The sequence below is a fragment of the Mirounga angustirostris genome, unplaced genomic scaffold (assembly GCF_029215605.1).
Source record: "Mirounga angustirostris isolate CCGP_5_RB_7025 unplaced genomic scaffold, mMirAng1.0.hap1 SCAF_2, whole genome shotgun sequence".
NCBI lineage: Eukaryota > Metazoa > Chordata > Mammalia > Carnivora > Phocidae > Mirounga > Mirounga angustirostris.
In genome coordinates, this window is record NW_026991710.1 from 193782764 (window position 1) to 193926942 (window position 144179).

General features: G+C 39.9%; 1 protein-coding gene across 1 annotated transcript; it reads right to left on the bottom strand.

The window, feature by feature from the left end:
- Positions 1 to 36803: 36803 nt before the first annotated feature.
- On the bottom strand, positions 36804 to 89226 carry NEIL3 (nei like DNA glycosylase 3). Its single transcript, XM_045879273.3, has 10 exons — positions 88970 to 89226; positions 74430 to 74557; positions 65530 to 65664; positions 65020 to 65233; positions 56799 to 56873; positions 55032 to 55198; positions 47235 to 47392; positions 45353 to 45773; positions 39266 to 39440; positions 36804 to 37290 (listed from the first exon to the last, which is right to left on the bottom strand). Exons 1-10 carry the CDS (start codon positions 89123 to 89125, stop codon positions 37108 to 37110), a joined length of 1812 nt encoding a protein of 603 aa, XP_045735229.1. The 5' UTR covers positions 89126 to 89226; the 3' UTR covers positions 36804 to 37107.
- Between the last annotated feature and the right edge of the window lie 54953 nt (positions 89227 to 144179).

The following is a 144179-nucleotide window of genomic DNA, read 5'->3' on the forward strand; positions in this document are numbered from 1 at the left end:
TTTTTTTCTTTTTGGAATTAGCACTTTCGTCTCTTGTTACTCTATGTGGATTTGGCTGATTTTAGCATGGCATCCTGTGCGTCAGGAACGAGGGAAGGGCTGGGCTGGGCCGCTCGCACTGGAGATCCCTCAAGCACTGTGGTCTGGACGTCCGCAGGGGCTAACGTCATCTGGGGGCTCCACTGGGTGAGGTGTGCAGAGGGTCACTCTGGTGGCTGCACTGGGCCTGGCTGTTGACTGGGAGCTCACCTGGGGTTCTCTCTCTGGATCCCCCAAAAGATGCCTGTCCACCATGCTCAGTGTAGCAGGACCACTCCCATGAAGTCCAACTTGCCTCAAAAAGAACATCTCAGGGAGCCTGGGTGGCTCAGTCATTAAGCGTCTGCCTTCGGCTCGGGTCATGGTCCCAGGGTCCTGGAATCAAGCCCCGCATTGGGCTCCCTGCCCGGCGGGAAGCCTGCTTCTCCCTCTCCCACTCCTCCTGCTTGTGTTCCCTCTCTCTCTGTCTCTCTCTCTGTCAACTAAATAAAATCTTAAAAAAAAAAAAAAAAGAGCATCTCAAAGGAACAGGGTAGGAGGCACAACCTTTTGTGATCTACTTGGGAAATAACATGGCATCTTCTTCCAGTACATTCCTGAAAGCAGTCCCAACCTCATGTCAGGAGGATCAAATAACTTGCAGCCTTTTATTTTAAACCAGCACAGTCTCCAAGGTCACTCTTCCCCTCTGATTTCATTTGAGCCAAATACATCTCACCTATGTTTATGATAAATTTTCTATTAAAACTAAAAAAAAAAAAAATTTAAAGCCATTAAACCAATCCATCTCTTTGCAGGTAAGATAAGTTCTAGGGGGTTCCATCAAGTAATTTTAAGATAAGAGATTTGCTTAATTGGCTTTTATGTTCCAAGTAAAACAATTTTGATTAAGAAAATGCCATACTAAAATCAGCCAAGTCCACATAGAGTAACAGGAGAAGAAAGTGCTAATTCCAAAAAGAAGAGAAAACAGGACCACAAAGCTGGCTCTCAGTAACTCTTTTTGCTCAGTAAGTCAGCTCGCTGTTTTTCTGTGGTTTATAAAATCATTAAATTTTAAATTAATAACAGTTCAGTATTTTCTTCTAAAACTGAATAGAAAGAAAGTAGCTCACCTAGCTGCATTTAAAGCACTCCCTTAACCGATGGTATGCAGAGAATTACAAGATTGCCTGTCTCTGTGTGCTCTGTAGCTGATTCATCGACTTCCTGACAATGATGTGCACACAAAACAGGCCACTCCGTGTATCAATTATTTCTTAATTTCAGCCAAACTGCTTAGAAATGATAGATGGGAAAAGCCAGTGCAACTAAATTTAAGGTACATAATTTGGTCCTATGCATCAGCTTACAATTGTGGTTCTTGTCAAAGTTTTGGAAATGGTTTCCCCACTTTTGAGCCTCGCAACATCCTTGTAAGGTAGACAGAATGAGTGTTTCCGTTCACATTTTCATGATAACTGTGTAAGATTCGTAAAGGCCACGTGACTTGCTCACAAAACCCCTAAAGGTAGGTGAAGGGAGCTCAAGACAGGGCCATGATTCATCCAGTACCCTTTCCATTAGACTACTCCCAGAAGAGGAGAAACCAGAGAATGCAAAATGGAGATTTTGCTGGTTTAGTTATTTGGCCAGTGTAAGTCTGAGCTATTTCAAAAGCCCCGGTTATTTGGAGAACCAAAGGTGTTTCAGGACAGAAAGCATGTGGTGGTGTAAAAAAGGGAGAACAAAACAAAATAAACATCATTCCATGAACCAAAGAGCATTCAGTTGGTGATATACCTCAGCATCTCCGCCAAGCCTTCTCCGTGTTGCCTATGACGACTGGGCCACTCTTATTTTTCCATCTGTCCTCTAGAGTTCTCTGCACCTAATTAATGATTTCTTTCAGCATTTCTTACGTTTAGAGGATTATTTTCTACATTGACACAGGCTTTGAGGAAGAAATGGAACAGTCTACAAGATAGGATTGCAAATATGTGAACGTACGCAAGTGAAAGATAATACATAAAAATAGACATTGCTGTGGAGGTTAGGGCCCTTGGGAGATATACTGTTGTTTTTAATGTTGTTTAACATATTGTATTTTCGCTTTAAAAATAAACCTGATTGGGGTGCCTGGTTGGCTCTGTCAGTTAAGCAATGGACTCTTGATGGCGGCTCAGGTCTTGATCTCATGGTCGGTCGTGAGTTCAAGCCCTGCATTGGGCTCCAGGGCTGGGCATGGAGCCTACTTAAAAAATAAATAAATACATAAATAATAATAATAATAATAATAATAATAATAATAATAATAAACCTGATTGATTCCTCAAAGTCAAGTCAAGTGTGGAGGAAAATGATGAGGCAGAGAACCTGGGGAGCATGAAGGTATTTATACACGCACTGTTTCTTAAGTGATTCTTTGTGAGTTTGCTCTACTTTATAGTTTTGGTGATCTTTTACAAGCAGGTGGTGGAAAAGTGGATTATATGTGGCTCTAAAGTTGATTTATTCGAGTGAGTGTAAGTTTGAGTCCACAAAATCCTGTGCGCTAAGAAATGTTATTTACTTGAAGACAAATTAAATGAGTCTGAGCCCCATTCTGACAGCCTGGAGCTGAATCCCATTTTAGTTTCGACTGGGGTCCTTCTGTTCGAAGGTCCTCAGGGTGCCTGGGGTATATGGAGACTTACCCAGGGCTGAGCAGATGGGGAAGTCCCTTGTCACCAATCCCCCAGATGCCTCAAATGTTGTTCATGTTCCAGACCCACGTGATCCCCCAAGGATCAGCTTCGTTGCTGCTGGGCCACCCATGGCGTTTGACAAGCCTGCAACCCCTGTGACTCGAGTCCAGTCTCTCCGGGCTTACCCTGTGTCTGTTTCTTTCCAGGACACAATGCTCAGCGCTGGTGTCCCTGCCTTGGTACAGATCCCTTGAGGGGCTTGGGGTTCCTGACGTCAAAGGCCAGTAGGGAGGATGGGCTGCAGAGCTGTCCCGCTCTCTCTTCTGCACACCTGTTCCCCGACAGGTATGGAAAAGCAGGTATGAGGCCTCCCAGAAAGCAAGATCTGACCATTTCTTTCCCGACACCCATTTTGGAGTTTTTACAGCTTTAAGATGGAAATGATTTTTTTTTTTTTTTCCAAAAAGATTAAGTCTCAGTCTACCTCCCAGTTGTGAATTATTCTAGGCAGATGAATGCCCTGCCTAATTAGTAGAGTAGAGATACTCAGTTCAGAGATTTTCTCTTAGTCCAGACTGTCCTGGCCATATCCTTTCTGTAAGAGGGAGTCCTACACGATTTCTGTGTTCCTCTGATCTTTACACTTGGGACTCTCATTAGTTTGCTGGCATCCTGGTATGTAGAGAGTAGAGCTAAACATCTTCTTGATTCGGTATTTTGATCACAGTAGTAAAGATTTAATGTCTGAACACGTATTGTATGATTTCCATAGGAAGATTATAATGCCCTCGAAAATATTTCTGTCTTGTTCCTCAGCTTATTTTCTTTAGGAATCACTGCAAAAGGGTACATCATATTGCACTACTTCCTTATCTACTAGCTCCATCCTTGTAAATGGCCCCTAATTTTGTAAATGACACGCCTGCTTAGCCTTAACCTGGAGTCTCTGGCTTATTCCTTCTTCACTGGCCACATTTAAACTCTACTTCTTGGGGTGCCTGGGTGGCTCAGGTGGTTAAGCGACTGCCTTCGGCTCAGGTCATGATCCCAGGGTCTTGGGATCGAGTCCCGCATCAGGCTCCCTGCTCAGCGGGGAGCCTGCTTCTCCCTCTCCTACTCCCCCTGCTTGTGCTCTCTCTCTCTCTGTCAAATAAATACATAAAATCTTCAAAAAAAATAAATAAATAAACTCTACTTCTCTACTTGTTCTCTCCCTGCCTTCTCTTGAGTTTATTCCCGTGTCTCCATTTTCACTGCTATCAGGTTCGTGGAGACCACCTTCCCACCTTGTCTGGGGGAATGTCATGGCTTCCCTCCTCCCCCCAAATCTCATTTCCTTCCAGCACATCTTCCTTAGTGAAGGGGATCTGGCTTACTAACCTGCATATTCGATCAGGTCATTTCCCTACCCAACACATTTAGGCATCTCACTGCCCATCCTGTAAAGTCTTTCTGGGGTTAAGTGACTTATGGGGCCCTCGGGAGGTCGCAGTCACTCCCCTGCCACTGAGCACCCTCTCCTGCAAGTCCTTGTTCACCGGCGGTTTCTTCCTCAGAAGGCTGTGGAGCCGTGGCCTCGTCACTGCCCACAGCACCTTCTGCATGAAGCAGAGCGAACAGCTAATGCTCAATATTTACGGCAGAAAATGAATGAAGGAATGAACTCTAAAGTCCATTTCTAAAAGTCATATTTTTAAGCCATTAAGGTGACATAAAATTAGTACTGTATAAGTAGAATAGACTAGTTCAACAATCGAAACTGGAATTTGGGGTTTGGTTTTGTTTTAAGATTTTAGTTATATATTTGAGAGAGAGAGGGCACAAGCAGGGGAAGCAGTGGAGGGAGAGGGAGAAGCAGGCTCCCCGCTGAGGAGGGCACGGGGCTCCATCAATCCCAGGACCCTGAGATCATGACCTGAGCCCAAGGCAGAACTTAACTGACTGAGCCACCCAGGTGCCCCCAAACTGGAATTTTGATATGAGTTATGATAGCAGCTTGGCATGAGTTACGAGCTATTTGATATGAGTTGTGAGTGCGGACTCTTGAACCAGATTAGCTGCTTTAAAGTCTTGCTTCTGCCACTTAGCTTGGAAAAGTTATTTAACCTCTATAGACTTCAGTTTCCTCCTTCGGAAAATGGGGATAATAAAACCTCTACTTCCTAGGATTATTGTGATAATTAAAGGATTTTACATTTTAAAAACTTGTAGGATGTTCCCATGTACATAGTAAGTGCTATGTGAGTGTTAACTATTCTTACTGTTCAAGTAAGATAGCTTTCAATATTTGAAGGTAGTGAAGCAGATGCCTAAGTTTTGAAATCCCTATATATAGCAGGTGTTCACATGTAATATTCTCAATATCTAAATGTATACTTTGTCCCAGTAAGCTTGGAAGAATAAATGGAAAGAAATAGCAGTTTTAAAAGCAGCTCCAGACTCATGCATGACTTCGGGTGAATCAGGAGAGTAGTGTTATTTGTAATGTCTTCATCACTGTCGTTCAAGAAGGTAGCCACGGATCTAGTGATATAATTATGTCACCTGCCTACGTGTAAGTTGACATGAAATAAAAAGACAGCAAGCAGGTAGCTATTAACCCTGCTTGCCAAGTGAGGTAAGTATCTGATAATGAATGGCAGGAAAGTATTTTAGAAAAAAAAAAATTTTTTTTCCCTAAAGATATCCAGTCTCTCAGGCAACAAACAGCCTACAAGATAATTCGTCCTCAGGCACAGCCATATCTAAAACCCCTTCTCATCCCAGGAGCAGTGTGTTCCCAGAAGTCCTTGTTAGGAAGGCAATCACAGCAAATGCTGTGGAAAAGGGAATCAGATCCTGTGTTTCAACATTAGAAGAAAAAAAATGGGAAAACAAGGCCTTTGTCTTGAATGAATACAGCAAAGGCAAAGAATATCACTTTTTTTCAGTCCAAATAAAAAACATTTAATGGAACTAATGAACCAACACTAATGGCATTTTGAAGTCCCACTTGTTAAGGTTTATGGTGTTTTGTTATGAATATACAAATCAAAAAAAGGCTACCCAATCTATAAGCACAGCTGCTTCTGTCTGGTCTTGTTGATCAAGTTCTACAGGTGGATCTTGGGTCATAGACTAAAAACAGGACCCCTGTCTTAACACCATTGACTTTTCCATCACCTTCAGTTCTCCAGGGGGATCTAGTGTAATATTTTTCATTTCATTTTTATCCCAACTACAAAATTTACAGTGAGAATAAAGGAGAAAAAAATGCGTGAAACAAGATACTGGGGAACTGTTTCTTACTTCCTTAACAGTGTCTCTTATACTTGGTGGCTCCCCAGCAGACACCGAGGATGACATTTTCCTTCTGGTGTACCTTGTACCTCTTTATTACCATAGTAGCCATGCTAGTCTAGACCCCTTATCATCAACCTCCCAACCGAATTATTGCAAACGCTCCTATCTTTTTGCTATTTCAATCTATACAGTACTCTGCTCACAGACTCTGCCCACATCTCCACTGAAACTCTTCGGTAGTTTTCCATAGGGTTAGAGCGACTTCCTTAAATGACTAAATCTCATCCCGACACCTCAGGTTCACGTTCAAGATCCTACACCAATTGGCCCTTCAATATACAATTTCTCATTGTCCTCAAATTATGGCCTCCATCTAATCAAGTGGGTTTCCTTCCAGCCCTCTGCCAATGTGCCAACGAAAAATCTCCATCTCTGGGTCTGCTTGAGTGCTCTCCTTGCCTAGAACAACTCCTTTACCCAGCCAGAGCAAACATATCTTTAGGTCTCTATGCTTCCTAACTGTTGTGTGAAGATTATTTTGAAAATTCTAGCCCATGTAAACTCGTCTTTTTCTGAATTCCTACAACATTTCTGGTAACAGATTATGTGAATATTGAGTAATACTCTACGTGGCTTCTTTGGTCTCATTAGAATAAAATATTCTCTATATTGTGAAATATGAGTAATTCCTCCCAGGCTGTATCTGTACAGTGAAAGTGAAAAGGTGATTAGTTCAAATATGCAATAAATGTAAGTAAGTCTCCACAGCTAATCCAGACCTTTCAGAACAGATCATCCAAGTAGATCAGAGGACTGGCTCGAGTGGAAAGGAGAAGCCAAATGAAAGCACGCCCTCACATCTACCTGTGTACTTAACCACATCGCTGCAGGGTAGCTCCTTGTGGGTGTCTTTCTGGGATAATTTTGTCTCTCAGAGGTCTTCTGCTGCCACTCCTTCCCTCCCTTTCCCATTTTTCAACCATCATCCATGTTTATCAAGGTATTTTTACTGTGATAATAGTCAAGATAATTCAGTGATAAAAATCAAGCTTTATGTGTGTTATGGTCTATGATCTCCAACTTGGAAAAACCTGAAGAGTTTTTGATAACAGAATTTTTTATGTTTATCTCAGAATGACATGGCAGGCTTTTTTTTTTTTTTTTCTTAAATCTGAGATTGAATGATGGAGAGAATCAGACAGAGCACATGGAGTAAACTCTCAGGGTTGCAGGGGAAATAGGATAGTAAGGATGACCTCCAGATGGCAAAGAAGAAAATAAATAGTTTTGATATAAATTTACCTTGTTGCTATTGCTTCAGTATTAATTGAGGAAAGGAATTCTGAAATACAAAGTTATATATATAAGAGAAAGAATTATAGAGTTACAAATGACTGGAACTACAATAATTGTGAAATCTGGAAAATGTGATTTCCCTTCCAGATGCAAATATATCAGAATACCTTAGAGAAGACAGGGGAACAGCTGTCATTTGACAGAGGATTTTAGTGGCACAGAGAAAGGACCCATGCCACGGGAGAGGCTGATGGTCTGTTGGTCAGTAGACTGAAGAATTAAACCCAAACCTTCTGATGGTTTTTCAAGATGACATTTAATAAATGCAATCAAAAGTTTTTCTGGTTTTTTGTTTTTGTAAGATTTTATTTATTTATTTGAGAGAGAGGTAGCGTGAGAGAACACGAGCAGGGAGGGAGGGAGAAGCAGACTCCCGCTGAGCAGGGAGCCCGATGCGGGACTCGATCCCGGGACCCTGGGATCATGACCTGAGCCGAAGGCAGATGCTTAACCGACTGAGCCACCCAGGTGCCCCACAACCAAAAGTTTTAACTCATGTCTAGCAAGAGTAGCCAGAGAATCTATGTGCTTGCTATATTGATTAAGGAGAGGTGAAGTTCACCCTAAACAAGATTAAGTGTAGCTCCCCATGAAATCAATTAAATATCAGGAAATAATTATTGAGTTAAAGATTCTGGAAAAGGTAAGATTTAGATTTAGAAGTTCCAGTATGAGTAATGAGGATAGTTTATGGAGTATTTTAGGAGAATTGGAAGGACTCGACTGTTTATTCTATTGATCAATTGAACTGCAGGAGGAAACAGAAAAGCCAAGTCATGTTATGTAAATTCTTCAAAACAAACATTAGAAACCCTAATAAAAATACACTGAAGGATGAATAGAATACATGGCAGCACAGGAAAACTTGCATATAATTTGAAAGCTGGGTGTTTGGAAGATGAAAGGGGACACAGAGCATGTGGATGACAAATCTATTGGAAAGACCCAAAAAGACGGGAGGAACAGCATTTCAGAAGCCATCACGGTCCCAAAACCTTACTGTGTCAACTAGGTACTTCATACTGTCCATCTAATACTCTTAAAAATTGGCCGTGGAATGTATTACAGAAATCTGACAAGGATAAGTTATTCTAAACTAAAAGTACGAGTAATGAGAGGGAGTATCGCAAACTTACAAACAGCGATTATTTGTAACCAAAGACTTTATCCATATTATATTGGTGAAATCTCTCCTTTGGGTAAGAATAATTTAGGGCAGGAAAAATGGTGGTAGACTTGAACCTGGGCATCGAACAGAAATCCTTGCTGGAAGAATCTGCGGATGAAGCCACAGTATAACAGGAATCAATGTCCTCTTGGAAAGTGAATGCTTTTTAAAAATCTATCACTTGATTACTCAATGTGAGGAAACAAACGATGATAAAATACAGGCATTGTAAAGCAGGGTCAATAATCAGCAGGAAATCCATATGCTATTTGAAAACACCCTAGCGCAAACCCAGGGAAAATGTGTGGTATGAAGAAAAAGAAAGACCATGCGCTTCCTTGCCTCTCCCACCTCCCACTCCCATCTTTCTCCTTCTTCCCTCTGCCTCTCTGTGTCTCATTTCTCTCCCACCAATCACTGGCCCTTCTTCCCCAACCTTCTACATGCAGAAACTCACAGACAGCACAGACATCAGGCAAATAATAGGCTAGTATTGTCAAAAATACATCTTTTCAAAGATGGTAATTTTTTTCTAAATGAGAACCCCAAACCCATATATTGTGGGTTTTGTGATGAACTAGAAATCTAGAAGGCTAAAACTAATTCGAGGTATATTAATATTATCCTAAGCTCCCAGGTGGAACATCTTGGAGTTCTCTTTTATTCTTTTCTCCTCCAGTCCCTCGATCTCCTTTTTTCACCCTAATTGCCCCAAATTGAGATTGTAAGAACCCCAACTCCTGGAGCACTCCCTACAAATCACAATGAATATATTTTCTCAAATCCTGCAAACATCAAGTAAGGTAGACAGCACAGCCCTCATTACTAAGGTTGAAAGACTGCCAGGAATCCACCCAAGGCCATGTAGCTAGCAAGTACTAAGAGTCCTCTTAACCCATTTTCATTATAACCCATTTTCTCCCCCAAGATGGCCTCATCACCCTTGCATACTTTTATTTCTAGAGCTTTGAGATTTTTAGACTCATCTCCTTTCAACCCAACTTTCACAGGTCGTTTCAAGATAATATTCTCAGGCAAAGCTTTTGTATCAGAAATCTGTTGTGAAATCTGTTTTATCTCTATTTTCTGAACAATACTCTAGTGGATGGGAAGAGGGTCCAAAGGAAGGCAATTAATGAAATCAAGAGAAAGGAGGGACAACAGTGAAATAACCACAGACTAACTGAATTAGGACTATGGGAAGTCATAAGCCAAGATGAGATATGCCAGCCACCAAGATCAGAAGGCCAAGGGAGTGAACTCAGATAAAGGCAGCAAGTCAGAAAAATCCACGAAGCTGAAAAAAGTGTTGAGTGGGAGAACTCTGAATGGTCTAAAAGGAAAAGCAGTTTAACAGGATGAATAATAGACTTCTGGAAAATTCTACTCTGTGAGATGTTAAGTACAAAACACATAAATGACTTTACGATGGCTCTGGATAAATTTACAGACAATAGCCTGTAAATAAAGGAAGCTTCTGACATTTGGAATACACTTTCATTATTTTGAGGCTAATATCACTGATGACATTATTCTTCCTTTTTTAATTTTTTAATTTTATTTTTTTAAGATTTCTTAATTTATTCATTTGAGAGAGAGACACACAGAGAGAGCACAAGCAGAGGGAGAGGCGGAGGGAGAGGGAGAAGCAGACTCCACGCTGAGCAGGGAGCCTGCACTTGGGGCTGGATCCCAGGACCCTGGAGATCATGGCCTGAGCCGAAGGCAGACGCTGAACCATCTGAGCCACCCAGGCGCCCCTTTCCTTCCTTTGTTTAAAGGATACTCTGTGGCGATGGTTAGAGATAGAATCAGAGACGGGATGGTTAAGCACCTCACTCTATAGAGGCCACATAGCTTGGTTCCAGCTCTCGGTCCATTCACACGTTTTTCCTAAACCTGAAGGTCAATCTCTGCAAAATGGGGGAAACGACACTTCCTACCTCAGAGCATGATTGTGAAAATGAAAAAAAGATATCTATGCGTTTGGCACCATGCCTAGGACACGGTAAGTCTGAATAATGGTTAGAAATCTCTGCCTCCTCCCTATAATTTTGAAATAAGGAAGAAAACAAGAGAGCAGGAAAAGAAGAAGGAAGGAAGAGAGGCGGGGGCAAGAAATAAGGAGGGAAAGAAGATTTTTTTTTAAATAGAACTAAGCCGGGGTATTTCAAAGGAGAACTCCGAAGCCACGTCAAACATGGTGAACATCAAAATTGCTCAGTTAACGTGAACAGCGCATATGAAAAATTAAATTAGTAGAAACGAGTGAAACAAAGAGTAACCAAGTAATCTGACAAGTTAGTGAATCATTAGGTAACTGTTGGCAAGGAAGAAAAGACAACAAAGTGCAAAATTATGTGCAGATGGAACTTTTTCCCTCAAGATATTCCCCGAGTGGCACCGGGCAGCCTCACAGACCGCAGTGCGGGGAGCTCAAGGTCATAGGGCTCGGCTGGGAGGCTGAAAGCCGGCCCGCAATTAAACCTAGAGGACATCGGAGAACAGACCCAGGACGGGACTTGCGTGGCAGGACTTCCCCAGCTCATAAAGGTTGGATGGACTGATAGTGTAAATAATTTACCTGAAACCTGACTTTAGAAAGAAGAGTGAAAATAACGATAATAAATAAGAGAAAAGCAGATCCTATGAAGTCCGTTAAACCTCAGGCCTGACCTCTGACCAGCTCTCCGAAAGCACCCAGAGAGTTAATTTAGCAAATTCCAATGGAAACTTTAACTGCTTCATGGTCAATAAGGTTGTGAAGTTGTTCCCTGTGGCATCTTGAAAGACAACTGTGGAAAACCAGTAAAGCTTGAGACATTTATTTCCAGCCATTTCTTTGCCTGCCTGCAATTCCCCCTCCATGTCATCAATCTCTTGATATACTCTTAAAAAATCATTATCCTCTTCTTCTGACCTGGAGGGATTCTCTCCTCCTCTTTCTGACTCAGAGCAGCAACCACTCTTTGGTGTTAAATCAGACAACTTGATAACAGCTCAGAACTCCAATCTGTATGAAGGGAGAAAAACATTTCTTCCCCCCATTTCCCATCTTAAGTTCCACATAGCCAAGTGCTCAAATGCTATCTTGCGAATGGTTTAATCAGCACGCGAGAGGGCTGGCGCACGGTGCCCAGAAGCTGGAAACATGGATTTTGGACATCAGTTCCCTTTAGTGCCATTAGTCATCTGAGACTCTTGGCCTTTTATGTTTCCTTAAGGAAGGAGTGAAAGTGTGTGCTCAGATGTGAGAGGGTTAGCCTAAGAAATGATAGGTTATCTTGAAAAGCGTTCGACATTTTTCATAGGAAAAGATGTCCTAAACAGAAAACTTTATTTTTATAAAACCATGAAGCTTTGTTTTATGATCTAGTTTTTATTAGGAAGTTCTGTCACTGACAGAGTCATTATGTAATTTGTGTCAATATGTTTAAAACTCTTTGGGCCCCTAAGGCCTGAGTATCCCACCCACTGAAATTCAAAATCCAGCCGAGTGCTATGAATAAGAAGGATTAGAATACGTTGTAATGATTTTATTTGTTTATTAGCAACTAAAGTACAGCGCGAATTCTTTCCCCAAGAACAAGATCACGTAGTAATCAATCGTTTTAAAAACCAAAGGGAAGAATAGAATAACCCTGAATAAACCAAATGGTTTCAAGATAAAGTATTGTCATGAACTAAGAAGACATTTATCCATCTTTGGATATGATTTTAAATCATGCTAGTACTTCTCTGGTTGTGTACAGCGCAGAGAGCAATATGTAATTTTCTTTTACTCTGAGAGACCAACCTCTTGAATATCACCCCCATTACATGAATAATTACAAGAGAAAGAGTTACATCAATACTTGTACCAAGAGAGTCCCTTGCTTTTTTTAAAGAAAAAAAATTGAGAGAAGCCTTTTGATAGTTGTCTTTTAACAAAAAGCAATAAATACATAAACAAAATTAATTACCATTTAATTACACAGCTAGGTGATAGCTTATTAATGTTTTGTTTCTATCACTTTCATCTGAAGTCTGAAAAGTTTTCTCACAGAATGTAAGATTTGAATGAATGAGAAGGGTGATAGGGATGTGTTTTTTTTTGTTTGTTTGTTTTTTTACAGATTTTATTTATTTATTCATGAGAGAGAGAGGCAGAGCGAGAAGCAGGCTCCCAAGGAGCAGGGAGCCCGATGCGGGACTCGATCCCAGGACCCTGAGATCATGACCTGAGCCGAAGGCAGACGCTTAGCCATCTGAGCCACCCAGGCGCCCAATAGGGATGTGTTCTTAGCAAAACAAAGAGATTGGGAAGAGTGAGAAGAATGAAACAAGGAAGAAGGGACCTGGGTTCGAAGGCAGATTCAAAGACCAGCCTCAAATTTCTCAACCTTGCTGATCGCAGCAACCTCTAGGAGGCATTTATGTTTTATTTATTTTATTTTTTTTAAAGATTTAGATTTATTTATTTGACACAGAGAGAGAGCGAGAGAGGGAACACAAGCAGGGGGAGTGGGAGAGGGAGAAGCAGGCTTCCCGCCGAGCAGGGAGCCCGATGCGGGACTCGATCCCAGGATCCTGGGATCATGACCTGAGCTGAAGGCAGACGCTTAACCGACTGAGCCACCCAGGCGTCCCTCTAGGAGGCTTTTAATGGATAATGATGATGCCTTCACCCTAGTCAGTGATTCTGATTTCATTGGTCAGGCTTGGGGCTCGAGCACAGGGATTTATAAAAAGCTCTCCACATTCTTTCAATGTGTAACCAGGGCTGGGAGTGGCCTGGAACAGACCAACACTTCACGAGTGGTGCCCGGATCCTGGGGGTTCTTGAGACAATTTCACACGGTCCATGAAGTCATAACACTTGTCATAATAATACTAAGGCATCATTTGCCTTTTTCACTGTGTTGACATTCACAGGGGCAGTATGAAAGCAACGATGGGTAAAAGAGCGAGCGTGTTGGCACGAATCAAAACAGTGACGCTGAACCATAGTAATCGTCATCATATTTTTTACCATCCGACATTGTGCTGAAAAAAAATATACCAGTTTCTCTTAAGAATGACCCTGATGAAGGAAATAGTATTAATTTCATGAAATGTCAAACCTTGACCCTGTGGGCTTTTTAATACTCTGTGTGACAAAATGGGAATTATGTATAAAGTCTGTCTGCTGTATCCTAAAGGACGATGTTGTCTGGAGGAAAAACACTTGTGCAATTGAGGCGTGAGTTAAAATTAGCCAACGTTTTCGTCAAATACCAATTTTATTTGAAAGAGTGACTAACAGGCAAACTACGGTTATAATAAGGATTTAGGTATTTGGCAGGCATTTTATTGGAAACGAATGAAGTATGTCCGATGCTTTAAAGGAAAACAACTGCCAGTCTGTATTATCCATGATGAAGTCTGAGTTTTCATGTGCAAATTAAATTTTGGAATACTTACATCCACAAATGTAAAACGTAACAGCTTCCCACTACTTAAAGACTCCTGTTAGGAGATCAGTATTTACAATAATAATGTATTTCTTGATATTGTGTAATGAAATCACCAACATTTGTAACAGCTGCATAAATCAGTTACACAATATTTTCCAAATGACCAGTGCATGATGTTACAATCTTAGGAGTAGATAAAAAACTCATGCTTGCACAGGAGAAGCCAAGGGATTTCAATGTAACAGAGTAAAAGAAGTTCATTGTTAGGATGTTGCAATACTATATCATGAACTATCAAAAGAAGGTCAATTAAAAGAAAAAAAGTTCAGTTTCTACACTGCATACAGCCTTAAAGAAATTACCACTTGTCAAGATTTGGGGTCATATCAAAGAAGACAATCCAACATTTTCTGCAAAGGCAATTAAAATACTCTTCCCTTTTCCAACTGCATAGCTGCAGTGAGGGCCAAATTTTCTTTTAAGACTTCAATTAAAAGAACATATTGTAACACTGAATGGAGAAACAAAAATGAGAATCCAGCCCTCTTCCTTTAAGCCAGACATTAAAGAGATCTGCAAAAATGCAAAGCAATATCCCTTGTTTCACTGACTTTGCTTGGAAGACTAGTTATTTTTCACAAAAATATTTCATGTTGACACATAATGAGTTTGTTATTTTTAAATTAAGAAATAGATTTTTTAAATGAGTCCATCCTAGTTTTTAAGCTGGTAAGGATCGATAGATGGTAAGAAAATCAACATAGTGGTTCTCAGCCGTTTTTAAGAGTGTGTAGGGGTCCCGAGACCAAAACATTTGAGAACTGCTGCCCCGAATCAGGGGTGCAGGTAACAGAGCCTGGTCAGATGAATGCTGTCGGGGCAGCTACGAGGGAGTAGAGATGGAATTTGATACCAAAGCCCAAGGGGAGCCAGGAAAGGGTTGAGGAACTACGCGACAGAGCCGAGGGGAACAGACCCAGAGCGAGATGCTGTCATGTGGAGAAAATGATGGGGTGCAGGCATGAGAAAGCGGAGACCTGCACAGATATTGATTCTGATCTGCAGAAAGAAGATGCAAATATTTTGACAGCCCTAGAGGAAATTATTCTGATTTTTAAGGCAGGGAATGAGCATTTACTCTAAGAGGTTGTCTTTGGGGGACTGCCACGAATACATATGCCCCAGGGTGTCCAAAGGGTGGGGGGAAGCTAGGCCCTGAGGAGGAGCATTAGAAATTAAACTCAGGGGCGCCTGGCTGGCTCAGTCGGTTAAGGGTCTGCCTCCAACTCACGTCATGATCCCAGGGTCCTGGGATCGAGCCCTGCCTGTTTCTCCCTCTCCCTCTGCTTTCTCTCTCTCACATAAAAAAAATAAAATCTTAACAGAATACTTAAAAAAAAAAAAAGAATTAAACTCTACTTTGCTCTGGTAAGGTTGTTTTGTGCCCACAAATTCTTTGTGATAACTTAGCTGACGATCCCATATTTAGTATTTTACACACCCTACAAGGATCTCTGAATACATCCATTTAGTTCTGTTGATGGTCTCAGTCACGAATATGTCATACAACGTACATTTCCAGGTTTGATGCCATGAAGAGCGAGACAGAGAGAGAGAGAGAGAGAGAAATCCACCAGGGATCTTTCAAGGGGAGTGAGGGGTCATAAAGGAAGGGCTCTCTCTTCTTGGAGAGTCTGAGAGCACCAAACCACACTCAGGGAAGGGCATGGGATTAAGCTTATGAGCTAAAGGTTGTAGAGAATGAGACAGTTTCAATTTCTGGGATAAGATCTATTTTTCAGAAAGTCCAGGTGGTTACTTTATTCTGTGATACTTGAGGAGGTTTGATAGAATACATTTACAAGAGATGACTGGCATGCCACTCTTCCTTAACCATGCTTCCTATGAAGAGCTACTTGAAAATCAAATTGCCACGTTACATTTGCATTATATGTTATGCCTGGAGTATTGTCCTTTGAAATAGTTTGGTCAGGGTAAGCTAGTCACAGAAGAGCAATAAGCAACCAGCTTGATATTGCCACTGAAGTTTTGCTCTCGTGGAGGGAATGCCGAAGTAAGTTATCGGAGGCTACTCGTGAAAAATAAGAGAGCCTGTTAAGACCAAGCAGAGTATGAAGAAAAACCCCGCAAAACCCCAAAACTTCTCTCCTAGCCAAAATACTTCTTTATTCAGACTTAGCATTCACGTTGTCCAGGTACAGCTGCAGAGTTCCCCTCTAGTCTCAGAACTAAGGCAACACTTCCCTGACCACTCGTTTTTAACCTTGCTTCTGACCTCTTTGTGTTCATCAGATTCACACCCTGGAGCCTGGGCAACAGGGGCATGTCCTCTGAAGTGCACAGGCTTACATTTGTGAGCGTGAGGGAAGGGACATGCACTGCATCTCCTGAGGGATGGATAGAAAATTCCATTTTCAAGAAATTTGCTAACTGACATGGATTTCTTAATATTGAGTTCATGTTGTGATCCCGTATGGGGGAAATATTTTAAGTCGGCCTCAGATGGATACACCCAGAAATCACTTTGGAAGTATATCAAGACCAACGAGGTTAATACTAGTGCATTACATACTTTTCTGAGAAAGTCAATTGCTGAGGTAATATCATGGACCCAGAAAGCTAGTAACACTTTCACTTTGTGATATAGTACGGTGTTAATTATTTAATTTACCAGTGATTTCTTTCTTTTTTTTTTTTTTTGAAGATTTTATTTATTTTTTTGACAGAGAGAGACACAGCAAGAGGAGGAACACAAGCAGGGGGAGTGGGAGAGGGAGAAGCAGGCTTCCCGCGGAGCAGGGAGCCCGATGTGGGACTCGATCCCAGGACCTTGGGATCATGACCTGAGCCGAAGGCAGACACTTAATGACTGAGCCACACAGGCGCCCTAATTTACCAGTGATTTCAAATATCTGAATTAATAGCATTTATAATGGAATAATAAAACTTTATGAAATGATCAAAATAAAGGTTTCTTTTCCAACTTATTGATTGGAAGAGTTTCTCTGATTATCAGTTAAGATTTTTCTGCATAGTTGAAGAGTACTGTTAATTCACTGGCACTGAAGAAGTTCTCTGGAGGAGACATATAAAGATTAAGATCTCACCTGCTCGATGCATGTAGGTGGTCTGATGTGGGAAAGGAAGCTTATGGACATTCTCTTTTAATTCTGTTTCTTGAGTGACCTTGGGAGGAAGGTAATTAGATTGAGAGTGAGCATGTAGAAGCAGGTGGTTATTTGGTGTCTGAGAGAGAAGATACGAAATCATGTCAAAGAGACTCACAAGAGAATGGAGCATGGCTGCTGGGAGGCACCCAGAGTTGATATTAGTCAACGTAGATTTTAAGTGAGGCCCGCAGTTGTGATTGAAATTCCGTCACATGAGGATTCAGAGATGCTGGCACATGAGAGAGCTTGATGTAACCAGAGTTACAGGTTAGCCAAGCAGCCAGATGGATTGTTAGGGTTGACCAGGAACTTCAATTGGCAAAGAAGAGCAGTATGGGAATAGGTGGTGGGTGAGAGTGTTGAGGTAGTAGGTTCATTTAATTTTAGGTCTTGCTTGGCTAGAAACATTGTTGGAATCGAGGAACGAAAGGAACTCATCTGGACAGACAGGGAGTCTTGGAATTTTTCTCAATGAGCCACTGGTCTTCACTGTCTTAAGATGGACTTGGATAAAGACTAGATCTGTATTAAGTAAATTAAATCCTTCTTTTTCTTTGTCTTGATTATTTATGATAATTAGAAAGATCTTTCCATACCAAGTTTATTAAAATGATTGGGCATATTTTAAAATCTAGTTTGATACCTTTATTTCTCAATATCTAAAATCTTTGCTGCATCTGGAATTTGATTTGGCATGAGGTATAAAAAAGAGGTTCAGAGTTTTTCATCCAAGTGGATAATTCCTCCCTTAATTCTCCTTTTTTCCCCCATTCAAAGACATTCTGTTTTTACAAGAGAATAAAATGGCATGTATTTTGAGAAAAGGAGGAAGGTGTTTGGACCTTTTATTATGTGGTCAGAGCTGAACCCAGTAGCAGCGGCCGACAGATACTACTGAGATCTGTTAACTCTCCAGAGCAATGTGCAATAAGAAATGTCTCCTTCTCATCAAAGCAGGGGCCAAACCCAGTGCACCGCTTGAAGCTATGTGCTTATTTGGAATCGCCCTGCTTGTAAAATAAATATGAAGAAAAATGACCAGACTATTTGACTGCTGCGCTTATACACTTATATAGGGAGGCAGGGAAACAGCTTTGCAGCCAGAATGTGGACCGTTTGTCTCAATGACTAGGGCTGTGGCGATCCCAAGGGTATCTGAGCAGGAGCCCTGAACCATCCTCATGAGAGTTCATCCTGGACCTGTGAGTCAGCGTGGACAGAGAAGTAAGTGACAGCACTTGAGAACAGTTAGATGGAGAGGGATTGTCTGTGAACAGGAGGGAGGGAGGGAGGGGAAGGAAAGGAAGGGAAGGGGAGAGAGAGAGATGGAGAGAAGTTAAAGAAGGAGGAGGAGGAGGAAGGAGAGATAAAGGGAACAAAAGAATAAACCAACATTCAGGGGGAGCATGCAAGTCAAAATTGCAAACATGTGAGGAAAAAGATAAAGCTTGGAAAGGCAACCAGTAAACTAAAAAACAAAACAATGAGATTAATTCACACCAGAAAACAATGAAAATAGCAGAACATTTGGAACATTGCATTAAAATACGTATGTTTAGGACACTCCGTAAAGGATAAGAAAGAACAAGAAATCACGAAACAGCACATGGCAGTTACATCACAAATGGTTAGGGAAAAGCAATGCTTAACATTTTGGGGGAAGAAAAACATAGACTTTGGAATAAAATCTAGATATACATGATAACTCTGGGACTGGTTAAGATTAACAAGGGAATAAACAAATCAAAATGTTAATCTAAGAGGAACTCACCTCTAATGCAGGACATGAAGATGTTAAACATAGAGAACACACTAACTGAAAAGCCGCTGAATGAAGAGAGAGCCAGCCCAGAAACACAACTATGGAGGGCAGAGACATGTCTGAGGTTACCCCAAGCTTTAGGGACGGTATTTTGGGAGATAAGAGATGAAGGGATTAGCCCTCCAGGCTCTCAGAGTGGGCTTCAGACCCAAATGTGTTGCCAGGCAGGTGGCCTAAGTGTAAGAAGGTAAAGGGCTGGGTGTTGGTGAAATGTTCCAGGATCTCAGCGTCCCGAGGCAGGAGGGATGGGGCCGGGACAAATGTGAGCGAGCCCCTCACAGACAGAGGCAGCCCACCTGGGAATGTGGAGCCATCGTTATGAGACAGAGTTTTAAAAGACAATCCATACATCTGGATTTATGGGTCACAGCTTCCAACTTTCAATGCTGGCAAACGATGTAATGTATGGAGTGTATAAAATGGGGGTGGGGGTGGGGAGTGGGAGGATGGGTTAGCCGGGGGATAGGGATTAAGGAGGGCACGCTCTGCATGGAGCACTGGGTGTTATATGCAAACAATGAATCATGGATCACTGCATCAAAAACTAATGATATAATGTATGGTGATTAACATAACATAATAAAATTAAAAAAAAAAAAAAAAAACAGGCGGGCCCAAAGCACCTGCCTGCAGGCTGAAATTTGCACTGCTCACTTCAGAGAAATGTGCACAATTAGTGGAAGCTTTATAGTCCTGAATAGGCGTCGTGTGACTCTATGGGTCTCACTGACCTATCCCCTCTTTTGTCAAAACCATGCTATTTAGATCAATATCACAACATCTGTACAATGCGCTTTATATTGTGACCCTGATGGATTTCCTTTCTGCCCATGTATAGAGGGAAGGTTGTTACCTTTCCTGCTGGAGACAAGAACTGTGCCTGATGTTTTGTTAGGTTGGCCAAAATTACATCTCTAAGGTCCAGAATACTTACATGATAGCTTCCTGAAAAATTATGTTTGGCTTCGTTGTTTTCTTTTAACGAAGGAGAATGATCAGATCAGCCACATCTCCCTTCATCAATAAAGACAAAATATAAATGAATTTTGAAATAGTCTGTGCTTTCTTGTGCCACAATCCTTCTCCATAACTTCCAAGGCGGTTAAATGGACACCATAAAGATATTAATGTATTGGAAGATACTTATAATTTATCATCTCTGTGGAGAAAAAAAAGCCATATTTTATTTTTAATTAATCTCTACACCCCATGTGGGGCTCGAACTTACAACCCCAAGATCAAGAGTCATGTGCTCTACCGACTGAGCCAGCCAGGGGCCCCAGAAGTCATTTTTAAAATGTTCACCTCACCACTTTAATTTGGTCATTTTTGTTTCTTAGAATAATATTCCACACAAAAGCATCATCATTTAATAACAAATTAGGGGCGCCTGGGTGGCTCAGTTGGTTGAGCGACTGCCTTCGGCTCAGGTCACGATCCTGGAGTCCCTGGATCGAGTCCCGCATCGGGCTCCCTGCTCGGCAGGGAGCCTGCTTCTCCCTCTGACCCTCCCCCCTCTCATGTGCTCTCTCTCTCTCTCTCATTCTCTCTCTCTCAAATAAATAAATAAAATCTTTAAAAAAAAATAATAACAAACTTAGGCATCATAACATAATAGTTATGATGATAGAATGCACTACACCTATGTTTCTCATAATGACGAGAAGTAATCCAATGAGCAATTAGATGTGGATTTTTCCTCCTCATGTCATACACAGCATTATACCAACTTGTGCAATTTATATAATGAAATAGAGTCAAGGGTTATTTTGATGATATTTGTGTGAGAAGGGGAAGGCGGAAGAGCTACCCTTCTCAATATGTCTTGCTTTTATTTCGTTTAAAGACATCTTCTTTTCTTTAAATATTTCACTTGAAGATATTTCAAGTTTTCAGTTAATAGGAATCTCTCAAGCATATGCTGCTCTAATAAATCACTTAAATTGCCAGGTTATATTTTACAGCTTTGGTTGCTTGAATATTTATTGTAAGGCACCAAGTGCAATGATTTCCATTTTTATAATTAAGAAGATCTGGAAAAATAATTCTAATTGCTAAGGCAAGAGTGATAGCGATGTAGTCTCGGAATTTTGTCAAAGTCTTTAGGTATCATTCCCTTTTGTGAACACACTTTAATTAGAAGATCAGAGGAAGAATAATTATTAGAAGCTGAGTCCCAGACACTTTAATAGGAGGTGAACTTGGGTCCTATCATGCATGTTCTTCTTGCCAATGTACAACCACTTTTGTTGGTGCATTTTTCCGTAATTTTTAAAATAGTTCTCATTCTTAGCTCACAAAATACTTCCTTCATGGGGGGTAATGAAGCCTGAATTTGAATCTCTCAGTGTTATTCTGGTGACAGTATTTAACAAGTTTCCTGGTCTCAAACCTAGTCTATCTACATCTTCTTCTTCTTTTTTTTTTTTTTAAGACTTTATTTATTTATTTGACAGAGAGAGACACAGCGAGAGAGGGAACACAAGCAGGGGGAGTGGGAGAGGGAGAAGCAGGCTTCCCACTGAGCAGGGAGCCTGATGCGGGGCTCGATCCCAGGACCCTGGGATCATGACCTGAGCCGAAGGCAGACACTTAACGACTGAGCCACCCGGGCACCCTTCTACCTCTTCTTTTCATTAGTTTGAATCTGTTTCCTTCCTGAACTTCTCTGTCAATCCATTCTTCATTCTTGAAAGAATGCAGTCTACCTTCTAGTTATGCTAGACAGTAATTTGATTTTGCTCTTTTTTCCTCCAAATTTTCTCATTCTATATTGTTCCCAAGACCCCAAATGGTTCAGTTATCCTTGACTTGAACTCGCCATTTTCTCCTCTCTCTTCCCATTGGCCATCCACTCCTGAGCATTTCCAATACACTCCCTCACCGGAGGCGTGCCTACACTGGGACTCTTATTTATATTTTAATCATTTTCTATATCAAATACTACCTCTACCTCATTTATAGCCTTCTTAAATCTTTAATCTGTGAGTTTCAGAAGATTCAGGATTCTGCTGCTACAGTATTACCTCTGCATTTTTCAAAGCTCTATATTCTTGACCTTTTCCTATAATCTTTGATGGCTTCTTCACCCATTTTTTTTTTAAACTCTCAGTTACCAGCTCACTTGCTTTATTCTTGATATCTTTTTAACTTTCTCATACCCTTCTCTTGAAATAGTCCCATAAAAAAAAATCACACTACAATGTACCTAATTTCATTGTGTTTCTGTGAAGTTTATCTCACTGTATCATTCAACGTAAAGCAGCTGAAGTCTTGAGTCTGTGCCAGAAAAATGTATTGGAAACTGCATACAAAAACGGTATACTGTATACAGGCATCTACCATTAAATGTTTACTGAGTTGATGACTCCAGAGTAACATTATGAACAGAAAGTACTATTTGATGCCATAACAAAGGTCTGACTTTAACACCAAATGAAGTAGGAAGGCCCCTTACATTTCGAATTCTTGATCTCTGCTTTCTGTAGTTTCTCGCATTTGTGTTTTCTTGCTTTTATCAGTGTGGATACCAATAAGCAACCTCCCTTCCTCCCTCCCACTTTTCTGCTTTTGTCTTCTGAGGTCTGGAATACCAGACAACCAATTTTATGAAAATAAGGTACAAAACTAAATAGGCTCAGATGCACCTGGGTGGCTCAGTCGTTAAGTGTCTGCCTTCGACTCAGGTCATGATCCCACAGTCCTGGGATCGAGCCCCGCATCGGGCTCCCTGCTCCGCGGGAAGCCTGCTTCTCTCTCTCCCACTCCCCCTGCTTGTGTTCCCTCTCTCGCTGTGTCTCTGTCAAATAAATAAATAAAAATCTTAAAAAAAAAAAAAAGTAAATAGGCTCAGAATCTGATCCTCATCTTTAGGGTGGTAGGAGTCCATCCTGAAAGTAAGTCATAGAAACTTAGTGCCTGGACTTATATTTTATCTCCTCAAAAGCACATTTTGTACCCACAGAGTTCCGTTGACTGTTAGATACCTGGGTTCAAAATGCAGAGGTTATTAAATCTGTCAATGAGGTATGCTAAAACTTTATTCAACCTCTGAGATGTACGACCACTCATTTTGATCAAGAGAATAACTTGAAGCTTTTTGGGAATGGCGATATTCTAGAACAAAAAGTTATTTTTGAAATTTCAAAAAACAGTTATCTGTACTTTTGTTTTTCCCTTTCAAGCTCTTTGGGCTATATGTCAAGAGATTTCACTTCCTGTAGGTTAGGGGTATTTGAGGAAATAAAACAAAAATGCGTTTTGTGTACATTTAACTTTGTAAACCTGTACCTCTTGTCTCTTGAAAGCAATTAGAAGTAGGCCTAGAGACAGAGCACAGGGGTGAACTTGACTGCACAAATGGAAGGTACCAGAAATTCTGGAAAACTAGGACTCCCAAGCAGCAAAATAATTCGACAGTATACAAGGAAAGACAATGCACTCATTATTCACAGACTAAGAGAATTTCAGTCACTATTTTTTACTATGAGATCCTTCACACTCTACTGAATCCTTTGGGAGGAAAAAAAAAGGTTTAGACAATGGCTAGCTACACTATAATGTCTCTGGAGGAGCCATAGGGAAGTCTCTGATATTTGGTTTCCGTGAATACCAGGAGGTCTTTTCACTTCTCCTCCAAAGGAGAAATTTCTGTAAAGTCAAATATATACATGAGCACAGCCCACTCCATCGTTCTATGCCCTCCTTTGAGAACAAAGAGCTGAATAGCTTCCAGCTGTATTCTGCTGAGCCCTCCTGTCTCCGACCTGCAGTCCCCAGAGCCAGGAAAGGTGCAGGGCGGCCTGGCTGGAACTTTCGCCTGAATCCACTGAGCCTCACGAAAAGGACCTGAATGTAAGTGGCTGGATATGAACTGAGTTGTGTTTTTCAAGAAACTGCAGTCAGAAACTTTTTATTATTATTATTATTTTTTAACTGAGTTGTGTTTTTCAAGAAACTGCAGATACTTTTATTATTTTTTTAAAGATTTTGTTTATTTATTTGACAGAGAGAGACACAATGAGAGAGGGAACACAAGCAGGGGGAGTGGGAGAGGGAGAAGCAGGCTTCCCGCTGAGCAGGGAGCCCGACACAGGACTCGATCCCAGGACCCTGAGACCATGGCCTGAGCTGAAGGCAGACGCTTAACCAACTGGGCCACCCAGGTGCCCCTGCTATTATTATTTTTAACAAACTGTGCTTCTGCCTGCTCTCCTCTAATATCTGGGAGACAATGACATAAACTTCCACCCCAGGCCCCCAGTGAAAAATTCATGAAAAACTCTCTTACTTTTCTGATAGTTTACACAGCAGTAAGTCCCTGCCACCAGTCCTCGGAGACAGGGAACCTCAGTAGAAAAGGAAGAGGCTGCGTGGAGCCTTAGTTGGTCGCCTCCCCAAGCCCCAGGAGTTCGGGCGTGGTTAGGATCAGGAAAGTCATCCCAGGAGTTTGAGATAAAGTTGCCCTCCAAGCATAAAATCAGGAAGATTCAAAACATAATGGATGAGATTAGTTATCTGTAGAAATGACATACCCTAAGGAGTAGCCAAAAAGATTATGTGGAGAAATTTAGAAACACCCTGAGGAATTTGACAATAGCAGAAGCTTGATTGTATCCATATATTTCCAGCAACAATGTAATCAAAGTAAATGGATGAAGCTGTAACACAATCAAGCAGTAACTTAATCAGTTATAGTGAATAGATTAAGTACTCTAATCACAATCAGTTGTCTTGCAGCCCCCCTGAAGGAAGGGTGGCTGGGAGGAAATGGGGAGCACAGGACTCGGGATTTGTCTGGGACTCCAGCTCCCTCCAGCGTGGGAAGTTCAGCCTCAGCGGGCTCAGCAAACAGGTAGGACTGAAGGCGGTTTCCATGGTAATTTGGATTCTGAAGGCTTATTCACCGTCCATTTGCCTACAAGGAGAGAGTGCACTTATCAGCAAAGCGGCAATCCTTATCAGTTTTGAGGCCAAAGGATTGCATTTTTAGAATTACAGCAATCACCGAAGAATAATCAGTAAAACTAATAAAGTAATTGGATACTATTAGCTCAACAACCATTTAGGAAATGGCTGCTGGCCTAGGAACTGGGGGGTTAGTTTTGAATCAGGACATCCTTGCCCGCATGGAGCATTCATTGTAAGAAGGAAGATGGATATTAAACAACTAATTACACGGTAGATTATTTTGTTATAATTGTGACTCTTTCTAGGAAGAAAACATACAGAATTTACTTGAACAGGAAAGCATTACAGAGGCCCCTGAGCTGATGGGAGGTTTAGAGATAGCTTTCATGAGGATCCCTTTGGTCGATTTAGGCATATCTTATCAAGGGAAAGGGATGAAAAAGACAAGAATAAATACAAGTTGAGGAGTAAAATTAAACTAACCCTGTGAATAAAGCGGGTGACAGTAAGTAGCTCAGAAATGATCTGTGACAAAACAATTACCCACACAGAGACTAGGAAGACTGCTAATGTTCTCTTGAGAGTGGCACCAGGGGAGGCTTACCTAGTAATCCACATTCCAGAGATGATCTACTATTTAGAAATGAGCCACCTCGACATTTTTAGAGCTGGGAAGATTTTACACCACTGGAGTTGACCATGGATCAAAATGATCTATGTTCGCTCCAGAAACAAAATGAGAGTGCTGGAAACGCGTCATGATTGCAGCCCCATATTGCAAAGCACCAGACGACCGGCTACGGCAGTTAGACCGATTTGGGGATGCAAGACCATAAGGCATGAAGGTAGAATGATTGCAAAGCGATGCTCAAATAGAGCGCTCCCCTGTAATTTCCTATCCGAGGCAGAGAACGGTTATTGAAAATTTTAGATCAACCATGCACATGCTCTAAGTGGATCTCAAGGGCACTCGGGCAGAAGCTGCATTACCCAGGAACGTGTTAGGAGTGGAGTGCCGGGACATAAAATATGGAGTGCTAAAACGCCGCTCTGTGTAAGATAGAAGGGAAATGCAGGCATATGTTAGCTCCCCAGTCACCGACCAGAACAGAAAGGAAGCAGGGGCAGATGAAGCCGCAAATAGGCAAATGGCAACAGTGTACCTTCTTGCAAAAATACAGGTAACATTTTGGGAAGAAGCTCCAAGGACTGTAAAGAAAACCGATTTACTGACCGTGGCCAGGATTATAAGGCAGCAAGCACTGGATTCTTTATGTATTCCTTAAGCTTCGGTTGAGAAATCATTTGTTTAGGGCGTTCAGCTTAATGTTATGGAGGGTTTTTACCAAATCTTGCCTTTGGGAAGTGTACAGTTAAGTATATGCAATTTGGTGACAAAGTAATTCACCCCAAAGAAAGTCTGCAGAAAAAAAATTTTTATATGAGAAGGAGGGTGGGGGAGAGAGGAAGGAAGGGAGTGAGGGAGGGAAAGAGGGAGGGAGGGAAAGAAATTCTAACGCACTGTGTACAAACAGAACAGTTAAAACTCTTTTCCCTGGGTCTCTTAGCTTCTGAATCTTAACTTCAGTGAATGTTTGTTTTCTTCTTCATTCCCATCCTCTGTGAATTGTTCAATTGACATTCAAGACAGGATGTTTCACACTCTGAGATGAGTGCTATTTGGTTTGTTTTCATCTAAAAGTCTATTGGGGAGTTTTAATCAAGGAGGCTTCATGGGAGTTAACATGTATAAAAGTAAGAGTATCTCATTTTAAACAATCCTGTAAATGAACCAACCACTGACTCAAAGAGGGAAGACAGAAAAAAAAAAGAAGGTCGAAAGTGATGGCCAGGAAACCCAGCAGAAAGCAAGGACCAGAGGCTTGCAAAATACACTAGAAGCAGAAAAAACGATGGAAGGGAATCAGCAAAGAGACTGGTGTGATTACATTATTTAATTATGCAAATAATTGACAGTGTTTTAGACTTGGAAAGGGATATCAGAATTCTTCCACCACCACCTCCTTGTTTTATGTCTGAAGACTCTGAGGTCCAAGAGACGTTCTGTCTCTTGGCAGGGTTGCACATTTTTTAGCAGCAATTATTTATTTATTTATTTATTTATTAAGATTTTATTTATTTATTTGAGAGAGAGAGAATGAGAGACAGAGAGCATGAGAGGGAAGAGGGTCAGAGGGAGAAGCAGACCCCCCGCTGAGCAGGGAGCCCGATGTGGGACTCGATCCAGTGACTCCAGGATCATGACCTGAGCCGAAGGCAGTCGCTTAACCACCTGAGCCACCCAGGCGCCCCGAGCAGCAATTATTTTTATTATGTACAAGACCGCATTAGAGACCAGGTCACCTGATCATCTGTTGCTCTTTCCTCAACCTCACCTTCCCATTCCATTTCAAAATGAGTCATTATTACAGCACATTAAAAAAAAGAATCATTACATGTTGATTTTAACATAGTGGATTAAAACGTTTCCTAAAACCCACGTAAATACTCATTCCAGAAGAGTGGTTCACAGACTGGAGTTTGCACAAGAGTTCCCCGAGGGCTCTCTACGGCAAACATCTCTGGCCCTAATCCTGGAAAGTCTCCCAAGCTTTAGGGTGATGCTGATGTGGCCGGCCCACATTTTTATTAGTTTTCCTAGCATGGCTCCAGGAAATGGCTAGTGTTTATAGTAGACCGACTCTGGGAAATTTGTGTGAGAGTAACCAACAATTTGCAATGAATGAACGACATGAAAATAATTACCACAACCCAAGTTGGCTGATTGGCCTCTAGTTATCCTCCGTAGGTATAATACAATAAATAGCCTCTCTCCATGCCAAACACCTCATACAAACTCTTCTGTGCCTATGGGCTCCTCCCAATCTCTACCTGTTTGTGGCAGGCCAACTCCTCACCTCCAGTGTTTCCTCCTACAGGAAGCCTTCCTGGTGTCCCTCAGGTTGCCATGGGAACTCTTTGTCCTCTCTGTTTCTCTATGACAGCTCTTATCATATTGGATCTAACCGCAATTGTTGCTTTGAATGTTTACTTGCCCCCAAGACTTTAAACAACTTAATCAAGCACAGCAACAGCTCCCCAAATATCTGTTAAAATATTACAAAAATGAGGATAACCAGAGGAAACAAATACAAAACACATACAATAGAACTAATTCTCTGTGAGTGAAATTCATGGTTTTTAATTCTGTTTATTACCCTCTATCTATCTATGTATCTATCTTATCCTTGGTAGACCTATAAATAAAATGAAAACTAACTTCTGTCAAGAAATAATAAACATGCTAAACATAATTTGACATGATACAAATCTTCAAAGCAAATATTCAGAAATGCCACCCAAAAGTTTAGCACCATCAATGATGATTCAATGATTGCTGAACCATTTCCTTTAGAGGTTTAATTCCTAGGATTTTACAATGGGAAGAAGCCTTTGATGGAACCTGAGGTCCTTTCTAACCACATCTGCCCTTGGTGGAGGTCAGTCACTGAATTTATTTGATGACATCCAGAAAGGACCTAAACATCTCACACTGTACCCAGTTCAGTTTTAAGAACTCTAATTTTGGAAATTTTGTCCTATTAAACCCATAATCTCATGTCTCTTAGTTCTGTTTTTCTGGACCTGTATGAGAAAACAGTTCTTTTTTTGTCATATCAGTCCCTCAGATTTCTAAAGATAGTTATCATGTTCTGTTCAGCATGTTTTCTTTACTTAAAAAGACAGAAAAAAAAGGATACTCATTTAAGAAAGAAATACTTACCAAGTACATTTATTAATTCAAATGCAGCCATATATTTACTGTAAAAATATCATCATTGAGGTATATATCTGAATATAATCTCATTCAGAAGGGATGTATGGGAATGTGCAAATCAAATTTGACCAAAAAAGACAAACAAATATGAATGATACACACTCATTACAGGAATTTTACTAATGGATTTCCCTATTATCCTATTTCATAAGTGCTTTTTGGTCACTAATAATATCCTTGTTTCTATAGTTTTCACTTATGGAACTTTATTCGCGTGAACATAAGGAGTACTATCAGAAGAAAATTTTAAATGGCCGTATGCCATCAAATGTTAGATTCCCGTCCCTAATTTCGTTTCACGGCGTTCCTCCCACCCAGTTCAGGACAGAGCTGATAAACCTCCCTTCCCCTTGAAGTCTCCATGTCTGATAAAAAATGGAATACTTGAGTTTATGCAGCTGTTCATGAGCTAATTATCTGCAATCATTTCTGATTACTTAATAGGCCATGGTAGGATGTGTGTTTGCTGCTATGTTGAGTTTAGACATTAGGCTTTAATGCGCTGATATGGTTAATTGTTGTGCTCACTGCTGCCTGCTAATAGACCATTCCTGAAAATGAGACCATATCTCAATGGAATTTGCTTGTTTATTTTAAATAAGTAATAACTACAAACTCAGATCCTAGATCCAGTGTTTACCATTTTAAGAATGCACTTTTTAATGCTGTATCATATCTAATGCGTTTAAATTATTCAAGTTTGGAGAACACACGTTATTAAACTAATGAGTCAATAACCAGCTCAAATACTTAGATTTCACATTCTTCCTGCTCCGTTCAGCTTCCTAAATTGTTTTCTGCCATTGATAGCAAAATAAATTCTTTTTAAATGCGGCCAAACAAGCGGAATGTAATAACACAATAATGAGAAAAATATATGCATATTAAAAGCAGACAAGTATTTATTAACATGTGAGCCAAGATGCCGACGCGAGAGGTCGGTCGGAGTGACATAGAAGCGTTAACACACAAGGTGGACGAGGAATTGTAACAATGCTGCTAATTTGCTTTGCAGTTTTGCATTTTAGGATAGCGTTTAGTCCAAAAAGCTAGTGTGCGGTTTTAAAAATTTAGAAGGTTCTTCTTTTGTCGACTTGCCATATATTTGTGTTTCTGATTGCCGCACAGATGCTTTGGTGTCTCTTCCTCTTTCCCTTGCTGTTCACAAGCTCTATTTTTTTCTTCTATCATCATGGTTTCATAGCTTCATCTCCTTTAAACTTCCTTTTCCTCTCGTGCTACTCTTTGATTAGAGGAGCCAGTAGGATCCAAATAATAAGTAGAAAGTGTTCCAACCCCCAAACCTTTGGCTTTCCTTCTGCAACTTCCAAGAACAGGGTCCTTCCATCCTCTGCCTACTCCAGACCTTGTTAGCACTGGATTGACCCCTTTTAAAGTAGACTTCAGTGAACGGGACCCTGTGGATTGTTTGGGTCCCTTGCTCTGGGTGACACAGTACAATTCTATAACCGGCTTTCCCAGAAACACGTATACACGTAGTGCTTCCATGAACTTAAAGCTGTGTCTCTCTCGCTCTCTCTTTTTTTTTTAAGATTTTATTTTTTTACTAGAAAGAGAGAGAATGAGCGGGGAAGGACCAGAGTGAGAGGGAGAAGCAGACTCCACGCTGAGCAGGGAGCCCAATGTGGGGCTCGATCCCGGGACCCTGAGATCATGACCTGAGCCAGAAGGCAGAAGTTTAACCCACTGAACCACCCAGGCGCCCCCAAGCCGTGTCTCTTCTGCCGTCAAAGAAACGGGGAGAGAAGAGAACTAGAATTGTATTGATAGTGATTTACATTCCTTATTGGATTTATGGGATTTCCATCTCGGATGCAATATATGCCTGGATTTCTCAGAAACTTTGGATTTCCTTCATGAATTAAGGTTCTTAGTAGTTCTTTCATGTTTTCTATTTCTAAATTTTTGAGGTATCACTGGAAACATAAAACTCACTCCGGCATCTCCTTCCTCATACCTTCCTTTTTTAAAGTTTTGGGCTCTCTGTTCCCCAGACTCAGCATGTACTTCCTCAGGCACTCACGAAAGCCTCCGTCTGGCGAAAATCAAATCCTTCTGTGAGACCACCGGCACTGCGCTTTCCTCTCTGAAACCTCCCACAATAGTCGTGGCAATAGTAGTAGGAGTAGTAATAATAAAGATAACGAAAAGTTTTTTAACCGCAAAGTGCTGTGCTAAGCCCTTTAAATGGATACAGCATTTTATCCTCAAAACAGTGCTGTGGGTGGTACTGTTACCACGATTTCATTGATGAGTTAACTGGGACTTTGCTCTCAATAGCCAAGGCTTAACAGAGTATGTTCAAGGTCGCATGGTCAAGGTCAAGGTAAGCAACAGGGCGGGTCTTTGAACTACCGGTCTTAAGAACTCAATCTTATTCCAGAATCTGCGTAGTTAAAGACCATACATTCAGTTCCCTGCAATGCTGGCCTTCTCATTTGTTCAAAAGGCCCCCTGTTCACATCCGTGATCTATCACAGGTCCCAGGGTGCACTGGCTTGCTCTCTGCCCCTCGGCTCCTGCAGGGGAGGCAGGGACTTACTTATTTTTACATCCTCAGAACAAAGAACGGGCGCATCTCGTAGTAGTGAAATGGAATTAAGTCTTCCTTTACAAAGATTTTTCTTTCTGCACATGCCCTATGTACATTTTTCTTCCTGTACGTACCTTTCCTTAAAATACAGTTTCAAGCCACCCAGGACTATTTGCTATCCCCCACACACCCCCTCTGTGTATGCAACGCTCACTGCCTGAAATGCCCTTCTACATATGCAAATCTTCACCAAGGTGGAATCCCACTTGCTTGCTGTCTCTTTCCTGAAGCTCTTCTAGCTCGAGGATCCCATGTGAGTGAGTTCTCCTTCACTGTTCTTAACGCCCTTTGCTTACAGGGCTAGTATCCCTTATGATTTTCTATGTCACAGACTGCCAAGCTCTTCTTTAAACCTATGAAATATTGATTTTTTCACATAGTAGGTGCTTGATAGACATTAAATGAATTCAAAACTAAGAAGTTATTTAAACCAGTTGATTTGGTTTCCTATAAAATGAAGAGGTTCAAACTCATGGGCACTGGGAGTTGTAGGTACATGTTTTCAACCCTACGTTATTAAAAACAGTTGAGCAGTAAAGGCAGCATTATTTTTTCTATTTTTTTTTTTTTTGGCATTCACAAATATCTACGGAATGCCAAAAAAAAGAGAGAGAGAGACTTTCATTTAAATTACTAGAAAGATTGAACAGCTTTTAGAAACAGAGGAATTTCTCTTTTATAATAAACCAGCAACACTCTGTTCAATGACATTTAAGTGCATTCATGTTTGAGTTGTGGTAACAAGGTTAAAAATGTTCAGTAGACTGACATTATATTAAAGTTTTATCTATTTTTTTTTTAAAGATTTTATTTATTTATTTGAGACAGAGAGCATGAGAGGGAGGAGGGTCAGAGGGAGAAGCAGACTCCCTGCCGAGCAGGGAGCCCGATGCGGGACTCGATCCAGGGACTCCAGGATCATGACCTGAGCCGAAGGCAGTCGCTTAACCAACTGAGCCACCCAGGCGCCCAAAGTTTTATCTATTAAATTCAACAGATGATTACCAAGTTTCTACTGTGTGCAAGGCACAGAGCCTGGGAAGATTCTGTGAAGGACAAAGAAGAGTTATATAAAATCCCTTAAAGAGGGGACCTTCAGGAAATGCAGCTAGGACAAGTAACATTACAGGGGACACACCGTGGCGTATGCTCCAGAAGACACAGCAAGTTCTGTAAATGTAGACAAAGAGAAAAAGGGGTTACATCTTTTGGGAAACTCACTAGAACACTTATTCTTCCATTTCATACACCAACTTGCTAGTAACGGTGACTTGGAATATGCAATGACAGGTGCCTTTAGAAAGTACATGAAAATAATGGGTTAAAAAAATGAAAGGAAATTGAATAAATAAAAGCAAGAGAAGGCAGTGGAAATTTATCTTTTTTATTTTTTATTTTTTTCTTGCTTCTGATATTTTTTTGGCATTTTTTCTTATTTTATTATGTTATGTTAATCACCATACATTACAGCATTAGTTTTTTTTTACATCATTAGTTTTTGATGTAGTGTTCCATGATTCATTGTTTGCGTATAACACCCAGTGCTCCATGCAGAACGTGCCCTCTTTAATACCCATCACCAGGCTAACTCATCCCCCCATCCCCAACCCCCTGCCTCTAGAACCCTCAGTTTGTTTCTCAGAGTCCATAGTCTCTCATGGTTTGTCTCCCCCTGATTTTCCCCCCTTCATTCTTCCCTTCCTGCTATCTACTTTAAAAAAAAAAACAAAACATATAATGCATTATTTGTTTCAGAGGTACAGGTCTGTGATTCAATAGTCTTACACAATTCACAGCGCTCACCATAGCACAAATTTATGGGCATTTTAACATTGCCCATTTAACATGATAGATTTTAGGGGGAAAATGAGCATAATCTTATCATCGCACCACGATTATTTTCATTTGCGTTATGTTAGGTATTTGTGCTGTTCTAAGAACAGCACTTTTCTTTAACACGTAGAAAGGAGAACAGCTTATTTCAGAGGGTGGGCTTCCGCACGCTGCAAACCTCATTCAAGCCACGGCCTGTGTGACACGAACACCTCTCCTACTTAACCTACGTGAACCAGGTTTCCTAAACTGGAAAAGGAGAAGTAACGACAACAATAATAAAGCCGATTTCCTGGGTGGTCAAGAGGATTCAGTGAGATGCTCCAGGGAAATGGCAGCCACTGTCACCAAAGAACGGCCCAGGAAAATCGTGGTTCTTCACACCATCTTCCTCACTTTACCTCCTACCTCATTCTCAATCCCACCCCCCCCAGCTCCATCATTGAAATCCTTCATATTCATACGATATGGGTCTGAAATACCAAGGAACAGGCAGATTAACTCTAAAGAGCTGAATAGCACCAGACCACGTAGCGTGTCCTGGAAATGCAGCACAGTGATGAAGAGCAGGCTCCGGAGGCTGAGCCCCGGTCCATGCTGTGGATGTGGGACAAGACCCATACCTGCTTCCCTCCAGCCGGAAGCATCAGGAGACAGAGATGCGATGGCTTCTGCCTTCGCCCCCCGGAAGAAGGTGGCCCAGACACCCCCGGCAGCCCGGGGAGTCACCTTTTTGCCTGAGACAGTACCAGAAGCCCTGAGCAGGAGCCTCAGCAAGATCAGAAGGAAGCCAAGCAGAACCGCATTGCAAGGGCTCTGTGACCTACACCGCCCCTGGGCCCGACGCCCACAATTTACGCCAGAACCTACGCATCCGATCTAAGTGGAACAACAACGAGCTAAAGTAGAAGACTTAAACAGGCTCGAGAGTTTCCTAACATCATAACCAAATATCCAGGATATAATAAAAGATCACCCGTCATGCCCCAAACCGGGAAAGCCACAATCGAAAGAAGCAAGGACTCTCCACCAGTGGCGATAATGAGGTGAATCAGATGTTTGGATTATCTGACCAGGATTTTCCAAGTGCTTCCAGAATCAATTCTAAGTCCTCTTGAAACCAATTTAAAAAATGGAAAAATCTCAGCAACCAGACGTGACACAAAACAACCAGGTTGGAAATTACAGGACTGAGAAGCACAGTCTCCAACATAAACAAGCTTGCTGGATGGTCTCGCTAGTGGAGATGGCAGGGAGTCGCCTCCAGGACCACAGCAAACAGAGGAGCTAATATTTAAATCCTTGGGATCTCAGAAGGATGGCGGCAGTGTGTGGGACCGAGAAAATGTCGGAAGAAAGAGTGGTTGAAAAGCAGTAGGCATTACATCCACATACTTAACTTCCGACAACTGAGATAAAACGGTACCACTTCGCATAAGATGTAGAAAACCTGGAATCTTATAGCTCCTTCAAGCTCTCCATCTTCACGCTCGAGTCATCATAGTATACCTACCTGCACACATTACGCATCTCACAAGACAATGTTACATTATCTTGCGTTCAACAAACAGCTCCATGTATTGTAAAGAAATTAAGAGAAAATAGGAAATATTTTATATTTTTTTAGATATGTGCCTTTTCCAGTTTTCTGTATTGCTTCTTAACGATTTGCATTTCCATCTGACATCATGCTCCTTTGGCATGGACTTCAACGAGCAATGTTCGAATAGCTGCTTTAAAACCCTTGTTTGCTAATTCCCATGTCTCGGTCATCTTGGAGTTGATCTCTGGTGTTTGTCTTTTCTCTGAAACTGGGTCACATTATTCTGGTTCCTCTTATGTTGCATAATTTGGATGGAATCCTGAATATCACATGGAGGTGGGTCTGGATTTGGGATATCCCTCTAGAGTGTTGATGTTTTTGTCTCTTCTGGCAATGAATTTGGTTGGATTCGAACTGCAAATTCTCTCAGGCAATGGATCAAATCTTGATTTGGTTCTTTTGTCCTTAGCTGCTCTGTGTTCATTCTGTCCGTGAACGTGGCGGGGGTGGTCCAGGGGTCAGGCGAGGACAAGGGCAGAATTTAAGCACAGAACTTGGGGCTCCCCCTCTGGGATCTCACCTATTTCCCCCTTTTCCAGTGGCCTCTTCAGGCCCCGTTTCTGCCAGACTTTGGCCAGCCTGCTTGGTACTGACTTTGTTCTGCCCTCAGAATAAAAACTGTTAACACATGGGAAGTTACCCCCAGCTGGTCTCCCCTCCCAAAACTTACACCTCACCGGAATCTGCCAGTTTTGATTCGCTCCCTAGGATTGTTGCTGAGTGTGTGCAGAACCTGGTTATCCAGTTGCCCAGAAACTAGAGTTGGGTTCAGTCAGAGCTTGCCCCACCATGAAAGCAGAAACCTTCTTGAGGTTTTGAAGGGAAATGCAGTCAAAACCCAGAAGCAGGTTTGAATGAATGTCATTTTTCAAACATCCATTCTTTCCAGACAAGATCCTGTTTTGCCGGTCCATCTGGTTCTTTGATGCTTCTCAGTAAAATTTTCTTCATATAAATCCTGCATATTTCTCACCAGGTAAGTATCTACATGCATTATACTGATATTAATTGCATTTCATTTGCCTCTGTTTCCCTGGCATTAATTTGCTCATTTATGGAAGCCTCGTTAGGGACGGGCCTTTCCCTCCCTGTGGCACAAGGAGTCTACAGTTTTGTTCTGGACGCCCACCCGGGTCAGCTAAGCTCACCTGTGGTCCAGCCACCCCGGGTCTGCCTTGTACTCATTGTCCTGTTGAGCTCCTCGGGTTGGGATCACCGATCTTGGGCTGGTTCCAAGTCTGTCTCTTCAACATAGAGTTCAAACACAGATTACACCATAGCATATGCTCTGGCCTTGCTGAGAATTTCATATGCTGGGAACTCCGAGAGCTCTGCATGGACAATGTAGCGACAGAATGGGAAAGGGGGTCAAGCCATCTTCTCTGCAGTCCTTTTCTTGTCTAAAAATCTTTTTAATAGACTCAACCAGCTCTAAGTGGAATTTTCCACAAACATGCAGAAACAACATAAGACAGGTTTTCCTTTTCTTTTGGTAAATAATTATATAGTTACCTGCACTAAATTTTGGGGGAGGGGGTACAAAAAACCAGAGGGAAGTTAAAATGAGGAATAAAAAAACAATAGCACATTAGTAAGCTTTTTAAATGGACTTGATTTTAAAAATTAATTTCAGATATTAAAATCAAGATCAGAAAAATTGAGATCAACTTCTCTTTTTAAAGATCTACAGACAACTTCTGTTCCTAAATATTACGTTTATATTCTGAATCCCCAAAGGTTTCTAGGAAAATGCATTTGAAGTTATCCAAGTGTTTGGCTTATCTCTGGCATCTAACGGGGAACTTGATGTCTGTTGAATAGAATAAAACCAAGCAAATGTTCTTTTCCATAAAGGAGATCTCATTTCCTTAAATTTCATTTAAGAAAAAAGAAGTACTTTAATCGTATGCCGTGAAGAGTGGCGATACCCAAGAACATAACTCATTACAGATAGAAGACTCAGCTATTTCACTGGACTACGTAAACTTTCCTTTAAAAAAAAAAAAAAAATCACTGCTTCCCCAAAGAAGTTACAAGACACCAACAGCACACTAAAAATACTTTATTGTCATTACTAAATGCATTATATATACATGATAAATAGAATATATGGTACATCTGATGAAACACCCAGTCTTTGTCAAGGTAAAAGAAATACCCAAAGAATGGAAAGATGGCACACATTAAGAAAAAAAAAAAATGAACAGGTCTCAAATATTGCAAGAACTATAAAATGTGCCACATTCTACAATCTTTCGATTAAAGATTAAACAATTAAACAAAAGGGGACTAAACATTATATATGGTTTGAAGAAATTAAATGCCAGATATTCTATAGAAGGAGCAAACATTAGCACCCTGGAATAATTTTTATTCCTGGTCCATTTTCTGCCCACTGGAAAAAATTGCACTGTTTTGCCTTCCCAAGAGGACACACAAAAAAATTCTTTCCGTTATTAGGTCCAATCTTCAACACCGTTCTCATGATGGAGCGTTTGCCATGGCTGCAGAATGGGAAGGACAAATCTGCCCACTACAGGGTGAAAACAGAAGGATTGTAAAGTTTAAGTGCAGGTTAGAAATATGTGCAGGCTGAGCCTGGCTGCACATGATCAGTGCGCCCCACATTCCCTTCTACTATTAATCTGACATTGTAAATCTGACACAAGTCATGAGTTCTTGCCCTTAAAAGAGCTTATGGACTATAAGAAGCATCTCTTCTACAAATCTGTTTGAATTATGCAGAAAACTGCCATGATTCTGAGTTTCTTTGTCTAAAGGCATACTTATAGGAGTTCCTTCCTCTTTGTTGAAAATATTTAGCAACGATCAGAATCTTGCTGGAAAGCAATCACCAATGTTTCTATCAGTCTGTTTCATTTAAAACGATTAAGATCAAAGATTTGTTATGAGTTTGATACTAAAGTTCCTTCATCTCTTAGGAAAAGAAAGAATCCAATACAAAATTACATGGATGAATTTAGGCAGATTCCCTTGTATTATTCTTATAAATTTTGGCCCCAAGGGAGCTTTAGAACAAGCTGTGATATTATTAATTTGCTACCTAATATTTTTTCTATTACATCCACAAAAGCTCCTTGAGGAGGAAATGTGTCAGTTCAGGACGATGGAGTTACATCTTGTGCAGGGGTTAAGACCTGGAAAATTCCTGAAGACAGAGATTTTCTCTCTCAGTGAGCCCAACCAAAAAATGTTTGTTCCGGCACTGAAACAGATCAGTGTTTTCTTTTTTTCAGTTATTCACCAGATACAACAACTGGAAAAACACAGATCTTTACACATTAGAGTCACACTCAGCATAGTGAGAGGCTCACACCCTGAGAAACACAGAAGGTGAGCCTGAGGAAGGAGAAGGACCCCAGATTCAAGTGTCCTATCCCATCGTCATTTCCAGGGACACTCACAGATCGGCAAGGAGGGAGGAATCACCCTCTATTTACATTGTTATCGTGCAAGCTTGTGTAATCGGATTAACTACGTTTACTCTAAATCCAAGGTATGTAAACTATTTTTTTTCCTGTGTACTTCTATCCAACGCACAAACCAAGGGTTTCATAGCAGAAATTAGGAAGAGCACGTTTGCATCTTGGATTATTCGCCACCTGGGTAATACCTTCCTATATTTATAAACCAAGGGCAACACATCTACACTTGTGGTTATGCATGTGACATAACTAGAATCATCTAACAGCTATTATTTGATTATTTTTTCTTTTTTTGATGAAGCTCTTTGAATTTTAAGTTCTTCAACATTCAGGCTTTCAAATTAAGTGTCAATATGGCAATTTAAAATTTAAAGGTGAAAAAGGAAATAAAATTTAAAGATGAAATTGGAAAAAAAATTGCTATTACTTTTTTTTTTTTTGGAGAAGCAGAGAGGAGGGGCAGAGGGAGAAAGAGAATCTTAAGCTCCGACATGGGGCTTGATCTCGCAACCCTGAGATCATGACCTGGGCCGAAATCAAGTCAGACGTTTAACCGACTGAGTCACCCAGGCGCCCCACTATTCATTACATTTTTTTTTTTAATTTTTTTATTCTTATATTATCCCCATACATTTCATCATTAGTTTTAGATGTAGTGTTCCATGATTCATTGTTTGTGCATAACACCCAGTGCTCCATGCAGAATGTGCCCTCCTCAATACCCACCACCAGGCTAACCCATCCTCCCACCCTCCTCCCCTCGAGAATCCTCAGTTTGCTTTTCAGAGTCCATCTTCTCTCATGGTTCGTCTACCCCTCCGATTTCCCCCCCTTCATTCTTCCCCTCCTGCTACCTTCTTCTTCTTCTTTTTTTTTTTCTGAACATATATTGCATTATTTGTTTCAGAGGTACAGATCTGAGATTCAACAGTCTTGCACAATTCACAGCGCTTACCAGAGCACATACCCTCCCCAGATGGGGTGACTGGGTGATATTCATTACATTTTAATAACAGAAGTATTCAATTACATGAGAGGGAGCTTTAAAAATATTACACGTACTTGGAAAAATCCACACTGCGCTTCTCTAGGTAGAGGACAAACATAAAACTGCCTGCCCTTGTTTTCGCCATCCTTCCGCACAACCCGGAGAACGCAGAGGCGGTTGTGTTTACTGCAGCGAGGACTGTCAGCATTTAATGCACCAGTGCCGTCTGTCATATTAATTCCAAGTTCACTGAAATGACAGGTTACAAAGTTACTGCAGTGTAACAGCGCTAAAAGGGATCATTCCCACCACCTCCCCACCGTGTTAGAATTCTGTTGGTACCCAGACACGGTACCAAAAAGTGGACCATGGCCAACTGTAGGTCATTACACACACTGTGACATCTTTTTTTTTTTAAAGATTTTATTTATTTATTTATTTGAGAGAGAGAATGAGAGAGAGAGAGAGAGAAAGCACATGAGAGGGGGGAGGGTCAGAGGGAGAAGCAGAATCCCCGCCGAGCAGGGAGCCCGATGCGGGACTCGATCCAGGGACTTCAGGATCATGACCTGAGCCGAAGGCAGTTGCTTAACCAACTGAGCCACCCAGGCGCCCTGTGACATCTTTTTAACTCGGGTTCCCCAGGTAATCCAAATTCACTTCCAAAGCTACCTATCACCCAAAGCACACAATTAAAATTTCTAAAGAATAAAAACAGCTGAAATGTGCACCCAGTACAATCACTTTACCTACTTTTCATTTGTGATATCCAGTTCTTCCCTTCCTCAGGATTACAGTGTGGCCCCTTTTATTTCCCCTAAAATATTCTCAAGTCCGCTGCTCCCCACCCCCCAAAGTAACTAGAATGAGTCTTCTCTAATTATGTTCTCATCGGTAGCAAACTCTCGCCGATGGCTCTGACAAGGCCAAAGAGATCACCCTTTCTATTGTCCACTTTAAAGCCAATTTTCTATGCTTTTCTTTGATCAAGCCTGCTATAATAGTTGCAGTCATATTTCAGCAAGGCACGGGCTGCCTGGCAGAGCAGAAATGTGTGTTTTGAAAGCTACTAGGGGAGCTTTATTCTCCCCGACAATTACGATCAAGAGTATCTGCAGGTTATTCCCACACAGAGTGGACTAAGGTCAGAAGCCGGACTTCTACTGTAGCTGGAAAAGCAGAATTTTCTCTTGGAAAAGGAGCTTCATGATTATTTTAAGGTTTGTTTTTTTTTATATTTTGCATATTTTTTAATAATGCCTTTATAAGAACTAGTCTATTTAATAAAACGGTTGAAGAGAAAAAGAGCTCACATTAATTAAAACCAGAAGTCCTTCCCCTTAATATCCCTATTTTAAAACTTTTTAATGATAAAAAATTCATCCTTTCTCATTTGTTTTGGTTAAAATATCATTATTAAATAATTTCTATGATTGAATAAAATATCACTCTTAGATAATTTTTTAAAAAATACTGAAAAATCATAAATACGTCCCCTTTTTCTTGCTTCCTAAGCTTCATTCTTCATATACTTGTTCCTATAATGATACCTCAAGGTATCATATCTAATTGAAATGTTCAGAGTTTGAGGTATTTTTTCCTTCCAGTTTTATTGAGATAGAACTAACATACAAGGTCTTTAATTTGTGATGACATTGGTTTAAAGTCACCTATAAAACAGACACTTAAATACATTGTTTTAAATTAACTCAACTTTAAGTAAATTAACTTTAAATAAATAAAAGCTTTAAAAAGAAATTAATTAATTAACTCAAATATTCTGAGGGTCGTTTCTGAAGCTGGTCATGCAGTAGGCATTGCTAAGGAAATCATTATAGTTCAATATTTTGCCAGCCACTGTTTTGTGGCTACCTTCTTCGGGGTGGGGGACGGTAGTCAGTATTTTAGAATCAGGTAATACCATTCCGAAATAGCAAAACCTGAAGACAACCGGCCTTTCTTTCTCCATACTCCCTCTATTTACCAGTGCCCCTTCCAAGAGAGGGGATATTAAAACTTAAACTTCGAGAGAAGCTAAATATGTAGATGGTTGCAGAGAAGTCAAGAAATGTCAAAACCAAAGCAAGGGGATCATAAATGTGCTTAAAAAAAAAAAAAAACTGTTGAGAGAATGCTAATAGGAGTGAAATGATGCTTTCTTACAGAAAAAAAATGCACACATGCAAACACAGATTTCTACATTATTTTGAAAGTGGCTGCCTTAGATAACAATTAGTTGAACATTTTCTAACCCATTTGCTTCAACCTAGGTATCTCCAGGGCTCCAAGTACCCAGGAGAGGTTTAAATTCTCTTACCAGTAAAGCTTTCTTGGGGAGGGCAAGGTGGGAGGTAGGATTACGGTGGGGGGAGAAAAGGCCCCCATGTCCCCCTCGGGCTCCTCATTTCTGTCTGTCATTCCATTTCCTCCTTGGTATAAGTTAAAGACAAAAATATCCACATGCTACCCTATCCCTGGTACTTAGAGTGGGGTCCGCTGACCAGAAGCATCAGCATTACCTGGGACAGCCTTAGAAACACAGAATTACCCACCCTGCTCCAGATCGCCTGCAGAATTAGAATCTGGATTAACATCCAGATTACTGGATATGAATCACCAAGTTTCCCAGGTGATTCATATGCACATTAACTTGAGAGGCACTGAGTTAATGTAACCAAGGATGCCACCTGTGATCACATCAACACTAAATATGCACAGCTAATTTTAATTTTATGATAGAAAACATTATCCAGGATAATGAAATGTTCTGATTAATTGAGGACATCTTGGTTCCTCTTTGTTTCCATCATTATTTAAAAACTTTCTAAAATGTAGCAGAGCATTTTCTTAAGGTAAACTTAGCATACAAAATAGTTTAACTTATTTTGATAACTAGGACCATCATTTTGAATATTAACAGTGGATTATAAATGGCCTATTAATATGAGAGATCAGGGGTTGACAAATCTTTTCAGATGGCACATATTTTCGGCTTGTGGGTCTTAACAGTCTCTGTTGCAACTACTCAACTCTGCTGTTGTAGCATAAAAAGCAGGCATAGAAAATACGTCAGCCTATGGGAATGGAAGGTGTGCCAATAAAACTTTATTTATAAAAACAGGCGGTGAGGCGGATCTGGCCCTGCCAATGGTAAAGTAAAAGTCATTAGAAGTGAGCAATGCTTGATGCCTAATAGGTTCTCAATAAATACTTGTTAATAAATAAATAACACTGAACAGAGATCAGATAAAGACTATTATCAAGAACGAGGAGATGACCATGCATAGTCTGTAATTTTAAAATGGACAGTTTTCAACGATCGATTTATCATGGTTTAACTTATCTTACAGATAGGGTGATTCATTACAATGAAAACACTGCCTATAATGTTTTGAACTAATCAGTGCCGTTGAATGTAGATTTTGGAGCTCTGTGGTTTTTCAAGAAATAAAACAGAGGTTCAGTGACTCATCCTAGATGGTCCCAGGTGGTTCTAAAATCCTTGGGGGCTGCAAACTGCAAAGGGGACAGGAAGTGCGTCTAAGGGGTCAGTGTTTCCCTGGTGTGAGAGGTGGAGCCTGCCAACCCTGACCAGGGACAGGAGAAAATGTCGGTGATTCTGCCAGTTTTATTTCCTCCTGCAAGTGAACCTCGGCTCAGCTCGGGAAAAGCCTTAACCGAAAACACATGTGTTCTTTGCATACGCACCCCAGTGTTTTGCTCTGCATTTACAATAATTGGATCAAAGACTTAAAACTGTTTCTAGCAATTCTTCTGAGCTGCTTAAAAACCGGTTCAACCCTCTAATTTATAATCCAGTAGCTGGATAAAATTCAAGTATATCCAAAGACCAATCTGGAAATATGCCTCATCAACATAGCATGTATCATGTGGTGATGAGATCAGTAATTAAGAGAACAAAAGGCGAATTAATTACCATATAATTATTAAAGAAAAAGAAATAAACTGGCTATAAATTCTCTGAGTGGACCACCTGCTTTAATCGTATTATGTTGTGAGTTTCTGCTCGGCATCTTGTCCACAAGATGAACACTGTGGCTGCCAGACAAGGAGAAAAATGAAATAAATGACAGTAATTTGCAATTTATTCCTTGTAAAGTAGCTGGGTGCAGAAGGGCTGCTGGGTGAATGTATTTCATCACTTGACATTTATTCTGCTAGTTGATCTTGATTGATTTTAGAGTCTCAGTCCCGGGGTTCTTATATTCAACACATACACAGGCTGCAGTGTTTCTAAGTAATGCTGTGTGCTGTGATTAATCATGTGACCCTATTACTAATGGCTTATGAAGAAATCATTTAAATTTAAGGTCACATTAATGTTTTTTTAAATCCCTAATTCATTAGTTAAATTGTCTGAGATTCTCTACAAAGCACTGAGGAAATAAAAATATGCCAAGATATTTCATCTGGGTGCAAGGAAGGCCACAACACTTTAAATTGCTCGCATCTACTTCTTTCTGCCAAAGCTACAGCACAGAAAAGACTTCAGGGATTTTCTTAGAGAATAGCCTCCCAACTCTGACGCTCCAGACCCTAGCTCCTTCATGACCTTTGATTGGGGTTCATTAGACATTAATTAGGATGAAAGTGTAAAGGGAGTGTCCTGATCCAGGCAGTTAAACGCTTGGCCTCCACAGCTTAATTCACATGTCTGTCATTCCCGAGTATTATGGACAAAAGTTAAAGCGGTTATTATAAATGATTATGAATAAGATTTTTTTTTTTAAGAAATCAGCCAAGGATAAATCATCAAGACTAACTTGATGGTAAATTTAGAGTTGGGGTAGAAGACTCGAGACAAAAGAATCTATTGACCAAACACCGCCTCAGAATTATGAAATAAGCTCCAAGGGTTCCCAGAGGCTAGTCTGGGACGGTACCCCAACTGGTCCCCTGTCTTGCCGCCTGAGGGAGGAATCTTCCCCTCAGCAAAGACACAGCCCATCTGAGGAGAAGCTAATAATGCAACCCCCCCGCCGATGATCACTTTAAGTCCCATGCACACCACCTCTTTTCTGCCTGTCTCCCACGGGTGCTAAGAGACCCCTGGGAAGAAGACTCTCCACCTTCACTTCATTGTAAAAATGCAGGATGGATAGCCCTTGCTTTCTGAAGGAAAAAAAAAACAGAACAGCAGGGGAAAAAATTGTGGAGAAATGTCTCTCTCTGAGGGAAGCCTAATATCAGGTTGTGAGAGTAAGGAAGTCTAGATAAAGGGTCTAAGCAAGGTAGTATGGAACAGGTAGTTTTAGGCGCTGCCAAAAATCCTGAGAAGGGATGACACTGTTTATTAACATTGCTATATCTCTGGTGACAGCAATTGATGGTGGGGGGGTGGTGGCTTCTAGATGTGAAGTTCATAGTCTCAAAACATATCTGGTCTGCTAGTATTTACTAATCAAAATGACAACTTTTCAAGTTCAGATACAAAAGTGGCAGACATGTTCTTTGGGCCTTATTGGCTGAAATAAACAACACCATCCCACACGGCTATTGAGATAAAGTCACTTTCTTTAGCAGAAATGTCACTAAAAGTATCTCCAATTCCCTCTCTTTAGAAGAGAAGACACTTAACTGTCATGAGTAAGTCTCCCTTTTAGAAGAACTATCTTTCTTTAGAAGGAAATATAAAAAAATGCTAACAGTGGTGACTGATATCAGGTGGGATTATGGGGGATTTAAACATTTTTCTTGGGCGCCTGGGTGGCTCAGTTGGTTAAGCGACTGCCTTCGGCTCAGGTCATGATCCCGGAGTCCCGGGATTGAGTCCCGCATCGGGCTCCCTGCTCGGCGGGGAGTCTGCTTCTCCCTCTAACCCTTCCCCCTCTTGCGCTCTCTCTCTAATAAATAAATTAAAAAAAAACAACATTTTTCTTTATGCTTTCTAATATTTTCCAACTATTCCGTATTGAACTGTAGACAGTTACAGTCAGAATACAATAACTTTTTACAAAGAGATGTAGAAGGTTCTGTTTTCATTCTGTTCCCTTCTCTAACATTATAAGCTAGAGAAAGCAAGGGAAGTAAATTACCATAATCATCTTTCCAGGTTTGATTTACCTTCCAAATGGATGACTTCCCTGCCTTCTTAAAACTTAATGCAAATACCTTCAAGATCAAGGTTAGAAGTATCACACCTGTGAGAAAATCCAGGGTCACCACTTTGGAGGTCTGGTGATGAAGTGTGGGTTGTTTTCAATTTTTTATATGCTGGGCTAAATAATTTAGACCGAGAGCAGACCGTAGGCGATACGTTTACTTTGTTAGATGGTTGGGTTATCTGGTGTGCTCTCTCCTCGCAAGGGTGCAGTGGGTCACTAAAACAAACGTCAGCCAGAGGAGGGTTTTGAAATTCTCCATGTAGTGTCTGGCTTTGGCTTCTTTTTCTTTCCAAAGCACTGGATTTATTGCTGAAATCGGCCAAGACCAGCGTTGTAGTACCAAATGCCGTTTTCCTGTTGATCTTCACTTCTGTACTCGGTTTTCCAAAGCTATTACACGGATACTTCACTAAGCTGTTAAAGTCAACAGAATGTTCTTCATTCTCGATTACTGAATCTGGGAGGAGAGAGAGAGGTAATTCTGCAGTATTCCTATAGTATATGGACTATTTGAAATATATATAAACATATATATTTGTAATATATTGACTGTTTGAAACATCTGTTTATATGACTAAAACTTACTCCCCTATGATAGTGAATACATAGAACGAACAACCCAAAGTTACTTTGGACAATTCAGGATTAGCCACGTTCTCGCTAGGAAAATAAAGTATCAAAAGTTCAACTACTCATAGAGGCTCCGAGGAGGGTTTAACAAAGATTTGTATTTGCTTCTTACTATGTCTAACCATTTAAAGGTCATTCAGGTATCAATTCTGTTACTAAGCGGCAACATATTAAAGCGGCTGTAATTAAGAGGTTGGTATGCCATGAGGTTTCAGATTAGCAGCTAGAGACCTGTCTCTAGATTATCAGGAATGTTTCTGTGAATGACACAGTAAAGGGAAAGGCTTAGGAAAATTAAGCAAAGATGAATTACAAAGACTTAACGCTAATTAAAAATGTTTCAGCAACGCATCCCAGGATTTTGGAATCGGTGCTGTAATATGTTCTAACTTGTAGTCTTTTGTACTCAGAGAAATAACAAGAAAATAGTTAATGAGAGGCTAAGAGGCATTTCGGTTGAAATGAACGAGGAGACCCAAGACTGTGGTTTTCTGAGGGCTCTCTGCTCAAATATCCAGAACAGGAGGCGCTGTCCCTTCCAGCAAAGCTGTGCGCGGGGCCAGGCCCGCCTTTCTGGCCCAGAGAACGAAACGCAGCTTGACAGCCAGCACAATGTGGGGTCCACAAGGCAAGGATGAACTTTCTCATCTCTAATTGAAGGAAGAAAGAACGCTTTGAGAACACAATAGGAGCTGCATCAATGAGCGGGTTCTTAATCACGGGCTCTCTCTGAGGTTTAACTTTCTCTGAACACATGAAATTGTGAGCTGTAAAGACTTATTTTGACGGATTTCAATGAAATCAGTACAATTGTCTGGGTAAAGATTTTAATAACAAGGGGTAGGAAGGATAAAGAAGGGAAAAAATTCAGCATTTTTCTATTCCACCTGCAACGATATTCTTGCAGAAATCCTCCCTTTCAGTTTATGAAGCACTTGGACTGAATAACAAACCCAAAAGTTGCTGAAATCTGCATAAAACAAAGCTTTATTGAATAATTCATTAGAAATAGTAGAGAACAGATGTGATCATCTCCGTTTTTTGAGATACAAAGGCACATACTCTTTTAGCACAAGCATGTTTTCCCTCCCTGTTGGGGGAAAAAGAAAAAAAGTACTCAACAGAATATTAGTGTGGTTTACATGCAAAGTCTGGCAATTCCTTTAAACCTTTCAGAAAGAGAGCATTTTACTTAGTTATGAAATATCAAGATGGAACAAGATATATACCTTTGTATCATTAGCCCTCTTTGAAGTGTTAGGAACTCAAAATCAGAATTCAGGCTTACCGGTAGGCCTTGAGGTCAGGCAAGCGTCACAGGTCTTCAAAGATGGCCTATTTATCAGCGTACAGACCACACATGTCCATTGCTCTTCACATTTGCCAGCCAAGTGCTCCCCGCTGCTAGATGGCCACCTGACTGTAGTGTTTCTCGTGGGCAACTTGCTACAAAAGGATTTTTAAGGTTACTCATTAACACTGTTACTGTTGTTCCTGTACTTTCTAGGTATTTTAGAAATTCTTATAACCATTAATACCCAAGTGGGTACAGGCCCTAACTCTCTCGGAATAAGATGTTTCTTCTTGGGCCCTGTTGATTGCTATTAAAGACAGAAATAACAAATAAACCTTTTTATTTAGAACAAGAGTTGTTTTTGTTTTTTTAACTCACTAAAAATAGTTGACAATAACTGCTAGGAAGCATTTCTCAAATAAGGTTTTAAGTACGTGGTACTCTTCCCAAAGCCAAACTATCTTTACTGAACCAAATATGGGGGGTGGGGGGTGACATGGGGGGAGAAAAGAATTAGGCAGAAATTAGAACATGTAAAGTAAAATGAGAAAAATTTTAGTTACTTCATGTGCATGTCTCTCTAGAATTTCTCAACACTGTCCACTAAGCACTATATCGATCAGCTGATCTATAATGAAGAAAAAGATACCTGGCCTCATATTACTTCCCTTCAGGTAAAACTGTTTCCTGTTAGGTATCTAATGAATAGATCAGTAAGAAAACAATAAAACCAACCCTGACTTCTGGACACAAATGTAAATCGTGATTTCCCACCTGGAATTCTTTTCTTTTTTTTTTAAAGATTTTATTTATTTGGCAGCGAGAGAGCACAAGCAGGGGGAGCAACAGAGGGAGAGGGAGAAGCAGACTCTCTGCTGAGCAGGGAGCCCCATGCGGGACTTGATCACAGGACCCTGACATCATGACCTGAGCCGAAGGCAGACGCTTAACAGACTGAGCCACCAGGGACCCCTCCCACCTGGAATTCTTAATTGGTTATTTATTGTTACACAAAATGCCATTAAAAGCTCTGATAAAGTCCTACTCTTAAATACCTAGTTCTGCAGAGCACGTTATGTGGGTAAGCAACATGAGAGCATCGCAGATTCCTTCAGGATTCCAAACATTCATACTGAGAAAAGTTTTTTGGTAAAGGCTATGGGACCTCCCTTTTCAGAGCATGAGTTCTTTGACTTCAGAGGTACCCTGTCTCCTGTAACATTTTGCTCCTGACATATAATTACACCAGTTTTTAAATTCAGGCTTGTCTGGTGAAATAACAAATAGCATAAGAAAGTCTGAAAGTGAGATGCATCTCATTATGGTTCTTTTATCTTCACTGACTTTTAATGCTCCTCAGTATTTCTTATTCCTATGGAGCCCCAGACCTCCCATAGAATTTGTATACTTGACCTAACTCCTGCCATCCTACCAACTTACTCTGAAAGGGAGCTAAATGCATTTATTCATAATTAAATAAACACAATTTAAATAATCTTCGGATTTTCTATACTACAATTTTCACCATTCTTATCTTCTAACCTACGGATTTCACTAATCAGAAACCTACGTTCCTTGTTACATGCAGAACCTTTGGAAGCATTTCTTCCCCTTACTGTCCCACTTCTTAATCACCTACTAAGAAATTGTTTCCAATCCCCATTTGGATGTGCAACAGGAATCTCAAAGTTAATATACATCTGTCATGGACTGAGTAACCATCTCCCAAAGATAATGGGTCATAATACCAGGAACCTGTAAACGTTACTTTATAAAGAAAGAGGACCTTTGCCGATATAATTAAAAACCTTGATGTGGGGAGATTATCCTGGGTCATCTGGGTGGCCCCTTAATCCAAACCCCAGTGTCCTTGTAAGAAAGAGGCAGAGAGAGATTTGATACCCCTGCAAGAGAAGGCGATGTGACCACAGCAGCAGAGACTGGAGTGAGGCAAACCACAAAGGAAGGAGCCCCGACCACCACGAGAGGCTAGAAAAGGCAACGGATTCTGCTCTAGAGCCTCTGGAGGGAGCACAGCCCTGCCCACACCTCTGGCCCCAGAGAGCTGATGTTGAGCTTCTGGCATCCAGAACTCCGAGAATAACTTTCTGCTGCCTTAAGCTACCAAGCTTGTGGTCATTTGTCAGGGCCACCAAGGAAACTAGTGGAAATAAAATTCAAGATCACCCCCCTCACCCATCCACACCTTGCAACTCTGCTAGTTTGTCTCATCTCAGTAAAGGGCTTCACTGTGCCCTCCACGATCAGGCCAAAAACCCAGGTGTGGTCCTTAACCCTTCTTACCCTCACGTCCCACATCCAGTCCACCAGCAAATCCTGTCAGCTCTGCTCCAGAGCCAAATTTACTCTGAAGCTTCCATAGCTCGGTGTGTTCTCACGGACCAGAATGGGGAGTGGGGAGAATGCAGGCAGTAACCCCGCTCACAACGTCCCCGCGGCTTCCCAGCTAACTCAAAGTCAATACACCCCACGCTACCCAGAGCCATCTTTCAATATATAAATCAGTTACTTCTCTCCTGTTCAAAACCTCCAAAGGCACCTCATCATACTCAGAATAAACCCAAAACTCCTTGCTCCTCGGCCCGCATTCATTCTGCTCGGCTCCCAGCCAAGACTGCCTCTTTTCTCCCCATAAAACCAGTCAGAGACTTCATGCTTCTCCAGTTACTCCTCCACTGTCACGAGGCATCAGACTCTTTCAAAAGTCTCCTCAGAGACTTTATCCACCCAAACTATTGAAAATGAACTTCCCCGTCACTAGGTGTCCCCTCACTGAGGGGGATGTGTCGGCAGAATTCTGTGTTTGGCTGCCGGATACCTTATACATCCAGGGACACGGAGCTTTGTTTTTAAGATTTCCTCCCACTGGAATATAGAGTTCCATGAACAGGCCACAAATACAGGTGAAAGGAATGGATTTTGCCCTGCGTGCCCATGGAGGCTGCTTTCTGGAAGATCAGCGTTTCTGAGTCGTCAAAGGCCATGGCCATCCCTCAAGCCCCGCCTGCTCGAACTCCCTGGATGTCACTCTGTCAAAACTTCCCACTGCTCTTCCTTGGGCGCGTTTTCTTCTTTTGGTCAGCAAAGTCCAGGTAACCTCAAGGCTCTCTCCTGGACCTTCCTAGTTTCCCTCTCTGCATACTCTCAGGGAGTGCAAATACTACCAGATTCGACTCTCAGCTCAGATTATCCCAAGACGGGTCATGGGGAGGAGCTCTGTTCTCAGAAACCAGAGGCATGAAAAACAGGTGGAGGATGACCGTGTCTCTAAGGAGTCTTGGCAATTCTCAGTGGAGACCAGTTGCTGGCATGGCAAGCAAATGATTTCCCTTTGTCTACCAAACCAGATTATTTTTTAAGGACAGCATCGTAAATGTTAATAAAACAAAAGAAGGTACACAAAATAAAGTAGCATTTAAGGGTTGGAATAAAAAGAATGACTAAGCTGCTGCCCCATTGCTATTTTAGTGCAATCTAGTCTAATCTGATCCCTCACTCACGGAGCACCAATACTTTGTGGAAGCCCCTCCAGAATGTGTTTCTTCTGCTGAAACCAGAAGGAATTTACTATCGTGAGGCTTGAGCACGAAACAGCTCACACCTGCCTTTATTCTTTTTCGTTGTTCTAGCTGTGGAGAGCCCAGGCAAGGTGGCCTTCACCAGGTCCCGAGACTCAAGTTTTGATAGCTTTGTTATTAATCCTGTGAATTCCACCAATATTCATTTTGGCCACACGACCCCAAGATTCCCCTTTCTGTTTAAGATCATTTGAGCTGGGTTTCTTTTGTTGTCCTCAAAAGACTCCCTTTTAAATTGTGTTTTTAAACATGACAACTGTGTCATCAAACCCTCTTGCCAGAACAAGCCTATCCTATCAAGGTTAACCCATTACAGACTGTCTTCAATTCGTGTCTCCCAAGTGCTCTGTAATTGCTCCATCCTCCTCAAAAATCTCTACCAGCTCAGACCTGCCTTAACAATTGGCTTGCAAACATCAGTAACTTCTCATGCACTAGCAACCAATTCTCAATACTTTCCAAACTAGATGGCTTTCAGAGACCCAAACTTTTTTTTTTTTTTAAGATTTTATTTATCTGACACAGAGAAAGAGAGAGCTCAAGCAGGGGGAGCAGCAAGCCGAGGGAGAGGGAGAAGCAGACTCCCCGCTGAGCAGAGAGCCCCAGCGGGGCTCCATCCCAGGACCCTGGGATCATGACCTGGGCTGAAGGCAGATGCCCAACTGACGGGGCCACCCAGGCATTCCACCGAATGTATCTTCTTACAGGAAGAAAACACCCCCCCCTTCATGTGGCTCTACAAAACACGTTCCTTCCTCTTGTCTTCAATGAATCTCTATTTCCTTCCACACTGATCTCAAAGTTCACCTTCTTCAGAAAGCCTTCCTTGTTCTTCCTGCATAGATTTAAGTATTTCCTCCTCTCAACTCCCACTGCCATTAGTAAAACCGTGCCCTCTGCAGAGCTTCCATCCCAAACCCAGTGGGGTTTTAATGAACTATTTACTCATTGACTCCCCGCCTTAAACTTTGAGTACTTTGAGGGGCTGCGTTTTATTTTGTCTCTATATTCCCACTACCCAACATATGACAGACACTAATAAAAAAAAAATTAATAACAAATGATTTTTTTAAGAATTTATAAAATAAGGACAAATACGGAAAAAGAAACGATAGCACAGTTTCCTCTCAAGGAAAAAATACCTGTATAAACTATGCTAGCTCGTATATAAATTAGAGCCAACAACAGATGATACAGGTATTCAAAGGGTAGTGTGATCAATAAAGATGCAAAATTTGGGGAGGACTTCATGAAGGAGTGGAGTAAACTCTACAACTGAAGGAACACGGGGATTTAGATCAATGCTGTGGGGCTTTTCCTATTGCTTCAAATTCTAAATGACTTTAACTTAAAATGAAAAATGCAGTCAACATACAATGTTCAAAAACTCATGGAGAAAATGAACAGAATATACTTCATTACAGAACTCTCTAATAAGGCAAATACTACTGGTTTTCAAATGTTTTATTATGTACACATTTATTTTTAGTTGCTTTTCCAAATGACATCTTAAGCTGAATGCCAATACATAAATCAGAAGTAGCTGAGGAGGGAGGAGGGACTGCAGGGCTCAGAATATTTCCAGTAGAGCAAGGCCTCCTCTAGCTCATCGGTGCCCCATGTCTCTTGCAGGGAACCCCTGAGCTTTTAAAACCTAATTTCAAAAAATCTTTGGAATTGACAATTATCTTATTTATATGGTAAATAACACATTTCTTTGATGATTTGGAAAAATACTTTTCTTGTTTTTTGTTTTTTTTTTAAGATTTTATTTATTTATTTGAGAGAGAGAGGAGAGCGAGAGAGAGAGAACACAAGTGGGGGCGGGGGGAGGGGCAGAGGGAGAAGCAGGCTCCCTGCTGAGCAGGGCGCCCAATGTGGGGCTCGATCCCAGGATCCTGGGATCATGACGTGAGCAGAAGCCAGACACTTAACCGACTGAGCCACCCAGGTGCCCCAAGAACACTTTTTTTTTTTAAAGCCTCAAAAGTTATCAATTCAAAGAAAACAAATATAGAACATTAAGCATTTATTCAGTAGACAAACACTTATCGAATGTCCTCTATCTACCAGATACTGTGTTAAACACATTTGGTCATATGTACACCTATAATATTAAAAATAAGAAAACCACAAATCTGCACAATAGATATATTATCTAAATATATCACAGATCTCTATGACAGTACAGTGGGGTGAGGAAGAAGCTGTGAGAGATTCAGGGAGAAGGAGCTGAGAACAAGGGAAGGAGAGATGAAAAGGGAGTCACAAGTGGAGGACAGGAAGAAAGTCACAGACACACTAGGGAAGGCGCTGGTGGGGGCCTGCCCGCACACCACGTCCAGCCCCTGGCCCTGTAGCTTGCCACGGGCAAGATGGCACCCCTCCCGCCCCAGGTTCCACAGCGGCATCCTGCCCTGCTTGGCCACCTATTCCCAACCACATCACTGTGCTTTCTTGGCTCACTCTTTTCTTCCTACTCTGGATATTCCCTGAAGTTCAGACCTCGGTTCCTTCCTCTCTACTTTCCCTGTGAACTGATCTCTTTTGAATACTTCACTTAACCACCGTCAAGCCATCGCCTGCCACCTGGGAGGTGACCCATAACACATCTCTTCAGACAGTCCACTGTTGTTTCACAGACGCAAAGTCCATCTGTTCTACTCTATCCCAACTTTCCCAGACCCATACAGTGAACATTTACTTAGTCTGAAACTTTTTGCACTGTTCTACAAAGTCAGGTCTGTCACAATTCTTGTCGACTTTTTAAAACTTTTAACCGAAGTACCTACTTTCTTTTCCATGTCCAGTGTCCTGACCTCAGGCCCGGTCACCTCTCACTGTCACACTGCACTAGCTTCTTTTTTTTTTTTTTTTAAAGATTTTATTTATTTATTCATGAGAGACAGAGAGAGAGAGAGAGAGGCAGAGGGAGAAGCAGGCTCCCAAGGAGCAGGGAGCCCGATGCGGGACTCGATCCCAGGACCCTGGGATCATGACCTGAGCCGAAGGCAGACACTTAACCATCTGAGCCACCCAGGTGCCCTGCACTAGCTTCTTTACCTCCAAGGTTTAGTCTCACCATTTCCCACCCACTGAAAAGTCCTTAATCTACGGATTTCGGCGAGACATCAACTATTCCCAGAACGACTCACGATCCCTCCTATTCGATCCCATTCTACATGTACAACTAGCTTTCACGATCCAACACTTTGGAGCCTTCCTGTGGCCTGGCCAGTGTCCCCATCAACCCTCCCACATGCCGTGCTTATGAATGGTGGGGGTTTGTGGCTATGCTCTGTCTTTCCAATTAAATAATCTTTGTTTTCTCCTTTACTTACCCCAAATTCTCTTTTTAAAGTAAACTTCAAAATCACACTGTTCCTGTATCTTTCCAGCTTTGTGTGCGTATATAAGCCTCTAAAGTCCCTGAACTCTTGTAGCACTTAATGTCTGCACCGGTTATTTTGCTTATAATCACACACTCCTTTATATTATTCATATTTTTCCTGGTCTGTCCCAAAGGGATGTAGGGCCTTTTATTCAGGATAACTGTGCATCAGGGAAAAGGAAGTAGTCAGACCTCTTGGGAACTGCTGGACACTGGTTGCAAACAGATCCTAATTCCAAGAGACTCAAAACATGCTCCACCAGTCAGAGCTGGGGCTTATGGAAGTCAGGTGATGAATGGAGCTGTAGCTCATATCCATCTCAGTGCGTCCCTGAGCCTATCCTGCATTTATTTCCCTAGTTGTGGAAGGCGTAATTAGAACAGACATACTCAGCAGCTGGAAGAAGCACTGCATATGTGTTTAGTAAGAAGTCGACTGTTTGACCAAAAAGACATGAATTTTGTAAAGACATCTTGCTTGTGTTTTATAGTATTACTTCTAAATAAAGCAAAACCTTTTGAAGATAGTTGCATTTTCGCAATTATTGACATATCTACACCTCCTGGTGATCACTTTACGAACGGGATTAAAGCAAAATGCTCGATATCAACATCTGAGCTGGATATTTTCTACTGAATCCCGAAGTGGTCCATACATCATCTTCAGCTTATCCAGTTTTCTTGATGATATTATTTACTATTTCCTCCCAAGGGTTCAAATATCTTTGAATTATGTTCTTATTAATAGCCTTTGAGTTAGTGATTAGGGCAAAGAGTATACGTTTAAATTAGATAACTCACCAAATGTCAACATGTTGAGGATTTTCTTTTTGACAGCGAGGGCAGAAATATGTCATTCTGTTACTCTCTCCTAAGCGACACACTGTTATTTTGCAACAACACTGACAACAGTTAGGACGCTTATAAACCTTATAGTGTTTAGAGATAACAGATCCCGTTTTATGGCACTAAAAACAAACAAACAACATTATAATATTATCTATAAAACAGTGTTGCTAAGGAGCCAAAGATACATTCCCGAAAGTCATTTCTGAAAATAATCTGTTGAAAATTTACATGTTTGTACCTAAGTCCATATAATCTTTTTTTCATCTGAAAAAAAGGTATTGACAAGATTCAGCAATATTTGTCAAACAAGATTTGTGTGAAATAATTAAGCCATTATTTTATAACTTATTAGTATTCAAAATTGTTCTTTGCATAGCATTATCTTTTTATCTAAATGGGATGTAAAAGTTCTACAATTTAAAATGTCTTTTATGCTTTTAAGTTTTTTTAAAATTAAACATAATTATGTGGTTATTAGAAAAAAGACTAGATTAGCTAGAAATCTGATTATTTTTAGAACACTAAAGCTGCTCACTTTCTTTCAACAGCCAAAAACAAAAAATTTATTTCTACAGTGAAAAACCTGAGATCATCTTTTTTCGCTGACCTGACAAAGGATGCTTTTTCATTTTTAATCTCACAAATTCACTAAAAAGGAAAATAAAAATTCAAATGCCTTCCTAGCAAAGAACATGTCCCATTTGGTATACATTCTAATTCAAAAGACATTTTGATATTGTCACAGTTTTATTCTACTCATATATTTAAAGCTTCTAAAAAGACAATGTTTTGGGTTTATATCAGCACTGTAAAAATCTCAGGGCGCAGAAATATGACTCGCCATACATAAGTTGAAAATTACACAAACAACTTCTATTGATTTAAGCAAAGTATTAAAATATCCAAAACTTAATCTGGGTCAAAAATGGGTAGTGGTCTACAATCACCTTTCCCTGAAAGAGTAAGTAAGCACACAGAATATTAAAATAGCCATAATGCTCAAGGCAGACTTGTAAAGCAAGAAGTTCGTTAAGACTTTAGGCCAATAAATGAAGACTCCTATCATACCTGCCTTTCTGAACATAGTAAAAATAAAAATTTTGAATACAGAAAATGGACTGTGGAGGGAAAAAAAAAAGACATACTTATTATACTTTGTTGAAAAGAGAACATGTGTTTTTCTGAACTCTATACATGCACATGTATACACATAAATATTACTTTCTAAATTTACAGGTCAACAAGTACTTCATTCTCAAAACAGTCTTTGTGGTAGATAGAAAAATATTATTATCCCATTTTACAGATGAAGAAACTAAACCTAAATTATCTAAATAATCTAAACCACACAGATAGAAAGTGGCAAAATCTGACCTAATTGAGGTCCATTTATTCCAAAGAGTTGAATCTCCCTCTCTCTGGAGTTCCTACATTTTACTTTCAGATGTCCATAAATAGAACAAGAATCTAAGTAAAATGCTAACACTGTTGTTCCCCAACTTAGTATAAAGATAATTTAATACAATTATTGTTAGACGAGTTTAGACTGACCCATGACTTGAAATTTCTAGAAGTGAATTATGCCACCCACAGGTCCCTCTCCCTTCCTGTACCTCTACATACTGACCACTAGATGGCTACAAACAGCCTTAACATTTTTGGTGCAATCCAAAGGGAAATAGTTGACATTTGACATAGTAGAAACATTTTTCCTCTTACCCTGTAAAAAAGAATGCTGAAGTCACGTATCATTTTCACAAGGTAATGAGTCTGTTCAGCTGTCAACTGACAAACCTTAAAATAGAAAAACAACTGAGGACAGTTTCATAACTTGTTACTGTTGAAAAATAATACCAATTGCGAGTTCTAAGAAAACTATACACAGATTTAAAATATATACATTTCTTCTAGATCTCTATTCCTTACACATCTATTTAGCGTCATTAACAATGGCTTTAAGTGACGGCACTACATATAAAAAAATACCATTCTTGTTTATAAATTTTAAATACAAGTAATTCTAAATGAGTATCTCTTCTGTATCAGACATCGTCAAAGTCCCAGCATTGTGTGTCAGCCACCTTGAAAAGTCTCGCTGGATTTGCAAAAACAAAACAAGAAAAAAAAAAAACAGAAAGAAGGGAGGGAAAAGGGAAAAATCACACAGGAATAGATGACCATCAAGGTCACTATCGAGCTTTAAAAAGATATGAATTTATATACATGTATTAATATCAGAGGACTTGTTAACACCTGGAAGAACTCAGAAATAGCCCTTACTGAAGAATTTTTTGTGTCATGACCTGGCATAAATCTCAGGGTTATCTTTGTAGAATACAATATCATTTGGCATGTGCTTTCAATGGTGATGTCAGAAAATATCCTGTCTGATGACTTACCCTTGCTTATGTACATGAATGTAAACAAACATCTATATACAATAGAAACAAATTTATCAGTGACTATAAAACCTAAAATCATTGAATCAACATAATCACTGAGAATATTATGTATATTTTTCATTTATTTAAAGTTTAAAACAAACAGTTTTGAAACTGAGTTATTTCTTAGCATATCTTATATACTATGTTTAGTCAAATGTTAAACTACTTTTTCAATAATTGCGCATGCGTTTTTAGGTGGCTAATAGCTAAACTTGAGAACTGTCATTAATTTTTAAACTCCCAGACATATGGGCAAATGATCTTTTACTAGATGAAATGGCCTGCTGGATATACAGATAAAAAGTAAATTCCCAGTTTATCATAGATAATGACAGTACTCTGAGTAACATATTCTGGGTTCTTTTTTTCTAAAACATTTTTCCATTGAGGTCTAGATGATTTTAAAAAGCTTGTTCTTATTAAAATGCTGTTTCATTACTCCCATGTTACAGAAATTTAACCAACTTGTTCCAAGAGTCAAAAAGCAGAACCTAATCTAGAAAAATCACTAACTGGTTTCTTTGAAAACTTATTTCTTACTGATTTGGATTTAACGAAAACTATCTAGGAAATAATTACAGAAAATCAAAAGGTATCTTAGGACTCATGTAAAAAATGATTTCTTTTAAAGAGACCAGTTGGATGCAGATAAAAGCCCTAAAGTAGAGTCGTTCCCTTAGAAACTAAAATATACACAGCCTTCTACCTGGCTTTGGGTTCTAATCTCTCTGACTTTCTTACAACTTGGCCCTATTAATCACCATTCTCTTTCCTACAATTTTAACCTTTCCCTCCTGACTATTTTTTTCTTATATAAATTTGTGTCTCTGCAGTTGAAGAACCAAGGAAAATACAACAAACACGGTCCTTGTCCTGACCCCCCCCACTCCCAGTGGTCTGTGTTTTCCCTTTATTCCAGTAGAGCTGTTTTACAAGTGCTCTAAATTTTGTTTCCATCTCCCCACGAGTCCCTTATTCCTCAGTCCCCACCAGTCCCTTATTCCTCAGTCCCCGCTCCCCAACTGCAATGCTTATTCCCTCGAAACAGCATTTGCTAATGTCAAAGTAGCGAGAAATAGGAATACAGGAGTGTGTATAGAGTGTGAATTTAATATGCCAGGTACAAAGAGCAAGTTGTGAGCTTACTTCACTCCTACACCCAAAAAATAATTCCTGAATGCCTTCCTTGTGCTAGACACCACGTTTTAGAGGTTTGGATCCATCCTGTGAACACAACAGATACCTTCCTCATAAGAGATGGCGATGTAGCAGGAAGAGACAGATTTTAAATAATAAATCTAACAAGTAAAAATTAGGTTATGTTCGAAAGTGATGAATGGTATGGGGGAAATACAAAGCAAAGCAAGTTATAGAAGACAGGGAAGGTGAAGTGGGAGGAGGGGACACACGGAGTGGACAGGGTTGGATATGTTGAGAAGCTGACACGAAAAAAGACCACAGAAGTCTCTCTTTGGGGACAATGTTTTACTGAAACACAGACTTGAGTGTTCATGTTGGTCCCTCAACAGCACCTAAAAATACAGAAATGGGGGGCGGAGCAAGATGGCAGAGGAGTAGGAGACCTGGATTTCCTCTGGTCTCAGGAATTCAGCTGGATAGGGATCAAACCATTCTGAACACCTACAAGCTCAACAGGAGATCGAAGAAAAGAAAAGCAACAACTCTCTGAACAGAAAAGCGACCACTTTCTGGAAGGTAGGACGTGCGGAGAAGTGAATCCGAGGTGGATATTTGGGAGGATAGACGACGGGGAAGGGGACCTCCAGCCGCTTCTGGCAAGTGATAGAGTCGCGGAGACAAAATCGGAACTTTTAGAAGTCGGCTCTGCTGCGGGACGTTGCTCCGGTGGCTAAGTGGGGGGTGGAAACCTCGCAGGACAGTGTGGTCTCAGGACCCTCGAGGTCACAGAAAGACCGGGGGTGCCTGAGTTCAGCAGAGCTCCCGGGTATCAGAGCAGGGAAGTCGGCTGCAGAGACAGAGCCCAGGCGCGGGCTCTCAGCTCCGGGTTGCCGTAAACCGTGATCCGCGGCACAGTCGGGCCCCTGCTCCTCCAGCAGGGACCCAACAAGCGGCAGATCCGGGGAGACTCCCCTTCCTCCCCCGGGAGGAGCCGCGCGGGAGGGCACCGCAGGGATCTGCTGGGTTTGGAGACTCCACCCGGGGTCGGGTGCCAGAGAGAGAAACACAAGGTCACAGGCCGGGTGAGCAGGGAGTGCGGCCGGACACCAGGGAGACGGGAGTGACTGCTCTTCTCTGGGGGCTCACTGAGGAGCGGGGCCCTGAGTTCTCAGCTCCTCCAGGGCGGAGATTGGGAGGCAGCAGTTTTCACTCTCGGCCTCCAAAGATGTAGGGAAAGCTTGCAGGGAACAAAGGCTCCCGAGGGCAAACTCAAGCAGATTACTTAGTCCGGCCCAGGAAAGGGCAGGGCAATTCCGCCTCCGGCAAAGACATTTGGAAACGATGGCAACAGGCCCCTCCCCCAGAAGATCAGCGAGAACAGCCGGCCAAGACCAGGTTTACCGATCAATGAGAACAGCAGAACTTCAGCACTAGGGGAATAATGCACATAGAATCCAGGCTTTTTTACCATGATTCTTTAGTCTTTCAAAGTTAATTTTTTTTTACTTTTTTTTCTAATTTTTCTTTTTCCCTTTTTCAACCAACATCTTATCAATCCCTTTTTTAAAAAACATTTTTATTTTTCATTTTTAGAGTCATATTCTATCCCTTCATAGTAGTTACCCTTATTTTTGGCATATATATATAAGTTGTTCTCTCTTTAAAATTTTGAGATAGTTTCTTCTAACAGATCAAAATATACCCTAAATCTCTAGCATATGGTTTTGTTCTACTCTCTTGCCTGATCACATTCTCTCCCTTTTTTTTTTAAATCCTCTTCTTTCTTTTTTCAAACAACTTCTTATCAATTCCTTTTATAAAACTTTTTATAATTTTCATCTTTACAGTCATATTCCATCCCTTCATCATTTCAACCCTTATTTTTGTACATATATAAGTTTTTCTTCCTTTAAAATTTTGGGAGGCACTTTCTTCTAACAGACCAAAATACACCCAAAATCTAGTGTGTGGCACTGATCTATGTACCAGCCTGATCATATTTGATCATATTCTGTTTTTTTTTTGTTTTGTTCTGTTTTTGTTTGTTTTTATCTTTATCTTTTTCTTTTTTTTTTTTCTTTCTCTTCCTTTTCCTCCAGCTTCAGGTCTTTTCTGATTTGTTTAGAGTATATTTTCTGGGAACGTTGTTACCCTGTTAGCATTTTGTTCTCTCATTAATCTATTCTCCTCTGCACAAAATGACAAGACGGAAAAAATCACCTCAACAAAAAGAACAAGAGGTAGTACCGACTGCCAGGGACCTACTCAATACGGACATTAGTACAATGTCAGATCTAGAGTTCAGAATCATCACTGTAAAGATACTCGCTGGGCTTGAAAAAAACATGGAAGTTATTAGAGAAACCCTTTCTGGAGAAGTAAAAGAACTAAAATCTAACCAAGTGGAAATCAAAAAGGCTATTAATGAGGTGCAATCAAAAATGGGGGATAGGATAAATGAGGCAGAAGAGAGAATCAGTGATATAGAAGACCAAATGATGGAAAATAAAGAAGCTGAGAAAAAGAGAGATAAATAACTACTGGATCATGAGGGCAGAATTCAAGAGATAAGCGATACCATGAGACGAAACAACATTAGAATAATTGGGATCCCAGAAGAAGAAGAAAGAGAGAGAGGGGCAGAAGGTATAATGGAGCAAATTATAGCAGAGAACTTCCCTAATTTGGGGAAGGAAACAGGCATCAAAATTCAGAAGGCACAGAGAACCCCTCTCAAAATCAACAAACAGGTCAACACCGCGTCATCTAATAGTAAAACTTACGAGTCTCAGAGACAAAGAGAAAATCCTGAAAGCAGCTCGGGAGAAGAGATCTGTAACCTACAATGGTAGAAACATTAGATTGGCAACAGCCCTATCCACAGAGACCCGGCAGGCCAGAAAGGACTGGCAGGATATATTCAGAGCACTAAATGAGAAAAATATGCAGCCAAGAATACTATATCCAGCTAGGCTGTCACTGAAAATAGAAGGAGAGATAAAAAGCTTCCAGGACAAACAAAAACTAAAGGAATTTGCAAACACGAAACCAGCCCTACAAGAAATATTGAAAGGGGTCCTCTAAGCAAAGATAGAGCCTAAAAGCAACAGAGACCAGAAAGGAACACAGACAATATACAGTAACGGTCACCTTACAGGCAATACAATGGCACTAAATTCATATCTTTCAATAGTTACCCTGCAAATCAATGTGATACAATACATTGAGAAAAGAAAGAACAAGAACCATATGATCTTCTCAACAGATGCAGACAAAGCATTTGACAAAGTACAGCATCCTTTCTTGATCAAAACTCTTCAGAGTATAGGGATAGAGGGTACATACCTCAATATCATAAAAGCCATCTATGAAAAACCTACAGCAAATATCATTCTCAATGGGGAAAAACTGAGAGCTTTCCCCATAAGGTCAGGAACGCAGCAGGGATGTCCACTATCACCACTGCTATTCAACATAGTATTAGAAGTCCTAGCCACAGCAATCAGACAACAAAAAGAAATAACAGGCATCCAAATCGGCAAAGAAGAAGTCAAACTCTCACTCTTTGCAGATGATATGATACTTTATGTGGAAAACCCCAAAGACTCCACCCCAAAACTGCTAGAACCCATCAATGCACAGAAATCAGTGGCATTCCTACACACCAACAACAAGACAGAAGAAAGAGAAATTAAGGAGTCAATCGCATTTATAATTGCACTCAAAACCATAAGATACCTAGGAATAAATCTAACCAAAGAGGCAAAGGATCTGGACTCAGAAAACTATAAAATACTCATGAAAGAAATTGAGGAAGACACAAAGAAATGGAAAAACGTTCCATGCTCATGGATTGGAAGAACAAATACTGTGAAGATGTCAATGCCACCTAGAGCAATCTGCACATTCAATGCAATCCCCATCAAAATACCATCCACTTTTTTCAAAGAAATGGAACAAATCATCCTAAAATTTGTATGGAACCAGAAAAGACCTTGCATAGCCAGAGGAATGTTGAAAAAGAAAAGCAAAGCTGGCGGCATCACAATTCCAGACTTCCAGCTCTAATACAAAGCTGTCATCATCAAGACAGTATGGGACTGGCACAAAAACAGACACATAGATCAATGGAACAGAATAGAGAGCCCAGAAATGGACCTTCAACTCTATGGTCAACTCATCTTTGACAAAGCAGGGAAGAATGTCCAATGGAAAAAAGACAGTCTCTTCAACAAATGGTGTTGGGAAAATTGGATAGCCACATGCAGAAGAATGAAACTGGACCATTTCCTTACACCACACACAAAAATAGACTCCAAATATTTGAAAGACCTCATTGTGAGACAGGAGTCCATCAAAATCCTAAAGGAGAACACAGGCAGCAACCTCTTCGACCTCAGCCGCAGCAACTTCTTCCTAGAAACATCGCCAAAGGCAAGGGAAGCAAGGGCAAAAATGAACTATTGGGACTTCATCAAGATAAAAAGCTTTTGCACAGCAAAAGAAACAGTCAACAAAACCAAAAGACAACCGACAGAATGGGAGAAGATATTTGCAAATGACCTATCAGATAAAGGGCTAGTATCCAAAATCTATAAAGAACTTATCGGGGCGCCTGGGTGGCTCAGTTGGTTAAGCGACTGCCTTCGGCTCAGGTCATGATCCTGGAGTCCCGGGATCGAGTCCCGCATCGGGCTCCCTGCTCGGCAGGGAGTCTGCTTCTCCCTCTGACCCTCCTCCCTCTCATGCTCTCTGTCTCTCATTCTCTCTGTCTCAAATTAAAAAAAAAAAAAAAAAAAAACTTATCAAACTCAACACCCAAAGAACAAAGAATCCAATCAAGAAATGGGCAGAAGACATGAACAGACATTTTTCCAAAGAAGACATCCAAATGGCCAACAGACACATGAAAAAGTGCTCAACATCGCTCAGCATCAGGGAAATCCAAATCAAAACCTCAATGAGATATCACCTCACAACAGTCAGAATGGCTAAAATTAACAAGTCAGGAAACGACAGATGTTGGCGGGGATGTGGAGAAAGGAGAACCCTCCTACACTGTTGGTGGGAATGCAAGCTGGTGCAGCCACTCTGGAAAACAGTATGGAGGTTCCTCAAAAAGTTGAAAATGGAGCTACCATATGATCCAGCAATTGCACTACTGGGTATTTACCCCAAAGATACAAATGTAGGGATCCGAAGGGGTACGTGCACCCTGATGTTTATAGCAGCAATGTCCACAATAGCCAAACTGTGGAAAGAGCCAAGATGTCCATCAATAGATGAATGGATAAAGAAGATGTGGTATACACACACACACACACACACACACACACACACACACAATGGAATATTATGCAGCCATCAAAAGGAATGAGATCTTGCCATTTGCAACGACGTGGATGGAACTGGAGGGTGTTATGCTGAGCGAAATAAGTCAATCAGAGAAAGACATGTATCATATGACCTCACTGATATGAGGAATTCTTAATCTCAGGAAACAAACTGAGGGTTGCTGGAGTGGGGGGTGGGGTGGGGGAGACAGGGTGGCTGGGTGATAGACACTGGGGAGGGTATGTGCTATGGTGAGCGCTGTGAATTGTGCAAGACTATTGAATCACAGATCTGTACCTCTGAAACAAATAATGCAATATATGTTAAGAAAAAAAAAAAAAGATAGCAGGAGGGGAAGAATGACTTGTTAATTTTAGCCATTCTGACTGGTGTGAGGTGGTATCTCATTGAGGTTTTGATTTGGATTTCCCTGATGCCGAGCGATGTTGAGCACTTTTTCATGTGTCTGTTGGCCATTTGGATGTCTTCTTTGGAAAAATGTCTGTTCATGTCTTAATCTTAGGAAACAAACTGAAGGTTGCTGGAGTCGGGGGTGGGGTGGGAGGGATGGGGTGACTGGGTGATAGACACTGGGGAGGGTATGTGCTCTGGTAAGCGCTGTGAATTGTGCAAGACTGTTGAATCTCAGATCTGTACCTCTGAAACAAATAATGCAATATATGTTAAGAAAAAAAAAAGAAGAAGAAGAAGGTAGCGAGAGGGGAAGAATGAAGGGGGGGAAATTGGAGGGGGAGAGGAACCATGAGAGAAGATGGACTCTGAAAAGCAAACTGAGGGTTCTCGAGGGGAGGAGGGTGGGAGGATGGGTTAGCCTGGTGATGGGTATTAAAGAGGGCACGTTCTGCATGGAGCACTGGGTGTTATGCACAAACAATGAATCATTGAACACTACATCAAAAACTAATGATGTAATGTATGGTTATTAACAGTAAAAAAAATAAAAAATAAAATAAAAAACATAAAAATACAGAAATCATTTAAAAAAAATACTTATGACCTACTTTAACAGCTGGGTGGAGGCCACTGTCAAAGAGAGCTTCGTTTTTGATGATGTTCCCTACCCCAGGCAACACTTTCTGGTCCATTAACACATCACACAGCATCCGTCCTTTCTGCTTCTTAACTTCACTTTCTGCTCTTGAGATACTAAATTTAGGGGAACATACATCTAATTCTTCCATCATTCTTACTCTCTGTTGGCTTTCTGTGGAGTTTCTGTAGCAACGAATATAAAACACATTAATCATAAGTCTAGTTATAATTTCACAAAGTGTCATTTAAAAAGAGCTTTGATATAAACACTTTCTGTTAATTGGGGTATGAGTTATAGAGCCAAACAATGAAGACCCTAATGAACTAGATTATCTGAAGGCGGTTTCAAAATGAGGTTTTATCAGTTATAGACCATTTTTAAAACATCTATCTATCTCCGCATTTCAAACCAAGCTGCAGACTCATCACTGCAATTTTTCAGCTGAAGTACTTTTCTTTTCTTTTTTTTTTTTTTTTACCTGAGTTCTACCGATGAGTCAAAGAAACAAATCAGATCTTTGGTGAGCTGTACTTCAAAAACAGGAGAAACTCCATTTTTATTTTTATGCTGAAGTGGATTAATCATGATGGACCCTTTCATTCCAAAATGAATCCTGAAACAACATCAAGCGCAGTTTTGAGTGGCAGAAAGTACATAGTGTACCTAATTTTTGTTCCTTCATTTCACTTTTTGGATTATAAGCAAACAATGTTAGTCAAGATAGGCACTTTTAGGGGGCAAAAAATATAGCCAATATTATATCTTTTTCTGCTATGGTTTTGTATCCTCATAAAACTAGAAGAGGTGACAATTCAGTTTTTCAAACCACAAATAAAATAAATTCCTAGAGAGATAATAGGGTCTGACAATAAGCCCAAGAAAACATACCCTGTTCTTCTTTTCTTGTCAGATGAAGTACTTTTATTCATGGAACAGTCTAGTGTTTCAGCTTTCTCTCAGATTCAAAGGCTTTGGATGAGATGAGGCTAAATTTAAATTGCCTACAGTTTTGTTTTTTTGTTTTTTTGTTTTTTAATAAATTCTACAAAGCCACTGACATTCAAATTCTATATTTCTAGCCACAATGGATAGGAAATGTTTACCTACTCCAAAATGATATCTACATTTTAAGACACTCTTTTTTTCCCCCTTGCTCTGGGATACACAATGAAAGAGAAGAAAACAAGTCAAAATGCTATTGTCTTCAGTTCTTTTAGTTTTCTCTTACCTTTATATGTATTGGGAAGAGGGGATTTATAAATATTTACGGTTAGCTTGAAAGCCACAATGCAGTGATGAAAAATTTATAACCTTTCAGTTTTTATAGGATTGATTAGCATGTCCAGTAAAAACCAAAGAAAAAAAGAGAGAGAGAGAGAGAAAAAGTGGTTTTATGAGACCTCTGATGATGAAGATCAAAATGATTCTCAAGATGAAATACTGTGTTCCGCCTTTTAAATCCTTCTCCTTCTAGCTTTGTTGAGTTAATAAATATGGCTCTTTTGGCATCAAATGTTACTGCACTGTGCTTCTAATTCCAAAGCACCATGTTATAGTATTGTACAAGGTTAACCAGTCTAACTTTAAAAATGTGGGTTTTAAACTCTGTGTGCCCTACTATCAATCATAAATGCATTTTACATGCCCCATAGTTCTTGACAGGAAAAATGTGTGCCTGTAAGTACTCCATAATTTAGCTTATAGAGGTTCAACCCCAGTGAAAGGTGTACAACTGTCATGCCCAGAAGCCATCATATCTAAAATCTTTTCAGCTGCATGGCTCATAAAGTGGATTCTAAATCACTTTCTATAATGAAACTGCATCCACATTAAAAATCTCAAAGGTTAAGACCCAAATGAAATGCAGGAGTACCCCCCCATAAGAACTCTGAATCAAATTATGCTTTTTTTGGCCTTATTAAATCTATTCAATTTAGAAGAAAATATGCATAAAAATCAAAATTTTTAGTTCATTCTTATTTACTTTATTATTATTAAATAGCAAACTGTTGTGATAATCGTGCCCAAATCAACCAGCAAATGTTGGGTTTATTGTTAAGTACCTTTTATATTAATCTGAGAAATATACACCACTATCATGGAAATTTTTTGGCACAGTAACATCTGTACTGTTATAACAATTGCCATATTGATCTTTTATAGACCAGGACATAGGCTCATATCACATTTACATTGAAGAGTTCGATCTGCTTTTCAAGATTCCTCATTATAATCAACTTAAAGAAAATTTTATTAGATCCTTATTTCTAACTCTTTATCCTCTCAAATCCCTTCCACCCCCAACCCAACTGGTTACCTAAGATCATTTACTCTGCATAACATGACTGCCTACCAATAGTGGCATTAGGCCCAACTTTGAGTTGGTGTCTTGTTCCTTCCTCAGATCTTGTGTTTTGACATAGTTGAATCAGAAATGGGCACCCGAGTCAAGCTAGTCAAGCCAGGTACCAATCCAGTACCCGGATTCATCTGCCTTCTCCTGACGAATTTATGGATTTGGGCTGCAGAGAGATCAGTTTCCCATTAGTACTAGGAGATCCAACATGGGAACTGTCTACGGGAATGTTACCCAACATGGGCAGCAGAGAAGCCAAGGGAGGCTTGTCTATAGAAAGGAAGAGTACAGCAGAAATCAGTGAGGGACAGAATCAAAAAATGCAAAGACCTCATAGCAGTTAGCTTTTGCTTCCAATTCTGCCTGAAACCTGACCGCATTATCTTCAGGTAAGATACCCCATAATCTTGTAAGAAATAATTACCGAACTCATTTAAGTTGGGCTTTTGTCACTTACAACCAAAATTCTAACATAAAAATTATGTCCAAACTAAACACTGAAGTGATATTAAGAAAATGCCTCTAGTTAGACATAACTTCCTAAAACAAATCAATAAATAAGACCTGATACTATTTTAAACATCAGCCACATGCTTCCAGGTTATCACTATGAGAATGATCAGAATGATCAGAACATCCTTAAGCAAACATAAGTAGCATAAATAATGGCATTGTCACAGGTTCATCTGAGTGACAACTAACTATACATTGCTAATAAGGCAACTGTTTATGAAAAGTATCAAGTGGTCAAAAGTGACCTAAGGATAATAATGAGTGTAAAATGGTTGAATATAATTATTGTAAAGCTTATGCTAGGAATTCAAAGAAAAAAAGTTATAAAACAATATGGAATGAACCATGTTAAAAAAGGAACAGGGAGTTCTGCATCTACTTAGGGTGCAGAAGCTCAAAGGACATAGAGCTCCTATCCTAACATGGAGAGAAAAGTCATATTATTTACAGAACTGTAAGTTCTCTTGAACCCATCAGAGACATGAGGCTGCAGGGAGCCAGGTGAGCTAAATTCCAAAGAGTAACAAGCCCCTTCCCCCTCCATGGGGAAAGAAAGACACACAAATTATTTTGCCTGTGGCAGAGTACAGACAGAAGAGACAGCTACGGTAAAAATGGGTAAAAATTTTCCACAAACTTCTAAATACTGGGTGTGGCTAGTATAACTGTTTAGAATCCCTGGAGTCCCAGACACAAGGAGAGCATGGGCTCACACGTAAGCTCTTGTCCACGGGTATGCACCAGTTGGGCGTGACAAAGATGAGTCATGGGAGGGGATGGACAGAGCCACTCTTGGTGACATGGCACCGGTCCGTAGCTGAGGGAGAGGTCCAGCCAAAAGCCCTCTGTCCCTGAAGGAATAACAGGAAGCCTCGTGCACACACAGTCAGTCTTGCACTGGGCAGCAAACAGAAGCAGGAGGCCACGGGGGAGGGCAGGAAAGTGTTTGCCACCAGGCTCAGGCCAAATGCACTCTGCTGAGGATGAGCAGAGCAAAAGCCATCTGTCTTTAGGGGTGAGGTAGGGCATCAGCTTTGTCACAGAATCCTGCAGTGAAATGTGGAGACATCTGTTCCCACTGAGAGAGAGGAAGGAAATGCTCTTTTACTGGAGATCACCCACACATGGAAGGAAGAATTTGACTGCCTTGGGGAGGAAAGGATCAGTAGCTCTGAGAAAAGTGCAACCCTGAGGTCAGTGAGCACAGGGCCTAAGATTAAGGCTGGTCTAGAAGGACCATTTTCCCCATCATGGACTTCTCCCTGAAAAATGGACAATAGTAGTATACCACTGGGGTGGGAGTGGAGGAGGGGAGGGGAAGCGTGTGGAGAAATCCCCTCGTGATACGAATACCCAGGGTCTGCTAAACGCTGCGAGTAGAGGGCAGAAACACAGAGAACCAGCTCCAGCTACACCAGGCCACACTTGAGGCATAAAGAAGTCGGAGCCGCTGAAGTTTTTGATGTCACTGGTGCACCAAAGCCAACTACAAACGACAAAATCCAAACCAAGCTTGACTACTCATCCCCTGCACTAATGACCTGATAGAAGAGGCATTACTATTTTTGAGGTTAAATATTATTTAATTCAGTCTCTACTGTTCCTCTAAACATGACTATCTGGAATTCAAAAAAATTATGACACATAAGGAAAAAACAACAACAAAGGGACTCAATGTCAAGAGATAAAACAGCCAACAGAGCCAGACCCAAAGATGTGCCAGATGTTGGAACTATGAGGCAGATAATTTAAAATCAACTAAACAATTAAAATTACAGTTGTCAATTGAGAATACCATGCCAGGTAATTCTGCTATGATAAGATCTCTAACCTTCCACAACTACTATAGTGCTGCACATGCATTTTATGCTAACATGTTTCCAGGCTTTTATAACCTTGCACAGAGGTATGGGTAAATCTACAAAATCAGAGCCAAGGCAGGCCATGCATGGGCTATTCTCTATCGTATGGCCAGTTGTAGATGCTTCCCACTCATGACAGATTTCTATATGCCTTCAAAAGGGATATAAGAAAGCATCAGTAACCAAGATCCTGCAAATCCACATCTAGGAATTTATCCTAAGAAAACATCAAAATGGTAAAAGATATATGCTCAAGGACGTTAACTTCAGAGTTATTCATTAGAGTGAAAAATGGGGGAAAATTCTAATCAGTAGTGATGATATCATGATCTGTGCATATGTAATATAAATTATGTATGAATATATGGTATATACACAATTTATATTTTATCTATGATATTTACAAAAACTGTTAAATGTGCCCCTTTTTGGTGGTAATAATTACGGGTGGTATTTATTTTTGCCGTTAGACTTTTTGGAACTATCTTAATGTTTTATAATTGACTTTTATATTACTTTTAAAATAAGAGAAAAAATGCAATAAAATGATGTGTATTATTAAATAAAGCAAGAAAAGGAAAGCAGAACTAGTAATCATGTAGGCTGTCAGGTGCAGAAGGGAAAGCCAATGAAAAAGGTAAAGATTTCTAGATTTTCTCCAGTTACACCTGAAAGCATCATGGTAACTGAAATAGAAAATAAAAATTTCAAAATCTACCATTTCAAAAACTAAAGATGTTTCATTTTCTGCCTGTAGATTACTTTTAATGGTTAGTTTTCTTATTTTCTCTTTCTTTCTCTCCTGCTTCCTTCCTTCTCTCCTTCATTTAAATCGAGGTGTCATTGACATATAACATTAAATTAGTTTCACGTGTACAACATAATGATTCAGTATTTGTAGACACTGCAAAATGATCACCACAATTAAGTCTAGTTAACATCAGTCACCAAACACAGTTACATTTCTTTCTTGTGATGAGAACTTTTAACATCTACTCTCTTTGCAACTTTCAACTCTGCGGCACAGTATTGTGAAACACGGTGGTCCCCGTGCTGTATGTCACATCCCCAGGACTTATTTCCTATCTGGAAGTTTGTGCCTTCTGATAATGGTCAGTTTTCTTAAATTGCGGGTGACAGAAACCCAACTCAAACAGGTTTAGGCACTAAGGAATACTTAGTAGCTCACAGGATCTGAGGGAGGGTTGAAGAATCAAGCTGTAGGAAAGGAAGGAAAGCAGCTGGATCTCAGAAACAGATGGAAGGAGGGGCTAGAAGGCCTTTAGGATTCTCAGCTTTGTGCAGGCTGGTTTTATTTCTCACCACCTCACAAGCCAAGTAACACGGCCACCTACAAGTCCTAAGGCCTCACATCCTAGCTTCCCTACGTTACAGAGCCTGACCCTCCTTGGCTCCAGATGAGGAAATCTCACGGAAGAACCGCACTGACCCAACTGACAATGTACGAGACAGAAGGTCCGGTAAGATCGTGCTAGAGTTAACTTGAACTCTGTGGTCAGTGTGGCCGGATGACCAGTTTCCAGAAGGAACGTTGTCCCTAAAAGACAAGTGAGCATGTTGGGCAGACAGAAAGCAGGACTGACCACGCTTCAAGTATCTGATTTCATTTAGAACTTTTTTTTTTTTTTTTAAAGATTTTATTTATTTATTTGACAGAGAGAGACACAGCGAGAGAGGGAACACAAGCAGGGGGAGTGGGAGAGGGAGAAGCAGGCTCCCTGCAGAGCAGGGAGCCCGATGCGGGACTCGATCCCAGGACCCTGGGATCATGACCTGAGCTGAAGGCAGTCGCTTAACCAACTGAGCCACCCAGGCGCCCTCATTTAGAACTTTTATCACGCTTCAATTTTTCTAACATGGTAACATGGCAGATCACAAAAACTATGTCTAAGCTGTAAAACCCTTTTCTGGGTAGTGTAGAATAGACTCCTTAAAGATTGTTTCACAAACTACAAAGAATTGTCACATTATCTCATGCATTGCTGTTTCGAGGATCAGATTACTTAAATTCCAATAAATTACAAAATGGATAATGTATAAGGCTTCTCTAAAATGGCAAAGCCTGTAAAATATTTTGGATATGCTTCCGGAAGAGGATCATTGCAAGCCATCAGAGTCCTATAAATCACAAATTGGAAATAGCAAAGTGTTTTGGAAAGAGAGATTCATTAAAAAAATATATCTTTTAAATGCGAGTCCAAGATGTAACAGCTGGGTTCATTTTGATGGAAAATGGCAGCTTCCAGGGTGGGTGTGTCTGAGTGAATAGACGGGTAGATACATGCCCACACGGTACTGATAATGTATACACATCCACAGTTAACAGAGGTTCTATTTGGGAGTGAGAGTATGAATGTGTAAATTTATCCTTGCTTGTTCCTTATGCCTCAGTTTTCTCAAATGAGTATTTGTTACATATACAGCCAAAAAATTAAAACCGATCTGTGTTTTGTTAAAGATGACGAGCTTCTTTAGAGCGTTCAGGAGTATAGGTATTAATCACAAATAACACCACAACTCTGCTCCAAGAATAAATGCATATCAAATAATTCTTTGCATTCTATGGCACTTTTAGGATCAACCTGAGCACTTTGATAAATCTTTTAGTAACAGAAATAGTTACTCTAATTTGTATCTCTCTGAAGTGTGGATTTTTGCATGACAGATTCTCTCTCAGCGGGCTCGGTCTGTATTCTATTTCCGTGACAAATGAATCCTAGGAAGATTCATGGCCTGCCCTGTAAGATGCATTAAAATCCAGGGCAATTTTAACTGTAAAAAGGTGCACGTTAAGAGGTAAATATAAGTGAGCATTAAGCGTGTTTCCTGCTACATGCTCTCTAAAATGCAGACTAGCCTGGTGGGTAGCAAGAAGAGTTGAGGAATGAAGACTACATTTCTATGTCATGCTCACAGACTTGCAAACTCACACAACGATCACATTTCTGCGACAGAGTCATCCATTCTCTTAAGAAGCGTAGGTTGGGAGCGTATGTGTGTGTGTGTGTGTTTGTGTGTGTGTGTGTGTGTGTATATATATATATATATAAACAAACTTCTATTAAATTGTGAAAGGGGATGCAGTTGATTTTAGGTTGCTCGGTTTGTATTCAAATAGCTGATCTGCCACTGCCCTTGAATTATTTTATCAAATAGTCATTAGGGCTGTAGGAAATTAAAAGGAAGCAAGCCACTGCACTTTTCCCCATGCATACACTGAGATACGAACTCCCCGGGGATGGTACTAGTTCAGTGAGTTTAAGGAAGTGACTGCCCTTGTTTAGAACTTCAGGGAAAATTTACTGACAGCCCTGCACTGAGAAATGATTCTTCCTTTATCAGTCTGGTGGAGAACACTTGATAAAAACCTCCATCTCATCCTACAGAAATAAATCCTCACCTAACACCAGGGAATCAATAGCATATCAATGTTCAACCGTCTTCCATGGATGCCACTGTGTCCTCCTCCATTCAGAGCAAAGACTTCTCCATCACATCCATCTACCACCACAACAATATAATCTGCAGTAGATTATTCCTGCATGAGCCAGGAAGCCTTGCTGACATTATCCTTTCCAGACTGAGAAAAAAACCCCACCAAGTGACGCTGTTGTCCAAGGACAGCAGCCGCTGACAACAAAGAGAGAACATTTCAAAGGGGAAGCAATTACATAAACTCTGACATTCTCGAAACATGCAGTAGATGAGGGGCAGCAAATAACCATCATACAGTCATATTAGCTCTCTGTGAGCATCAGTCACCTTCAGTTAGAGGCCCAGGGCCTAGTAACAGGGCTTTCCTTTAAGGTGAAATTGTTCAATAGCTTCCAGAAACATTAAGAGAGAATCAAAGGAGCACTACCTTCGTTCACACATTGCAGTACCTTAGGGTAAACTCAGAGAAGACAAAGATTTGGGAGACATGTTAATCCATAGGCCTTTCTCTTTTTCCTGCAAAAATTGAACAGATGATCATGCTCTGGCGAGTACACACATTTTGACATTCTTATCATTAAGTCAACCAACGCGGGAGATTGCCTGTCCTTCATTGCCAACACATCAGCAATGAATTTCCCTAAGGACTGTGGAAGAATGGAGAACTTGGGACTTCTGGGAAAAGTTCTGAAATTCTATAAATAAGTTTCCAATTCCGTACAAGGCTTCAGAAAAAGAAGGAAGACAGAGAACTATAAAAATCTAGAGACAGGTTGAAACCAAACTGGAAGCTGTTATACATATAAAGAAACTAATGTCGCTAATACAATAAAAGCTTGGGGAAAACCCGAGGGAAAACAGGAGGGGAGAAGGGCCGGGAGAAGAGCCGTGTGGGAAATTTGCGAAGAGCCAAGCCGAGCTGTGTAGCTCTACCAGCTCCTGGAATCCCGTCTAGCCGATCCGTTTTCCTTGAAAGAAATAAATTGACTAGCCCTCCAAGTAATGATGACATCACAACCTATTCATCTTCTTATTGCTTTCCACGATAGACTCTCAACCTCTTATATTAGAGCTCTCTTAAAAATGGAGTACTTTCTACATGATTAAATGTGACACTGGGTGAGCGGTGAGAAAAGCCTTTTACACATCTCTAAACAGAGAGATAAGATGTACTGTGCAGGTTTATCTTACCGTAAAGCTTTTGGCCCAAAGTACATAAAGAGCTCCTTCCCCAAAGTCTGGACACCGCTGTAAACGTATCCATTAAACAGTCTCAAGGAATTCGGGCTGGAATCTTTGTTATTGTTCAGTGCAGCAGCCTAGGAGGAAATACACCCACATCCACGTAAACACACATACAAACTCTAAACAAAATTATAATTTCGTTCTTAAACGTATTTCTATTACTTCAGGCCCAGGTGCATCCCAGTAAGAGGAATAATCTCCAGCAAGTCAAGTAATGTAATCAGCTGTTTACACACATTTTGTCAAATTACTATGGAGTCATTTCAAAAGAGAGGTCAAAAAAAAAATTAAGTGGAAAAGAAAGTAATTGGCTCACAACCAAAATGAGTTTCTTCCAGGACCATATAGCTCTGCACATATGAAAAGAAAGCACAGAAAAACGATGTGAATGTTTTAAAACTAAAATATAGGAGAGTCTTCCATTTCCAGAAGCATAGCCAAGGTCTCTGAGAGAGGATTCAGAAACAGCTAAGAAACAGTGGATAAAATATGGAAACCAAATATTTTTACCTGTGATGATGAACTCAAAGGCCAGGAAGGAACAATAAGAGGTTGAAAACCAAGTAAAAATGGGTGAGAACCCCAAACATAAGCAGCTCTCTGAAGCAGGCTTTTGTGAGAAAGGCATTTACGGGCCCCAAGGAAGGAGTTTCAGTTTCCAAGGTCTTGTGGGGTGTAGGGAATCAGTGGTAAAGACCAGGCTCCCCTGAGTGACAGGATCTAATGCATGACCTGCTCTTCTCTCCCTCCTCAAACCACAACGTCAAGAATAAAGGAAAAAGAAACCCACTACTTCTTCCTCCCATCACCGTGCAAAACCAAACAATATATTGTGATAATTACTATATATGCCCTAAACACTGTAAAGATCAAGGAAGTTATAAACTTTCCCCTCTGTGGGGCAGGGAAAGGAATGGTACTGGGTTTAGATATTGGTAAGGCTCTTTTTCTCAATGGGCAGTAGGTAAACTGATGTTCTTTGTATCATTATTTTTCGTTCTTGAGATACGTTTATAAATATTCTTTAATTTGCAATCAGCATATAATAAAAATTTTAAAACTATCATTAATGCCTAGCTAGTCTATAAGATACAGTAAGTACATATAATTATATTTACACATTAACTCTTCATCTAAGGGAATATCCTCAAATACTTCTAACCTTTCTTTCCTTTTTCTCAAATGGACCTATGCATTCTCAGAAGATCCAGAATAAAATCTTGGCAGGGGGGTGAGGTAGTGATGATGGGGGTGACAGGGAGATAATTATAAAACAACTTAGACATAGTCTAGGAGAAAATCACAACTTCCCCTCCACTTATGGTAGAATGATATTCAGTGATTCTCAAACTTTTGGTTTACAGACATCTGTCATTCTAAATACTTAAGATGGTACGTCCATTCTATTCTTTAGTTTCCTCATTTGGCCCTTGTTTAAAAAGACACATTATAGTATTTAGTTCAAAGGAACAGGAGGATAAGAGATTTTTAAGAAACCCAATAAAAACAAAAAACAAAGATTGAAAATGGCTAGGGACTGAATTTGTCCCCTCCAACACTCCTATGTTGAAGCTCTAACCTCCAGTGTGACTGTCTTTGAAAATAGGGCTTTAAGGAGGTACTTAAGGTTTAATGAAGTCATAGGGTGGGGGCTAATGCGGGATTAGCATCCTTAGAAGAGACCACAGAGAGTTCGCTCTCCCCATCCTGTGTGCTCAGAGGCGGTGCCACGGCAGACAGAAGTGGTGTCTGCAAGCCAGGAAGACAGCTCACACCAGAAACCAAACTGGCCTGAACCTTAACCTTGGACTTGTGGCCTCCAGAACTGGGAGAAAATAAATCTCCGTAAGCCTCCTGGGTGATGGCATTTGTCATGGTAGCCCAAGCAGACTAAGACAGGAACAGTCACCATCCTTCCACTAAACCCCGTTCAGTTACAATGGCTACGGCCGATGCTGGAATCTCCCAGCTGCCTGACGTTCAGGGGACCGACTTCAAATCCCCCCTCCACATAATAGGAACTGGGAATCAGTCACACGCTTGGAGTGACCAACGACCCAATGCACAGAAGCGATTACAAGTAGCAGCCTTCCAGTTCTGCCCAAACCGCAGAAAGAACCTTTAGGAGAAGAAAGGGAAAAATGAAGGGGCAGGGGTGGGGGGGGATCGGAGGGGGAGACGAACCAGGAGAGACTATGGACTCTGAGAAACAAACTGAGGGTTTTAGAGGGGAGGGGGTGGGGGGAGTATTAGCTCGGTGATGGGTCTGCCTCTGATTCCTTTCCTCTTTCTTGGCTGAACCCCAGGGCCTAGCAGGGATCATCAAGCACTCTCACAACAGGCTTGAGGACTCAGGGAGGGAAAAATACGCTTGCACATTTGCCTTGTGTTCATAAGGGAACCTGCTAGAGCCCTGAATTGAGAAGCACCAGGAGTCCTGATGTTTTCCTGCCTAACGGAAGACTTTACCTTGCCACATAAATACACTGGAGCCAAGTATAGGTTAAGAGGGTAGGTTTCAATGCAGGTTTCCATGACAACCAATTAGTAGGTAAAAAGTTCTTCTAAACTAGCCTGGACACTCTTAAGATGATGATATACAGAGCAGATATAGATCTGTTATGAGTCGCCTTTGCCTCAGCATAGACTGGGTTTGATACATTTTGACACATTTTTGGATCCTGGATTTAATGGCCTAGGGACATTTTAAAAACCATCATTTCTAGGGGCGCCTGGGTGGCTCAGTCGTTGGGCGTCTGCCTTCGGCTCAGGTCATGATCCCAGGGTTCTGGGATCGAGCCCCGCGTTGGGTTCCTTGCTCAGCAGGGAGCCTGCTTCTCCCTCTCCCATTCCCCCTGCTTGTGTTCCCTCTCTAGCTGTCTCCCTCTCTGTCAAATAAATAAAATCTTTTAAAAAAAAAGAAAAAAAAAAAAAAACTTCATTTCTAGATTAATGTTTTCCCCACCACTCCCATGTCAACAATCTCTTATCCTCTCCCAACACTGTTTGCTAGCAAGTGGTTTTAGCCACGCCCTGCAAAGTCCTTTGGCTTCTGTCAGGGTTCCCAGCAGAGGCTAGCTGGTCCATCCCATGTGATACGTACAGCCCAGACGCTGTCGTGGCTTTCCTGCTTGCTGGCTGAGGGGGAACTGGCGACCACTGCCACCATAGAGCTTTCATCTCCTTTAACCCTCCAAGTTTTACAAGTTCATCTAGAACTCAACCTGTCTCCAGTGTGTTGGGAAGGTAATCACATGCAGTCCGTCATACGTCCATCCCCTTGGCTGCCTAAGAAGGAGCCCTGGGCCTGGAACACTTCCCATCTAGAGACAAAGAACCCTCACACTCTGTTGCCTTGGGAGGGAGTATCTTTCCCTCTTCCAGGCTTGATGTACATTCCTATGTGCGCCACTAGGCCCTCAGGCACGACCCCAGCTTTCTGAATTGCAGACCCCAGGGGGAGGGTTCAGTGTCCTTCCACCTCTGCACAAAGTGGCGGGTGTGGAGTCACACTGAACGTGTCTCCTGCACACAGGACATGCTGGCCGTGGGGCCCCTGCCTTGTGAGGGGCTGGGTCTGGGCTCTCTCTCGCCTCGGGCTGTCAGCGCATACTGGACCACTTGAACCTGCTGTGCATGTTTTCTCAGCAACTTGGGATCAGGCTGGTTTCTTCCAGTAGCACTTAGCTGCCCTTTAACCTTGGCCACTGTCCTGTTAGGGTCTAGCCTTCCGCACAGCCTGACCCCCAGGGAACAGTGAAACACGGTATCCCTCTCACTTCCCACGTTTCGGTTTCTCTGTTTCTCAGGGTGTTGCCCTGAAGCTACTCTTGCCCCCCGCACTACTTCATCCAATGGGAAGCAGCTCTTACTCAACCACTTCTCTGTTCCCTGCCCACACCTCCTTTCCTCCACCTCATTCCGAATTTACCGCGTGTTATCACGGCTCCTGGCAAAGAGAGAGACAAGGTAACCTTGAACTAGACAGGTTGGCACAACACCTAATGAAACAGTACACGGTCCCAATTGTCTCCTGTGAGGTCTGCTCACATTGCCAGATTCACAGCTTTGACGAGCACTCGCACCATTCAGGTTAAAACACACCATCAACAGCTACCACAGTTCACTGTTACTCACTCTTCACTGGGCTGTGTCTGTAATTTGACCCCGTCTGACAACAAAGGTGGGATGTGACATCTGGAAAGATGTCCCTCACCATTAAAGACGCACCATTCATGACTGTTCATCAGATTCATTCATTTTAGAAAAGTTTATTGACCTTCCAATATGTATTAGACCTTGTTCCAGATGCTGGGGATGCATCAGTGAGAGAAAAAAAAAAAAATTAAAAATCTCCTGCCTTCACAGAGCTTATAATCTTCCAGGCAGGGGAGAGTAAGCAATAACTACAATAACTGTGTTAAAACATTTGGAAAAGAAATCAAGATTAAGGGAGGGTGTAGCAGGTTCTAATTCTAAATGAGGCAATCATAATCTCATGAAGAAAATGGTATCTGAGCATGTCTCAAGGGGGTTTTGAGTGAGCCATGATCCACGCATAGGGAACGGTGATGCAAAGGCCCTCCAGTAAAGTGTTTCTGATCACCAGTGAGCAGACCAGGATGGCTCACAGGGGAAGGTGTAGACAGATGAGAACCAGACCACGAGGCCCACGAGGTCCACTCTACGGACTGGCTGCTTCTCGACACAAAAGAGCACGAAGAAAAATAGGACCTGCATTACTTTTTAAAATGTTCTCTCTGGTTGCTGGGTAGAATTCTGGCTCCGGAAAAAATTACAAAAAAAAAAAAAGAAAAGAAAAGAAAAAAGAACTCTGGCTCCGGGGATTAGGGTGCAAGCAGGCCAAGAACTCAGAAGAACCAGTGCAATGATCCAGACGAGACAGGAAGGAACTCTGGGCCGATACGGTAGCGACAGAGGAGGTGAGAAGTGGCCAGATTGCTGGAGGGATTTTGAAGGTGGAGCAAAGAGGATTTGCTGGCATACTGGATGTGGGAGATTTTTGGCCTGAATTATTGGAAAGACAGTAGCGCTGGCAATGAAGATGAAGATTTGGGTGGAACTGGGTAGGAGAGGAAGGTGAAGGCTGGGTTTCAGGGAAGTTAAGGTGAGACGTCGAGCAGGCAGTTGGGTGTGAGTCTGGAGGTCAGGAGAGAGGTCTAGGCTGCAGATGTAAATGTATCTAGTCATCAGCGTTCAGATAGACGGTTTCCAAAGCTCTGAGACTGGATGACGTCAGCAGGAGCGTGAGTACGGATCACGAAGAGAAGGGGCCCAAGAACGGTGTGTAGCACGTTGCCATGTCCTGGTGGTGGAGCTCGGGGGAGGAATGGGAAACCGTCAGGGAACATGGACAGTCCATCTACGGCATCAGGAAGAAGGCAGCTTATATGGGTACAGATGCTCATAGGTAGATGTGGTTGTGCCGATTTTCTTGTGGTCGACACATTTTCTCAGTAAAATGGGAATCAAAGTATCAGCTAAGAGGAAGGTAGGCCTCACGACCCTGCCTCCTCTCTAGGTATATGTAGCGCCTAATAATAAGATTCATTTTTGCCAGATTCTGACCGGATTCAGAATCATCATTCACAGGTAGAGGCCAATGGCTGGACACAAATGGTGACCCTCAATCCATTCTAGAGACATCTATGAAAAAATGTCATTAAAACCCCACTGTTTAGGACCACATTGGGTATCCTTAATTACTTACATCAACCTAATGCTCATCAGTTGATGGCATCAATCTTCTTAAAAGGAAGTACCCGTTTGTATTTGTCTACATAATCGGGCTTACTAGGATCATAATGTTCCTTGATTTTTTATTTTATTCTATGCCTTCTGAAAACCCAGATTATTTCCTGGGAAGTTTTCCACTCCGTAAGGACTAGTGCTCACTGTTCAGTGGCTAGACTGGACCATCCATAGCTGCCCCATTATCAAAACATCCAAATTTAATTCAACAGTAGTACATCATTGGGTCTTGTTGCAATTGGTTAAACAAAATATTTAAGAGTACAATTCGTATCAAATTTTTTGTGCCACTCATTCTTTGAACACTCTATGACATACATTTAGAAGACATTCATCAAAAGAAACAGTAAAAACCTGGTTAAAAAAAAATATGGGTTTTTAATAAAAACCTCTGTCTTTTGTTTTTTGTTTTAATCCATGTAGTCAAATGCCCCAGAGCTCCTAATATTGTCTATCAAGAAGAAATTCAAACCTAGCTTATCCTGATTTCTATCCCAGATTTCCCTCCCAGGGAATGTCTAATAATGGGTGAAAGGGGTCTATAAGGTCCTTCCTCAGGACTATCTGGAATCCTCACTGTGGGAAATTTGGTTCCACAGACAGCTTATGGAGAGCACAGCTGAAACATCCTTTATGGCCAATGCTAAGGGGTAGGTTAAAAAAAGTTTTTATATCCAGGATCAATTCCTCAAGGCATCAGAGGTTGTCCTGGTGCAGGCATCTATATGCTCCCCAAATTATTGTCAACTATCAGAAATTTTAGAAAGTCTAAGAGATCCAACCATGGGAAATTTGGCTATTTAGCAAAAGAAAGTCTCAGTGGATGGCCCTCCAAAACTTTATGGTTACTGGACCACATATTTAAAAGACCAAAGGGGAGTACGTGCCCTTGTAAATAAATTCTGTTGTGCTTAGGAGGATGAATCCAAAAATATCAAGGCTGATATACTTAAAATGAATGAGACCATTAAATCTCTTTGCACAGCTGTCAGTGAAAAGTGAACTATGTCCTTCTGGTTGAGAGGGCCTCCAAGAGAACCACACACCAAATCCTTACAGGTGTAATACAGGTCTTATTTTACTGGTGTTTTACCCTCCTCTCTATGATTAAAGATAACACACAATATGACATGAAAGAAAGGAAGGAAGGGAGGGAGGGAGGGAGGAAGGAAGGAAGAAAGGAAGAAAAAGGGGCGCCTGGGTGGCTCAGTCGTTAAGTGTCTGCCTTCGGCTCAGGTCATGGTCCCAGGGTCCTGGGATCGAGCCCCGCATCAGGCTCCCTGCTCAGCGGGGAGCCTGCTTCTCCCTCTCCCACTCCCCCTACTTGTGTTCCCTCTCTCACTGTCTCTCTGTCAAATAAATAAATAAAATCTAAAAAAAAGAAAGAAAGAAGAAAGAAATGTTGAAACGGTCATGAAACTAACAGCTCTACACATACTGAAAAAAGAGGTTTACGGCCCAACGATGGTGCGGAGGACAACACAGATGTCCGCAGGAGGGCAAGTGCAGGAAGGGTCGCAGGTAGGGCAAGGACTCTCAGGTGACTTCAGGGCGGCTGAAACCGTTCCAGCTACAGATGCTGCATGACCTTGGCTTGAATACATTTCGGAAGTAGTTTTTAATACTTGATGAGGTGTTTGGGAATTAAAATGAAATGTTAGCCTAACCTCTTCCTTGCTCACACGTATAGATTGCACTTCTCTCCGGGACTAGGGTTTCCCCACCTGGGAAGCAGAGTCATCTTGAGGCTTTCTCCCTGTCAAATCCAGCAACCACTATCACGGTACTTTCCATATCGAACGAGTATTTGACCGGGACTTGTGTTTCTCCTCTGACTGCCTCTAAGCTCCTTGGGGACACCAACTATGGTGTTTAATTGGTATTCTTGAGAGCTTCACACAATGCCTGGAGTGAAGTAAACATGTGCGGGATTAATCAGATCCCTCCTCCTTCCCCTCCTAAAACTACGCATGGCTTTAAAATACAGACTCACTCATAGCATAATGTATAGACGTGTCCAATCACCACATTGTACATCTAAAACTAATGCAACACTGCGCATCAACTATACTTTAATGATTAAAAAAAAAAAATACAGGCTGTCTCCCCACCTACCATCTCCATCCTTACTTAACCTTTCCCAGGATTTCTTGGCAAAAACTTCTACTCCACTATCTGTTTCATCTCCTCTGAAAATTATTAACACTCCGGTCTCTTGTTTTCTTTCTTTTTTTTTTTTTTAAGATTTATTATTTGATAGAGAGAGCATGAGAGAAAGAGAGAGAGAGCACATGCGAGCAGGGGGAGGGGCAGAGGGGGAGAGAGAATCCCAAACAGACTCTCAGAGCTCCACACAGGGCTCGATCTCATCGTCCCCAAGACCACGACCTGAGCTGAAATCAACACTCAGATGCTCAACCGACTGAGCCACCCAGGCACCCCCAATATCTTGTTTTCTAATGATCTGCAATGGAGTGAGGCTTACATTTTAGAGAACCATATTCGCATAAGGACCAAAAGCTAGATGGGAGTAAAATCCTGTATTTACCAGAATTTCGCATAAAGTAAGCTTTATGGGAAGGTTTAGGAATTCTGTTTAGGAATTCTTCAGGGGGGCGCCTGGGTGGCTCAGGTGGTTAAGCGACTGCCTCCGGCTCAGGTCATGATCCTGGAGTCCCGGGATCGAGTCCCGCATCGGGCTCCCTGCTCAGCAGGGAGTCTGCTTCTCCCTCTGACCCTCCTCCCTCTCATGCTCTCTGTCTCTCATTCTCTCTCTCGCAAATAAATAAAATCTTAAAAAAAAAAAGAAAAAAAGGAATTCTTCAGGGGGAGGGATGTAGGAAAGGACTGATGTATTTTCAGCCACCAGTGCCTCATGCCCTGGTTTCTGTTTGAGATGTTTACTCAGCATTTAAATGGTTGCTTTAAAACATCGATTCTAATGCTTCATGTGGGTTTTGAGGGTAATGATACATGAAATTCTTTTAATTCAGTTGTCTATCGTTTGGGCACTACACCCAAGTTACCTGATTCCTGGCACGCTATCATTTATAAAATAATCAGCTTTGGAAAATATACTTAGGACATAATAAAATTTTCAACTTATGAATGACCATCTCAAGCACCTACATATATTTTGGAAGTTTGTTTTGTTTTGTTTAATTCCATCTTAGGAGGAAATTCTGGTATACCAATGATGGCTTGTTCCACTTAAGAGCTATTGTGTATGAACTGGCCAAGGCTTTTGCAATAAACCTAAGATTTGCAAGATATTCACTTGTGCTACTGTAGAATCTGGGGTTATCACCTCTTTATACAAGCTCTAGCTGCCCTGATAAATTCAGAAATTAATTTCCACCAGCCTATTATCTTTGTTATAACTATACACAAATGCCCAATATGTGCTTGACTTTCTCACATTGACCCTTATAATCCTGTTACTGTGTGATTTGAACATTTCATTTTTTTTCCCCTGAAATAGAGACGAAAATCTCCTATGCCACAATTTTAAGTATGATTGAGAAGGGCTCACCTTCCCATTTTCAAGTGGCTTAATAATATGAAATCGTCAAAACAACATGTATCTTCAGAGACAGCACATGATTTATTGTGCTGATTACCATTTATCCTGCCTATCAATGAGTGAACAAGGAAGATGAACTTTTCAGAACACAGCAAGACTTTTCCATAGATAAATGTTTCAACTCTAGTGCAACCATATATTTTCCCCACAAAGAAAACACCATATTTACTTTCATAGTCTCTCCTCCTTTTTTTTTTTGCCACATGCCTTTTTCTCCCCTATTACAACAACACTTTTCTTAATCAGAGGTCACTTACCTACCAATTTAAACCATCAAAGAACCTAATTTTAAAATGGTCTCTAAGTACCAAAAGAGGTCTTTAGGTTCATACATCAAAACATATTCTACAATCTTTTTAAGAGCAGAGCCTTCAAGCATTTACCCAGAGGCTAAATGCTTTGTACATAATTTAAGGGCACCAGATGATTGCAAACCCTTCATTGAGGAAAAGAGCGTTCCTCCAATGTATGGGTCTGGCAAGAAAGCCCGATCTGGGAGAAAAAGTAACAAACAATTACCAGGACATTTACTTTGCTAGACACTAAACTAAGAGTTTCATGCGTCCTCTAATCTAATCCTGACCAAATCCGCAAAGATGTGAGTGTATGCATCTCTATAGGAGGAAGTAACAAAAGAGCTGGAATTCAAAATCAAGATGGTCAAATGTTCTCTTCTCTACATCAAACCAAATACTTCAGTGTCAGATTAAAAGCTACAATGGCCATGAAAAATCACCTTCCTTAGTCTTCTCATCTGTAAGATTGTTACCTGTTCTCCGTTATTCTTTGTTCCATGATTCCATATAAGGCTGAATGCTGATAATAATGATCCTCAGTCATTAAGGTAAAACCATTATCAGTATGCATTTAAAAAGATAAGGGATTATATAATGCATGTTCTCGATCACGGTATCTACCCTGCCAGGTCAGTATCATATTGCATGTTCTATGACATTTTAAAACCCCTTTGTATTGAAAGGAATAAGCTTCCTTTAGCTAGAAAATGAATCTCTGTGGATTAGCTCATCCCTTCATACAATGGCACTAAAATGAGCTATGATTTCTTTTTTCCCCACTATGAACAAGAGGAAGAAGGGGGGAAATCTTTTACTTTGTGGCTTCATTATTTTCTCATGGTAGGAATTTCCACATAACATACATAACAAAATACACATACCCATAACGAAAGAGTCCAGACTGAATTTAGTTTTAAATCCTTAATCATTTTGGGTTATTCAAACTTTTCTGTTCTCCATCCATTTAAAATGCTTATTAAATGCCTACTCTCTTCACGACACTGTGAAGGACATAAAAAGATGAGTAAGAGTCGCTATCATATTGAATACATGTATCAAATCTTAAGGAAGGATAGAAGAGCCAGGGCATCATGTTTGAAATGAAAAGAATGCTTATAAATAAACTGTTTCACATCCAGTTTGGTGAAAAGGAGATTGAAAACATATGCAGATTACACACCGATTTCACTAAAATATTGTATCTACCCAACAATTAAAATCGGAGGATTGACTCTTAGCAGCTCATCAACCAGAAACGCTCATCGATATTCCAATATTGTCTCTTACCATAAGGTTCCACAAGCTCTAGCAGAGGTTTATGCAATGTGCTTACAGAGTCGCATAATTTTATGCTGACAAGACAGTGGATCAAAACTCAGAGAAATAATACCATGCATACACGACTAGCAGATGCTAGATCTTGTACGGCTTCTTCAAAACGAGGATCAGTTGTCACAAGGAGACACACATTATGGTGTGTTCTCTCTGAACTCCAAACTGAAGCAAAAAGCAAGGAACGCTATCCCATACACCAACTGGTTCATCAATGGCAGCAGCTACACAGGTGGGGGGTTTTCTGGTTGGTTTTTCAGGACAGTGATTAGCCGAATTATTTTAAACGCCCAGTTAATATTTCTTTAACTCTTTGTATTTTTTCATGTTTAGTGCAATGTAAACTCTTATTTTTATTTTTTTTTAAACTCTGCCTTGTGAAAACTAGTGATTTCAAGCCAGTAGCAGAAACATTTAAACAGCTTTAACTCCCTGCCGTAAATGCCCAGGAAACGCGGGATCATCTGTTAGAGTAATGACCATGCTGGATGGAGATCGGTGACGACCTACCACATGCTGATGAAATTTACTATAGATCCAGCAACCCTCTAAAATGCAAAAGACCCTTTCTGTTTACAAAGATTATTATTATTGTTATTATTATTATTTGATCAAAGGCCCAGCAAGTGAAACCACGGCAAAATATTTACAATTTTCCCAACAAACACAAAGAGATTGCTATGAATTCCATATTGATTTTCAAACCCAGTTCCCATAAAACCAGATTCCTGATCCCAGTCATAAAGACGTATTCCAATTTTTAATACCTCTTTATGTCAAGGTATTAAGCAGAACAGCTTTAAGTACAGGCCTTTTTATTTAAGGAGTATAGCTTACTTAGTACTGCTTCCGAGAGAGATGTTAACAACTGCCCAACAATTAATGAAGCATTTGCGTTCTATTATCAGGTTGCACGATCTTGTGCAATCTGAACAGAGGATTGAAAGTCCTTAAAAGAGAATTCTCAGCTTAGGTAAATTGATAATTGAACAAAACTACAAACGGTGGGTGGATATAACCAAAAACCCAAGGTCTCATTTCCCCAGTTAATAATCACTACTATATATTGGCAATATGGTGTTTCTGCCTCTGAATTAGCCACTTTCCCACTGAATCTTTTATATCTGAGAAAAACTACAATTAAGAGAATAGGCTTTGGATCCCAAAAGAGGGAACCCTCCCCCCCTTCACCCCTGGTTCAACCCCTTACTAGTCATGTGATCTTGGGCAACTCAATTAAACTCACTCTGAACCTCCCATTCCTCAATTGTAGAATCACAGGGTTATTATTTCTCCAAACTACATAAAATGTAAAGGTTCTTCAAAGGCACTTTATGCTTTGCCACCAGAGATAATCGCAACAAACTTAGAGGAAATGTTCCTGCTAGTTTAGCCTAAATACCCATGAGGTGATATTTATTTAAAACATTAAGTTGGATTCTCACAGCAGGAAGTTTATCTTATTCATCTTTGCATCCCCAGGAGTTAGGATAAAATATAACACAAAATACATGATTGTTAAATGATGTAAATCATGATACCCATACACATACTCATATCATATCCATTTCTGAGCCCTACTGCCTTAATTTGGGAAATAGCAACTCTGTCCCCTCTTCACCTCCACCACCAGCCCTCCCCACCCTGGATTCCTGCAGCCCTCTCCTAAGTGAGGGTGCAGTATCTACTTTCCTGCAGTCTTTTCTTTTTCCTTTTCAAGATAGAGTAATCTTTCCAAAGTGTGAGTGGATCTTACCACACTTTGAAGACTCCCATTACTCGTAAGATAAATACGAAGTCCCTAACCAGGTCTACGATCTCCATGGTCTGGCTCCTGCCCAGCAAACTCAAAAGACCTACCTTCTAGCTCATTTTCTGTTTTCCAGTCACACTGATTTTCTTTCAATCCTTCAAATATTTGAAGCTTTCTTCCTTTGCTAATGTTCTGCCTAACGTGTTCTACCGGCCAACCTCCCTCCCAGGTGTTGCTTATTCCTTCCTCCCCCTTCAAACCTCAGTTTAATTGTCAGCCAAGCCTCTTCTGGCCTTCCTGAGTCCTTATAGAACCAGGTAGGAGAGGCTTCAGAGAATTTATCAATTTATATTTATGTTCTTTTTTTTTTTTTAAAGATTTTTATTTATTTATTTGAGAGAGAGAGAATGAGAGACAGAAAGCAGGAGAGGGAGGAGGGTCAGAGGGAGAAGCAGACCCCCTGCCGAGCAGGGAGCCCAATGCGGGACTCGATCCCGGGACTCCAGGATCATGACCTGAGCCGAAGGCAGTCGCCCAACCAACTGAGCCACCCAGGCGCCCAATTTATATTTATGTTCTTAATCATTGCCCATGTACCTTCCCAACTCAAGTGTAGGCTCCACAAGGGAACCGTTTTGTTTTTGCTCCCGAGGTGACTTGAGTATTCAAAATTTTGTGGAATGCATGATTTTTATAAACATTAATATTCTAAGAGAACACTCAAGATCCAGCCCTGTGGTACCCTGCCTGACCCGATTTTGAGAAACACTACACTAAAAGAATAGGTGCAGAGCACTTGACGTATTAAGTCAAAATAAATAAAATACAAGGACTGTTGGAAGAAGATGCAAAACTTATTCTTTTCCAAGTTTGAAAAATATTAATTTCTCAGCCTTAGAGCCTCATTTCTTTCAAGTTGTAAGCATATGCTAATTTCATAGCAAGCCACTTTTTCTTCCTGAACCAAAGGCTAGGAGGGAGTTTTGCAGGAGAAATTAAGTACAGCACAATACTGCATGCATCCATGAAATACAATCATCCACACATCTAAAGGGCTTTTTAAGGCATGATGGCTTAATCAGAATATTTTTAGTACAAGTTCTAAATTCTTAACAAATGAATATTCCACCATCTGCAATGAATGCCTTGAGTGGCCAGAAGCTGCGCTACAATTTATTTTAAGAAGAAAGAAATTCACTTAAGGGAACCAGAGCTGGGTTCCACAGCCCCTGCATTAGACTGGCAATATTAAGTTGAGTGGGAAGGTCACTGCTAAATTTTCTGTGTGCAATTTTAGAATTATATGTTAGTTCTGCTACACTTACCAACCGCAGAATAGTAGACAGGCGAGAAGCTGGAATTTCATGCTAAAAACTTATTGTCTTAAAAATGTGCAGAAAAAAATGGAGAGGTCTGATAATATTAACAGCAGGAAATGCACTTACAGACAGACACAAGGAGAACATCTTTTGCTGGGTTATAGCAAGTTAAGCAAGGTGATTCGTAATAAAACACCTCCGGTCAATTCTTGCCTGGGCATCTCTCTGGCAGCCTTCGCTCGGCTGTCCGGTAGTCGCGCGTGAGCACTGACTTGTCCCCCTTGCAAAGCCAAGTTCGAGTTAGGGAAACGCGGAGCCCCAGGGAGCCTGTTCCAGAGCAAAGAGATGACCCTTTGGGCCCTGGACACCTGACGGCGTCTTTATTCCACTGTCCCCTGCTGACCCCATAGCCAATTATATTAATGGCTCACCTGGGAAGAGACCACAGCCAGCGAGGCTGCGTGCGGCCAGACCTGGCCTCCCAAGCTCTGCAGGGCGCTTCCCCGCACGTCCGCCACCGCCTGGCCGGCGCGCACTCGCGCCCGAATTTTCTCTCCATTTACAGTACAACCTGGTCCTTCCACCATTTCGCCCCCCCGAACTGTGGTTCACTAGTTGCAGGCCCCCGCGGAGAAAGCCGCTGCGCAGCTCAATCCCTACGCGGGTCCTGGAGCGGACAGGAAATTCAAATCTCCCGCGCTTCCCGCACCGCCTGGGCCGCCAGGCCCCGCCCAGCTGAGGCCCGACTGGCCCCGCCCCCGGCCCCCGCTCCGGTCCGCCTGGCCCCGCCCCAGCCCCGCCCGTTGAGGTCCGCCTGGCCCCGCCCCGGCCCCGCCCGTTGAGGTCCGCCTGGCCCCCGCCCCGGCCCCGCCCGTTGAGGTCCGCCTGGCCCCGCCCCGGCCCCGCCCGTTGAGGTCCGCCTGGCCCCGCCCCGGCCCCGCTCCTGTCCGCCTGGCCCCGCCCCAGCCCCGCCCGTTGAGGTCCGCCTGGCCCCGCCCCGGCCCCGCTCCGGTCCGCCTGGCCCCGCCCCAGCCCCGCCCGTTGAGGTCCGCCTGGCCCCGCCCCGGCCCCGCCCGTTGAGGTCCGCCTGGCCCCGCCCCGGCCCCGCTCCTGTCCGCCTGGCCCCGCCCCAGCCCCGCCCGTTGAGGTCCGCCTGGCCCCGCCCCGGCCCCGCTCCGGTCCGCCTGGCCCCGCCCCAGCCCGCCCACAGTGCGTGGAGCCCACCCAACCCCGCTAAACTGTGAGAGCCCAAGCAACTGGGACCTCCGAAACTCCAACATTTTGTTTTGAGGTTTTGCTCTTGCCCTTGAGCTACTCAATACACGTCCATTTTGTGATCTTGTGCTCTTACTCAGCCCTAAAATTCAAGGTCCTCAGTCTTGGCAGGCTTTGGTTTTTGTATGCCCTATTCAGATGTGGGTAAGGAGGAGAAGGACTCACAAAAGGGTTTTTAGAACAAGCAGCTTACTTATTTTCTCCTGTAGAGTTAGCATATTTTCGAAAATGTGGCTTTATATGCCAAATACATTATAGTCTCTATATTAAAAACCCTTTCATTTTTAGATAGCTGAGCTAAGTGAGCTCTACCCAAATTCATCAACCATTCTTTTATGGGATGCCCCAGATGAATGTTATTTGAAATTGCTTTGTAAAAGGCAGGGCTCTATAGAAATATGAAGGCAATGCATAGCTTTTCAAATTTACACAAAGATGCATGCAAATAAATATATGAAGCTAATGACTCCATACACTTTTGTAAATAATAACAAATCTAATCTTTTTTGAAAATTAAAATATAGCACATTAAAACAGAATGTTCATTTGTCTGTGATTTAATCAGCCCATCACTGTGCTGTAGTTAAACCAGAGGAATATATATATGTACTAGAGCCTTGAATTCAAACATTTAAGAAGCATTAATTCTTTCTCTTTGTGGGGAGAGATTAGTGATCAGGTTAGCTGGATCATGTTCAGGATTCTTTGTACCTTACTTCCTTGTTTAATTGTTGTTTACTCTTCTTTTTTTTTTTTAAGATTTTATTTATTTTTTTGACAGAGAGACAAGCAGGGGGAGTCGAAGAGGGAGAAGCAGGCTTCCCCAGAGCAGGGAGCCAGACGTGGGGCTCGATCCCAGGACCCTGGGATCATGACCTGAGCCGAAGGCAGACGCTTAACGACTGAGCCACCCAGGCGCCCTGTTGTTTACTCTTCTAGGTCAATTACTAAATAATCGAGAAAGAATCCTCCTGCTCATTACAACCCAAATTCAGTCATAATCTCTGCCCTTTGATGGAGGAAAGTGCTATATACCTTATTTGCTTCTACCTTTGTATTAATTATTTATAGCTACCTAGTAAATTATCCCATTTTTTATTTCAGAGTTCCTGCAGGTCAGGAATGTGGCAGTGGTCTGGCTGGGTGGTTCTGCATCAGCGTTTCTCAAGCAGTTGCCGTGAAGATGTTGGCCAAGGCTGCAGTCATATAAAGGCTTGATTTTAGCTGGAAGATCCATCTCACTTGCACAGCTGTTGACAGGAGGTCTTGCTGTCTCATCCTCTGAATCTTCTCCCGACATGGCAGCTGAGTTCCCTGGGAGGTATGATCTAAAAGAGAAGGCAAGGAGAAAGCTGTAATGATCTTTATTACCTAGTCTCTGAGGTGACACATCCATACCTTTGCTACTTCCATTCATTAGAATCCAGTCAATCAGTGTAGCCCATAGGGGGTAGAGGAGGGGAATGAATCTTTATCTCTTAGAGGGGAGAGTATTAAATAATTGGTGACGCTATTTTAAAGCCATCACCATCTTCATTAATCTGAATGATTCATCATGGACTTCTCATTTCTCTTCAGGTTGCACAGTGTGCCCATTTGGATCAAATATGATCTTTAGTTAGAATTAGGTTTACCATTCCCCAGAGAGCTCAGTAAGAGTTGGGGAGTAACACTGAAGATCCTAAGAGACTTCATGGATGTGCCCTGAAGAGCCAAGCCAGATTTTGTTTATACGTGACTTGCCTTTGAGTCTTTTGATACTTCTCTTTGTTATTCTTCCTTGCATCCAATTACGAGTAAAATCACATGCATCATGCATCTGAGGTTCCTATGCAGAGCTGCCTCACCATTGCAAGCATATCTACCTGGGTGCAGTCTCCTCACACTGTGTCAGAGACCTCCTAACTGCCATCCTCCCTGCCCTTAACCTTCCACACTCTTATCAGAGTCATCTTCTTAAGCATGAAGACTTTATAAAACTCCCTGTCTTCATATGCAAAATCAAATATATTTTTCCTGTTAACCTCCACCCAAATAACATAACATATGTGAAAGCACTTTGAGAAATGTAAACACTCTACAAGTTCAGGGAATTAACATACATTCTGTTTACTACTCTTAGAAGATTTTCTGTATTTTGTTTCTTGGCTCATGCTATTATTCTTACCTTTTTTTTTCTTTTTAACTCCTCTTCAACCTAGCTTACTGATATTCTCCCACCTTTAAATCCTAGTTGAATGCATAACCTCTAAAAAACCTTCCAGGTATAGTCAGAATTAATCTCTTGTCTTCTGAAGTTGGTTTTACCAAACCTAGATTTTACCAAACCTACCTTGTATTAGAGTTAATTGGGTACATACCAGTCTCCCACTAGATTCATTCCTTGAAGACCGTCGAGTGAGTGTCCTGTTTATCTTTAGACTTCCCATAGCACCCAGGATGCTCTTTTGCACATAATAAATATTCAATGAATATTTGTTGAATTCAATTATTATTATTGGGACTCTCTGTCCCCAAATACCTTTTCTCATATCTTTAGTGTCATTCTTATGAATTGAGATTTTCTGTTCTCAGAAGTCCTTGCTAAAATAAACATCAACAAAAATAGGTAATACATTAAGTTACCCTACGGTATACTTTCTTTATTAGATCAACAACCCAAGAATCTTGATGTATCCTTGAGGAAATCAGATCAACCACAAGTACAATCATCTGTGTACATTCATTTCTATCTATCTTCACAATAACCCTATAAGATAGTCAGGATAGATAATATTTGTATTTTATGGATGAAGAAACTGAGTTTCAAACCCGTGGTTATTTTCCACAATCACACATCGGGACCAACAAACATACAGAAATGAAACCCAAATTTTCTGACTCTGAGATCAGTATTCTTTTCACTAACACCACAGGTAAGTGTAGATGAAATAAAGATGTCTAAAACATTGGAAAAAATAGCTTTCTGCAGGACCTTAAGTCGCTAATATATGGCACATAGGTATGTGGCACCTAGTGGAAAAACATGTTGAACAGGGTAAGAAATCTTCAAAAGGAGATGGGGAGGAGCTAAACATAAACCTGAATTTTACTTCCAAAGATTTGCATTAATAAAAACATACTTAATGCCTGCTCTGCGTGAGGCACTGAGTCAGGCTGCACACAAGAGATTTCAATGTAGTTAGGGATACTGACATTAAAAGAGTTAAAGGAAAAGAGAGCTCATGGTATGTAAAAAAAGTACTTGGAGACTGAGAGAGTTCATTGAAGAGACACACCACTCAGAAGCAATGTGTCTGGGAGAGGCTCAGAGAGGAGATGGAGTCTGAGCCAGTCCTTTAATAAGGAGGGCCCTTGGCAAGTAGAAAGATCAGTTAAGAGGCTTCTAAGTCAGAGGAATACAGACAAACATGTGATGTATTTGAAACAGCGATTAAAGCAGACATTGGCAGGCAGGGGAGTAGTGGTAGATAATGCTGGAAAGACTCCTAGGGAGCGCTGGTGGAGAGCCCAGGATAAGGAAGAACAAAATTCATTTTCCTGGGATATGGGCAACCATGAAACATTTGAGCAGATGTAGGGACCCCAAGCCCCACAAATTCATGATACTTATTTACTAAAACTGAAATCCAGAACTTCATTCAAACTATGAAGAGGAACCTGCTCTGCAGTTTGGATCCCTTAATTGCTTATTCGTCATTAAGAAATAGATGGGGGAGCCTGGGTGGCTCAGTCCGTTAAGTGTCATGATCCCAGGATCGAGCCCCGCATCGGGCTCCCTGCTCAGTGGGGAGTCTGCTTCTCCCTCTCCCTCTGCTGCTCCCCCTGCTTGTGCTCTCTCTCTCTCTCAAATAAATAAATAAAGTCTTTAAAAAAAAAAAAAAGAAATAGGTGGGTCACAGTTGCTCATAGTAAGTGGGCAGAGTTGCTTACATAATGCTGAGTTCATACCACTTTGAAGAGTCCTTAGTTCAAAATTCCTCTGTTTTCAGTAACAATTATCCCAGATACTTATTTAGTGCTTCTCTGTGCCAGGCAGTGTTCAGAGTGTTCTGCAAATACAGACTCTTTTGATCCTTGCAATAATCCTCTGAGGTTCGCACGATCCTTATCTTCATTTTACAAATGAAGGAACTGGCACAGAGAGGTTAGGTAATTTGTTCAAGGCCACAGAGTTGGGATCCAACCAGGCAAGCCACAGTCTTAGCCAAATATTTTCAGCAACATTAATTATATCACACGGGCCTTCAACCAGATATTTTCTGCAATGACTTAAGAAATGGTGGCTTAGAGGAAAAGCAACTGTTTAGTCAGCCTTATGTTGGTGGCTTAGAGGAAAAGCAACTGTTTAGTCAGCCTTATGTAGGAATTAAAGACAATCTTAAAACCTTCCCTTAGTGTATTAAGTTTTGACATATTTTGGATAGTGAAATTTTGTTTTCAGCCCTCTCTTTACAAAGTCTGTGGGCAGATTTTTTTAGGTGGAATGATAGAAGTGTAGCAAGGGGGAAATTTCTTTAATTTCTGTGTTTTACATAAATTACCTGAATATACTTAACAAGTAGAGAGATAACATCCATCGTCTCTCAACATCCTCTTAATTTGAGCTCTGAATAGAGCAAACAGTCATTAGTGAACATGAGGTGCAGGTGTTTTTGGTGATATTTACTAAAGAGTCTCCAGTTTCTACCCATTAAGAGAAACTTTTAACATTCGACTACCAGAAGAATAATAAAACACACAGCAGCAGAAACCATTTCGACAGTTTTATTGTTTGAGGCAGGTACCAAATGTTGAGACGTTGCAGTGGATTTCGTCCCACTGCCAAGGCTGGAAGAGCCAGGTGACAGTTTTCTGCCAGCAAAGTCACAATCGAAACTACGAAACCAACCACGGCCTCCTAGGTGATGCACACCACCACCCTGACATACTGAGTCTTTTCAGAGTGTTGTGAAATCAAGGATGGCGGGGCTTTCATTCCAGCTTTGTTTTGCACAATTCTCCGCAGAAGGGGTTCTTCTCATTTGTTTGTAACTTAAGCATATTAAGCAACTAAAGGTGGCTTCTGAGCATGAACTTGATTTGGGGGAAATCAATAGCTAAAGAGTTATTAAGCACTCACAGAAGAGCCAAAATAATCCCTTTGTGAGGGTTTTCCTCCATGAGAGAGGACAGGAGAATTGATTTCTTTCCTATTTTGAAAGAGACCAGTGAGCTATTTTTTGTTAATATCTTGGGGCAACATTCTTCATCAGTCTCAGCCTCCAGAGAATGGATTCAGGTTGAGGCATGAAATGCACCATTTACTCATTCATTCAAAAAACAATCACTGGGCTCCTCCTATGTTGCAGGAAGGGTGCTAGATCCGCAGATACAGATGGAAGTCAGAGATGGAAGCAGCTCATAGACTAGCACAGGGAGAAGAGGAAATGGATACCAGTTCTCTTAACAGGTAAACTCCGAGCGCCACAAGCAGATGTGGTCAGGAGACCTGGGATTCCAGACACCCCAGCGCCCTTTTGAGGAGGAAGAGGGAGAAGTGCATCTCATGAAGAGTCAGAGAAGGGGATTTTCAGGCAGATGGAGAAGAAACACTTTCTGAAGCCAGGAGGTGTGAGAGAACTTCATATTAGGGGAACTGTAAGAATGTCCGGAAGACAAGAGGTCAGGAAGTGAGGGCTGATGGCGTCCAGAGAAGTCAGCAAACCAAGCTTATGAAAAATCTAAGATGATATGCAAAGAAGTATGGATATTATTTTGAGAGTAACGGGGGAGCAAATAAAGAATCCTATGCAGGAGAATGACGTGATTGTATAAACTTTACTTAATGGTCACCAGAACAGTGTGAAGCAGTGATTCTCAACCGGGGCGATTTTGCCCTTTTGGAGACGATTGGTCACATCTAGGGGGAAGGGAGTGCTATTGGCATCTAATGGGCAGAGGGCAGGGATGCTGCAAAATAGCTTACAGTGCACAAGACAGGCCACCACAACAAAGAAGTATCCAGCCAAAAATGTCCATAGCGCTGACGTTGAGAAACCCTGATGTGCTATGCTGATTAATGCCCTGCTCCCCTAGCTCACGCACTAATCCTTGGAACTTGTGGCTGTTTCCTTACACGGCAAAAGGGATGTTGCAGATGTGACTAAGGATTGTGGGATGAGGTGAATAGCCTGGATCACCCAAATGGGCTCAGTGTAATCATAAGTGCTGATAGGAGGGAAGCAGGAGGGTCCGAGACAGAAAAGGTAACGTGAGCCCAGAAGCAGTCACTGAAGATGTGGTGACACTATGCCTATGAAGGTGGTGATGCCTATGAAGATGGAAGAAGGAGCCACGAGCCAAGGAATGTAGGTGGCCTCTAGCAGTTAGAGGGGCAAGGACAGAGTCTCCTTGAGAGCGTCCAAAAGGAGCCAGCCCTGCTGACCCCTTGATGTCAGGCCAGTAAGACTGATCTTGGACTTCTGACTTCCAGAATAGTCAGAGAATAAATTTGTGTTGTGTTAGGTCGCCTAACTTGTAGTTTGTTATAGCAGCAATAGGAAATTGATCTATCTGTTTTGGAGGATGGGATAGATAGGAAGCAAATCTTCAGGCAGAATAAACAGTAAGGAGATGTCCATCATGCCAGGCACTTATCTGAGCACTGGAGATTCAACAGTGAGCAAACGAACAAAATTCCTGCTCTCTTGAAGTTTACAAACTAGTGATTTATATGAGTTCTTGTTATACTCCAGAAAATAATCTCTTGTATAATGCTAATTTCCTTTCCCCATCCCTTATACATCAGCTACCTTTTTCTATTTTGAATAGAAAGTTTTATTTTAATATATTCAAATTTATCAGGATTTCACATTATGATTCATACTCCCCTCCCCATCCAAGGTCATTTTAGTGTCATAAAATATCTCTCTACATTTTTTCTATTAACTTTATTTATAGTCTTCTTATGATCAATTAGTTATTGTTCCAATTATTACTCACCTCTTCAAAACAATATCATTAACCCTACCCTTGCCATGTGTTCTTATAGAGGACTAGACTTCACCACCCCATTGTCAGGACCAGCCATGTAACTACCTTTGCTCAATGGAGCGTGAGTTCTCTTATCTGATCATAAACTTGTGAAGGAGAAATAGAATGTTTGTTGTTGGAAGCCACTGAGATTTTGGGATGGTTCGTTATGCAGCATAACCTAGGGAAATGTAATTAAAACACTTATGTTTATATTTAAGTCTTTTAGCTATGACGCCATCATTGTTATATGCAAAGTTATCCTTAATACACGAATATGTTCGGTCTCTCTGTTGTGTTTCATTGATCTATCTGTTCCTGCACCAATTCTATACTATTTTTATGACTGTGATATTATACTGTGTCTTAATGTCTTGTGAGTTCCTGCTTTTCAGTCTTCCCTCTCAAAATTATACTAGCCTTCTATGAATGTTCAAGCTTTCAAGTTATATTTAGACAATGTTTCCTGCTCTCCCCCAAATTCTGCTGAAATATTGATTATAAATACATTAAATATGTAGATAAGCTTGGGAAACCATTCATAGTGTTACAATGTTAACATGTCTGCTTTTATTAAGGTCTCATTTAATCAACTTTAGAAATTTTACAAGTCTCTATGTTAAGATACTGTGTTTTCTTCCTTCGTTTAATTCCTAGTTGTTTCATTGTTTGGGTTCCTATTTTAAGTGGCATATTATTTTCTATTATAGTTTTAGTTATTGTAGTTGAATTTCTATGTGAGGGGCTAGACTCCAGTGTGAAATGTATACACTGGGGAAGAGAGGAAAATAGTAGCTCTTCTCTCTATGCTTATTTTTTTTATTTTACTTTAACATTTTTATGTTTAGGCAAACGGTATCTAATGTATTAATACATTAGTTCTACAATAAGAAGAAGAGCTAATTTTTAGGAGGCACTAACTTTGTGCTAGGTATTACAAATGCTTTCCAAGTATGAATTTACTTAATCCTCACAATATCCTAAGTGGTTAAGTGTTACTATTATTATTATTATTACTATTTTCATTTCACAGACGAGAAGAGTAAGGCAGAGAGTGATTATGTAATTTGCCTAAGCTCACACAAGCAGTGAGTAACAGAACTAAGATTTGAACCCAGGGCAATCTTGCTCATAGTATGTATGTATACTATGTAACTGCAATTTATAAATAAATATTGGGGTCATGCTAGGCTCATCGGATCAGTTGGTTTGCTTTCTAAAGACTGTTATTTTTTTGTGTTTTATTTATCAACTTTTAGGGGAACCAATATTTTGAGACTAGTAGAAAAATGCTATTAATCTTTGAAGTTTATATTGTATCTGGCAATTCACTTAACATTTTTACTAGATGTCCTAATTTGTTCATTCTGTTGGGTTTTCTATGTAGATAATCTTATCATTTCCAAATAATGACAATTTTATCTCTTCCTTTCCAATTCTTATCATTCCTAATAATTTTCTTTGTCTTACTGTGTTGGCTGGGGCCTTCACTACTATATTGAATAGTAGTGGTGATAAGAGATATCCTTACTTTGGTGATTTCAAAATTTCTTCAGTAAGCACTATCTAGCTGAGCCTTTTAAGTAAATACTCTTATCAAGTTAAAGACATCATATTTGTTCTCAGTTTTCTTAGTTTTTCTTCTGTTTTATCAGTACATAACCTCCAAACTTATTAAATGCTTTCTGTATCTACTGAGATCATTTATTTTTCTTGCTTAGTCCTTATATAATATTATTATTAAGTAAAATAAAAAATAAGCATGCAATTTATTATGATGAATTACATTGATAGAATTTTGATCAGTAAACTATTATAGCATTCCCAAAACAATTCCTACCAATTCACACCGTATCATTCTTAACTGATTATGAATTTATTTGGCTACTGTTTTATTTCCTATTTTCTCATCTGTGTTCAGAAGTGAACTAAGACTATTTACTCCCCTTTTTCCTTTATATTGCCCTTATTCAATTTTTATACCAAGATATTAAGCTTAGAAAGTGACTGTGCCATCTTTGTTTTTTTCTGGAAGAGCTTTCACAAGATAAAATTATCTGCCTTTTAAACTTTCACTTATCAATCTTTAAAGGACCCCATTTCAACTAACTCTGAGGTATTTAGTTAGCAAGGAAAGAAAGGAGGGATACCAAAGCTCTGTTATGGCATTTTCTAGAGGAAGCTGATTTACTCGGTTAAACATTTTCTGCAATTCATCATAAGATAAGTGAGCTTAAAACTTCATAGCAGAGGGGCGCCTGGGTGGCTCAGTAGGTTAAGCGACTGCCTTCGGCTCAGGTCATGATCCTGGAGTCCTGGGATCGAGTCCCGCATTGGGCTCCCTGCTCAGCGGGGAGTCTGCCTCTCCCTCTGACTCTCCCCCTCTCATGCTCTCTCTCTATCACTATCTCTCTCAATAAATAAATAAAAATCTTAAAAAAAAACCAGCTTCATAGCAGAATTTTGAAATTCATAGTATTTGGCAGTTTGGAAAAGGATTAGGAACATTAACACTTATGTATATTTGTTTCATGTGGCCAACTGCTTTTGAAGACCATTTCCCCCACAACTCCTGCCAGATTATTAATGCAAAGAATTGAAATAACTTTGTCAACATAAACTATGTTTTATTGGTCAAATTGAAAGACAAAAAGGGATCAGGTCCCAGAAGGTGATTACTATAAACATTAAAATTCTGTTGGGGACCAGATTTGTTCCAGTAAGATACATCAAGGTTATCAGTCTTCAAACATGCAGGATTCCCACTGAAGGGAAGGTAAAGGGGCAACTGTTACCTGCCTTGACTGCGTCAGAATTTGGGGGGTGGGTTTGGTGAGGAGCTCCCCTTAAGAAATAAAAGCTGAGAAATAGAAGTCTTACTAGCATTTTTAAAAAGATTTTATTTATTTATGGGAGAGAGAGAGAAAGAGAGAGCATGCAGGAGTGCACCAGCTGGGGGAGGGGGAGAGGGAGAGGGAGAAGCAGATTCCCTGCTCAGTGGGGAGCCCAATGCATGTGGGCTCAATCCCAGAACCCTAGGATCACTACCTGTGCAGAAGGCAGATTTATTGTTATTTTTAACGGTTGCTGGTTTTACGTAATGAACTGGAAAACTCTGAAAAAGTTAACAACCTAGCCCATGTGCTTATTTGTAGGGACAGCAAGGCATTTGGAGAAGTGGAAGCAAAGGACAGAGTGGGAGGCGGCAGCTGACAAGAAAAGCAGATACTAAGCTAAATCCTTCTGGCCACTATGAAGAAGACACACGGGAAGGTCTTGAGCCTGAGAATGAACCTGGAGCTTAAAACAGAAATGCTTCAATTAGGCCATTATGCCTTGTCATCTACTTTGCGGACATTCCAAGCTCATCTGGATTGTGTTGAGGCATGATTTCAAGTTCGGGCAACACTGAAATTGAGAGCTGGAGAATGACAGCAACAGATGGACCTTGCTAGCATGAAGTAATCAAAGGTGTGCAAAGTCTGAGCAAAAATACTCAATCCTGAGCTTGACAGACCATATAGAAGCAGGTTATACCATTAGCTAAAGGTCAGATATAAATATAGTGAGCTTGTTAAAGACAGCTGGGTATGCTCTATCCTTCTCAATCACATTTATATACCTGGGGGATAACTTGTCAGCTAGATGTGTATCTGTCTCTACCTATGTAATAAAACAAGTAGAAATCTCAGGGGGTGACTGAGTCTGATCCATTGTGTTTGATGTCTTAATGAGAACACAATAGTTAGAATGTAGTGAAATGGATTCATATTCCCAACAGACAGAGGGGTCCATTTCAACAGCCAAATACAAGATCACTTCTTGCCCTAACTTTTAGCATATAATTTTAATCAGTTACCAAGGGCAACAAAAAAAACTCAGTCTTATTTGTAGATGTCTTGAAACCTATTAAAAAAAAAACAACCCAGAACAATATTTTGATATTGTTCATTTTATGCAGAAAGGGTTCAGAGTTTATCTGTTAAGCCTCAAGAAGGATTCTTTGGCATTTCTAATCTAATTATTGTTGGCTTGGACCCAATTTGAGCTAGTGATTAAGCCACAACAGGCTCTATTTTCCATTATTAATCTCTTGGACTTGAAAGGCTTATCAGACCCAAAGCGATTCAACATTTAAAATTCTCGGCTTTTTGCTTACTTGCTAAATACTGACACCTGAGGTTTTTCTGTTCACTGTTTTTATTTGTGAAGCAATTGGAAAATGCTAAGCGGTGTGTGTGTGTGTGTGTGCGTGTGTGCACACGCACGCACACACGTACATGTTCCATAGCCTTTCAGGGATAAGTATCCACCTTTACAAAGGCGCCTGGGTAGCTCAGATGGTTAAGCGTCTGCCTTTGGCTCGGGTCATGATCCCAGGGTCCTGGGATCGAGTCCCGCATCCGGCTCCCGGCTCAGCGGGGAGCCTGCTTCTCCCTCTGACCCTCTCCCCTCTCATGCTGTTTCTCTCTCGCTCGCTCTCTAAAAAATAAATAAAATCTTAAAAAAAAACAAAAAAACCCAAAATATTCTACTTTAGATTAGCAAAGCTGAGAAATTCTGTGTTCTCTTCCTGCATTCATTCGACTAAGGCATCCAGAGCTATAACCTAAATACTGATTGGAATTACAGTCTATTTTAGATTTGGAGGTTTGCTTCAGCAGACATTTATGTGACAGCTTGATTATCAATAGTGTGATTAATTCCTCAGCACATGCACATCAGGACCTGCTTCCGAGGTTGAGTGCTAATGTGAAAGGGATGGATTAGCCCAGCACATCGGGAATTCAAAACTCCCCAGAAGGGCAGGGGTAAGCATGACATCAACTCAGATAGAAAAGGCCAAGCAAGTTACAGAAACATTTGCAAGGATTCCAGATAAGAAAATAATTTTGTACAAATTTCACCTTAGAGTGTCTTTCAAACTGTATAGGAAGTTGAACTGTTTTACAGCAGGGCAGTCAATAATCTTCCTCAGTGTCGCTTGGATTTAGTGCTTCATTTTAGAAAAAGTGATATTTCAAAGAGAGAAAAACACTACTTGGAGGATTTCTGATTACCACAATGATGCCTGATGGATGGGAGAAATTCCACACAGAGTTCTTGAATGAACATAGAAAGTTTTAAGGATTTTTCTTTATAAAAACTCTTCTGGAAGAGTAGAAAATGTAGAGGCATAAGTCTCCAGCAGAAGTTCGAATTTGGCTTCTGATAGATTCGTGAATTTCTTAAGAATTTCTCTTTTGGTATTAGTTTGGGATTTTTATATATATATATATGTATATATATTAAGCTGCATAGAATGGACACACAATTATGGTAGCTTCACAAATAATGGTTTCTTTTTCTCAGATATTAAGTCTGGACATAGGTAGGCGAGGTTGGTGTTGTGGCATGAGATCATCAACATCCTGGCTTTTTTTGTCTTTCTGTTCCTTCGGCCTCATGGTTACTTCATGGTTCCAAGATACTCCACGTTTCTCTACCTCTATAGAACCTCCTTCTGTGTTCCAGGCAGGAGGAGTAAGAAAGCTATGAGGAAGAAGGGCTGGCACCTATGTCAGGAAAGCAAAACTGGTGGCTTTCAGCTTATTTCATTGACCAAACAATGTCATATGATCAGTATTTGCTGTAATAGAGTCTGAGAAATGGTGTAGATACTTTTTATTTTCTTTTTTTCTCCCTTTCCTTTCTCCTCTTTGCTTTGCTTCTCTTCTCCTTTTTGGCTGTATTGCCAATAAAAAGTAAAGGAGGGTTCTTTTGGTAAAAACCAAGGAGGGGATGGATATTGGGTAGGCAGACAAGCAGCATGTTCTGCTTCAAGATATTTACCAGTATCGATTTTGGTTTGGTGATGCCTACGACATTCTGATTTTGTACACCATTCCTTCTTATCCTCGTTTTGCTTGTTTCGAGGTGGATTTTGTTTAATATAGCTTTGGTTCACAGAGCTGATGCTCTCAAGGAATGATGGCATCCTAAGAGCTTGTTGCTTAAGTTCACTCCTCCACAGTGCTCCGAAACAACATCACCAACCACCCAATTACTCATACATGCAGGAAGGCTAGGGAGGTGTACTAGGTTGGCAACACTGGATAGAAAGTCAAAAGCAAATCTACCATCACTCTTCACATGGTGGCCCTGAGAGTTGAAACCTGAAGGATAAGCTATGTTGATACTAAAAACCCAAAGCAAACACTGGTAGAACTAACAGGATAAATAGACAAATCCAATGGAGATTTGATTATCCAAATCAAATGCAGGTAGTAAAATCTCCAAGATAAACCATATGTTGGGAAATGAAACTTATTCAATAAATTTAAAAGGCTTGATGTTTTAAAGCATGTTAACTGATAATGATAGGCTTAAAGTAGACATAAATAGCATAAGATATCTAGATAAGCCCAAACATTTGATATTAAAGAACCCCCTTCTAAATGTCAGAGATCAAAGATAAAAAAAATCACAAAGGAAATGACAACTTAATTTGACTAAAGTTATAATGAAAATATAACCAATGAGCATTTGTGGGATGCTGCTAAAGCAGTACTTAAAAAGAAAATTCTCAAATTAAGAAAGAAAGAAAGATTTTAAAGATTAAAAAAAAATTTAAGGTTACTCTAAATTCCTACCTTAAGAAGCTAGAAAAAGACAAGCAATTGAAACCCAAATATACAAAGGGACAAAAATAATAAATATGAGTATAAACCAAGAAATAAAAAATAAAAATGTAGAAAATCAACAAAACCAAAAGCATCTGAAAAGATGAATAAAATCCATCAAACTATAGGTAGATTGATAAGGACAAAAAATTAAAAAGAAAACTAAATATTTTCAGGAATAAATGAGAGATTTTTTTAATACTATAGATATTAGAAGAATAAGAAGGGAATATTTTGAACAACTTTATGACAATGTGCATGACAATTTAGCTGAATTGGACAAATTCCTTGAAAAACACAAGTTTCAAAACTGACGTCATAGAAAATCTGAGTAGCCCTGTAATAATGGAGTTGAATTTGTCATCAAAATCTCCCCACAACTAAAACCTGTGTCTCAGATGGTTCTCCTGGTGAATTCTAGCAAACATTTAAGAAAGAAAGAATGCAAATACTACGGAGAGTGTCACTTAAAATAGAAGAAGAGGTAACTATTCCCAGTGTTGACTAGGAGGCTTATAGCAGGCCTGGCATTTAATTTTTATCCTACTTACAAGCTAATAAATTAACCTATTACTATTTCATAGATTCTGGCAGAAGATGTGAGACCCCTGGATCAGAGACAAATGCCTTTATTACTCACAGACAGCAAGCAGCATGATCATCATTATGTTTGTGTCTGTCCCCCTTTTTCTTGAGGCCCCCAGAAGTGACACAAAGGGCCCAAGTGGATGCCCGTACGTGCAGTGGACTACATTGCAGAGGAGGGATTCTGAGGCTGGAGAATCTACTGACCTGTGTCTTTCTGGTGGCCAGGCCCTGAGTAAAAATCAGGAAAAATGGTTTTTGGTTTAGCTCAGCTATTGGCATATTCCTTAGCACAGGACAAATCACCTGTGTTTTGGAATCCTGGCTTCACGATCCATAAAATCAGAGGATTTGGACACGGTGATTTCTCAGGACGCTTCCAACTCTATAGTTGTAACTGACTATATCCATGAATTAAAGAGGGTTGAAAATGTTAGTTTCAAATTATTTTCTGTAATAGAATTAGGAGCATAAACTAAAAGACATGGTAAATTCCTTTGGTCAACTTCTGGCCTGAAAACATCAATGGCCCCACCCTATGAATCATAAATTACTGAGGGATCTATAATTTTGTAACATTTCTATTCAAGGTTTCAAATTTGCGCTGCTCTTAATATTCTTTTCATATCCATTTAAAAATATCTCTTGACCCCTTGAGCAATATGGGTTTGAACTGTGTGGGTCCCACTTACATGCAGATTATTTTTTTGATAAATAGAGTACAGTACTAAAAAAGTATCTTCTCTTCCTTATGATTTTCTTAATAATATTTTCTTTTCTCTATCTTACTTTATTTTAAGAATACAGTGTATAATACATAGAACATACAAAATATGTGTTAATCAACTACTTATGATATTGGTAAGGTTTCTGGTCAACAGCAGACTATTAGTAATTAAGTTTTGGGGGAGTCAGAAGATATATACAGATTTTGCAAAGGGGGCGTGGGTGCCCCTAACCCCCACCTTGTGCAAAGGTCAACTGTACTGTAATGTCACCTTGACTCTTGTCTGAAATCAACAGACATACTCCCCCTCGATTATTTTAAATTTTGAACTTCACTCCTTAGGTTAACGTTTCTCAAATTCTATCCCACATGATGTGATTTGAAAAAAGTTTTCCAAGAAAAATGAAGTGTTTGGAAACACTGGGTTAAATAAAGAAAGGTGGGGCGCCTGGGTGGCTCAGTCGGTTAAGCGTCTGCCTTCAGCTCAGGTCATGATCTCAGGGTCCCAGGATTGAGCCCCACATTGGCCTCCCTGCTCAGTGGGGAGCCTGCTTTTCCCTCTGCCGCTCCCCCTTCTCATGCTCACACTCTCTCTCACAAACTCTCACATAAAATCTTTAAAAAAAAAAAGAAAAGTAAAAGTGGTTTATTTTGTGTGGACTTCTAAGGGTCTTAACTCTTCACTATGGAACTCTAAAGGGGAAGTATGGAACACTGTTTCCCAAATCTATTTGACCATTGAGAAGCATTCTAAGACATATACTTTGGAAATGCTATTTTGAGTTTTTCAGCATTAAGCCTCGTGATTATTTTACCGTTTGCAGAAAGTCTGCCTAATTAAAAAAAAAAGCTCCTAATTTGCCCTTTTATCATTTTATCCAGCTAAGAGATTTGTGTTGCCTTGGCCCCCCTGTGCTTTCTTCTCATTCAGCTAAATAAGACAGAGAGAAATTAAGACTATGGGTACAAGAACAGAGGACCTACTCCATGGGGAAGGGAACAGAAAGATGAGCCATGGTGACCCAGGCGGCTGAGGTGACTGAGCAGCCAGATATATACATAGGCCAAGAAACTGGCAGAATTGAAGCTAGTGGGAAATGCCAACAGTCAACGCAGACTTTTCTAGAAACAAAGTCCAGGCGAGATGAGTAGATAAGGCAGGATTGAGGCTTGATCAAATAGGATTGGAATTGCAGATAACCAGAGTCTCTTGGAGCACTTGGGTCTCAGTACCCCACCCTAGGGAGGGACTGAGCCTTAGCACTGTCTGGCATCTGAAACAAATGCCTCTTCATTTTCCTTCTCTGGTGTCTCAGCTCATTTCTCGCGAGTTAAATCAGGCAGACTCTTTTTTTGGCTTTAAAAGACAAGGGTTTTTAAGGCAAACTGCATGAGAGGACAACACTGTATCCTTTACGTGGATTTTGGACTCAGAGAGAGTCACCTGTGGGATGGGTAAGGGCAGATTCCTGGAGTCCTTGAACTTCTCTGCATCTTTTTCTTCCTGGGAAGTTGACTTTTACCACAATCTTGACAAAAAGCCCTCATGAGAGCTTATCCAAGACAATCAGGTTCCAACCCTTGTACGTTTTAAACTTTAAACCAATTCTGGCAGTAACATATGTTTCTGCATGATATCATGTTTGGCTTTGAGCTACAGAAAATCTGAAAAATAGTGGCTTAAACACAGAAAGGGATCATTTGTCTTATGTACCCGATGGGGTAGAGATAGGTAGTCCCAAGGCTGCTAATGCTGATGCTCGGCTAGGTCATCAAGGACTGACTTGCCCTCCTCTGCCTTCTTCAGTGGGTGGCCTTTGTATTCTTGTTTGTCAGAGCTCCTCCAGGGATCACATTCCTATTCCCCTGCAAGAAGAAAGGAAAAGGTCCAGGAGGCTTTCCCACGAGGCTTTGTCTTGTATTGAGAAAGGGTGGTTTCCCCAGATAAATCTGCCTATATCTTAGTGGCCAGAACTGGGTAACATAGCTTTCCCCCAGCTGCAAAGTTACTTGGGGAAGTGAAGATATTTACATATTAAACTGGGGACATTGATGATCAACTCCAACAAAGTTGGAGTTGTTCTAGCCGGGAGGGAAGGGAGAATAGGTAGTGGCAAGTGAGCTGCCTATTGTAGAAAAAAACGACAAAAAACAGAGAAGCATTTCTCAATTCTTCTTGTCCCATTTATTTATTTAGCCTTTCCCCCTCTTTCTCCTGATCAATACCTTGTTTGAAAATAAAGACGCAGGGCGCCTGGGTGGCTCAGTTGGTTAAGCGACTGCCTTCGGCTCGGGTCATGATCCTGGAGTCCTGGGATCGAGTCCCGCATCGGGCTCCCTGCTCGGCAGGGAGTCTGCTTCTCCCTCTGACCCTCCCCCCTCTCATGTGCTCTCTCTCATTCTCTCTCTCAACTAAATAAATAAAATCTTTAAAAAAAAAAAAGAAAGAAAAGAAAGACGCTCTCGGCTTTACCTCAGATAGTTAGTTAAAGCAACTTCCAAGCTATATCTGTAAGTTGATGTCTTTCTGACTCAGAAAGCTCAAAAAACATTTACCCTCCCCCCTTGGGGAAATTTCCCCTTGGGGAAATAAATTTCCTATTCAAAGATAGGACATTGAAGAGGAACAAAAATGTAAATCAGGTTTGAAGGCAGAAATTGAAAATGGGTTTCATGACAGACCGTCAGCATTTTATTTGGGTCACAAAACAGGCCATTTCCTGTCTTCTCGAAGCCCTCCCCTTCCCAAATCACTGCCCTGTAACCTGGTGTGTGAAGATGGGTGCCAGCAGGGCGAGGAGGCAGCAGCCTCCCCGGCCTAAGTGCATGGCTTTTCGCTAATGGCTCTAGACACTGATTGCAGGGCCTGGTCCCGTTCATCATTGTCATAATCACCATCCTATATTTTTGAGTGCCCACAGGGGCATGGCATTGTCCTGCACATAATGTTTACTGTCCTATTTCTGCTGTCCTATTTAGCAAGATTTCGTTCACACTTAGCTTATCTCTGATTATAAGCACTACTGTCCACGGCTGTCAGCTACCTACAGCTAAAGCTTTTTATACTGTGCCTGTTCTCCGAAGGAATCCATCGAGAAAGTGACACTACCACTTTTTAGCTCTGGTTTTTCATCATTACTGGATTTACTCAACATGCCCGTTATTAGGTACTATTTTCTTGAATATGGAACTCCGCAAGGACATCACTGAGTACAAGGTTTGCCAGAAACTTCAGGATTTGGAGGAAAAAGAGAAGGCTAATATTTATCAGTTCTGGGGACAGCGGTCAGTGCTTGATATTGCACTAAGTTATCCTGCTCAAGGGATAATTAGTGCACGCATCTTGTAGAGGAAGCCAGGGATGCTGAAAACGTTTAGATTAGTTGTCCGAAGTCCCATAAGCTGATAAAAGATTGAAACTGAACTTGAACTTGGGTCCTTCCTTAATTATCTTTTAACTACAGTATATCCTTTGAGAAGTGTCATCATATTTCACCGGGGGGTCACAAAACCCAACCCTCATTGGTGAATTCAGTTTAACCTAAAGGACCCACACCCATCAGAGACATGAGTGAGGAAGAACAGATGTTTTCCTAAGGCAAGAGAAGGTACTTAAAAAGCATCAGCATTCAGGATTAAGGTATATTATTTTCTTCAAGGTATATTACGTACTATGCTCTTTTAATGTAGTGGAACTAAAATTACACCGCATGCTTGTTTAATGTGGTTTACTTCCCCAAACCTATTTACGTTGGTATTCTGCTTGCTTACTCTAGAAGTGAGTTCTCCATCCTTATGATAGATCTTCTAATGGTCTATTCTTGCTCAGAACACTTTTTTCTAGTAGCAATTTCTAGTGTGATGCTATATTTGACGTGTGCTTTCTTCTTGTTGTTCGAAGGCTTTTGAGATTTTCATACTCCTTCACATCAGCCTCATTGTCCTCTGGCATTATTTCGGAGGGTCACTGGCTTCACATCTATTTCCTGAGTATGTTTCAGAATCCTGCATCTCCCCTCAGTATTTCACGATTGCGGATGGCTTTTCTGTAGCGTGTTTTATTTTCTCAAACTCTATTCTTGTGCAAGCCTAATGCTCCAGCTCACTTCAATGATTCAGTAAGAACCTGAACTTTTGCAGATTGCGACTGCTACAAAATCTTATTGGGCCTCCTGGTTCCTAGGTGCTGTGATTCTCTTTATTTCTAATAATTCCATCTGTAATGATTTTAAACTTCACTGTAACTTTGAAAAGGAATCTTGAAGATCTTTTTTGCATGTTTCCTTCTTTACAGAATTTAGTGCAAAGGGCTGCTCAATGGAAAGTGTTTCTATTACAGACTAGAGCCCAAGGATGTAGCCCTCATCTCCAGTTTCCCATCCGATGCTCTCTGACCTTTAACCCACATTTCTCACCTGGCAACTTGAGATACACAACATGTTCGTAGCTTTGCAAAGCATTTTCCATTAGCCTCCTACTGTCTTGATATTCAGGCATTGATGACAAGGACAATTATCTAATAATGTACTATTTTGCAGCTTGTACTTCCCTACAATTACATGGTTAGTAGGGAAAAAAAAAGATCAGCCATGTAATATAACCTAACAGAGACTAAAATAAAATATAAAAGCAGATTTAAATGTACTTTTGAAATAAAAAGACCAAGTGGAGGAAAAGAGTCTTGCATGAAAAAAAAAAAAGAAAAAGAAAAAGAAAATAAAACTAGATGTAAAGGAAAAGTAAAATAGCAACAGCTGTCTATAATACACATGGAAATTAAACTTCATGGTCTTTGCATATTTTAAAATCACATGATCATTATACCGTTTTTACCCATTTGAAAGAAAACGAGCATGCATTAGAATTATCCACAAGGAAGGACTGAGTAGATCCTGAATAAGGTAGCCTGAGATGTTCAACCCGTCCATGTCAAAATGATAGGGAAGAGAAGGATCCAGAAGTGCACCCCTGAGTTGCATACAGAAGACAGAGCGGGAGGCCCAGGCTGGGTGAAGAAACCTGTTGATATCAAAAGAGAACAAGAAAGAAGGGGCTTAGGTTGGGTATAAATATATAAAACTGACCACGGGTATGTAAGATATTCTGAGGTAAAGAAGACTGTTCCATTTCCAATTGATTCTGGTCATGGAATGTAATTAATAAAACATGTCATTGGAATTTACATTATATCTCATGCTCTTATGATCACTTAACATATATGTAATTCATATAACTGATGGAGAGATGCAGAGAAGACAGTTTATGAATCAAAACAGACAGGTAAAGACAGGGGTGGCTAGGTGCTCAGTCGGTTAAGCATCAATTCTTGATTTTGGCTCAAAACTTGATCTCAGGGATGTGAGATCGAGCCTCGCGTCGGGCTCTGCGCTCAGCAGACTCTGCTTGAGGTCCTCTCCTTTTCCCTCTGCCCCTCGCCCGCCCCCTGCACGCTCACTCTCTCTCTAATAAATAAATAAATCTTAAAAAACAAACAGGCAGGTAAAGACAATCAATCCATTTCTTCACAATTTTGGAAATTCTTGCTCTGGCATTAGGAAGGTTTATTTTTCTATTTTACATCAATTTCTTTTGTGATTTAGGCTTATTTATTTTTGCATTATTTTTTCATCAATATAAATATCTGTTTACTTCCTTTCATTCTACTACATTTAAACACTTAATGACAATTAAATTTCCCTTTCCCTTCACATGTTGATTCTTCAAGCCTCCTTTTAATATCTCAAAAAAAAAAAAAAAAGCCTCCCACAGAAAAGGATTTTATATGTCAAATAGTGGCTGTGGGAAGGGCCAGCCACACTCTGAGTAAGCAAGAGATTCTCAAGGGAGGAGAGCCCCTGTTCAGAAATAGATCCCTCACATAGGCTACCAATTAGACATCGATTTGTACATAAATATTTCCCTTTACAAAATAAAATAATTCTAAAAGGATTAAATTATATTTGTACTTGGTATAAATTCCTTTAATCAGAACATTACTGCCCCTCCCCCTCCCACAATTTTCTTCCTGTTGTTCTCCCAGTCAGGGCCCTGGGTAACCCAAAGGGACAGAGATCCTGTGAAGCTTGCCTGAGGGGAAACATTTCAGAAGTCATTCTGAGAGAAATAGCCTCACTACTCTCCATTCTCCAGGGAACCCCATCACTGCCTTTGAACAGCTTGTCTTGGCCAGAGGTGTTGGAATGTATTTTGTTGATCTTTTTCATAGTCTTTGCCTTGTATGTTGCCTCCATCCAAGACCTCTCCTCAAACCTTGGGAGCTAGTTGTTCACGGCTCACTCACTCATGAAGAGTTGTTCCTTAGGTCTTGACGAAATATGGTAGGATATTGATGGGTTCATTCACACAGCCTGAGAGCTTCCTTTAGACAGCAAGTTAGGGGAAGTTAGGGGAAGCCAGGACCCTCACTTCCTGGGGATCCCTGCCACACAGAATGGTGTAGACTTAAGGACAGCTGGGCACTCAGAAGTAAGTTGTAAATAAATAAAATCTTTTAAAAAAAAGGGGGGGCAGCACCTGGGTGGCTCAGTGGGCTAAGCGTCTGCCTTCGGCTCAGGTCATGATCTCAGGGTCCTGGGATCGAGTCCCACGTAGGGCTCTCTGCTTGGCAAGGAGCCCGCTTCTCTCTCTCCCTCTGCTGCTCCCCCTGCTTGTGCTCTCTCTCTCTCTCTCTGTCAAACAAATAAATAAAATCTTTAAACAAAAATTTTAAAAAAGTAAGTTGTGTCACAGAGTCAGGAAAAGAGAAGGGAAACCTGAGGGTCCAAGAAAGGCTCTACTGGGGATGAGGACAATGAACAATGAACGGGTAACATGGAAGTCCTGGGACTCTCCAGAAGTGATGTGTGGCAGAGGATGCGAAGAGCTTGGTCGGCAACAGGTGAAGGGTTTTAGAAAGACAGAAAGTTTATAAAGAAATTTTTTTTTTATACCTTGCAATTTTTACCTAAAGCTTTTAGAGACAATTGAGATGGGATTGGAAATTACTATCTAAGGTAAAATATTTAGCAGACAACCTCAGAAGAGAAATTATATGAAATAAACATTTATTGGCACTCAAATAGGAGTTGGCGATCTTTTTCTGTAAAAGTTTGGAGAGTAAATATTTTAGATTTTGCAGGCTCTGAAGCAAAATTGAAGACAGTATGTAGGTATTTATATGAGAAGACAGATTTCCACAAATTTTGTATTGATAAAATTCAAAATGTAATAAGGATAATTAGTTCATTTTTTAAAATACAGGTCTACTAATGAGAAGAATGGGATTTTCTTTTGGGGGGATAATATTTTGCTTAATTGAGGTTCACACTTAGTTTTCGCTATCATCAAAATCAATTGCAGATTCATCCTTAAACTTGGTCCATAATTAAACTTGAAGTATTCCATCTTTGAAGATATCTTTTCACATAGATAGGTATTGCCAAACATCAATGTCCATTTAGGAGCATATGATTTTAATTGAGCATATGTATCAGCTGGGAGGCATATAGAATTCTATTATATTTTCCTCTTGATATTTGATTTTCACGTGTCATTATATGGCATATTAGTAACTCCAAAGGAAGATTAGGTGGAAGCCCCTCGATTGAACAGTTAATTGAATTTTGAAATATGAAGGGCTTTTCCCCCCTTGCATTTTGATTAAGGTCTGAAAAGCGCTGCTGGAAATACACGGTTTGAACTTGGAAAATATAACTGCTGCAAATTTGTGTAGAAATGGAGATCTTGTTTTTTGTTTTAACTTTAAATAGTACATGCCATGTATAATGGAGCTTTCACACTACTTTGTTTCAAACAACACTAGTTGTCATAGAAATGACTTCACTGTAGTGTAAGTTTTGCGTGTAAACCCTCTTTGACCTTGTAATTTTGTGTTGAATTCATTAAGAAATGTTATTAAGTTGGCACTAAAAGCTAATTTCCAACTAGTGTTTGAGAGTAGTAGTTAAGGGTAGCACTTCCAAGCACTTGAAAATACAAAAGCCATGCTCAGCTTGCGGGCTGTACAGAAACAGGTAGTGGATGGGATTTGGTCTGTGTGCCTGGGTTCGCAACCTCTGAATTACACCGATAGAACCTCTGGGGTCCGACTCCCTAGGTTTGAATTCTGGCCATACTCGCTTAGGAGCCCGGTGACTTTGGGCTAATTACATAATGTCTCTGAAGCCTCTAGGCTTCAAGGTAAGAATTCTCCGCTTCATAGAGTTGACAGGATTAAATGAATGGAGTGCGTGGAATAATATAAACAATTAGTATGTAGTTTTCAATAGTAAAATAACCCCCCCCCATAATGCTATAAATAGATCAAAGATTCAACCATGTAAAATGAGGGGGAGCAGAGCGGAGGGAGGAGGCAAGGAATGGAGTTGTTCTTGTCATGGTAAAGCTAATGAGATTAACTCAGGTCAGCCTGCTGGGGAGGATCTGTGCCAATCATGGGCCACCTTCCATCTGCAGTCTGGTTATTATTGAGGGATTTTGCTATATTAGAATGACTACAAATATTTTATGAATATTGCCATCATGATACGCTCTTTTTTTATTCTTTATAGCCCCCTTATGAGATAGGTTTTCATACCATTTTATAGATAAGAAAGTTAAGGTCGCCAGCCTCGAATTTACTCAGTTCAGCTTCTTCTACCTGGTCATGCTCAACAAATCCAGCTTCCCCGGTTCTGTGCTGTTCCCTGGCTCATCCTGTTTTGCGTTTTTCCAGAGTAACCACAGGTAGCGAGCAGAGCATGATTCATGGGTTTGCTTCTCCTTGGATCTCGGAACTGCCTTTAAAGATATTTTATATATGACCCGAATGTGTGCCGATCTCCTTCCACACTGGATGAGCCTAAAGTTAGAGGCGTGCCTTCTTTATTTCTGTATGTATAGAGATGACTACTGAGTAGTTCTTTGGGGGGAAAAAAAAAACCAAGTACTGAATCATGTAGCAAACAAATGAATGAAGATTCTTATAAAAACAAAGTAGTGTTTCATTATTATTCCTCATGAAGGACAAAGCCCTTCAGTCATTTCTTTCATCGTGCTCATTATTTTCACGTTCTTTTCTATATTATATTTATAAACTAAAAGAAACCTTTTATAGAAAGAACATAGATTAACACGTGTTCATGTTCAGATGCCAAATTCGCCATTCAAAAGCTACGTGAACTTACACAAAAATCTCACTTCTCTGTTCATTTTCTGATCTAAAGGCTATCTTTAGGATCAAATTTAATTCTGAAATTCTGTAGCAGTTTTTAAAACATAAAGCTTAGCATTGATAATAGGCTCTGTATTATACATTTATTTTTTTGGAAAAATAATTTCTAGGATTTAAATGAGGACTTAAAAATGTCTTGGCTCTACGTTGTTTTAGGAGACGAATAACATCCTTTTATTTTTTGGTAGAAACACTTAAAGAAAACGTATTTGGTATATGATGACTAAGTTTTGTTAAGTGTCCTTGGATTTTTTTTTTTTAATACACCCTAACAGCAGTCTAACTTGATGCATAACTGAAATTCCACATTGGGATTTTTAAACCATATTCAAAAGTCACTGCCAATAAGACCAGCGTCTTAACTGTGGCATTTACACTGATGTCAGCAACCCAAACTGAAAAGGACTGAGCAGGCCTGGCAGGAGGAACCAAGTTAATTTCTCTACCACCTCCTAGAGATTTGCTTTATCTGAGGGACTTCATATATTAAAGAAAAACTCTCATCAGGTGTGTATACTCATTTTTCTCTTCAGCTCAATGCTGAGTATGATTTTCGATATTTATTACTGGAAACGGAATCGGTTATTGCTATACACCTGCAACATACATCCTTCTTCTGACAACAGTAACCAGCATGTGCTGGTTTTCCAGGCACTTCTGCTTTCCTAAGGCAGGACTAGGGGTCGGCTGTCTTCTTCCTGTGGTGTTCCCAGTCCCACGCCTAGAGCCGGACACATAATGCCTGACTCAAATAAATATACACCAAATGAGAGCATGGATGAAGGCATTATCACGTTTGATGCTCACGGCATTATCCCCATTAGACAGATGAGGAAAGAAAGGGTCAGACGGGTTAATTAAGGAATATTTTACAAGGTCACGGGGAAGATAAAGCGGTAGTGCTGACTGAAACCATATCTTCTGAGTGGAGAGCCATTATCTTTTCAATTACTGCAGGCTGTTTCTACCCGCAAATCATTAAAGCTGTACAGGTTTTTAGAGCTGACCTATCAAGTCACGTTACTTTCAGAAGATTGTGTTATGAATACTTCATACACTGTCTCTAGCAGTTTTATGATGTTTAGAATCATAAAACAGCCATAAACTTCCTCAGCACAAAAGCACCAGGAAGGCCAATTGAAAAGCTTGCCACAAACTTTTAATGTGGGTCTGTAGAGGATTAGGGTCCCCGTAAACGTTCCGGGGCACTCCCCAGGGAGTTTGGTGGGATACGGTTTCCTACAACTGTTCAGAAGTTCCATGAAGTTCGGAACATTTTTGTGCTGCTTAGGCAAGTATGTTATCTGCAGGCTCTAATTTCTAAGGTCCAAGGAAAAAAAATGGTCATGGAAACTTTGTCTGGGGGCTTTGTCTGGTAGAAAGCAAGCTCACTCATCCCAAACAAACCATTTCTGAGAGAGCAACAATTTTGTTGACTACATTTAAAGATAGAACACGCAGTTCCCAAATGCAATTTCAGTTTTCCAAAGGACAGTTTTATTCTTTTCAGAAATGCCTTGGTGATTTTGTTGTTGTTGTTGTTTCTGTTTTGTTTCGTTTTGCTTAGAAGCACTGCTTAGTGCTCCGCCTTAGTCAACATGAAAAAGAAAGAAAAGAACAAGCAAGCGAATGATCCTCCGATGGCCTCAAGGCGGTGGATTGAGGATGCCCCTTAAATACAAACAGGTACTCTAGGTGACACTGGTAAAGACTTTTCAAATCAGCCTAAAACGCTCTTCAGACACTGCCGCAGTCAGACGGACTCAGATTAAATGTTTTCTTTCTTTTTTTCCTAGATGTTTATTTTCCATTGTGCTTTTAAGAAATCCCTCTAAAAGTACTGACATCTCAGTAATAAGATGTTAATATCTTACATTAAGAATAGGATTACATTTACTTACAGTGGCCGATCTTGGGTTCTATTATATTCAGCATAAGATTTTTTTTCTTTTGACAACTGTTATTAAAATGACTGATTCCATGCTTTCTGAATCTGTGCTATCAGCCCTTAGTATATATGTGTGTGTGTGTTTATTTTTTTAGAGAGGAAATTAATAGGAATTTAGCACCAGGACCAGCAACTGAATCAATATTTTTGGACATTTGTATACTGTTTTGGTTGTGGAGGAGAGGAAAAATAATTTTCCCTCTACCCTTCAGAGTTCTTAGCTGAGACCACTGTAATAAAAGACACATTAACAAGAGTAAAACAAATAGGCATCTGATTAACATGTATACCTCAAATATGCTTGGGCGGTGCCCAGGGAAAATGAGCAACCCTCTGAGGTGGTTTAGAATTCAGGCTTCAATACCATTCTAAGAGAGAAAAGGAAGGGGAGGCAGGCCTCTTAGAGGGGAGGAAATGGTTTTTAGGAAAGATGAATGGGCCCTTGAAAGAACAGATGGGAGGTGTGATAGTTTGTGACTAAGCATGTCTGGGTGTGGGGTCAACTTCTAGGCTCCTTTCCTGTGACAAGAATCAGTTTTCCCTGGTTGATGATGCTCCCAGCAGGGGATTTATGACAATTGGTTCCCTTTGGAGGATCTGTATTAAGGCAGATAAAGGAGTTCAGAGAAAGCCTCTCCCTGCATTTGCTGCTTCTCAGGTGCTTTCAGCTCAAAATAATCAATGTGCCAAAGTGGCATTTTTGGGGGTGATATATTCTACTACACTTCATCTGCTTTGCATCTTTCATATATTTCTTGTAAGTAGGACATAAATGCTTCAAATATGGGTAATTCCTTAGGAAGTGCGATTTCCCCAGTTTAATTAATAAGTTCATAACTAACTTTGTGATTATTTTTATCTATGTAAAATTTATATTTGAAAGGATATTCACTTTAGGAAAACGAAGATGGGTTTAAATTTGAGGTTTGTTTATTTTGGGCATCTTACTGGATTAGGAACTTTACTAATGGCTGTAGTCTATCATTCACAACTATATCCTCAAAACTTAGTTGATGATTGACCATATTAAACAGTCAGTAAATTTTGTTAGCTAACTGAATGAAAGGCAGTTAAACCATACATACCATGTCTTCATCCAGGGGTCAGCACCCTAGAGTCAAATCTGGCCCATGGTCTGTTCTTGTATGCCCTGCAAGCTAAGAATGCTTTTTTACATTTCTAAAGGCTTGTAAAAATAACAATGAAGCATATGTGACAGAGACTATATGACCCACAAAGCCTAAAATAGTTACTATTTGCAGACCCATCTTTACTCTTAAATATACACTTTTTTTTTTTAACAGAGGTATTCTATTTTTTTCCCCAAAGATCCTATTTATTTATTTGTCAGAGAGAGAGAGGCAGGCAGAAGGAGAAGCAGGCTTCCCGCTGAGAAAGGAACCCAATGTAGGACTTAATCCCAGGACCCTGGGAACATGACCTGAGCCAAAGGCAGATGCTTAACTGACTGAGCCACCAAGGGGCCCTCCTTCATGCTTGTTAACAGAACTCCTATTTTATTTGGCTTACATTGTACCTACCTCTAGGGATGAAATGTGGTAGGTCAAAGCCTGTCTCAGCCATTCCATCTCTTTTTACTAGTGACTTGTCTGGGTAGACATGTGACTCAGTCCTGGCAGATGAAACTGAAGGGGGAATGTCCAGGAAGCCATCTGGGGAGGATTTTACTCCCCTTTTAAAAGGAAACATATAGAAAGGAATATACATGTTTGCTCCCACTTTGTTCCTTGGGAACTTGGCTATGTGCAGACATGTTTTGGATCTTTGGCAGTCATCTTTTTTTTTTTTTTTAAGATGTTATTTATTTATTTGACAGAGAGAGAGAGACAGCGAGAGAGGGAACACAAGCAGGGGGAGTGGGAGAGGGAGAAGCAGGCTTCCTGCCGAGCAGGGAGCCCGATGTGGGGCTCGATCCCGGGACCCTGGGATCATGATCTGAGCCGAAGGCAGACGCTTAACGACTGAGCCACCCAGGCGCCCCGGCAGTCATCTTTTGACCATGAAGGAAAGACCAAACAATTGATAGCTATGCTGACCTAAAATGTTATCACTGACAGGCTGTTGGACTGACCTCCGAGCCACCTACCTCCGGTCTCCTCAACATCGTAAAAGAGCACAGCTTTATGGTTTAGCCACTGTTAACTGCACCCTGCTACTTGCTGCCAAAATATCCTAACTGATCCTTTCAGGTTTTAAATCTGTTCTAATAATGAGCTAGATTAAATTATTAAGTTTGTTTGGAATGAGGAGCTTTTTCAAATGACGTGGAGTCATGAATGAAATTATGATATTATCCAGATAAGGACTGATGTAACCTGGTATTGCCTAATCTTGGAAGTAACTATTTAGTCCTAGATTTGTATGAGAAAGGTAGCCAATTGGAGAGCAGAGTGGATTCAATCATGAGAAAACAATTTAATTTTCCCATCTGATTAAGAAGTAACTGTGTGTGTAAAGAAGTGTGCGTTTATGTGTTTATGTGAACGTTCTGTGTGAACATAGAATGCATACACCATGCTCTATCAGTTATTGTTCAGAATACAATAGACCAGGGATTCAGAGGGGAAAAGCCATTGACCTCTCAATGAAGATGTTATAAATCCATGCTCTAGAGTTCATGCTCTTGAATTTCATTAAGAACCCCCAAGTTCTTCCCTCAATGCCTGTTTCAGAATGGATAAAAATGCAACGTTACTGTGATATTATCTTCCCTTATTTCTTTATTTTGACATATCGACTTGGTAACTGCATTTTGTGGCCACGTGGCAACTTTGCAGGGCTAACTGCATTTTGTGGCCACGTGGCAACTTTGCAGGGCTCACAAGTGCAGAGTAATACTTTTCAGACTTCTGGTGAATCTACATTAGCTTTGTTAACTGTTGCAATCCTGCTACAAACTAACATTCCTTTAGATTGATTGCATGTTTTCTTGAAACTTTCCAAGTAACTCATGGTCGAGATATTTTTCTCAGTTGTTGCATATCTTATTTATCTGTGTATATATATCTATGAATAACACTTTGGATGGACATTCCATACACTCATCCATCTCTGGCTTGTATTACCTTCTAGTATTGTTAGATCATCTATAAAATTTCATGCATTATTCTATTCCTGTCCGTTACTGCAAAATTCTAACTACCTCGTAGGGGTCCATGCTTTCTGAATTTGTAAAGAGACAACTCCCTGCTCCCCACTAAGCTGCTTTCATAAAACAAATTGAGAATGGAAAATTTATTTATCTAAAGGAAGAAAGGGGTACATTTCCTATAATAAAATTCTCACATGTACACAGTGCTTTACAGTATAAAGTGCATTCGTATTTCTTATCCTCATAAAAACTCCATAAAGTCACTAGTATTGCTTTTTGTGTCCATTTCATATTTAAAAAAACAGAGGCTCATAAAGGTTAAAGATTTGGTCAAGTCACTGCCCTACAAAGAAACAGATTCTGACTCTAAACTGAGATCTCCTAATTCTACTCTCTGCCAGAAGTAGGCCATTTGTACCATTTTTGTTTGTTTGCTTAGTTCTGGTATCACCACCATCTTTTTGAATGACTTTTGGAAATAATTACATTTAAAAATTGAAATTTTGTCAGAGGTAGCCAATTAATTAGGTTGGCCGATATCTGACATTTTCACTGAACTCAGTGAGCTTATTTAAAAATGTGTCCATCAATGTCTCTTTTAAATACATACAGGAAAAGTAATTCACCACATATTAGGAATGCATAGAAATTGTTTGGAAATGTTTGAACACTGTGTATAAAATCAGTGTAGTACATACAACTACAAATTCTATTGGTATAATGGGTCAAATGTCAATGTCAGTTGAAGATTGTAACAGAAAGTCTAAACATGAAGGTCCTCAGTGAATTTACGATGCTATCTTCTTTGGCTCATATCCTCACCAGATGACAGAATCCTGCGTACCTGACTGCCAGGCTTTATTTGCGGTCCACATATGTGCAGTGTTCATTCCATTTTAATTAACCTCAAGACTATAGTTTACACGGATGAGCGGGGCTCCCTAATTATTTTCATAAAACTAGTGATCTGCCCAGAAACGAAGGAAGAGAGAAGATATGAGGTGTTAGAGCCATTGCTAAATCTCACACAAATAGGCATGGGTACTAGAAAATGTAACAAATCACTGGTTTTTCATAAAAAAAAAGACTCTTGTCCATATTATTTAATTTTTGTTGAAGGTGTTACAGCTAACTCTAGAAATGACTCGGGCTAATTCTTTTTGTACACTTGTCTATAAACATATATATATATTAGAGTGCATTAAAAATATGCCCTAAGGTAATATTTTTCATTTTCATAATGTATGTGAAAAATTATTCTTTTTTTTTTACCCTCTGAGGATAGCTAAGGCTGGGAACTGAATTCACTGTTACTCATATGCTGGCCTTGGCAAAGAAAGGCCAGGGTTATCTTAGAATCACGGCTTCATTATTGAAATAAAATGGAGGAGATTTTACTGCTCTTTATGTAATTAAATGCAATCATTATCATGAAAAATTTTCTGCACAGCTGTTAGGCTGAAACAAAATTTGCATTATCAGTAATCCCTTTATATCTTTGACATGATTCATAGCTTTTCATATATCCTCTGGTCTGAAAATGAAATAGAATTCGAAACCTTCCATAGGTAAATATTGTGTATTTGTTGTCTTACTATTGATTCTGTAGCTTGTTTCTTAATTCAGTGAACATTCAAATGGTTAAATTGCCAAATCAGGACAATTTATCCTCTCAGGGACTCACAGACGAAGGGTCAAATGGCCAAGCAGGTCTTAAAATAGCCAATTTGGTTTAGTCTTAAACTTTAAGACACTAAGGTAAGGGTCTCCAAAGAGGCTGTTATTTAGGCCACTCTGATGTCATAGGTATATGCTGGAGTGAAGGTCATGTCGTGCTCCAACAGAGGGACCTGGCTAGGTCCATGGTTAGGGACCTGGTGACTGATGTATTACCTGACCTACCTGACTGTATCTGACAAAACTTCTCCAATATATTTACTAGTATTGCAAATATATTTAATTTCCTCTGATTGTCTAAATCTCCGATGATTATGAATGTAGGCAGGGAAGATAGAAGTACAGTACACTGGGGACCTTAAAACCCCATGTATCAATCCAAGCCCAGTAATGAGTCTGTCTGTGCTCAGACCTGAAAGGTCTATGAATTTCCTTTTCCAGTCTCGTGGGAAGTGGACCTATGCCTTTTTGGGAAAGATTTAGCAATCATAATGTCCTTCCTCCAGGGAATCTTACTCTTTGTTTGAGGGACCCTTGGTCTTGAGAAGCAATTTATATCAAAGAATTAGATGGGGTGGTCTTCTACTGACCCTATGATGTCACGGTCAGGTTTCTGCTGACAACACGAGAGTGTGTTTGTTCAGATTGAGTTGGACTCTAGTAGTCAGCCTGACCACTTTAGTCCAAGACATAGCATGTTTACTTAACAACTACTAAAACTCCCTCTGGGGCAAATTATTCTGATGACCTTTCTGTCCCTGCTGCCTGTTTTTGTAATCACAAGCACCTTGTTTCCAGTAGTTCTGTGCTTAGTCTTTCCCACTGTGGGACCCAACCATCCACACTGAGTCTATTTCCATAGCAGGATTTTCTAATTTCCTACCTGGCCTCCTATGAAAAACAGCCATTTTTATAGCATCTTTCAAGGTGCTGTGAATATCTTTTAATAAGAATACATATTTAAAAATGCTTCATTTGGAAATAATTTCCAATTTACAGCAAAGGTGCAAAAAAAGCACATAAAAGAACAATAATAGGCCCCTCGCCAGGTTCCTTTGTCGTTAACAGTTTGCCCCATTTGCTTTATCATTTGGATTTCCTCTCTCAACAGTTGGGAGGACGTTGCATACCCCTTGGTCCTTTACCAGTAAATAATTTATTTCCTAAGAAAAAAGATAGATTCTCATGTAACAACTGTACAATTCTTATCTTTAGTAAACTCAACATTAATTCAATACCTTTGTTTCATCTGTCATCCATATTCCAATTTTGTCACACCGACCCAGTAACACCCTTTACTGAATTTGCTTGTCTTCCAGTATAAATACTCTAGGATTCCGCATTGCATTTAATGGTCATGTCCTTTTAGGCTCATTTAATCTGAAACATTTCTAAGGCTTTTCTTTGTCTTTTGTTACATTAACATTTATGCAGAATACAATCCTCTCCTCCTTTCAAACAACAAAATACAATGTTCCTCTTTTTGAGTTTGTTTCCTCAGGATTAAATTTAGGTTATGTATTCCCAGCCAGAGTATGACACAGAGGATATTGTGACTCGATGTCCTGAGACGCACACAATGTCTATCCACGTCTTTATCATCCTGTCAAGGTATTATGTCATTTCTCCATTGAATTGTTACTATTCTTTGCTTTGCAATTAAGAAACAATTAGTAGAATAATTGAAGATCATACTAATATTCTGCTCCTTATCAGAATCTATCCCCCTAGTTTTAGCATCAATGGGTGATTCTTGCCTGTAAAAATATTTACAATTATGATTGCAAAATGGTCTTTTTTTTTCCAACTCCAGCATTCCCCTGCATTTACCAGTCCACATGTGTCATTCTTCTAAAGAAAAAGCCCCTGTCTTCTTATTTCCTTATTTATATATTTTGTGTATATAAGTATGTATATTACATGTAAGTATATATATTTTGTGTATGAGTTATACTAAAATATGGACTATTTTAGAAGTGTAATATATATGTACTTATATATATTACATAAATATTTATTTATATTTATATATTTTGATATGGACTCCAAGTTTCCCTTTTTTTTTTTTTTTTGAGAGAAAGACATAGAGAGAGAGAGCACAGGCAAGGCTGAGGGAGAGAGAGAGAGAAAGAAAATCTTACACAGGCTCCATGCTCAGCGCAGAGCCCCACACGGGCTCGATCTCACGACCCTGAGGTCATGACCTGAGCTGAAATCAAAAGTCGGACGCTTAACCAGGCACCCCATAGTTTCCCATTTTTTTTCCCCCGGTGGTTTATAACATGTTTTTTCTCTAATTATTTTATTTACCAATTTATATTTTAAATGGCTAGGTAAAGGGAGGATCTTCTAAGCCTCCTCAGGAGAAATTCTTATAGATTAAATGATTTGGGGGCCCAGCAGATAAATGCATTCTATTCCTATCTTTCTAAGTTTTAAAATTCCTTCTTGCGTATTACAAGAATAATTTTAGGCACCCCACTTCATTCAGTATAGTCCGCCCACTGAGTCCAGGTTCCAGGCAAGTAGCCAAGTCAGCATCTCATGCCAAACTGGGAAACTTGAGTTACATATTGAGTGTATCGTCTCTGATAGCTATCACTATATTGATATACTTGGCCCGACCTAGAATTCTATTTCTTTTTCTCTTGTTATCTCTCTTAGAACCCATTCTCATACGTATTCCTTAGCTTTCTCTACTTACATATTAGCCAAATCCTGGATCTATTTTGATAGGTAATGTAATGCCTTCCACGTTACCCTCTGTATTTGTCTCCCTGGGACAAGCTGGGAGCCAACTCTGGTCATAGGGATACTGTCCATGAGGTGCAGTAAAGGCAGAGTTGGGAGAAGGGTATTGCCGTCCTTTGAAAGGGGAAGGTATCACAGGGTCTCCAAACAACTCTGGTTTGTGTCATCAGAGGGGAGGAAGAACTGTTTCTGCTGGCAAAGAGATACTCTCTGGTCTTTAGGGATGTAGAGGAGTCGGGTTCATCTGAATCCACCGAAATGTCTTCTGTCAGAATTCTGCTTTCTCTTAATAAATCCTCAAGCTTTGACATAAGAGGCACAATGAAGCTTTGCATTCGGGTTATGTTTGATTTAGAAAATTAAAGGAACTGACTCTGATTTCTGGCTTGACAGGTCAGCGTTCTGGCTGCAAGAGATCATGATAGATGTTCCTTAATTTTCTAACCATGTCTCAAGCTGAGAATTTAAAACCCAGAGGTCCCATTTTTTTTCTCTTCTTTAAACTCTCTCGTGTCATGAGAAATAGCTAGAAGTCTCGATTCCTCCTTTCCTCCATCGCCCTCCATCACAGCAGTCATTTGGTCTGCTTCAACCTCCTCCCCCTTAGTAGGCACTTTATTTCAAGAGGTTAAATGTGATCGTATAAGTCACTGTGCCACAGGCTGGTGGTTTCCAGTTTTTCCTGGTTTGGGGAACTCTCCCTGCTTCACTCCCAGACAGGTCTGGCTACTTCTAGAATTAGACACTGTATCAGTCAGGACTCAGTGTCAAAACAGGATTTAGTCTAATTTTTTTAAAGAGGACAAAATGAATGACAGAGAATCATAGGCTTACATTAAGGAAAACTGGAGGGATGACTGCTAATCGAGCCGCCGGAAATGATGTCACAGCCAGGAAGACATAAAAAGGAACAAGAAAATGGCTTCAGTCTCATTTTCACTTCTCAAATCTCACTCAAAGGCATTTAAGCTGAGGAACCTATGTTGCATCCAGAACCTGAGCTGCGACGGGTAAATGCTGTTTTCAGCTTTTCCAAATCTCAATGAAAGATAGGGCGAAATCTAGTTTGAAGGAGACATCCGCAATATTTAGCGTGGCTCACTAGTGAGAATTGCCACACTTAGACTCAGGTGCAATCAAACCCATTTATCTATTTTTAATGAGAGTTGTAAGCAGTAAATACTTGACTCAAATCTCACACTGTGTACTTATAAATCATACTTTACAAAACTAATAAAATGGATGATTCTGACTTCCTTGGACTAAAGTCTATGACACTTATTTTCCTCCTTTGCTTAATATTCTTAAATCATGAAAATAAATGGCATCTAGCTTATGACTAAAGTGATTTTATATTTAGTCTTATACTTAATGTATTTTTCTTTTCTAATAAAGCTTTGATATATTAAAGTCAATTAAACAGTAATTGCATATGACTCATTAACATATCTACAGCTCAGTCAGAGCAAGAACAAGCTGATTTTTTAACAAAATGGTATGGAAGATCCAGTCCACCCCAGGATAAAGGAGAGTCTTATCTTCTCACTGAGGTGGTTGGGTCATAGTGTGCTGACCATATGTCATACTTTTGGCTGCTAACTAATAGAATGGCTTATTAATGTAATTATGTAAATTATGTATTTGTTGATACAGTTGTAAGCATACCTTTTATGTTGTTGTTGTTGTTGTTATCTGTGACTGCATCTTTAACTGAAGTAGAAGATCATAGGGGAAAAAATGGAAACTATAACTGTAGCCTAATTGGCTTTGAAGCTTTGGGGGATTCATTTTATTGTGGAAGATTCCACTGAAAGGCAAATGCTCACACACAGCATGAGAAGTATCAACCACACGGAAACCACAGGAGAAAGCTCAATTGGCTTGCAATGCTATCTGATTCAGAGGTGCATATACATAAACCAACTTTCATTGTGTTTATTTGTGTTTATCTCTTCTAGGCAAGGACTTACTCATCACTTGAAATTCAAGGAAAGGGAAAAAAAAGACGAAGACAAGAGAAAAGAACTTTTTAAAAAATATCTTTCTTTTTATTGGAGATCTTCTTTGAAGTTTTCCATTTTGCGGTAAATTATTTTGCTGCATTTCACATTTTAATTTATGCTTGCAAACTTTTATTTGTTAATACATTAACTTTTGTAATTCTGGAGTAAGCATATTTATTCTCTAACCTTTGATATAAGAATAATCTCCTCCATCAGGGAATAAAGAAAATAAGGTGGCATATTAGAGTCAGGTTTTCAATTATTACCTGGCCTTTTACATAGGAGAAGCTGACACTTAAGAACACCTTTCCAAGGCAAAACCCTCTTGGTGCTCTGAAGTAGTCAGCTTGGGTTGGGGCTGTGAATACCATTGGTGTCACAGGGAATAAAACAGCTTCCCTTCTGATCGAGTAAATCTAGAAGATTCACTCCTTTCTCCACATTTCTCTGAATGATGTTGATTAATCTTTGGAAGGGATAACCTTAAGGGATACATGGTACAAAATTTTAAACATTATTTCACATGGTATTTTTCTAATTGACTGAAAATATGTATTTCCAATGATATCACCACAATCAGAATATGACCCAACTGCATACAGATACAGAATATGACACATACAAAAATATCACTATAGCAAAGCAGAAGAGGTATCTGATTTTTGCTGCACTAGAATGCAGGTCTATAGAGCACCTAACTATAAACTGTGCTTCTAACATGATAGAGCTATAGGATCAAGAGAACCAAGCATGATATTTGACTCTTGAAATTAGCAATGAAAAGAAAGGCTTCATTGAAGGTGGTGCAAAGATCATGTTGGGTTGCATATTTGAAAGGACAATAAGTATCCAGAGGATACACTCATGCAAGGCTTTAATAAACATAAAGGGTATGGAAGAGCAGAAAGAAATCACAGGCAATCATGAATCATAATGAAGTCCACACATCTCCAGGCACAGTCCATCAAGGTCCTTCCTCAGCCACAGAAGATGTACTTCATCTCTGGATACAAAGCACCTCGATACACATGAGGTATCTTGGTGTCTGGGGAGTCCAAGCTCAAGTTTACCAGGGGACTTTTATAGCCCCCCGCATCATACAGGCAAAGTAGGTTGGCTAGTCCTTTAAACCAGGTACAACTACCAATCCGTGCCTGCTTTGCAAACCATATGAACACACATAACCAAGCCCCCACCTCTACTGTCTTTGAATTTTTACTTCTGTTGCCTTGATTTGCAATATATCTGTGTTTCCGGATTCCTGATTCCTCATCTGACTTTTATTCTCAAAATTGTTTATTCCCCTGACCCTTTTCTCCTCCTGGCTATTGACCTAGTGCAGCAATTTGGAAGAGAAAATAAGAGTAAAGACATAAAACCATCTACGTCTTTTCTGCCTGCAAGATTGTCTTTTATATTATGGTGTTTGATAATACATTTGAAGGTTTAAGTTGATGGGACAGGAATTTGGGGGTAAAGAATTTAAAATGACTTATTTGAGATGGAGGCAAGAGAATACTTGCCTTATCTGCTATTTAGATGTAGGGCATTCATCGTAAATTTATCAATTATACATGGAGAATAGCTTTTGGTTACATGGCATTCACGGCAACAAGATTCTATCTGCATTTCTTATTTTTATATTCACATTTTTTTTGAGAAAAATCTAAGAGATGTTATTGGTAATATTAGAGCTCTTAACTTTATTTATTTATTTATCTTATTTATTTATTTTTATTATGTTCAGTTACCCACTGTATAGTACATCATTAGTTTTTGATGTGGTGTTCAATGATTCATTAGTTGGGTATAACACCCAGTGCTCATCAGAGCCCTTAACCTTAAATATGGCTAGTCTGTCCACCACATGCCACATAGAACATGTGCAATTACATTTCATTGTAATGTCACTGAGGTCACCTGGGTTGGAACAAGATTTTCTCGTTACTGCAATGGCCCTCAACATTCGCCTATAGCATGCATGGCTGATTCTCATTTACTTGTCTGTCTTACAAAAGCTGATTTGACTGTACCTGTTGACCCAGGGTGTTTCTCGAAGTTGCCAGAAAGAACATAATTGGCATTTTTCAGTTTGCTTAATGTCCTGATGAAGGTCAGTATCTCCCAAGTGTTTTCTATAGAAATCAATTCTCAGAATAAAGACTTTCTTCGTTCTTCAGGAGGCATATGACAAGAAGAACAATAACAAAATTAACAGTGAGTACTCACCACGTGTCAAAGTTGTCAACTATATAACTTACTTACTTTAACCCTTAATAATTTTATGAGAGAATAACTTATCATCACCATTTTACAGATGTGGAAACTAAAGCACAGAAAGTTTTAGTAACTTGCCCAATTGCACACAGTAGGAAAAGTGTGAGCTGGTATTTAGGCAGATGTATTGGTGAGAACGTCCCAGAGTTCACATAAGATGAAACAAAGCAAGAAAAGCCACAGTAACAATAATTTTAAAAGTTCTTAAACCATGGTTCTTTATACACATTTGTCCTTGGAATGTGCTTTATGAGTAACATCCATTACTAGAGTGTATGCTTTGGGTAAATGATTCATTTGGTTTGGTGAGGCTCTCTACGCTGTACTTGCAGACCCCAGCTAAACTCTGAAGTGGCAGAGTTGCTTAGGGAACCTCGAGTGAACAGGTCTGAAGTTTTTCAGGGTAAGGGAGAGGGTTCAAGATATCTCATCACATTTACTTTAGAAATCCACAAAGAGTTTGAGATAAGCCCCCCTCCAAATTTCCCACTCTGACTATGAGCATGTTCCATCAAGGCAGGAATGTTTGTTCACGTTGTTCTCTTCTTTATCCCTGAGAGTTAGCATAATGCCTAGACCATAGGAGGCACCCAAAATATGATGAAGAAATGAATCAAATCGCTACCACAGATCATAACTTACTGTATACCAGATTTGTTCTAAACTCTGGAATAGAGAAGAGACCGGCAAAGTACAATGGAAAGTGCTTTCAAAGGTCTGTCACATGCATCCCCTGTCCCTCTTATTCCTCATCCTCATTGTTATTCCACAGCACTCAGGAAAATTAAGATCCATGCTCCAACCAGCTAGAAGAGTCCCTTTATTTGGCATATGGTTTTCTATGAGGACAAGGAAAAGATTTTCATTCACTAATTTAGATAGTGAATATTTTTGAAAGATTTATTTATTTATTTGAGAGACAGAGAGAGAGCAAGTCGAGGGGAGGGGCAGAAGGAGAGGGAGAGAATCTCAAACAGACTCGCTGCTCAATGTGGAGCCCGACTCAGGGCTCCATCTCACAACCCTGAGATCAGGACCTGAGCCCAAACCAAGAGTTGGACGCTTAACCAACTGAGCCACCCAGGCGCCCCAGTAGTGAGTATTTTTTGAGGGCTTATTATGTGGTAGCATTTGCATGCCTCCTTATTACACTAGGGAGCCAATGGAAGACTCTAGCAGGTATGTGACATGATCCTACCTATGTTTTATAAATATGGCTCATTCTGCTTTTTATATTTTTACAGCAATAAATAGCTATGATGATTAATAGCACATTTTTGGACAAGATTATTTATTCCTTTTAACAGATGTTTTCTTCATTATTTCAGCTAGTTCACTTGTATTACACCATATGGAAAACTCCTCTGAATACAGAACACCTATTTACAACCACTTTTGAATTAAAGTATATTTTAACATAAATGAATACAGTATGTACAAAAAGCAAATTTATGAGATCTTTGCAAGTTATTGTGAAATAAAGGAGAAGATATGTGACAGAGATACTGTTAACTGCTTCGCGGTATTGTTGATAAAAGTTACCCCAGATAACTTTTCCAAAGCCATCCAATGCTCATTGGCGGTTATGTGTATGTTAAATAACATGAGCGTACTTAGATATTTAGACAATATTTGCTATAAGGAGTCCTGACGCAGTGATAGACAAAATGTAACTATTATAATTATTAATACATCATTCTATGACAGAATTAAACGGATTCAGGTTTACTCTTTCACCCATATTTTAAATATAATGAATTAAAAGGCAAAAATGCCAGCCTTTTAGTGGAATTCATTAAAAGGAATACTTATGCTGACCTGTATAATGAACTGCTAAAACTAACAGGTTTGCACGGATGATGCATATTCTTGGCAAAACCACCACCTAGAAAAAGAACACAGCCACCTTCAGGTTGCTCAGTGTTTGTATCTCATTCATATAAGCAAGTTGTCTTTTCGAATCAGGAGTAAACATCATGGCCTGTAACACTGGTTAAAAGCAGGCGCTGATACTCTTAACAAAGAGTATTTCTCTTCCCCGGGCTGTGGGAGACTGGCGGGAGCTCCGCGCTAAGCATCCAGGGCAGGCTCACGGTCCGGCAGCGCCCTCTGGAGGAAGATGGTAAAATAGCAGCCTGTCCGGCAGAAGGAGGCCGACTTGGAACCAGAGATCTTGACAGGCATTTCTGAGAAGGAGCCGCTAAGCCAAGGAATTACTGCAGAGTAGGGGGGTGACAGGTTAGACAGCAAGAGAAATGGCGCAATGCAGAGTCAGATAATGACTCTAGCAGCTTTCAAACGCTGAGAATGTTACAATTGGTATAGGAGGGTGGCACCTGGGAATTATCTCTTGATAAGTCAGGGAAATCCTTCCAAGATTTGAATGTTCTTCCCTGTCAGAACATGCGAAAATATTTAGATTGTGGGAAAAAAAAAAAGGCATAAAAATCTGCCACCTGCCAGATTTGAGAATGCAGATGAAAAGGACTCTACAGATACAACCTAGAATATGTACTAGGGATTCTATTTGTTATGGTGAAAGGCTGTCCTCTTGGTTAATTTACCATTGATAAATTTTTGATACAGTCAAACGATCACTGGGCTCTGACCAAATTATACAGGAGATTGTTCATTCACTTTTTAAGGTGACCTAAAAATACATAATAGTTCAAAGGTAAGTGGGAAATATTATTAGCCAGCTACCTGTTCTTTTTAATTATGCACAGATGCAATTATTCTTTTAAATGGAGTTGGATAGGAGATGCTCCTCAATTACCAGAAATTTTGCAAAGGTAAATTAAGGGTGGGGGGAACAAGTGCATAAGAGGCATTAAATGCAATTAATAGTTTCAGGCCATGGCAAGGGGGTGTAAAGAGGTGTACTGAACTCTTCCTTGTCTCAGGATTTCTGTGGGTTTTTGGTTCCATGCCATTCACTGTGTCCCGGCATCTTGTTTAGTGCACCTTGCCAGCAACGAGGCATGTGTTACGGTGTTAGCTTAAAACTTTTTGTTGAGAGTGTGAGTTAATACTAGTTTTAATAATAGATTTATGTAAAAGCTGTTAAAATAAAATAATACCAGAGCAGGTTTGTCTTTTTCACTTACCAACCACAGCAGAAATCAAATTCACAGCTTCGCAAATACTTTCACTTAAGTGGCTGTGTAACTGCACATAATAACATAACTAATAGCTCTAAAGACCAATATTTTATGAAACACATACCTCCACACCAAGCATGAGACACTATGTTAATAAAACAGACGTGGACTTTCCCCTTCATGGAGCCCAGAGGGTAATTTATTAATCTTACAGCAGAAGTCATCGATTTGGTTAATTTGTCACTTGTGTTTGAATAAAAAAGAGTTTAGAATGTTTAAAAAGGATTGGTTTGGGGTAGAAAGTTAGATACCTACAGTTTATTTCAGGCAGTGATAGAATAAGGGAGCCGATGGTAATAACCGAGATGGAGCCATAGAGGGTAAGGGTGGAGATGTTTGATTGTTGTGCACCAGGCACTGTGTATAATGCTGGCATGGATTATCCAGCTAGAGCCCCACACAGTTTGATGAAGTAGATATTTTTTATTTGAGGAGAGTCAGGAGGTTTAAAGTTGAGGAGCAATCAAATGGATTGCTCAAGGTCACACAACTAGTAAGTGCAGATTTTGATATTTCTCACCCAACTACATAAAAACTAGAAAATGGAAGATTTTTAAAAATAAAGAGTTAAAATAATTAGGGCTTTGATACATACAAATAGACACTATTAAAACCACAAAGATGCCAGTGACAGGCATCATAATGGAACTCAAGAATTGTGATCCCCCACTACTCCCTGTATGCTTTATTGTTGTTTTTTTTTTTTTTTAAAGATTTTATTTATTTGCGAGAGAGAGAATGAGAGACAGAGAGCATGAGAGGGAGGAGGGTCAGAGGGAGAAGCAGACTCCCTGCCGAGCAGGGAGCCCGATGCGGGACTCGATCCTGGGACTCCAGGATCATGACCTGAGCTGAAGGCAGTCGCTTAACCAACTGAGTCACCCAGGTGCCCCCCTGTATGCTTTGTTTTATTGCTATTACAAACCACCAACTTCTTCTCCTGCTAATGCTCATTCTAGAAAGAAGTCTCCAGAATATTATAATGAGTAGACGTGAACCTGAAAGTTTGAACTATCTGTCAGGAGCAGTCTCCCGGTTTTCAAAAAAAACCTCTTTAACTGTTTGTTCACAAATCATTCAGTCAAGAGTAAGACATCCGAAATTCTTAGCAGGAGGCAAAAGGGAGGTCACAGATGACAGGAGTCCCCATCCGTCCTCCACTCTTCCATTTCCCGCAGTTCCTGTTGCCTGCGGTCAACAGTGGTCCAGAAGCAGATGATCCTCCTGACTTAGCGTCAAGAAGGTCAAAAAGAAACCTAACGCCAAGTCACGATGCCTACATCTTTCACCTCACTGCATCTCATCATGTAGGCTTTTTAGCATCTTGCGTCATCACAAGATGAAGGGTGAGTACAAGATATTTGGAGAGAGAGACCACATTGACATAGCTTTTATTATAGGATATTGTCATCATCGTTCTATTATATTATTGTTGTTGTTAATCTCTTACTGTGCCTAATTTATAAGCAACTTTATCACAGGTATGTATGTATAGGAAAAAACATGGTATATTCAGGTTTGGGTACTGTCTAGGGGTCTTGGAACAGATCCTGGGTGGATAAGGGAGGACCACCTTTTGCAGCCAGTGGGCACTCAACTAAAAGAAGCTTATAAAATGAAACAAACAAAACAAAACAAAACAAAAAGGCTTTGCCTCCTTTCTTTCATAATAAAATGCTGACACACTTAATTATAGTGTTATAAACAGTGCTGTTGGATCCCTGCTTCACCATATGGGACTGAGGACCATAAATATGTTATGTATTGGTTCTTAGGAAAAAAATTAGAATATACTCTTTGTAAAAATCATATTTTTATGAACCTGCAGAAGAGTAGCTGATTGTTGAATCAAATCACGAATTCTCAAGACCATCATAATCAGAGTAGGCAAAGTACATATTTGCTCAGGGAAACATCTGTTAAGGAATTTCTCCTGAGTCTCATCAGTTGTTGGCAAGCTTTACTGCTTTAACTATGTTTTCATTATTGGCCTGTCTGCAGAATAGTTTACACTGGTTGTCCTTCTATCATTAATTCACTAGTAAAGAAATAAACTTTTTAAATGGCCTGCCATGGTTGATAATGCTTACGACAAAACTTAAATTAAAAAAAAAAATCACTCACTGACTTGTATTTTATTCAATTGTAGGCTTGAGTTTTATGCAGGGGCAAAGAGCTTTAAAAAGGATGTAAATAGTAAGTTATGAAATGAGTGCGAATCAACCATTGTGTTTACGTCAACAACTCGACCACTTCTGGAGTATTACAGAAACTGTGCCTTTCCTTTATAACGCTTTGTTCATAACAATCATGCCATCATTTCTAATACTTCTCAGTGAAATTACTGAAATTGGCTAGATTGTATACATAGAAAAATCTTTTTTAGTCCAAATAGAGGCACGTTCCTGCGAAATATGTTTTCATCAAATTATCAAATCAGTTATAGAAAATAAAGAATTTTCTGGAGGGTAAAAAACAGGAAAACCAGAAAATGACCTTCTTTGACACATTTATCTCATAGATGTATATTACAGGAGGCCTAAATTAAATATATCATGAGTTTTTTGGGATATGTTTGACATTACATACATATATGACCAGGATCATGTTATTTTCTTTCTAGATTTCCATTTGGGATTTCCCATGTGTAATATAGTCAATAAAATACTACCTCAATATACTCACATATTTTTTTGCATAATATTTTACAGTTGATTTGTAAGTGAAAGAACTTTTGAAATTATGATGAGAAAACGTGAGATCTACCCTCTTGACAAATTTGGAAGTACACGACACAGTCTTGTTAACTGTAGGCACCGTGCTGTACATCAGATCTCTAGAACTTATTTATCTTGTATAAATGAAACATTATAGTCATTGAAAAACTCCACATTTTCCCTAACCCCCAAGCCTCTAGTAGCCAGCCTTCTCCCCTCTGCTTCTATGAATTTGAGTATTTTAGCTGTCTCATATAAGTTGAATTGTGCGGTACCTGTCCTTCGGTAACTGGCTTATTTCATTTAGCTTCATGTCCTCCAGGTTCATCCATGTTGCTGCATATTGCAGGATTTCCTTCTTTAAGACTAACTGATACTCCTCTGTATGTATATACCACATTTTACTTACCCATTCATCTGTCAATGGCCATTTAGGTTGTTTCCCTATCTTGGTTATTGTGAATAATGCTGCAATGAACACGGCAGTGCAGATACCTCTGTGAGAACCTGATTTCAGTTTGACGATGTGGAGAAATTGGAACCCTTGGCACACCATGGGCGGGAATGGAAAATCGTGCAGCCGCTTTGGAAAACGGTATGGAAGTTCCTCAAAACGTTCAAAATAGAGCTATCGCATGATCCAGCAATCCTACCTCTTGGTATCTATGCAAGGGAATTATTTTTGCAATGGTACTTGCTAATACCATATCCAAATACCATACAACTACAATATAGAATAAGACTGCAGCTCTCTCTAACATTTTCTCTGGTCAAAATATTGATATAACTTGGTCAAAGATAAGTGTGAACTAGAATGAAAGTAGTATTTCTGTTGTGTGCAGTATCACCTTGCAGTTGTTGATGCTATTTATTAAGTTTCAGTAATTGTTTAGGTCATCAATCTTTGGCAAGAACCTTTCAGAGTGCTTGATGGTAGTGCTCGCATGAAGCTGTGCTACATTAAAAAATGATGAATCTCTGTCCAGGTAAAGCTCTGCCCTTTGGCTATCATCATGTATCACCATTTTGTTTACAAATACCTATTCACCATGCTAAGTAGCAAAAGGGTACACGAGATTTTATAAATGGATGAGATGTTGGCACTAGCTCATACTGGAACTTATGTAGTTGGAAGTGCAATTGGAAGTCTAGAGAAAATGGTCATAGTTACCTGTAAAACATGATGTCGGCCAAGTAAAATCATTGTGATCAGCTATTTAAATGACTCAAAATTATTTAAAATATGCTCTTCATGGAATAATTCAATTTTAACTTTAATTTCTACTCTTAAAAAGTTAAGTTTGTGTGTCTTACCTAAATACAACTCCATCAGCATATATAATTTTGGTAATTTATAAATTTCAGAGGAATCTCTTTCTGATCTTTGCTGTGAGAGTCATTAAGCTGTTAGCCACGCCGTGGTCTTGTTATTTTGATTTAGGACAAGAGGCTTTTATTTTTGATAGGCAACTTTTTTCCTGAACATACAACAGAAATGACTTTATTTCCTCGTTGCTGATCGGATCATAAGGCAACTACCTGTATGTCATTCCCATGTGTCCTTCTTTATTTATCCAAGGTGGCATTTTATAGATATATTGAAGGAAACCTGTGCAGTGCTCGCTACAGTTCCCTTTATCTTATTTTACTTTTTTGTCTTATGTATTTTGTCCTGCATCTGTGTTTTCTATGGCAGCTACGTTAGTTCTGGCTCAATTATCATTTTTTGTCCAAGGAACGTGTTAAACCTCCGTATTTATCAGCAAATCTTTTGAGATATATAGAAAAGTATGGGACCAATAAAATCATCACATAAGAAAATACCGCTGAGCTCTATCAAATCTTTAAAAATTTGATAGATTCAGATTTAAAAAAAAATGATAAGGGAAAGAACTGGAGTGCTTTGGCTACTCTTTCCAGACAACCTCCCTTCCTGCTATTCATACCTCGCCCAGTAGAATGTTTGTAAATTCCATGTACGCATTTAAACTATTACTGCACAAGGATTACTGCACTATGTAATGTTTTGTGTATTTTCAGTTATTTATACAAATAGTCTGAGACTGTGAATATCGTTATTTAGCTTGCCTTTATTTTTCAGTATTCTATTTTTGACTTTTTACCATGTTAACACATGTATCCCCTGTTCATTCATTTTAAGGACTGTATATTATGCTTTTGATGGAGTTCATCACATTTTATTTGATGAGCAGTTAGGCCTGTGTCTGATTTTTTATAAACATGAATGTCCCACCATATGTCTGCTTGCCACACGTGCTAGGATTTCTCTAGAAGAATATATACCTAAACATTGAATTGTTGTGCGTATCTACAACTTGACAAGGATACTGCCATGCTGTCCTCCTGGGTATTTTTATAACTACACTTTGGGCAGTGTATAAAAGTTCCCCATTTTCCCACCACCTTATCGATGGTTGATATCGAATATTTTCAACTTGTCAGTCTGATGGGTGTGAAGTAATATTTTATGATTTTTTTTTCATTCCCTTACTTAGAAATGAGTTGGAGTATCTTTTCATACATTTTTTGGACATTAGTTTTCATTAGATTACATATTTGTATCCTTTTTTCACTTTTTTGGTTGTTTGACTATTTTCTTATTAATTAGTAGGAGCTCTTTACATAGTCTTACAACTAATCATTGTCAGTTACATGAATTGCAAATAGTCTTTCCCAATTGGTAACTGGTCTTTTTCATTAGGGTATGGTCTCTATAGTTGAAGGGTTAAAAATTTAATGTACTCAAATTCATCAATCTTCCCTTTTATGTTTTGAACTTTTGAATCATTTTTTAAATTTTGTATTTTATATTTTTAGAGAGAGAGAGAGAGGTGGGGGAGAGAGGCAGAGGGAGAGAGAATCTTAAGCAGATTCCACACTCAGTGCAGAGCCTGTCTCAGGGTTCAATCTTAAAATCCTGAGGTCATGATCTGAGCCGAAATCAATAGTCGGACGCTTAACTGACTGAGCCACCCAAGAGCCCCAAGCTTTTGAATCATGTTTAAGAAATCTTTTCTGACCTTGATATTCTATTATGTCTTCTTTCAAATGCTTTACAGATTAGGTCTTTCATTCTTCTAGAATGAATTATTAGGTATGTCTCTTATTTTAATTATGTATGACAAAATTTGTTCTCACAGTAAAATTTACTCAAGAACACACTCTTCACTTATTTTTAAAACCCTTTCTGTCATGCATCAAGTTTCTAAACATACATGGGTCTGTTTTGTCTTCTCAATTTTTTTTAATTTAATTTTGTTTCATTGCTCTTCCATGTGAATTTCAGAATAAGATTGTCAAGTGTTATGAAAAAAATTGGAATTTTGCTTGAAATTGAGTTGAAATTAGTAATTAGTTTGAAAGGAATTATATTTTTATAATATTGTAACTTTCAACCATGAGCATGATTTATTTCCACTTACACAAGTCCTTATTTGTATTATTCAACATGGTATTATCATTTCTGTTAGATTTATTCCTAGCCATTAGAGTTGTACGGAGATTTTGTTTGGCTTTGATATTTGGCCCAAACCAGATATTTAGTGTGGCTTCAGCCTTGGTCTTTAGAATATTAAGTAGCTGCAAGCCAACTTCAGTGTAATTTCTGGCATCCCTGAACTTGAGTATGAACAGGAATTCTGTGATCCCAAGGTTTTTTCATATTTAAACAGAGTTACAACATCAGTAACACAAGTAAGACATGTTATTTGGATTTATTGTGAATATCTGAATGTTCATTTACAAATATGTGTAAATATTCTAGATGTTATTCGGAGCAAAAATTCTCCTTATGTTGTTTTTGTGGTGAAAATCTGTTATTTTGAAATGAAAATGTTTATTATTGCAAAAGTAGAATGCTGTAGCAACTAATAATGACTAAAATGTTAATATCATGAAAAAACTGTTATAAACTTTCAAATAGTTAAGTGTGCAAAACAATAAATTTGAGGATTAAACTAGAATCTGAGAATGAAATTTGAATATTAACAGAGTATGTTAGCTACATAAGAAAGAGCATTCCATACTTTTTGAACTGACAATGGTTTATACAATTTAAGTAATATAATGCAGAATGTTAGAGATTATTTGATAATTCAAATCTTTGTGCATTTGTTCAGTGTACAATATCCCAAAATTGAAATGAAGGAAACTAAGAACTCTAAATAAATTTTAGATATATAACTCCCTTTAACGAGTTTTTCTCCTTAAGTAACTGTAATCGAAATGAATGCCCAAACATCCCAGCAGATGAAATTATGGAGAAATAATATTTTAGATATTTAACTCCCTTTAACGAGTTTTTCTCCTTAAGTAACTATAATCGAAATGAATGCCCAAACACCCCAGCAGATGAAATTATGGAGAAATAATATTTCCTTCACTATGAAATTTAAAAAATAATTTTGACAACAAACCTTTCAGATAATAAGACTGCAGTAAAATTTATATTTTTAATCAAGTTTCAGATTTATTCTTATATTCTAGAAGTTCATCTGTGGTAGTCATATTTGGCTTTGTCTCCACTGTGGTTATATACTGATTTTAACATTAGGGCACTTGATCTTTGACCAAAATATACATTTGATGCACCTTTATAAGATACTAGAAATAGCATCTAATAGTATCTACTAGATGGCTAGATGTATTGTATGTCATGGCTAATATAATCTTACTTCTTTTAATTTTATTTCTAATCTCTTGTTACTAGGGTATTATTGAGTCATATGCTGATCTTTTATCTAGGAAATTTGATGAGCTCATTAATTCAAGTAGTATGTAGATTCTTGATTTTTCAATGTGAAAAATATTGCCTGCAATTAAAGAGAGGTTTGTCTTTTCTTTTTAAGTTTTATATACATGGTTTATTTTCCATATCCAATTGGAGAAATGGCAATAGAGGACATCTTTGCCTTGTTCCTATCCCTATGGGAATTTAAATTTTTTTGCCCGTATCTATGATGATTTTTGAGACAATGACTTTTATCGGCTTAGGTAGAGTACTCTTCTACTCCTAGTTTGCTGAATTTTTGTTTCTGTCATGAATGAGTATTGATTTTAGTGAATGCTACTTTAGTATCTACTGAAGTAAAAAGATCTCTCTTTTAATCAATTAATATAGTTTATTCAAATAACCCATTTTTTTATGTTGAAACATCCTTAACATTTTTGGAAATAACTTATTAGTTGTCACATATTTAAATATAAATATATATATATATACATACTGGGGCACCTGGGTAGCTCAGTTGGTGGAGCATGTGACTTTTGATTTCAGGGTCATGAGTTTGAGCCCCATATTGAGCATAGAGATTACTTAAATAGATATTAAAATATCCATCTATTTATCTATTGTACTGAATTCAATTTAAGAATATTTTATTTAGAATTTCTCTATGTTCACAAAGGAGCTTTGTCTAATGTTCCCTATTTTTATATTGTCTTTGTCTACTTTGAATATCAAGTTAATATTCGCCTAATCGTGTTTGTGGAGGACCTTTCACTCTTTTTTTTTATTCTCTGAAAGAGTAGGTATAGATTACAAATTATTTGTTTTTTGAAGGCTTGGGAAAAGCTTCCTGTAAAACTGTCTAGTTTTTTTGGGGGGGTCATGGTTTTTATGGGGGATAAAGCATTATTTGTGATTGCCTTCAGTGATGCTAATGGTTATTGTTCGTTCGCTTTTTTCAATTTCATACAGAAAAAATGGTGATTTATATGTTTACTAGAAAGTTATCACTACTATTTACGTTTTCCAATGTATTCCCATGAAGTTGTTCCTAGTATTGCCTTAGAATAAAAAAGAAATCCTAATATATCTAGGTTTATTCCCTTTATTCCCAATGATATTTTGGTGTCTCTCTCCTTCTGTGTAAGTATTGCTGGGAAAAAAATATATTTTCTTTGTCAAAATCCTGATACTGGCTTTGTTTATTGTTGTCAGAGAACATGTTCTCTTTGACACTGAAATTCTCTTTGAAATTTGTTGAGACTTTTTGTGACATTATAAGATCAAACATTACATGTATACTTAAAAGGAATTTTTAGAAAACCATTCTGAGGGTTCCTTGGAAAAGTTGTTGGTGCCATGGCTGGGGCAGGGAAAATGAAAGATGAGTCTGGGGCATTGTCTGGTGTCAGAAAATAAGAAAGTTCTCAAAAACAGAGTGGAGCATGTTGAAAGGGCGAAGGAGCCAACCTGAAGAGGTCCCAATGACTTAAGGTTTAACAGTTTGGGAAACAATATAAATAATAATAGTAACTAGATTTTAACCTAGAATAAAGAGATATCCATGAGCCCACAGTAATATCAACAAATAAATAGGTAGGTGGAAAAAAGGAATAACTCTTACATAAAAATGCTAATAATAAATATGTAAGAGAGGGAAGTGACTCGCCTTTAGAATACCACAGTAAACATGACTGCAGGCAAGATTCACCAATGCGTGCTCAAAATACCAGGTAATAGGAGAAACAGGATACTTGCTTAGTTGCAAAATATCTCTCTCAAGATATTTGATTAAAAAGGAGGGAATTATAGCTTTATAGTGAAAAATCCTGGCAGACACCAGCTTAAGCAAGTGATTGAAATTAACACCCACAGTAATAAGACATATGGGCATTATGTACTCCCTGACAGGATGTACTGAAAGGGGCACAACGTAACTGTGGTATTCTTGCCAAAAATGCATAAGCCCTATCTAATCATGAGAAAACATTAGACAAACCCTAACTGAAAGATACGCTGTAAAATAACTAACTGGTACTCTCCCAAAGTGTGATGTTCATGAAAGACAAGGAAAGGCTGAGAAACTGTCACAGACTGAAGACTATGGAGCAATGATGACTAAGTGTGGTCTCCTGAATTGGACGCTACACAAAACAAGGACATTAGGGAAAACTGTCAAATGAAAGAATACATATTTTATGTTTCTTGTATGCAGGATGTCTATATATGTACTAGAACAGACTTATTTTTTAATATAAATTTTTTTTTGGTTTAATCAGTTTCTGTTACAGTTATATGAAAATTATCCCCTATTACTGTGGGATTATCAGTTCTGTTAATAATTCTTTGTTTTTCTTTATGGATTTTGAGGCTGTGTGCTTAGGGGCAAACAAGCCCATAGTTTTTCTATTTCATGAAGGATTCTGTGTTTCTTTGATCTCCATTAATGCTTTTTGCCTTTAATGTTATTTTGTGTAATTTTCAAGTAATAGAATATCTTTCTTTTAACCATTATTTGCAAAGTATAGTTTTCCCATTCATTTTTGCCTTTTCTGTATGTTTTTGTTCTACGCATATGTCTTTCAAGGAGCTTATAGATTAGAAAATATAGTCATAATTTTTATCTTTTCATATAAAAGTTTAATCCATTAATATTTATTATAATTACTGATGTATCTTAGCTTTATAAAAAACATTTTATTTTGTGTTGAGTATCCATGCCAATGTTAAATATCTCTTCTCCCTTTCTTCTGAGTGAATAGACTACTTAGGTGGGCACATGACTGACTGCAATAAATATTACATGTCCTAGCCATTCTGGAATTAAGTGTGAGTATGTGACTAAATTTTGGCCAATGGGATATAATGCATATCAGTCTCCCGGAGTCTTTCATAGAAGACAATTGGGGATGCCCTTTCCTCTTCTTTGTCCCCTCCATCATATTGAGCCTGGTATATGGATGCTTCCTTAGACTATGAGGATGAAGACCATACCCTAGAGATGGCTGAATGGTGAGTTGGATAGTCTCTCAGGATAGCACTGAATTGAGTAACCATACCAGCTCTGGACTTTCTTGGACATTTATGTGATTAACATGAGGACAAAACAAATACCTTCCTTATGTAAATCAATATGTGTATGTGTGTGTGTGTGTGCATGTTTCCTGTAGCTGAATGCAATCTTAACATGTACACCATTTCTCCCATAATTTTTCTCCTTCTGTGACTTTTATTTGGGTTGATAATTTTCACACTCCCTTCTTTTTTCTCTGCATGCATGGTGAAGAATACAGATCTTATTCTTATTTCTTCCGCAAACACATTTCATCATATATTTTAAAATAAAGTCAAAAGTTATTTCTATCTTCTTGTAAGCAAGATACAGTCCATATTACAGTCAAATAGGCACTGAATTTCTCTGTCCCCATTTTTATTATTATCCAGACTCGTTGGTGACCAACAGAACTTTCTGTTATGACAGATATGTTCCATATCTGAACTGTCTAATATGGTAGCCACATATGGCTACTGAGTATTTGAAATGTGTTTAGTGTGACCGAGGAGATGAATTTTAAATTTTATCTAATTTAAATCTATGTAAAATTAAATTTTAATAGCCACATTTAGCTAGTAGTTAAAATATAGGACTATGAATGTAGAGTTTTAATTTTCATTTTATCTCTATCATTTAAACAAGAGATGGTCAGGACATATCTAAACTGTACTTCCTGTTTTTCTCTTCACCTGTGACACTCTCAGGGTCTTCCTTAAGTCCCATGACTTCCTCATGGAGTCAAAAATATTCTATCTCAAATCATCTAACCTAAGCCCTTTATTTGACAGGTGGGGAAAAAGTAAAAGAAAAATTAAATTTAATTCATTTTATGTGACATTTCATATTCTGTCCTGGCTACTGACTTTTGAAATGTTAATTCCAATATACTTGTCTAATATGACCACATTAAATATTGCTTGTAATAGCTGTTGATTAAGGGTTGGAAATATTCTTCTTTGTATTGAGAATTTTTTTATAGTATGTTATTCTATAAATTGAACAGGAAATGTGAATGTACCATATATTAATGGTGCTAGTATGTCAATCTTCATTCGAGAATCTTAAAATGGTGAAGTGAATGAACATCATTCTCAGCATAAGTTTAAATTGCTCTTATAAATACAAGATGTTAGTAGATATCCTATAACTGCAGTTGCATTGTTTGAGTTTGATATGATAATCTGGCATAAAATACTGTAACATCCAATTTAAGAGGAAAAAAAAAACCAGGCAAAATATATTCCAACTCTAAAGATTTAGTTTATATTATTCATTATTAGTCTTACTAAAATAATGGATAATATGACGTAGACTTTAGGAAGACTAAAAGCAGTAAAATGACTGCAAAATTACCAATTTTTTTGTGGTAGAGGACATAAAGGCTATGTCTAAGCATCCTGAAATGCTGACAAAGAAGCTTCTTTTTGGCAAGGGAAAGCGCTGCCTGGTATTTTACATTTTTAAAAAAGTAAGAAGACCTTTAAAAATTTAAATCTCATTAGGCTAGAATAGAAATTTAGAGCTCTCAGGGACCTTAGAAATTATCAAATCCAATCCCTTCACAAGTAATGACATTGAACTTTAAGGAAGTTAACTAACTTCCCTTAGAAAACACAGCAAATTAGCCAGAATCAGAAGTACAACTGAGGCCTGCCAGGTATGCTTTCCCCTGACCAGGCTGAGTCTCTAGACATCGTGTTCATGGAGACTGTATTTAAGGACTATGAGATGGCACTTTCACCACAAGATTTATTCCACAGGAAAGCTCACATGTATCTTTTGCTTCATTTGTAGGACAGAATGGAGGGGGCCGCATCGCTGCATCATCATTCCTATGAGCTGACTGAACTTTTTGCTGCTACTCATCAAAGATAAAAGGAGTGTCACCATGAAATAAATTCCTCTGCCTCAACATGTCCCCCACTTTCTATATTAATGTTAATAACCCATTTCTTTCTGTCATTTGACTGCCATCATCAGCCGGCAGAGAATTTTTCTTTGTGAGAGGGCTTATTTGTTCAGTGAGACTTGGTAAGCATCTACTACTGACCAGAAACCGAGTAAAATAAAATGGAGAGACCTGTGACCTTCCTGTAGTAAAAATCATCCCTATATATTCTTCTTGTGTGCAGTGAACAGGATGTCTAGGTACACAGAGTCATCCACTGAATTAGTAGGGTCAAAAGACACAAAGATCATAAGTGAGAAAAGTATTGATTTTCTGGGCAAATGAAGGCCATCGATAACCTCCATGATTAAAGACTGAGGTAACAAAAGGGATGACTTTTTTTTTAAGATTTATTTATTTATTTGAGAGGGAGAGAGAGAGAAAGAGAGCATGTGAACACATGGGAGGAGCAGAGGGAGAGAGAATCTGAAGCAGGCTCCACGCTGTTGTTCAAGCCACCCAATTAAGACATTTTGTTATGATAGTGAGAGCAGATTGAGTGAGTGGGAGAGAGATTGATTGATTGACTGATTTAGGAATTGGTTTATGTGATACGGTGAGATCCCGCAAGTCTGAATTATGTTGAGCAGGCCAAGCAGGCTGGTAACTAAGGCAAGGGTTGATGTCCCAGGCTTGAGTTTGAAATCCACAGAGCAAGGAGGTAGGCTAGAAGCTCAAACAGGACTGGATGCTGCAGTCTTGAGGCAGAATCTAGGGATGGATTGTAGAAATGAAAATGAAAATCCACCT

Coding starts and splice junctions, on each gene's coding strand:
- NEIL3 (XM_045879273.3), bottom strand. CDS start 89,125: ATGGTGGAAGGACCAGGTTGTACTGTAAATGGAGAGAAAATTCGGGCG. Junction 65,665..74,429: donor TTTGGGCCAAAAGCTTTACG/GTAAGATAAACC, acceptor ATGTTGTTTCAG/GATTCATTTTGGAATGAAAG. Junction 47,393..55,031: donor CCTCAACATGTTGACATTTG/GTGAGTTATCTA, acceptor ATCCTTTTGTAG/CAAGTTGCCCACGAGAAACA.